At 40.1% G+C, this 112,020-nt stretch overlaps 4 protein-coding genes across 8 annotated transcripts in view; 3 read left to right on the top strand and 1 right to left on the bottom strand.

The window, feature by feature from the left end:
• Nucleotides 1-2,864, top strand: part of cahz (carbonic anhydrase) — a 6,929-nt gene extending 4,065 nt beyond the window's left edge. The window contains exon 7 of the mRNA XM_085141130.1: nucleotides 1,479-2,864. Within this exon, the coding sequence (XP_084997256.1) occupies nucleotides 1,479-1,598 (120 nt within the window). The 3' untranslated portion in view covers nucleotides 1,599-2,864. The remainder of the gene's footprint in view (nucleotides 1-1,478) is intronic.
• Nucleotides 2,865-15,018: 12,154 nt separating this feature from the next.
• On the top strand, nucleotides 15,019-21,822 carry LOC146498437 (uncharacterized). Of its 2 annotated transcripts, XM_085142175.1 has the most exons (7): nucleotides 15,019-15,131; nucleotides 15,813-16,094; nucleotides 18,690-19,469; nucleotides 19,590-20,564; nucleotides 20,643-20,732; nucleotides 21,100-21,162; nucleotides 21,687-21,822. In XM_085142175.1, exons 2-7 carry the CDS (start codon nucleotides 15,824-15,826, stop codon nucleotides 21,713-21,715), a joined length of 2,208 nt encoding a protein of 735 aa, XP_084998301.1. In that variant the 5' UTR covers nucleotides 15,019-15,131; nucleotides 15,813-15,823; the 3' UTR covers nucleotides 21,716-21,822. The 2 variants fall into 2 exon arrangements, with proteins under 2 accessions (XP_084998301.1, XP_084998300.1); XM_085142174.1 differs by having other exon boundaries at nucleotides 18,690-20,564.
• Nucleotides 21,823-26,470: 4,648 nt separating this feature from the next.
• gad3 (glutamate decarboxylase 3) lies at nucleotides 26,471-56,949 on the bottom strand. 2 transcript variants are annotated; one of them, XM_085141419.1, is made up of 16 exons: nucleotides 56,716-56,948; nucleotides 55,198-55,302; nucleotides 48,211-48,317; nucleotides 43,509-43,644; nucleotides 42,279-42,369; nucleotides 38,951-39,063; nucleotides 38,139-38,254; nucleotides 35,992-36,071; nucleotides 35,604-35,658; nucleotides 35,411-35,527; nucleotides 34,263-34,327; nucleotides 32,332-32,410; nucleotides 30,977-31,126; nucleotides 30,547-30,654; nucleotides 28,010-28,099; nucleotides 26,471-27,693 (listed from the first exon to the last, which is right to left on the bottom strand). In XM_085141419.1, the coding sequence occupies exons 1-16, from the start codon at nucleotides 56,735-56,737 to the stop codon at nucleotides 27,520-27,522; spliced, it is 1,608 nt and encodes a 535-aa protein (XP_084997545.1). In that variant the 5' UTR covers nucleotides 56,738-56,948; the 3' UTR covers nucleotides 26,471-27,519. The 2 variants fall into 2 exon arrangements, with proteins under 2 accessions (XP_084997545.1, XP_084997546.1); XM_085141420.1 differs by lacking the exon at nucleotides 55,198-55,302 and having other exon boundaries at nucleotides 56,716-56,949.
• A 12,686-nt stretch (nucleotides 56,950-69,635) lies between these two features.
• On the top strand, nucleotides 69,636-89,443 carry LOC146498435 (cysteine-rich secretory protein LCCL domain-containing 1-like). 3 transcript variants are annotated; one of them, XR_014870910.1, is made up of 16 exons: nucleotides 69,637-70,331; nucleotides 70,639-70,936; nucleotides 79,316-79,434; nucleotides 79,889-80,021; nucleotides 80,364-80,479; nucleotides 81,832-81,932; nucleotides 83,708-83,875; nucleotides 83,959-84,019; nucleotides 84,113-84,179; nucleotides 84,264-84,394; nucleotides 84,495-84,538; nucleotides 84,622-84,694; nucleotides 84,936-85,005; nucleotides 86,342-86,475; nucleotides 86,615-87,432; nucleotides 88,416-89,426. XR_014870910.1 is itself a non-coding variant. In XM_085141659.1 (15 exons), the coding sequence occupies exons 2-15, from the start codon at nucleotides 70,670-70,672 to the stop codon at nucleotides 86,664-86,666; spliced, it is 1,536 nt and encodes a 511-aa protein (XP_084997785.1). In that variant the 5' UTR covers nucleotides 69,636-70,314; nucleotides 70,639-70,669; the 3' UTR covers nucleotides 86,667-89,443. The 3 variants fall into 3 exon arrangements, 2 of the variants coding, with proteins under 2 accessions (XP_084997785.1, XP_084997784.1); XM_085141659.1 differs by having other exon boundaries at nucleotides 69,636-70,314; nucleotides 86,615-89,443; XM_085141658.1 differs by having other exon boundaries at nucleotides 86,615-89,443.
• Nucleotides 89,444-112,020: the final 22,577 nt, after the last annotated feature.

Here is a 112,020-nt window from a genome sequence, read left to right as displayed (position 1 = left end):
TATAACCTCAACCAGCAAGCGCTTGGCGACAGTGTTATAAGGGTTTAGGTAGAAGAGTGTGAGTGTATTAGTCCAAAGAAAATATACACTTTAGTACACGTGCACGAATGTGTACATGCTTTTTAGTCCTTTTGTCAGCTGAGAATGCTGATAGATTTTCACATCACATAGGAAAGTGAAAGGAAAGTATTAAGCTTCGTGAAATCAACACAATTTCATTGTTGATTAAAGAGAACAGGCTGTTTACCTGTTACTCTGTTTTTTACAGTATAATCATACACACGTTTGTATGACTATACATGTCATTTAGTGGTTGTGCATGGTTTGGGGGGCCAGAGTGTTGATCCAGACATTATCAGTGTCAAGAGTGAAGTTACAGAAGCCCTATCAGACTCAGTAGGGTGGGTCTAAACCTTAAGTAACTGGTGTTTCACTTAGATTACACTGACTGCCTGTATCTCCAGGGGGCAGTTTGCACTCATGAATGTAACCCTCATGTGACACAAAACTCACACAGAGGTGGCAATAAGCGTTCTTTATTTATAAGACATGCATATATATAGATATAGTTATTTTCCACAAAGTAGAAATCAGTGCAGTAACACTGAAATGCAGTGCAACATGTATTTAGTGACAGATAAATGGAAACTTTGGCCTGCTAAAGTAAACATCACCAGCTAGCTAAAGGCTAAAATAGCTATCTCACTCCCAGTGAAATAGTTACTTTAACAATTTTACGGCTTTAGGCATTTATCTTTCTTTCTCTCTCCCACACACACACACACACACTGCAGTGAGATTATTCCATGTTGTCTTAGTAATTTAATTGTTTAACATCTTTCATTCCACATTTTAGTCCTGGCACACTGATGTTCAACTAATCCTGTCCTGGGAATCCTGTGAAACAGTGGTGTGAATGTTCTCAGAAAGTCCTTTTAGCTTCAGTTTGGTTAAACCAATGCCTTCATCAAATTGGACCAAAGAGCCATTTGACATGATAAGGGAATGTTAAACTTTTATTGGATGGGTCTCTCCCACATACCAACCACTTGCATGTAACAGTAATTAATGACACTTCAATGGATGTGAGGTGGATGAAACATTATTTCATTAAAAGGTTTATTATTTGCTTATGCATGTATTACTGTTGGGTAGAAGTGCACTGTGAGCGTACATGTAAAATAGGCTGTTTTATATAATACTCAACTGAAAACGTCTTTCTTTCATTTTAAATAAGGCTTAGATGATGGTTACGTTGCAACACTGACTGTGTCATTTTGTAAGTTATCAATATAACCAGCCTATAACCTTTGGTGATACTACAGAGTATACATTCACCTCTCACTTGTAATCTGCTAATCTAATCTGCTTGGTGATGATTGCTAGAAATTGTACTAATGCAACTCCATAATTCTGCAGAAGTCCATGGAAACATGATCTTTTATTTCTCTCCCTTTGCCACTTTCCTTCCTCATTAGATGGCCAAGTTTCGCAGCCTCCTCTTCACCGGAGATGGAGAAGCTCCATGCTACATGGTGGACAACTACCGCCCTCCACAGCCTCTCAAGGGCCGCCTGGTCCGTGCATCCTTCAAATAAGCCCTTCTTCCTTGTCAGATCCTCTTACTCTTTTCTTCTTCTTTTGGTGAACGTTCCTGTTCCCTGTGTGCAGGCTTTACTTGCTTTATTTTTGCTCTGTTGAAATCACATGGAAAATTGTAACAGCCAATAACAATGATGTAGGACTTCTAGTTAGATTAGATTAAATAGATTTTGTTTGCAGTATCTGCATTTTTAAAAAAACAACAACAAACTCTTTCCAAAGTGAATTATTATTTATAAGTAAGTATCAGTAAACAATAATATCTAATATCTAAACAATAATATATAGACACTGTAGACTAGGTTTGCTTTTAATTTGTCATATAAAGCACAAATGATCTTTTCATGAACAGTTTCCTGTTTATGAAACAAAAAGTCTGCTTAATGTTCTTCTTAACGTCTTCTAAATCGTTCCTCGTGTTTAAACGTTGCCTTTATCAACATTTTGAAGCTTTCTATGAATTGATTGTGTTGTGAATTGTGCTGCAGACAGCTGCTCAGATTGTCAAAGGCTTACCGATGGCTAATTCTGCTACTGGTCAGTAAACTGGTCAGCAAAAACAGGAAGTGACTGAACTTGGATATGACGTTCTTCTGTAGTCGTACTCATCATTTTACACACTATACAGCAGTTGGAGCCACCACCTGTCAGGTAGTGCTTTTACGTGAGTAGATTTGACTTTTGACCCCCCCATTATGGTACATTATGGTACGATAACAGAAGTAAGTCTGTTGTTAAGGACTGTCTAATCTAGCTTTAACCAATAGTACAACCAAAGGACACGTGCATTCCTGTGGATATGGCTTATCTTCTCAGTGGCACTACAATAACTTTTATTCATGTCATTTAATTTTCTTTTCTTCCTTTTTTTTTGGTTTGTTTGTGTACCGGTCACCACAGTGCCTTAACCGCTGTCTTGAAGGCTATTTTTCCATTCTTTCTTTCTTTGGTTTGTTTGTTTGTTTACTGGTCACCACAGTGCCTTAACTGCTGTCTTTAAGACAAATTGGAAAGAAAGTGGCATCATTTTATGGCTATAAGCACTTTTCCTTTTTACTCTTTTTTTTCAGTGCCTTTAGCTTATTCTCCATTTAACTAAGCTTAAATAAATAGCAGGTATTTATGAGAGACCAGAGCAATGTTACTTTTGTTTTTCATATCAATTGTTTTAGGGTTTAACTGCTTATAGTCACATTACACGTGTAAATGCCTGTGAGACTATATCACTTAATAAATGGAAAAGTGCAACAATTTCAAAAAAATATGTATTATTGTCTTATTTCACAGCAATATTTGTTCTTAACTGAATTTACTACAGTTCATTTTATATATGCTTGGTTTCCAGAGGAAAACTTATCTTAAAATCTCTTGTTAAAGAATAAAAGTGATCTTCTCACATGCATCATTTAGCAGGTTCAGTTTTTACTTCTTTAGTAAATTATCATAGATAATTAGATTAAGATAGATAGAGCTGGGTGTCATCTGCATAGCAGTGTAAATGTATGCTATGTCTTCTAATGATGCTGCATAAGGGAAGCATGTATAATGTAAACAGAATTGGTCCTAGCACTGAACCCTGTGGAACTCCATAATTAACCTCAGTGTGTTTACATGCACAAACTGGAGTCTATTAGATAGATATGATACAAACCACTGCAGCACAGTACCTGTAATACCTACAGCATGTTGAAATTGCAATATTGTGGTAAACAGTATCGAACGCTGCACTGAGGTCTAGCAGGACAAGCACAGAGATGAGTCCACTGTCAGAGGCCATAAGAAGATCATTTGTAACCTTCACTAAAGCTGTTTCTGTGCTATGATGAACTCTGAAACCTGACTGAAACTCTTCAAATAAACCATTCCTCTGCAGATGATCTGTTAGCTGTTTGACAACTACTCTTTCAAGGATGTTTGATATGAAAGGAAGGTTGGAGATTGGCCTATAATTAGCTAAGACTGCTGGGTCTAGAGATGGCTTTTTGAGTAAAGGTTTAACTGCAGCCACCTTGAAGGCCTGTGGTACATAGCTGATTATTAGAGATAGGTTGATCATATTTAAGATCGAAGCATTAATTAATGGCAGGACTTCTTTGAGCAGTTTTGTGGGAATGGGGTCTAAAAGACACGTTGATGGTTTGGAGGAAGTAATTATTGAAGTTAACTCAGAAAGATCAATTGGAGAAAAAGAGTCTAACTTAACATCAATGGTACTAAGAGTAGCTGTAGATAATATTACATCTGTGGGATGATTATTGGTAATTTTTTTCTCTAATGATTAAAATTTTATTTGTGAAGAAGTTCATGAAGTCATTACTAGTTAACGCTAAAGGAATTAGAGACCTTAATTTTCACTGGAGCTACAGTATCCAGAGTCGTACGTAGTGAGGAGGTAAAATTATTAACAAGATAATCGACCTCTGTTGGAGTAGCGTTCAGATAGCTGCTCTGCTCTGTGTTGGTACAGGTCATTGAAGATGATAACAGTGGCTGGATTATATTCTTAAACTTAGTTACAGCGCTTTCAGAAAGACGTCTACTTTGATAAAGTCCACTCTCCACTGCTGTGTAATCAATTATTGTAAATGTAAATGTTATCAGGAAATGATCAGACAGGAGAGGGTTTTCAGGAAACACTGTTAAATGTTCAGTTTCTATGCCATATGTTAAAACAAGATCTAGAGTGTGATTAAAGTGGTGGGTGGGTTCTTTTACATTTTGAGAGAAGCCAATTGAGTCTAATAACAGATTAAATGCCATGTTGAGGCTGTCATTTTTAGCATCTACATGGATGTTAAAATCACCCACAATAATTATTTTATCTGAGCTCAGAACTAAATCAGATATAAAGTCTGAGAAATCAGACAGAAACTCTGTGTAAGGCCCAGGTGGACGATAGATGATAACAAGTAAGACTGGTTTCTGAGTTTTACAGCTGGGGTGGACAAGGCTAAGCATCAGGCTTTCAAATGAATTAAAAGTCTGTCTGGGTCTTTGGTTGATTAATAGGCTGGTGTGAAAAATTGCTGCCACACCTCCCCCTCGGCCTGTGCTTCGAGGTTTCTGGTAGTTAGAATGACTCGGGGGTGTTGATTCATTTAAACTAACATAATCATCCTGCTGCAACCAGGTTTCTGTAAGGCAGAGTAAATCGATTTGTTGATCAATTATTAAGTCATGTACTAACAGAGACTTGGAGGAGAGAGACCTAATGTTTAATAATCCACATTTCACTGTTTTACTCTTTGGTTCAGATGTGGAGACTGCATTGTTCTTTCTTTGTAATTGTTTATGTTTACGTTGTTTGTTGCTGGGTTTTAGCTTGCTTTTTTGTCTATTTGGGAGCTGACACAGTCTCTATGGAGATGGGTTTTGGGGGGGGTAGCAGGAGGAGAGAAGCTGCAGAGAGGCGTGTAAGACTCAACTCTGCTTCCTGGTCCCAACTCTGTTTCTTCCCCCAAGCTGACTTGACTCACTTGACTTGAGATACCCCCAATACAGGAAAGTTTGGAATAGGCTCTCGGTTTAAAAAGTCCAAGTTTATCCTGTCTTATCACCCACAAGGCTATGCAGAGCTTAGATGCAGCCAGAGAGGAGACTCGCTCAGTGTTAACTGCTTTTTTGAAGTTCTCCAAATGTCCATCCTGCTCCCTCTAAAGGCACTGTTGCCTGGCTGTCCTTGCAGGTCAAGTACAATCCTTCCGCCACATTAAAATTTAATGGCCTGGAAAATAGCCCCAAGGATCTGTTTATTTTCAAGATTAGAGTAAGCTGTAAGGACCCCTGGAGTGATATTATAACAATAGACAGGCTTTTAACTTTATTGTTTCACAAAGCATGAAAACAGAATGTCTACAATTTAGGCGTTTTGAATGCAGGGTATTTTATTAAAGCAAATTAGCAGGAACAAAGCAAAATCTAAATCAAATAATAATAATCACATAATAATCACTGTAATCGTTCTTATAATAATAATGGATTGTATTTATATAGCACTTTTTGAGACCCTTGAAGTGCTTTACAATTCCACTATTCATTCACACACTGGTGGAGGCAGCTACAGTTGTAGCCACAGCTGCCCTGGGGCAGACTGACAGAAGCGAGGCTGCCATATCGCGCCATCGGCCCCTCTGGCCAACACCAGTAGGCGGTAGGTGAAGTGTCTTGCCCAAGGACACAACGATCGAGACTGTCCGGGCCGGGGCTCAAACCGGCAACCTTCCCATTACAAGACAAACTGCCAACACTTGAGCCACGATCGCCACTTATCCAATTAATCTCCTCGTAGTTAATGCTGATTTCTAATACTAATCTTGAGAAGAGTGAGAGTGAGGAAAGCAGGTACACCGATGCAGAAACACATGGCAGAAACGTACATTGTGCTGTAGTGGTATATAAACACATGGGGAGTGAGAAATGGGGAGTACTTCTGTCCCTGTTTGTCCTGCACCATCCTTGTATATTTCACTGCCACCCATGACTTCCTCATGCAGTAGCAGTTCCATCTAGATCCACAGCATCACAGTGAGGCTCCTTCTTACCTCCTCTATACTTGTCCATCAACACTCTCAAATCAAACATCACATCTGTAGAGCTCTTTCTCAGCATGAAGCCATACACTGCTCACTAATCTTTAGCTGTCCGTTAACTCCGTGTGTGTTTCAGTACTTGTTTTATTCACCTGTGTGAACACTTGTGCATACACCTGTTCGTGTGATGCACTTGTATTCATAAAGTTTTTCCATGTAAGTGTCTAATAGTGGGTGTGGTGAGCCACAGCCCTGCCCCCCAGGACATGAAGCAGGCATGGAGGAGATCCAGGCTCCAGACATCCAGAGGCCCCCTAGAGCACAAGAACCCAGGAGGAACACCGGAGGAGCAGTTGCACCACCCACCTACAAAAGAGCTGATTGTCTTATCTCGCCTATAACGTGTGTTTGTCTGTGATAGGTTTGTAGCTTAAACCTATTCGCTGGAACGTTGAAGACAATATAATTACACAGCAAAGCAAGACCCAAAGTAGGCAAAGTTCTTCATGTTACTCATGCATGAGGGAGACCTGCCTGGAGCCAAGTGTCGTTCCACCACTTGACCTCCATCAGACTCTCAGCCAGGTTCCCCATAGCACTCCTTTTATTGTGGTTACATGAATATGCATAGGGTCATTAACATATAACATCTTACATAGGTAAACATGTGAACAAAGGATTGTGTGTGTGTGTGTGTGTGTGTGTGTATGTGTGTGTGTGTGTGTGTGTGTGTGTGTGTGTGTGTGTGTGTGTGTGTGTGTGTGTGTGGGGTCAGAGTATGACCCCATAAATGACTTCCCTAAACCTACTGGTCTGGAAAGTCCAGCAGTTCATCTAAACAAAAGGCACTCAGACTAAAACAGATATTGCTACGTTAATCCTACCATAAAACAATAAAACAATGTACGACCTCTTCCCATGCTCCCAGGATGTAGGTGTGGATTCCAGAACACTCTGGAATCCACACCAAGCCTTTGCAGACTATTAAGGATCACACATCCTATCACTACACAATCGATTATACACCTCTAAGCATATATGGTTAAATATTTCTAAGCATAAATGACAATCAACAATACAAAACCTAACAGTCTGGTCTTTCTGTGCTCTCTTTTTTCTCTTTTTCCCTTCACCTACCAATCACTTGTGGCAGATCCCATTATCTCCTTCTGGTTCTGCCAGAAGTTTCTTTTTGTTAAAGGGAAGGTTTTCCTTCTCACTATTGCAAAGTGCTTGCTTGCTTGTGTGCTTACTAGAGTTTTCTCCAATACTGTACTTACAATACACAGTGCCTTGATGACTGTGGTTCTGAAGTTACATAAATAAACCTGAATTGAACTGAATTGACAGCAAGACATAGAAGAGGTGTGTGTATAGTGGTAATCAGCTCTGAGCCCCTTCTTTCTTCCAGTGGTGATGGAGACCCTGACAGATTAACTCAGACAGGAGAGACAAGAGGGATGAAAGTCAGTAGAAGCAAGACACAATGCAGACAGGTGCAGCAGTGATGCAAGGAGCTGAGGTAGTGAGGCTGGACTGCTGTAAATATTCTCTATTTGAAAATAAATAAAAATTTATTTAACATTTTTTCTGTTTGCTTGTTTTTGTTTTAATGAGATTCTGTTTATGATACTTGTGTAAAGAAATCCTTGTTAAAGATGTTGAAGACCCTGGTTAAGTGTAATAACAGGCTGTGTGGTTTTTCGGCCAACTTGGAGAACATCTGACATAATGCCCCTGAGCTCAGTTTTGATTTGCAAAAATTTCAAGCATTTTTTCCACATAGCATTGTGTGACATGAAAAGTCATTTTGGAATCAGGCTGTAACATAAAAAAATGTGGAAAAACTGAAACACCGTAAATATTTTTTTGTTTTCTTCTTAAAGAATAAAATTGTCTTATTTTTTAGGCCACATTACGCAAATCAACCACTCCAGAAATACTTTAGATTAGAGCAGATCTGTTGTCTTTTCAAAACAAATTTTGATTATTTAACTTTATTATTAAACAGCCATTTTGGTCCAGAGAGCCAATTAGTGATCACTTTTATCGATTCACGTTTTGCCATTAAATATTAAGAAACATACAATTTAAGGGTATGTTGGCTCACCAGGAAACGAGTTTATTTTCGGGTAACATTTAAAACAGGGGGCATTAAAAAGCTCGTGGTTAATAATAACACTTTCATACTTTATAAATGTTGGATTAACTATTTCTAAATTATTATGTCAAGTACAAACCAGTTATTTCGGAGCTAGTAATGGTCAGCAGTATGATTTAAAAAGTCTAAATAAATAATTACCAAAGTATTTAGAATCACATTTGTATGCCTATTGATTAAGATTAAGTATTAATTAACTGTGTGCGTTAATAGACACTTTAGAAATTCAGTATTTTTTATGACCTAATCTGAAGGGAAGACTTTTTTCATCTTTCACATATTTATTGCAAGATCTTATGTCTCCTACTTTCAGTCTGCTAATCCATAGTGTCACGGCTGGGGCGGCAGTCGTGTGGAGGGTGAGAAAGGAGGATCCAATGGCAGACAATGGTGGAGGTGCAAGTGGGTTTTATTTACAGTGCAAATAACAGAAGTGAGGGCAGGACAGAACATAAACCTAAACTGGGTGAAACTAACAAACAAACCTGGAACATAAGGTCAGCGGGAGAAACTCGGAGATAGCAGATGAGGACGGCAGAACAGAGAGACGTAGAGAAACCTAGGGAATGAACACAGACGACGCGACGAGAAGCACAGGCAGACACCAACTATAAATACACACACCAGGTAATCAGGAAATGGCACACAGGAGGGCAACACAGCTGGGAGGAATCAGGGCTGACGGGACAGGGGAAATGTAAACTGAACATACTCACATCAGACAGAGACCTTCACAATAAAACAGGAAACTCAGACACGAGGAACCAAACAAGACACAGAACTAAACAGACAGCTTTCCAAACAGGCAGGGTGACACGATAGACAGACAGAGACACAGACGCAGACTCAAAGGCAGACCGAATATAACACATAGAACTCAAACAATAATAATCATCATCATAATAAACTAGAAAATGATAATAAACTAAAAGCGCTGGGTCACCGACCCAGGACCATGACACATAGTGTCATCATGTCTTGGTTTTCTGTCCACATGCTGCATGTGTATTATCCTGTTTAGGGTTGGCTGGGTGGGTGAGGCTCCATTTTTATCTTGTGGCTCCAGGCTCCAGTACAGAATGAGCAACATTTCTCAAAACATAGTTATCAGACTCAAAGCCTAACATGCAGTGACGGTCCTAGCCTGTTTGGCGCCCCGGGGTAACACTCCCTCTGCCCCCCCCCCCCCAACACACACACACACACACACACACATAAAACATATTAAGGATTGTACATTAACATAAAACTGTTGTCAAAATTCACCAGAGAAGCACACTCACACACACACACACGAAGAGAGAGAGAGAGTATGCATTGTATGCAAATGGCTACCAAACAGCCATCATAATTTGTCATACTATGAGAACAGGACAAATCAACAATTGACAATGACTCATGGTCATGCAACACAGAGCACCTGTACAAAAAAGGCCAAAGCCGACTGTACTTCCTCAGGAGGCTGAGGTCTTTCAACATCTGCAGGAAGCTCCTGAGGATGTTTTACCAGTCGGTGGTTGCTGGAGTACTTTTCTATGCTGTGGTGTGCTGGGGGAGCAGCACAGCAAAGAAGGACTCATCCAGGCTGGAGAAACTGATCAGGAAGGCTGGTTCTGTGGTCGGCATGAAGCTGGACACTCTGGTGACAGTGGCAGAGAAAAGGACACTAAAGAAACTGCTGGACATTATGGACAATGCTGGACATCCTCTGCACACGGCCATAAACAACCAGAGGAGTCTGTTCAGTGACAGGTTGCTTCTCCCAAAGACAAGAACCAACAGACTTAAAAACTCCTTTGTCCCACACGCCATCAAACTGTTTAACTCCTCACTGGAGGGGAGAGGGAGGGGAGACAGGAGGACAAAGGAGGGGGGAACAACTAAGCTGTAGTGCCTCTCCACTTCACTGTGCAATTACCTTTTGTGCAATACTTTTTGTTAATAATCAGCGGTGCAATAGACTCCATACTTGAAATGTGCAATTCACTTGTATTTTTATTTTTATTTTATTCCTATTTATTCTATTTATCCCCTTTGTATATTTTATCTATATATGTCTTTGTATATATATATGTGTATATATATATATATATATAATATTCTTAACTCTCTAACTTCTGTCGGTGCTGTGCTTTTTTGGAAACCAAATTTCCCAGAGGAACCTACCCGAGGGATTAATAAAGTTTTATCTAATCTAATCTAATCTAATCATTAATATTAAAATCTGTAACATAATGTATTGTTTGGAGTTTAGTCTGTTACTGTTGCTATTTTTACCATTTCTTCTTGGAGCAACTGTAACGCACATAATTTCCTTAGGGATTAATAAAGTATTCTGATTCTGATTGTTTCAGGATGACCTGCTATTATCCAATCACACATCTGCTTACCTGCATCTTTTGCTCGTTACTCCTCCTCTTCTTTTCTATTTTTTCTAAACTGAGCACCTGATGGCTTTGAACTTTTCGTGTCCATCTTCCATTAGTTTAGGCTACGTTCACACTGCAGGCGATTCAGTATGTGGTCCTGAATCCGATACATATCTGATGTTTCAGAAAGCGACTGCTGTTTAAACGGTCAGGTCGCATTAAATCCGTCTTTTACGTCACTGACACAAGACAGACGCCAATTATCAGCGCCGGAGAAGACATGGCGAACGCTTCCTGTCCATCCGGTGAAACTGCTGGGAAGACAACGTTGGAGAAACGTGAACATTTTATTTGTACTGTATAATCTGCAGATTCTGACAGAAATCTGCAACTATCCTTTGAAGCAGCGCTCCTCTAAAACAGCAATAAGGATCATTATTAGGTTATTTACATTATTATGTAAATAACAAAATAACTTAAAGCAAAAATTGGGAAACGTGAAGTCTGAAGTCTTTATATTAAGGTCATCAGTCAAACAATACTGTTGCTCTGGGTCTAAACAGAGCGCGTTGTGTGTGACGTCTTCCTTTGCGGGCCGCTTTGAGCGTTCACACTAGAGCATGTTTGCTGTCGCATTTTATTTGTAGTGTGAACGAGCAGAAAAAAAAATCGGATTTGATCAAAAAATCTGAATTGAGCATCAAGACCTGGAGAGTGAACGTAGCTGAAGAGACTGATTTGATTGAGCCGACTGGAATGTGCTGCTGGAAACAGGGGAGAACAGTACGGACACTGACAGACAGGTTGAGCTGTCAGATTGTTTTACTGAGTACATGAACTTCTGTAGAACTTCAGTCATACCTACAAAGACTGTTTGCTGTTTGCACAACCAGAAATTGTGACCCTAAACACGACTGAGACCACAGAGTGTTCTTGTTATGGGTTTCTTTTTCTTTTATTGCGCTTGCACAATGTTTTCGGTTTGGCACCAATGTTCCTTTGGACTGTTCAGTTTTCCACCTGACTCCACTCTCCTGTCACCAGCTCCTGGCATCACTGAAAAGGGAATAAGCTGCAGCTGCCCATCAGCCTCCCTGGTACTGCCCCTCGACCCTGCTGCACCACACCTCTCCCTGCAGTGGGCCATTTGGAGACCCAAAAGTACAACGTGCAATACTAAATCTTTTTTTTTTTTTCACAAAATACAAATGTAATGGTTTTTACAAACAAGTCGTTAATACTATACTTACTGGCCACTTTATTAGGACCCCCTTTTCCCTTCAAGTGCCTTAATTCTTTGCATTTTAGTTTTAACAAGAAAACATTCCTCAGAGAATTTCACCATATTGACATTATTATTACATAATTGCTGGAGACTTGTCACCTCCACATCCATGATGCAAATATCTAATTCCACCACATTCAAAGGGTGCTCTATTGGATCAAGACTTAGAAGAACTTATTTTCATGTTTTAAGAATCAGTAGGCGATTATTTAAGATTCTAGATTTGGCAATGCCTTTTCCTGCTAGAAACATCCACACCAACAAGGTGTTTTCACACAGAGAACTGCTGCTCACTGGATAGCTTCTCTTTTTTGGACCATTCTCAGTAACCCTAAAGGAGACTGTGGTAAAATCAGCACAACCATGCCCTGATCAGTCATTTAAATGTTCTTTCTTACAAGGATACACATGCAGGTGATATGAAACTGCAATAATTTTAGAAGCTGCATTCCAAAATTAATGTAAAAACTAGACTTAAAGGGGGGGGGGGAAAGAAAAAAAGAAACAAAAAAATAATAAAATAATAAAATAAACTAGACTTACATCTAACACTAAGTCTTTTACAGCTTTGTTTCCTTAATGCCATAGCTTTAACGATCTATGGCAGGGGTGTCAAACTCAAATACACAGTGGGCCAAAATTCAAAACTGGAACAAAGTCGCGGGCTAACGTTAATATTTATTGAAAAAAAAACCTTCCTCCAGATATAAGAATGAATCTTTTCTTATGGACTCAAATACATTTTGCTGAAAAACTGAATATGGAACAAGCAAAGCTTAATACTAAACAATATATATATTAGCTGTATAATAGCAGTAGGCCAGCTCTAATAGTAATTTGGTATGGCTTCGCGGGCCAAATGTAATTAGGCTGCGGGCCAAATTTGGCCAGAGTTTGACACCTATGATCTATGGTAACTGTGTCCCCATTAAAAATGAAAAAGTGTAGACATGTCATTTGCACATAACATTTTAAAAGACAGTAAGATAGAACTGTAACTTCATAAATACAGTTTTTTAAAATGAATCTGACCTTCTCTGTACATCACATCTGAAGTGTTCTTTCTTGTCATGAAACCATGACATGACATGACATGTTGCACTTCTCAACACACTCTTTACACGTCAGTACGTATATAACTCTACCTGTCATAATTGTAAACGGTCTGTATTTGTAAAGTGCTTTTCTAGTCCCTAAGGACCCCAAAACCCACTTTACACATCCAGTCATCCACCCATCACACATTGGTGATGGCAGCTACATTGTAGCCACAGCCACCCTGGGGGGCACTGACAGAGGCGAGGCTGCCGGACACTGGCGCCACCAATAGGCAACGGGTTGTGTCCTTGCCAAGGACACAACGACCAAGGCTGTCCAAGCCGGGGCTCGAACCGGCAACCTTCCGATTACAAGGCGAACTCCCAACTCTTGACAACTCCCAACGCCCCATAACATTGACATGTAAATCCTTTCCAGCTCTTTTTAGCCAGTTGCCTAGATTTCATGTCTAATTGCAATGCAGGCTACAGCGTTGGCTGGATTTGGTGCAGGAAATCCTTTCTTAGTGTCCTTTGATATAAAATACCTGGATGTTAGGCAAGAATAAGTCACTCCATAATATGGCCCGCGCCCCGGAAAGTACAGGGTACTTAAGATGTAAGATGGAAAGTATTGTTTGATTTTCTGGAAATTTACCATGAAATAACCCAGTACATAAAACTACTGATGCAATTATTTTATTGTTTGGTGTACAAAAGCGACTGCCTGTAATTACAGGTACTTGTGGTCTCACAGTGTAATTATTTTATTGCTTCCTTCAAAAACCTCACTTGTTACACAAAATTACGTGGAATTTACAGGCTACTTTTGCCTTAGTCGTGGGTCCAACAGTGTAGTTGTTTCATTGTTTCACAGGTCTTGCAGGTGACTCCATAATACGCCTCGCATCCCAGAAAGTACGTTGTACTTGTTGAGCCTTAGTGGTGGGTCTTACAGTGTGATTGTTTCACTGTCTCCTGCAAAAACCCGACTCGCTGCCTGCAAAATGTGCGTAAGAACTTGTGCCTTATTTGCAGGTCATGTTATAAAGTGTTACTGGAATCTGTATTAATGCATGATGTATCCTCCTCTATGCAGCTCTGCAGCTTTTTGTGAAAACAGTCTTTGAGGGCATTTGTAGTTCCATCTGTTATTATGAAAGACATTGATATCAGGTGTCAGGAGGCAAGTTAGGCTGATCCATAATCTGCTCATCTGCTTATCTGCTGGGTGTTTTATCAACATACTACTCTAGGCAGATTTATAAAGTGAGAACAGTGGCACCCTGCAAGAAATTCTTATGAACTCAGGCTGTATAAGATCTCTAAATTAGATATCATAGATATTTAGTATTAAACAAATCTTTTCTGCCCTGTTCCACGTGCTTGGGGTCTTGGCTTATGCACCTTCTCAAAGGTCACATTGACAGTACAAGCTTTTTCCTTCTCCTTGTGTTTAAAGTACCAATATTGACACTGATAAAACAGCAAAAGAAACCTCACAAGATAGCTTGATTGTTCTGTAAATGTCTGCTGAGATCAGATATGGACCTTTTCAGAGTTTATCCTCTGTGGACAGCATTAGAGGATATTTTCTGGGGCAGTGGTAATCCTGTGTTAAGGACAAAGAAGGGTTAACATCTAAAATTACATAATCCAACACATATGGGATCCTTAACATGGCAGAAGAGTGTTTAAATAGATTTCCTGTCATGTCAATATTTATTTAGAATTTCTTTATCATTTTAAGGGGTAGAATATCACTTTGGTGGCTACTTTTGGACTGTGTGCAACCGATGTCCCAGTATCAGACTTTGGGCTTTTGCCACCAAGTTAGTGTATGATGAAATGGTTTATATGAGCACAGGTTTTCTGATACTTCAGTGCAAAAAAGTATGCAGATGTCATTGTAGAAGACTGAAATCTATATATCTGCCAGAACAGCCTCATTAGCTTCATCATTTGTCTGACGTTTGGCTCCATCTAGTGTTTAGATGTCAGTCCAACAAGACATCTTAGTGTTAACTCCAAATCAGCACACAGTAGACACATGTGTCTAATCAGGAGCTACTTAAGATCAGGTGTTGATCCCCACGTCTATTTCATTTGTGTTTGCTCTGTCAGTTAACCATTCAGGTCCTTGACAAGGTAAATTGATATATATGTGTATATATATGTATATTTTTAAAAAATGTATCAAAGCTGGATTTTTGAATGGTTCTAGTATCACAGTGACTGATGAGCTTTTTCCATCTGCTGGTTTCAAGGTTCAGTCTTTTGGTTTTGTGTTTCTGACTCATTTATTCTCTTGGTTAGGCTTGGATAGAAAATGCTGTTTATCTTTGCAAATGTGTTCCATTTTCGTAGATCATCCCATTGTGGGTCCTAAATCTTACACTATAGCTTGTCTATGAACACTACTGTCAAGCCAACTTGTGTATTTCTTGAACTGTTAACCTTCTGAACACTTAAACCTGATGCTGCTCCTTGCAGAAATGTTAAATTGACAATGGTGCACAAGTTTTACAAACACACAGCTTCAAACTAAATGAAGATTTGGTGCCATAGTAAGGCTTTGGGCCATATCAAATCTGCTATAGATCCCACTGGGTTGAGAGATGATGGTGCAGGTTTCTCTCTTTCCAAACCAGCTCATTTACTCTCTCCTTGCATGTGGTCATGTTTCTGTATGTTGCTGAATGAAGAATAATGACCTTCATTCCCAGTGTGTAATGTCTCTAAGATTTGTCCTACAGGTAGTAAATGTCTTTTTTTTTTAACTGTTCCTATTAATCCAACAGACTCATAACTGACACCCCTTCCATGTAGGTTGACTGAACATGGCAGCGGTGGTTAACACGCCTCCTCTGGCTCCTGAAGGGCCAAGTGGAGCGAACCCACACGTTCGAGTTAACGCTGACGTTGCAAACTCTGCACAGCAGGATCCAGGACTACACAGCACCAGCCAAGATCCTGGACCATCTCATCCTCAACACCCTGTCTTTCCTAGACCTCTCTTTTATGTTCATGCTCCACCTCTACCCCCGTTCCTCCAATACCAGTGGCCCATGCCCTTGCCTTATAATCCCTTTCCAGGCTTCCTAGGCATGGGTAAGTTGAGAATTTTCATTAGTTTATAAATATTTTACATTGGTGCTGTGCCTATGGGCAGAAATTGTGGTCATAAATAATTAGTACTTGGAAATCAAATGCGTATTTGTGAACTGGGGTTTGTAACCTTGTAAGCCAAAATTTTTGCATTTTATGTTTGCGTATCTGTAGATGAAAATTTGTGTGGGGTCTGGTTGCACATGCAAAGCAAAAGAACTACGTGTAAAACTCTACGCTCAAGTCCCTTCACTTGTGTGCTAGTTTAACGTTACAAGAATAAATCTTGTTCTTCATTTTGAACATGGAGGATGTCTTTATAAATATCCCACAGGGGTCATACAAGCCTTTCGGTAGCTGTTGAAAGGGTAAAGTTTTGTTATATCAGTGGCTAGAAATACCATTTTTACTTTAGGATTAGAATTTGTTTATCGCTAATTCATAACGAAGAAAGCTTTGTAACTATCCCCACTAGTGAAGACTGTCATTTCCACAACACTGAAAATGCTGGGTTGGCATGTAAAAGGTAGTGATGTGTGGATCGATATTGAAACATCGATTCCTCCAATACCAGTAATTTATGTTCTAGAATCGATTCTCATATTAAAATATCGAGATTTTAGTACTTTGGGATAAATTTGCAGTTTTTCATTAACAGGAACAAAGTGGAAAGAAACTATCATTCAGATCGTCTAAAGTGGAAGGAACTACTTCCTCTTCCGTCTTTCATAGTCATATGCGTAATACGGCTGTATAAATGTCTCAGCCCCTGGCCTTAGTGGCAAAGTATAGTAAATTATTCTTTTTACTGAATCGAGTTTGAATGAGTCACTCACCAAAATGAATCGGGTTTTTTGAGTCAGTTGACCAGAGAGTGCAAAAAATTTACATTTTCACTCAAACTTAATGTTTCTTTTTTTCATGTAAATCCTACTGCTAAGATGAGTGATTGAAAAAGAAAAACAACTATTTTTATAGAGCAAAAAAAATTTAAGATTTCTAAAGGGAACATTTATTTTATTTTATTAGTATTTTCCTCAAATGTGTCAAATATATATTTTCTCATCTAAATGTCCACTGAGCTGTGAGCCAGGGGGCGGTAATGCGCCTTAACATTGGTTGCCAACCAAGAAGGTGTGTGTGTGTGTGAGTGAGAGAAAGGTATAGCTATATATACACATACATACACCCTCAAGTACGCGAGTATGGACTCACGTACTTGAGAACGGGCCTACGATTCAGCACAGGAAGGGAGGGGGTGAGTAGCTCAAATGTGCTGTTAGCATGTTAGCAGAGCAATGCTACTGTGAACTGAGGAGCTATATTGTTGATGTGAGCTTCTACTCAGGGTTTTTTCTTTCAGTTCAGAGCAGAAATGTTTCTGTTAAACTGGTGTTTTTTTTCTCCCCCCCCCCCCCCCCCCCCAAATTTCAATTATAAGCTAGATATATTTCTACTAATGAAATTAGTTTGCTAACAGCAACAGGGATGAGTCAGTTGGGCTTGTGAATCATGATTCACGAGTCGGTAAACTGATCCTCGAGTATTGAACGATTGGGTCATGATTCGCACATCACTATCTGGCATGCGCACTCACAACGATGGCTGAGCGTAAACGGAGTCATATGTGGACGTATTTTACCTCAGCCAAGACAGTAAATCATATCACAGAATATGATTATGTTGAGGAGGAGCGGGACAGGTGCTACTAGTCCTTTAGTGCTGCAGGCAGGCAACATGCTCAAATAGCGCACAAGTTCAGGTTTTTTATTTCCATATGATAATTCTGCATTATTAAGCAATAAGAACAAGTAGTCTGTCCTGTAATCATTATGAAGCTATATTATTACAATTTCATAATACAATTACATGTTGAATCATGAAATACCATGAAACATTAAGTTTTGTACAGTGTATCGGATCAGTATCGTCGATACCACCCTGAATTGTACTTGGGATCAGAAAGGAAATCAGTGGTATCGCACATTAGTAGTAAAAGGGCATTTATTCTTCCAGGACCTGAAGCTCAGTAAAGCACCTCTCCAACAGCCAAACCATCTGTTCTCTGATTGGATCGTTAAATTTGGTCAATGTCATGTCCATCACAATCAGCTGAAAGGAAGAAAAATCTGGTCAAGTTTTGTATGTAAGTTGAGTAACAAACAGCCAGGGAATCTGAGCGCAGAGTTTTACACGTATTTTTCTTTTTGCTTTGTGTGCAACTAGACCTTAATGAAAAAATTTGTAACTTATGTAAATATTTTTACACAAATATTCTCATCTACAGATGCACAAACATAAAACTTTCAGATATTTTGGTTTACAAGGTTACAAAACTCCGTTCACAAATGTGCATTTGATTTACAAGTACAAATTATTTATGACCACACTTTGAGCCCATACTGTACCCCTTGTGCGCTCTCTACATGTATGCATGCAAGATTCAGTCTTTCTAACATGTGTGAAATGGCTCTGCAGCTCCCATCATCACATACAGAGCAGTAACATGTTTATCTTGTAATTAAACTGTAAGCTGGCACTGTCTGTATATTATTCCAAAATGATCGCCTTCACTCATCTTTTTCTTTTCTCTTTAAGGATATGGTATGGTCATGCCCCCACTTCCCCCTCCCCCTTACCTGGAGTCTCCAGCTTACATTGTACCACACCCTCAGGTACAACCAGTCGACTATAGACGCCTGCTTCATCCCCAAGTCCACAGTCATGCTCCTTGTGGATCGTTTCAAAATTTAAACCAGACTCGCAGAATTCGCCTGCCTCATACTTCCTCTGTTAGAGAAACGGTGAATTCTGAGGTCCAGACAGAACCCATACACAGAGGTGGCTATGATGAGGGATGCCCAACTCTCAGCTCAGACTCTGGACGTGCAACTGCTTCCAATTCTCCTTCATCCTTAAGCTCTGGTTCCCAAAAACAGGGCTTAGCTGAGGTTGAGACCTATATTATGGCCAGTACTGAGGCAAAAGAACAGGTGAAAGGGGCTGGCACAAACAGAGTCATACATGACTGTCACATGGTGCATCCTACAGGGATGACTGTTCAGTCATCTAGAAGGGCAACTCAAGAAATGCAGGGATGTAAGGATGGTGCTGTTCAGGAGTCCTCTCTTATCCCTCCTTGCAGAAATGCACATTGCAACATGTGGTCAGTGAGTTCTCAGGAGAGCATGGGGCCAGTTTGTAGCTCTTCTCAAAAAGAGGATGAAGTCAAAGAGAGGCGCATCTCTGTTCCCGACATTCTAAGCTGGGGAGGTGATGCATCACAGAAAACGATGACGATGGCAGCTGAGGCACTGCTTCAAAATAATCATGAGAGTCCATGTTATGAAAATGAAAAGGCTTTTTATCAAAGTCCAAGTAAGCCAAAGAATTATGCAGTGGTGGTTAGGAGTGCTGATAATGTAGATACCGAAGTTATTTCAAGTTCTAAGGACGGTGAAATGATCTTTAAGATCCTCAAACTTCCTTCTCTTTTAGAACCCTTTTCACTGTCAAGAGATGCAGATTCTGGTCTACTTGTTAGACCTTCCCTATCCAATGGAGATGAAATTCTGCAGGCACTAAATGCATGTGAGCGGCATGAAGAGCCTACAGAGACCACTCCAAAGCACACATTTTTAAGTAGATGTCAGATGAATAGAAAAATTAATGAGTCAGTTTGGTCTGTGGAGTCTCTAGCGCCTTTCATTCCTACCAAGGAGTGGCTACAGCAGAATAGTGTATTTGAACCTGAAGTCATTGTGGAGATGGAGAGGGCTGACAATGGTAAATGGTCAACCAAAAAAGATGACCTGATTGGTTCATTTGCTAAAGAAAGAAGGCAATCTTCAAGATTTTCTTCTCCGGACTCTGTTCTGGTGTCAGAAAGTGTTCTTACTTTTAGTACTCCAGCTAAGAAGCAAAGTCCTCCAACGAACCCAGACATGGTGTGTGAACCTGAAGTCTCTGAAACAAAAGGAGCTGAAGAAAGCCAAAGCACGGTTCCTTCAGAAAAGCATCCTTTAACTTCACTTACTACCCTGCAGGGTATGATTTTAACTGCCGCCACTGATGAAGAGATGAATGACCATGGGTCTTCAAATCCTGAGGCTAACCAAAGCCCAAACCAGGGAACTCTTATATTTGAGCAAGAGGAGAAAAGCTCAGTTGAGCGAAAGGAAACTTGCCTCATTAACTCCGCAGCAGAGGACAAAGTCTCATCCACTTCCCAAACGACTCTCCAAAATGACACACAAATGGAGGTGGCGACTGGCGCACAAAAAGTAGATGGTCAAATGAGAAATGTGGAACTGGGCGTGCCAACAACTGACCAGAAGATGGCTCAAGTGACACCATCAAAGGGAAATTTAGTAGACTGTGCAATCCAGTGTACTGAACTACAGGGTCTGAAGTGTTTATGTGAGGAGTTAAAGGGAGGCGTGGGATCAAACAGAAAACCTCATAAATATCCAGGTGGTCTGATTTATTTAGTTTTAATTGTTTTTTCCTTTCATGTGGGTATAGTGCTCTAATTGTAATTTATCTCCTTAGACTTGAAAAAGGCAAATGATGGAAAAGCTGAAGTATTCTGCAATCAGAAAAATTCAAAGAGGACTGGTCAGTGGCGAAACAGAGGTCCAGGTAATGAGATGCAAGCGTTACATTAAAATAATCATGGGTCATCTGAAGGCCTGCCCAAAAAAGTAGCTTCATGCCCATGGTGAGCAAGTTTGCTGCACACGTGCAAGGCAAACTTTATTCTCAGATGGCCTTAGCTTCAAGTCTTTGATTTATATATTTGACAGTCTGACCAAAGAAATCTTGGCGTGCCAGATGAGACTCCTTAATTTGGGAATGCACTGTTGTATACTGTACCTAGAACGACGCACTGTACTTTAATAACCTGATGAAAAATTGCAGCAGAATGCATCTGGGCTAATGAAAGAGTGGCCATGTAGGACCGGTCATTCGTATTAACTTAGAGACAACACTACTTCTTTGTTGACAGAAAAGCATAACGGCCAGCAGGAAGACTGCAGTGGATACGGAAGCAGACCTGGGAAGTTGAAAGGTGAGTCACTAAATGATCCTGGCTTGTCTTTGGATGGAAAATTGTGCTCACATGATTTTAAAGTTGAGTACCAATTGGTCATTTTGGTTTGTGTAGCTGATCGTGTAACATTATCAATAATTATGCAGTAACTTCACAGCTCAAACTGAGGTAAATATTGTGTATAAAATAACGTTTCACTACAGTTCTGTCACAACATCATTAACTTGATATCCTTAATGGTGGGCTGATGGTAAGCTAACAAAGGTTGGACCTGGTTAGTAGACTAGTCGATGGTTTGATCCTCTGGTCTGCATGTCCAAGTATCCTTGGCGTGGTTGTGAATGTTGGAAAGTATTTAGGCAAAGATAAAAGTACTGTATGAAATTGTGAAGGTTAAGTGTTTAGAAAAAGAAAGGGGTGCCTGAATGAAAACAAAGCATCTTTGCATAAGAAACAGCCTGAGTGCAAAGTCAAAGTGTTTGGTGTCAGTTTACCACAATTTCACATCTTACTGAAGTTTGCATTGGTTATTCCTCCTTCAGGTGGGAGTGGAAGGTACCCACGGTACTGACAGTGACCACACTTCAACACAAGTCAACACTTGGTTTTTGTTTTTTAATTTAAATTGAATATTAAAAAGTTTCTTACTTTTCAATAAAAGCATTGTATTAAACATGATTTAAGTGTTTTGTTTTTTGTTTTACGCCATCTTGCTTGTCAGACATCACTTTGGATGCACAGGTTTCTGACTGGTATAGCAAACTTAACCAGTTTTCAGGTAAATGACAATAGTTACTTAACAACATTCACCCCAAGTCAGTGATAATTTCACAGCGGTCAAATTGGCTGAAAACTTTTTTTTTTTTCTCCAGAATTGGAATTCACACTTAATGCAATCATTAAATGTTAGGGTTAATTGGAAATTACTTTTAACACCAATTTATTAATTGGCACTTTAAACTTAACAAACCTAGTTACCCTCATTTGATTTCACCAATTTTCCCAATTCTCAGTGGGGCCAAGCAAGGATGTCCTCCTCCTCTTTGCTTTGTTCATGGAGCCACTAGCAACAGTAAGATCAAAAGTATTTAAAAAGTCACTACAGAAAACAAAACTACTGAGACCTTTGTATAAAGATCTCCTTTATACAAAGATAAGGGCATGAACCCTGATCCAGCTGTTCATAGACATTTTACGTAGAAACAAGGTAACAGGAGTGTAGCAGACTTTTAAGTAGATTTTTTTTTTTTTTTTGATATTCTTTAAAGACACCTTGCACTCCTCTGGTTCTTGGTCACCCCTGGTTATTGTTATTATTTGTTATTATTAATACCTGGCCCATCAGGTATTAAAGCCATAAAGCCTTTGAATGAAAACAAACGCTGTTGTGACAGTGATGTACAGTCTTGTTGGTATATGTATGATTTCTATACATTTTACATCAGAAAAACTTTGTAAGCTTCAGATAATTATTTATTAAAAGCAAGACATTTTAAATGAGAATAAGAAAAAGTATTTCTTTGTGCCCCCCTCTCCCTGTTAATACCCTACCTGGCCCCCCTGGCAAAACTTTGCTAGATCCGCCCCTGCACAGTTACCAGCTGTCAGCTACTTAAAAAAGGATCCTGGTGTTATTTGTCAGAAACAGTTCATAACTTCAACTCATTTATGTCACCTAAAAGGTAAACCTGTTTCTCCATCACCTGTTCAGCTCTGATGATTCCGTAAGGACATCTCCTTGTTTCATCTTCATGTTTCCCTCTCACCACATATCCAAACCGACATCATGACCAGCAGCTTTACAGCTGTGGCTCCAGCAAACATCAGCTAATACTGTTGTTCAGCCGCTGGTTTCCTCTTTCTGGCGTAAAGTGAGCAATAAACAAACAAGAGAGAAGGACTCGTGACAGAAAAGCCGATCAGCTGATCATTGATCAGTTTCATGATTGAAATAGCAGCAAGAAGAGGCAGTCGCTCCATATATCGGTTGTTAAGCTTAATGTGGGAATGCTTTACAGACATTCAGAGATGAACTTACACACTTGCTTTACTTCTCTCTGGGAAAACTTCCTCGGAGATGAAATGCCGGATACACAGTGGGGCCATTGTAAGTTCATGGGAGACGTTAAGCAGGTAGTGGGGCTCCTTCTGCTTATCAGGGATGTAAATCTCTAGGTGACAGCGAAGCAGAAAATAAGTCATAGTTCTCTGTCTCTGAAGAGAAGGTTTCCAGGATGAGCTGAGCTGAAGGTATAGACTCACGTGATGTGTTGTGGAATTTTCTTTGTTTGAAAGTGTCTGTGTGTGTATAGCAGATGTGAGGGAGGCGGCCATCGTCAGAGATCACCCTGGAGTTTGGCTACAGTGTTTCTCTCCACGTTGCAATGCGTTTATTAAATTCACTTCAAATATTGCTCAGGAAGTGTGTGTGCCGGTTATTTTAAAACATCCATGATAAGCAGCACACGGAGAGGTTGGAGGTAGTGCTGGGGAGGCTGCATAAAGGTAAAGCAGGCCAAGTGTGCCTTCTTCCAGCAGGAGGTGTGTTACCTAGGACATGTATTTCATGCATCAGTAGTCATGCTATTTAAACCGGTGAAGTATTGATCTGGGGGACCCCAGCACCCCTGCACAGGAAGTGTGGATCAGCTCTCTGTCTAACTAATCTGAATCTTTGATCATGTGGGTCTTACCAATAGCCAATACAGGGCTTAGATGGAGCTGATGGGTGAAGGGATTAACCCAGTACTAACTGCCTCAAAGCCCCCAGGTGTCCACCCTGCCTTCCCTGGTAAATATTAGGGGTGCAACGATACACAAAATTCACGGTTCGGTTCAATACTTTGGTGTCACGGTTCGATATTTTTTCGATGCAAAAAAATGTTCATGCCTTTTTAATTTGTCATTTATTAAAATTATAAATATATATTTTAACTCAAAAGTACAGTTTTTAAATTTAATGTTGCTGAAACAACAAAATAATAATAAATAAATCTATCTGATGGAGAAATCACTCATCTTTGGAAAAGAGAGTTTATTACAGAGAAATGTCTCTTTCAAAATAAAAGCTCTACTATACGCTTCTTCTGGGCTATATTCTCAGCAGCATATTAAACATATCAGGTCCCCATAAGGAGAATCATGTGCTAACGGCTGTCTAAATGACTCGGCTAAAGTTTGTAGCATGCCTGCTTGTTGTTTTTGTCTGCTTCCACTTGTCTTTGCACTAGGATGATGTCGGAGTAAATGTGCAGTCATATTCGTTGTGTTCCCACTAGTGCTGTCAGCGTTAATCTGAAACGACGTTAACGCCACAACACGGCAAATCTCCGTTAACGAGCTACCGCGGATCAGCCCGTGCCTGGGGCTGGACGGCCAACACGTTAACGAGCTAACTGCGCTAACGCACTAGTTCCCACCAATGTAATTGAGCATTGCGTGGCACATCCAACATGCTGTTTTACTTTTGTCCATGACGCGCTTACCTTCAGGGTCATACGTCACATGAAAACCAAAAGACCAAACGGCAGATCTGAATGAGGGTCGGGGAGGTTCAGTTTGCCATGTTGCAACGAGAGCTTAGCTTCTGTCTGGCTAGCTTGCGCTATGCTCAGTGAATCTGCGTTCGACTACTCCGCCTAGGCTGCACTGTCGAGCGCAGATCCACCGAGCGCTCAACACAGACAGCATCGTCAGAAGGAAAGTTGATAAAATAAATTAAAAATTTTGTATTGTTCGATACATATGCGTACCGAACCGAAAGCACTGTACCGAACGGTTCAATATCGATACGAGTATCGTTGCACCCCTAATATATATATATATATATATATATAAAAACAACAACACAGGAACTTTCATTAGACTTGCAGGCCTGGTCCTACCAGCCACACTCGTTAACAGCAGGTCCCCAACTAGTAGGTCAGTGCTCTTGAACTATAACTGGGCTTAGCTTAGTGGCTTGCAAAACTAAGCCTTAAGGGTCTGTTACTTTTAAAGGCTGGGGTAATGTGTGAGAGCTATTTGTACTAATGTAGATTAATACTCAGATTTCTACCTTTCCTTTTTCACAAAGGGCAGAAAAAGGGAATGTCCACAATTGAGACTTTTTAATTGCATGTTTTATTAAATGAATTTAGCAGGAGCAAAGGAAAGCAGAATCAAATAATGATAAAAAGAGAATCAAATCACTTATGTTTATTCAATTAACCTACTCTGAGCTAATGCTCGCTTTGTTCTGATCTTTGTGAGGTGAAAGGTTGGAGAGAGAACCCCAAGCCTGAGGATGTGCTTATCTGTTCCATGCTTAGTGGAAATCCTCTTGATTTTATAATCTAACAAAACAAAAGCATAGAAAAAGCGGAGCAATACAAAACCAATTTAAAAGTTGGGGCAGTGGTACATCCCTCTGTGAATTTCTGAGATCCAATCTTCTGTACTGCTCATCTCACAGAAGACAAAGGGAAGAACAACTTATCTCTTCTGCACAACACTTTTATACCCAGTCATCCTTTCTCCTCCCTTTCTTGCTGTATGTTACATCTTATGAGGTGACATCTGGTCTCACCCACGGTGACATCCAATCAACGTTAACATTTAATCACCCAACGTCCAGCCACACCTTATCATCCTTTCACTAACGTTAACACATACTTGATTTAACAGTTAAAGTTTGAAATCTTTAACTTCAAAATCAATTTATTACATTTTCTTCTTTTCTGTGTTATTCTTAACATAGAAAGCTGCACTGCATATGAACACTCAGTCACATATGAATACGCTTACATTAATTATGCAATCTTGATTTATCGTTAGCTCATTCTCACATGAACATTCATTTAAACATAACTGCTTTTAATTCACATATATAGGAAAACATTTTCTCTTCAAACGCTGTTTGTCAATCACAAAATAATGCAATTTCTTTTGATAAGCCGTTCATAGCCAGACGTTCTTTTGCTGCTCAGTGCTTCTCACTCACTCCTCCCATCCTTCTTGTCCACACACACAGTTACAACACTTAATACCCTTTCTCTTTTTCAGAATTATGTATAATGATGGGTTGGCAACACAGACAGAGACTAATCTGTCTGTTGAAACCGAATCACATCTATGCATACAAAATCCACAAATTAGAAACGTTTTCATTACTCAACTCATTTCTCATTAATGGTAAATGGACTGGTTGTTATATAACGCTTTTCTAATCGAAGCGCTTCATACAACACAAGCACTTCCTCTAAGCTCTTAAGTGCTCTATCTAACATTCATACGCATTCACAGCCCGTTCTCACTCCCGAGGCGTAACATGCCGACGTTTTGTCACGTCCCGCGGCGTTCCTGAGGAACGCGAAAGGAGACCTTCGGCGTTCTTATGGTACGCGGCGGGTTATGGCCGAAATCCAGTGCAATGACGCTCCCGCGGTAATAGACGTTCCAGCCCTGTATTCCAGCCCTAAACCTAACCTTATCCCTAGCCCTAACCATAACCTTTTTCCTGAGCTTAACCATGACTTTAATGATGTTAAATAGCGTGTTTCTAAGCGATTTGAAGAAAAAGAGCGAACATGTGTAGATTGAGTCCATACGGTTCTCATATTTCCTCATTTTTCCGAGGTCGTCATTTAGGAACGTGGTGGGTAGCCGAAAACGTAATATGTTGACGATTTGTCACCTAGCGTAAAATGTGATGCTTTGGGAGTGAGAACGTGTTGGCATTCACACTCCGATGGATGCATCAGAAAACAACAAGTATCTTGCCCAATGATATTTGGCATGCAAACTGGAACCTGGGATCAAACCACCGACCTTCTGGTTAGTGGCTGACCTGCTCTGCCACCTGAGTTACAGCCATATATCAGACTTATATTTTAATTCATGTCTTTGATTAAGAAGAAAGATGATTTATTTAAGATAACAAAACCACATGTAGATAGACTATTCTTATGCACTCTGTATAATTTTGAATATAAATGTCAAGTCCTGAATGTTGTCTTTTTACGCTGTCTCAGATGTAATGAGAGGTAAGCCAGGGGACTTCCTCTCTCGACAGAACACATCTTCCACAATTATTTCTTACACATCATAACAATACATAAAAAATGTTGAGAACAATGAAGATCATTTGATCATTTGGTTATTTCAGATGGTTTCTGAAAGTTAAAGGGCTTGTTGATTAGACAAAAAAATCCATAGCAGAAAATGACAATAACAGTCAATACTTATTAAATCTGTGGAAAGTTGGAATATAAATCAAGAAAGTTTCCTTAAGCTTCTACACTATCGTCAGGCTTTACTTCAATGCATATTATGTAGGCTAATGGAAAACTAAAATTACTTTATGCTTGTATAAATATCAAAAACCTGTTAAACATCTTAAAGGTCAGCACCCAGCTGGCAAATCTCATCCAGCAGAAAGTCGATGTCCTCTTGTTGAGTGGCAGGATTGGAAAACACACACCTGAAGAAATTGACTTTGGTTCCCAACGGCTGATAGCCAATCAGAACAGAGCCCTTTTCCATCATCCTGCCTTTGATCCGAGGAGCAACCTGCAGAGGAATATATTAAAGATCATCATTGGTAGTATGAACACATGAAGAAACAGACAGAAGAGGTCCCAGATGCAGACTAAAAAGACACAGGAAGTAACATGACACAAATATCTAACACAAAGACGACAATACAACCGCCTAATGCTAACAGTCACTAACAATAATAGCCTTACTTTTAAAAGGTACCAAAGCTAACTAAGAAACCTAAGGATAAAAATAAGAAAATAATCAAAGAAATAAACCAAGAAATATCTACTACAACAATAACACAAAGCTTAACCAGAACTTAACCACTGTAATGATGTGCACTGACCTGATGGAGTCGTCTATCTCTGTCAGGTCCAGGTGGCAAGCTTCTCAGACTGGGAGGGATGTACCAGAAACACACATTACTGTGCTCTGGCTGTTTGAAGGAGGAAAAGGGACAGACCATGTTTGTTCATTTCAATAGACGAGAAACCAAAGAGCTAAATAAAGTAAAGAGAAAAAGAGAAGAAAAAAACAAACAAATAATATCTAACTAGTTAGATACTAGTTAAACTAGTTAAAGGTAAAAGATAAATGGTAAATGGACTTGTTCTTATATAGCGCTTTTCTACTCTGTCTGAGCACTCAAAGCGCTTTATACAACTAATTCATTCACCCAATCACACCCATTCACAAAAGCACTTTTTTCTGACCTAAGTGCTAAGTAGTCTACCATTCATACACATTCACACTCCGATGGATGCATCGGAGAGCAACGCGGGGTTAGTATCTAAAAGAAACAAACCAAAACATGTATGTCCTACAACAGTTCCTGGTTACATGTAGGTTAGACCTGGTTCAGGTTCAGATGGGTTGTCACTTTGCTTATTACACATTTGATCTAACAATCTGTGCTGCTGCGTGCTAGGTGTGCTTAATGTTTATGTTTTGTTGTTATCACCGTTCAGCTAACGAGCCAACAGTTTGTCACTTCTGAAATATTTCTTGCACAATTTTCTTTAAATTCTTTTTAATTTTAGTTTGATAAATTTCTTTATTTACGGTACAAATTTAAAGCACACTGCACTAGTTTTCATAAGGTGATTAGCAAAAGCAATATTAAAGAGGTGTTTCTGGTTGGTCAATTATCCATCCCCCATCCGGTGGTAATGTTTGCAGTTACATGTTTGCGGCACACTGAGCAACATTTTGTTGACAGGTTTAAATGTCTGTATTTTGTTATAATTGCTAGAATCCCAATGCACACTCACACTTGTTGATATGAGTCTTTTTTGTTTGTTTTTTATTTTTAACACATCTTGAACATTAAGCAATACAGTGGTCCCCCGTTTATCGCGGGAGTTACGTTCTAAAAAATAACCCGTGATAGGTGAAATCAACTTTATTTTATGTTTTTTTTGTTTTGTTTTTTTACAATTATTATAGATGTTTTAAGGCTGTAAAAGTCCTCACTACAAACAGAGTGACACTGCTAGCGATCGAAGATTTATGTAAATTTGACAAGCTGAACGCATTCTGTATTGTACAGGATACACGGCACGAGATTGATTGACAATCTATAGCCAATCAGGAAGCAGAACATGATGCACTGCAAAAACAAACAAACAAACAAACAAACAAACAAACAAAAGCTAGAAAAAGTTGCATTTCCTGCAAAAATGCAGTGTGAATGCCGTGTAGTGGAATCTGAAAACAGCAGAAGAAGGAGAACTATCTGCTAAAAACACTATGTAGAAGCTGAACTCTGCTGAAAACTCCTTTATTTGAAAGACTACACTGAAGAGTGTCAAGAAAGCAGGGAAGATGTGCAGCCAGAGCCACAGGTAGGATTTTAATCTGCACTATCTGGTCTTAAGGCGGCTGCTCATCTCACTGAGCCAAATTGGTTCTCAGGTGACTGAAAAGAGATGAAACTGAAAATTGTCCTGAAAAGAGGTGAAGATGCTGAAAATTCTGTGGAAAAGGGCAGAAGAGGCTGAGATTTGTGCTGATAACAGATGAAGAAACTGAAAATTCTGCTGAAAAGAGGTGGGAAATTTTTAACTTTCTGATGAAAATAGATGAAGAAACTGAAAATTCTGCTGAAAACAGGCCAACAAGCTAAAAATTCTGCTGAAAAGACATGAATCAGCAGTTCAAAAAAGTGGCATAAAAACCTTAATATCTCAAAAAGTATGAAAGTTATCAGCACCAAAAGATATAACACTCTTCAGCAGAAAGAGCAGAACAGTTTAAAGTTTGAATGGTGAAAATCAGCTGAGAACTGAGGGAGTAGTTAACCAGCAAAGGTCGGAGCAACTAGAATAATAACTAGAAAAAGTTGCATTTCCTGCGAAAATGCAGTGTGAATGCCTTGTACTGGAATATGCTGAAAACAACAGAAAAAACAGAATTATCTGCTGAAATGAGATTTAGAAGCTGAAGTACTTGCTGAAGATGGCTGTGTGTGAAAGGGTACACTGTGCAGTGTCAATAAAGCAGAGTACATGCAAGTACGGAAGATGTGCAGCAAATGTCACATGTTAGATTCGAACCTGTGCCACCAGATCTCACAGCGGCTGCTCTTCCCATTGAGCCAAACCAGTTCTGGTCTCAAACAAACATATGATGAAAGAAAAAATGTTCACTGTGCAGAAGAAGCTAAATGGTGCTGAAAAGACCTTAAAATGCTGAACGTTCAGCAAAAACAAAGATAAGGAACCTGAAAATTGTGCTGAAAAGAGGTGAAAATTCTGAAAATTGTACTGAAAAGAAGTGAATCAGCAGAATTTGTGCTGAAAAGAGGTATAGAAGCTGCGACTGTGACTTGGCATATCAAAGAATCAATATTTCTGGAAAAATATCTGTAAAGAGCACACTCACTTTGTTTTTGAAGACTAGTTCAAATTCTGTCCTTTTCTGCAGCTGATCATAGAGATACTCAGCATTCTCCAGACATTTGTTGACTTGAGATCCAAAGCCGTCTGAGCCCTCACATATTAAATAGTGGACATAGTGAGAGAGACGAATAGTTATTGTTAAAATGACATAAAGACATCTTATAACCTGGTTTTGTTTAGGGAGGAAATTGAAACCATTTGCAAAAAACAAATTACTACAAAAAATAATTCATGATATTCCATTATATTTCAATAATTTTACTCTTGTTTACTAAATGTTTGATATGCTAATACTTAAAGGTTAGGCTTAGGTAAAGGTCAGAACGTCATTTATACAGAAAGGTTATGTTACTGACACTATCGCACACACACCCACACCAACATTGCAGTTTTAGTTGTACTTTAAAATATACCTTTGCCTTCCACATCAGCCAGAGTTTGAACACATCAACGTGTCGGCCACACTGGATGCTTTTATCTCCAGTGTCATAGCTCACATCGTATGGTTTGTCCGTCTGAAAAAGGTACTGGGCCCCCAACTTATTACACTCCTGTAAGAGACCCTGAAGATGAAAGAGGCAGAAATCATTCATACAAGCTAAAGCGGAAACTACACAGATGGGCCACTACATCCTGACTGCCTGCCTGCCTACCAGAAGGTCTCAGCTCTGAGCTATGTTTCCTATAAATTGCATTTGCATACAGTTAGACTGCATTCATCACATTTTTTGTTTGAATAGGCAACTGGCATTCGCCTGCACAAGGCCTTTGTCTGGTTTATGGGGCGATCGTGGCTCAAGAGTTGGGAGTTCGCCTTGTACTCGGAAGATTGCCGGTTCGAGCCCCGGCTCGGACAGTCTCGGTCGTTGTGTCCTTGGGCAAGACACTTCACCTACTGCCTACTGGTGGTGGTCAGAGGGCCCGGTGGCACCAGTGTCCGGCAGCCTCGCCTCTGTCAGTGCGCCCCAGGGTGGCTGTGGCTACAATGTAGCTGCCATCACCAGTGTATGGATGACTGGATGTGTAAAGTGCTTTGGGGTACTTAGGGACTAGTAAATACAGGCCATTTACCATTTTTAGCACTAGTGCCAGCTTTGTCTTGGACACTAGTCATTTGTCCAGGCAGCTAGTAACACTAATTATCACTGCTACCTGTTTTTCAGAGGTGTTATTGCTTGCTTGAATTTAATTTCTTTAGATGGCCATGAAATCAAAATATATTGGTACATCTCCTGGCCTTTGCTCGGTGAGTTAGAATCTTGACTACCAATTTGAGGTGTGATATATTGTTGTTACTGTTAAATATTTAAGGTTATTGTATTTGTGTAAATAAAAAAATACAGTTTGTGATAGCTTTTGTTTGCATTTTCTATTTAGAGTTATGGGTATGGGTATGTTTGTAAACACCGTTTAATTAATAAATAAACTGTAATTTGGGGAGCTGACCATTATTAGCTAGCTGGCTAAAATAACATATATGGAGATATAGAATAGAATGGAAACATTTTCAATAAAAAGGGAGAGTGACAGACTGTAGGGTAAAGTTGTTATTAGTTACAATATGCTATTTACTACAGTAGTTAACAAAAAACTAAAAATTGTATAAAACACCACAAACATACCTATTTCTTAATGTTCTAACAACATTTTATAGCAATTAACCAAACCGTCTCGGACAAACTGAAGCCCACACATCTGCTTCATTAAAGTGGTAAACATACAGACTGACAATAGCAGTCTTGACTCCAGATTAAAGCAAATCTCTTACTCTTTTCTTGACCAGTATGGCAGAGCACTGCAGAGGGACACCCATCATCTTGTGTGGATTCCATGTCACTGAACATGCTCTGAAAATGAAGCAAAAAACAAACACAAAAGAAAACTAAAACATGTGGCACATAGTTGTGGTAGATATAAAAAAAACCTCACAAGGGTAGTAATTTTTAGTATTTATACTTCAATGTGTATGGTTCATATTAGTCGTTTTTATTTTTCCTCTCCGTCATGTCTGTTCCCATGTACTATGCAGCAGGTGGAGGTGTGCGTTCGTGATCAGGACTTAGTGGCCCAACCAACCTGAGGTGTAATCCAAGCAGGTTAAACTAACAACTGGTTTTCTGTTCCAGAAAAATGGTTAACTCAACCAGTAAATGAGGTAATGTAAAGCAGTTTCAGTGAATCTACCCAGGTACCAGTAACTCGAGGCTAAGCTGACTGTCATTTCATTCCATCATCCAATCCAGATCTGTTCTGGATCCATTTAGAAAGGCTTGTTTGTCTCATACCCATGGTAAGTGAGCTCCACTGATGATGGCTTTCTTTCTGTATTCGCACATGTGCTCTGCATGGACAAACTCATTGAACTAATTCAATGAGTTGACTGAGTTCTGATCAGGTCTTCTGGAACAGAAAACTCAGAGTTGCCGATCTATGAGTTAATCAACTTAGAGTTGCGAATGTCTCTTGGAATAGGCCTCTACTCAAGGTTGTTGTTACTGTAATTTGATGTTGTTTTTGTTTGTTTGTTGTTGTTTTTTCTTCTGAGATCTTTTCTCCACAGCTGCAACTGCCCAAAAATAATTGACTAGTTCTCTTCAATTACAAACTGTGTGTAAACCATCTTGGTACTTGTGAGACTTAACCAGAGGTGTGCGCATCAGAGCAGATGCCACTGGATAAAACAGAAAAATATATAGGAATTTTTCTTGGCCTGGTCTTTTTATAGCATATAGCTCCCTTGAAAATCAACATATGGACGTTACCTGTGCAAAGATTAATGCTGCTGCGGTGAAGCAATCTGGTATTGAATAGCAAAAATTAGGCTTTCTTGTCAGAGGAAACAGTGGCCAAAAATACTACACAACGGTAGACTGGTGTGTAATAAGCAAACAAAAAAGGCAGAATAATGGGTCTACCTTACAATAGAGAGAGAAAATAAAGATTTTTTGTAAACTGGTATCGAAGTACACTTCCTGCACGGAGATTCTGACGTTTCTATGGATACCACACATGTCTATATTTAAATAACAGATTTGGTGGTACAGCCAATTAAACCAGATGCTCTCCCTTTCACCCCCGGCCCCGGGAGGCATTGGAAAAGATGTGTTTGCTTAAATTTGACCTTCGAATGTTGTGGTAAGATTGCACTGTTGTGTCAGTGGATACATGTGAAAAACATATGAAGAAGATCTTGCAATAGGATGTAAATTGTCACAAGCTTGTTGAATCTGCTAATATTTTTTTCATTTTGAAGTTTGACATTAGATACACAACATTACCTTTACCAGTAAATTTCTTTTCTCAGTTTGTGCAATGCACACACACTGAGTTTACCTTCAATGAAATTTTGGGAGGGCCTCAAAGTGATGAACACAGATGGCTTTCCCATCTGGCAGGACATTTAATAAATGAGGGGTTTCATTGTGTGCTATATAATAAAAAAAATGATGCACTTCAAACGTTCTGTACTAACACGATGCAATATTCAATCATATAGAAACATAAATGCTTCCTGTGGTCAAGCTGGATGGTGGGTATGTTATTTTCTTTTCAGTTCAACTAATCATTATGTTCAGTGTCATTTGAAACCTTGCTTTGCTTTATTGTTGAGCTGGCTCTCAAATTGCTTGTTGGCTCTTAATAGTGCTGTTCCAGTGGAAATATGCTGTATGAACTAACTGGGAATATTTGGATAGTTACCGTTCAATGCCCTCCAATTTCATTCTGTGTCTGTCTGACATCAGCAGGCCTCCACCCCAAGCTGCCTGGAGGGACAGAATCAAAGAACACAGGCACTTTAGATAGACCATCTATGTTTCTACAAATGTGCTTCTACAATTTATTACACACCCCTTAAAACTTGACTATTTAGATTTGGGAGCAGGAAGAGTAAATTACTGGACTGTGGACTACCAAATATTAGGTCCTTGTTAGTAAATGATCAACATATTGATTCAGTCTTCCTTACAAAATTGGTTATGGCAAGATGAATATGAATGTTTTATCAGATAAATGTTGTTGTGAATTGGCGCTATGTAAATAAAATTTAATTAAACTGCCTCAAAAAGTACTTTAAATGTTATAAGTAGCAGTAATTTGAAAACTTGCACAACATCAAATTTGTTTGCATGATGCTAGTGGTGTGCACACAACACTCGGCAATGTGTACTTCCTGATTTTAGTCAAAGGAGCTTGCAAAGAAAAGCGTCTGGACTTCTTTAAGTTGCTTGAAGACGTTTCACCTCTCATCCAAGAAGCTTCTTCAGTTCTAAGGTCAAATGGTGGAGAGTCCCAGATTTAAACCTAGTGGGAGTTTCCCCCCCACAGAGGGACAAAAGGACCCCCTGATGATCCTCTAATTTGACCTTAGAACTGAAGAAGCTTCTCGGATGAGAGGTGAAACATCTTCAAGCAACTTAAAGAAGTCCAGATGCTTTTCTCTCCAAGCTCCTTTGACTACGATGACCTGGATGACTGAGAACCTTCACAGACATATCTTCCTGATTTTAGATTTCAGATACTCTTTTCTCAAACACACAAAACGGCAAATAAAACTGTTGCATGAAAGACCCATCTCAAATGTAATAATATACAATTATGCACACAATGTGTATGTGACAAATAAAAAAATAAATAAATTTGAATTTGATTTGAGAGAGACTGGTTTGAGTGTATATTGTATTACTCCTGAAGTAATACTCCTCTATTTACATAGTCCAACCATGATACTGAAGACAAAAAGCAAGTATGCGCACTGTAATCCATTTGATTTTAGGAAAACATTTTGGTGTAGGTCAAAGGTTACACTGTAAATAATGTCCTCTGTGTGAAAGCAGGGAGAAACTCACATCAACGTGCATCCAGAGTGTGTGTGTGTGGCAGATGTCTGCAATGGCATTAAGGGGATCAAAGGCTCCATACACAGTAGTTCCTGCTGTGGCGTTCACATAGAAAGGAACCAAACCCTAGAGAGAGGCAGGCATTTGTACTGACAAGGATTGTTTTTACTGACGTGTTTTTTAAAAAACCTTTCATTCATACCTTTTCTTTAGCTGTGGCAATGGAAGTCTCAAGTGCTGCAGGAATAATTTTCCCTCTTAAACAAAAAGTGTATACAAGTTCAGTAAATAGAAATGTGCTATTCCCTTTCAATCTATAACACATGAAAATCAAATCTGTTTATGCCAAATATATGCAATATATTGTAATATAGTGTATTATGTAATATAATGTAAGACACATCACTATAAAAATATTTTTATTGTCTTTTGTTTTTTAATATCTATGAAACATAATATCAAATATCTTCTCCTATTGGAACAATTTTAGCAAAACATATAAATGAACACAGACAAACTGGGACAGGTGAGCAAACATGTTTGATTAGGCCAGGTTAATGTCAGGTGTGGTTAGCATGCACCTTACTCACCTTTCATCACATTTCACCACAACCACATTCTCAGTGCCTATGCCCAGCACAGCTGCAGATTTCTTTATTGAATAATGACTCTGAACAGAAGGAGAGACAGCCTTTCATCTGTATTTGTCTCACTACAATATCAAGAAAAAGACTCAACCCTTTGATTCAACTGAAAGAAGTGCTCATAGTGATTCCGTTAAGGCATTTGCAGGTGCTCGTTTATATTTACAAAACAAAAACAGCCAACCATAAACAGCACAGTGCAAAGGTTTTGAGCCAGTGCCACCCTTCATTTCTTTTTCATTGGCCTAGTTATGTATTTTCACTTTGCTTCCAAAGAACCAAACTTTCCTGAAACTCTTATAAGAGCTCATCTTGAGCAGCTCAGCTTTCTGAGAGTCTTTCAAAGTTTTAGTTAGTTCATCACACCACTCGATGCTGGTATATGTACCATTCAAGCCCAAACAGGGCACCTAGTTCAGCAGATGAACCAAGAAGCCACCTTCTTGACAGCCAGTATGCATGTTTAACAGTAACAGTAACAGCATATCTGGAAACACACAATGGGAAGACTATCAGTGATGAGCAGGCTTCCCAATAACCCTGATCTTATTTTTGAAGCAGTTTGGGATCATCTTGACAGAGAACAGAACAAAAGACGGAGAACATTAAAAGTAGACCTTTGAATGGATTTCTGAAGACTACTTAAAGACATCTGAGGAATGCCTTCCTGTTCAGGCTGTGCTGAAGAATAAATGTACTCATACAAAATAGTGATATTCATTTTTATTTTAGAATTGTAGAAACTCTGGTTTTTCTTATATCATTTTACATATATATTAGGGGTGCAACGATACACAAAATTCACGGTTCGGTTCGGTTCGATACTTTGGTGTCACGGTTCGATATTTTTTCGATACAAAAAAAATGTTCATGCCTTTTTAATTTGTCATTTATTAAAATTATAAATATATATTTTAACTCAAAAGTACAGTTTTTAAATTTAATGTTGCTGAAACAACAAAGTACTAAAAAAATAAATCTATCTGATGGAGAAATCACTCATCTTTGGAAAAGAGAGTTTATTACAGAGAAATGGCTCTTTCCAAAATAAAAGCTCTACTATACACTTCTTCTGGGCTATATTCTCAGCAGCATATTAAACATATCAGGTCCCCATAAGGAGAATCATGTGCTAACGGCTGTCTAAATGACTCGGGTAAAGTTTGTAGCATGCGTGCTTGTTGTTTTTGTCTGCTTCCACTTGTCTTTGCACTAGGATGATGTCGGAGTAAATGTGCAGTCATATTCGTTGTGTTCCCACTAGTGCTGTCAGCGTTAATCTCGTTGAAATGACGTTAACGCCACAACACGGCAAATCTCCGTTAACGAGCTACCGCGGATCGCCCCGTGCGTGGGGCTGGACGGCCAACACGTTAACGAGCAAACTGCGCTAACGCGCTAACTGCGCTAACACACTAGTTCCCACCCATGTAATTGAGCATTGCGTGGCACATCCGACACACTGTTTTACTTTAGTCCATGACGCGCTTACCTTCAGGGTCATACGTCACATGAAAACCAAAATAGTTCCAAACGCCAGATCTGAATGAGGGTGGGGGAGGTTCAATTTGCCATGTTGCAACAAGAGCTTAGCTTCTGTCTCGCTAGCTTGCCCTGCGCTCAGTGGATCTGCGTTCGACTACTCCGCCTAGGCTGCACTGTCGAGCGCAGATCCCCTGAGCGGTCAACACAGACAGTCAGAAGGAAAGTTGATAAAATAAATTTAAAAATTTGTATTGTTCGATACATATGCGTATGTATCGAATCCGAACCGAAAGCACTGTATCGAACGGTTCAATATCGATACGAGTATCGTTGCACCCCTAATATATATTTCCCTTTATGTTTGCACATGCTTCACTGAACCTATTTCCAACTTTCCTAGCAAAATACAAAGAAATGGGGGGTGGGTTGAAACTTGGATTGTAATTGGACTGAAGTACTGTAACTTTTTTGGAGGTTCTATTAAACGCAAACACGAACATCAGACATGTTAGACCAGAAACAATGCAAGAAGTCAAAATGATGTCACTTTCATGTGGGCCTGCAGGGCTTACGCCCATAGATTGAAAGAGTGTGCGAGTTATGATTACATGTTCTGACGTGAACATGGCCAGCCGAGGCAGAGCTCCCATCCCTCTGGTCTTCACCTCTGGGTAGAAGTGATACCTGGCCAAGAGGATGCTGTACAGATTGGATATCGTGCCTCCTACAGAAAATGAATGCAAGTAGAAAGTTAGTCCATTGTATACCTTTCTTTAACTACTGATACTCTAAACTGCATATATTGTACCACCATTGTGGCAGTGTAGTTTTGGAGTCACAAAGTCAGCACAGAAAGAAGGCTCAAATACATGGGTGGGTGGTAAAAAAACAAAACAAAAAAACATAAAACCACTGGACTTTGACAGCCTGTCATTTATTTCTTCCTTTTAATCAAAATGTTAATTTAAATTAACATTCTATAGCCTTCAATGTATGTGTATTACTACTGTAATAACAGAAAATCTAATTTCATTTTATTTAGACTTAAATCAAATTTAGGGTTAGTGCTAATTAGCAATCATAATGAATATGTCCTATAATCTCAACCAGATTTTTACCCAAACCATTTCCATCCCTTTATTAGAACAGAAATGTCTCATCATGCAATAACAGTAATCAGTCAAATCAATTTTGTATTGATTTGTAAAGAGTGTAAATCATGGTGTGCATGCATTTTGACAAAATCCATGGCAGTAAAAATTCCCCTTAGTGCATAAAATGACTATAACATATAAAAAAATAGCTTTATTATTCATAGAGGTCAAAGGTTCAGGTTTTTTCTTTAATTAGTCAGTTATCCATATCTAAAGGTGTTTACTTTTAACTTCTTGAAGCAGATTTTTGTCATATCTTTTTTTACCTGGACAGAAGAGTCCGTCACCCTCATCATCAGCCCACCCCACAATGCTTCGCATTTTCTTCAGCAGAGCCTCCTCAATGAGGAGGAAAACAGGCGAAACTTCATATGTGAACCTGGTAAAGAAATGTACATTCTAGGATTACATAGAAATGTAATTCTATTACAAATAAAGCCTGTAAAACAAGCAGCATCTCCCAGCCAGTTTTAACCAGTTAGATAGCTGCACATTCTCATATAAAACTCTGTGAACTCTGCTAACTGGTTTGCAGCCTGTGGTTTTCTGAACATGATAATATTTAATCATTCTATGTCTGCTTTAATAAATAATAATTGAAGAAAGAAGTGTTTTACTGGTGATTCGTCAAGGTGGATACACGAATACAACAGCACCCTGACTGCCATCATAAAGAAATCCTTGGATTGTCAGAGCCTACGCTGGTGCAGTGGGTCCTGGGTTCCTCATGGTGCACAACAATGCCTCATATGCCTTCTGTGGCAAGAGTATGCATTTTCAAAGTGTTCATCCGTGTTTTTGGACTATACATACATTAGTATGTAAGTTTACACCAGGGGTCGGCAACCCTAGGCACGCGTGCCACAGTTGGCACGCGAAGGGTTAACTGATGGCACGACCATAGCTGGACTGGCCATCGCGCATACCGGGCATTTGTTCGATGGCCCGGTGACTTTTTTTGTCTTTGTAACAGTATAAACAATGAAAGGTGGTGGATTGGCCAGATGCTGGTCAGTGTGTAAACATAACTCAGTTGTTTGGTGGTGGCTATGGTGCTTCCTCAGATTCAGTAATATTAGCAAGTGGTTTATCGCCCAATTTGCACCAGAAAGAGGAAACCGGCAGATGTCGCGCTAAACAACAGCAGCACGTTTAAGCTTGATGAGCTGTTGTTAGAATTTATTTAATATTAATTTCTAGTATCAGCTGATGTTTGCTGGAGCCACAGCTGTAAAGCTGCTGGTCATGATGTCGGTTTGGATATGTGGTGAGAGGGAAACATGAAGATGAAACCAGGAGATGTCCTTACTGAACCATCAGAGCTGAACAGGTGATGGAGAAACAGGTTTACCTTTTAGGTGACATGAATGAGTTGAAGGGAAGTTATGAACTGTTTCTGAGAAATAACACCAGGATCCTTTTCTGTGAAGCTGACAGCTGGTAACTGTGCAGGGGCGGGTCTAGCAAAGTTTTGCCAGGGGGCCAGGTAGGTAGGCATTAACAGGAAAAGGGGGCACAAAGAAATACTTTCTTATTCTCATTTAAAATGTCTCGCTTTTATTAAATAATTATCTGAAGCTTACAACCCAAGTTTTTATCTGACGTAAAATGTATAGAAATCATACATATAACATTGAAGCGGCTGGAATCCACAGCTGTGCGTGTTCATGGAGCTTGCATGGCAACTATTCGCTGATAGCTGCCAACATCTACGAACAAATATACTGTAATTCTATAAAGTTTTTCTATATAGTGTGTAACTGTTAATATAGAGCGTTATAAAATGTATTGCTAATGCAATCATATGGCACATTGACTTCTGAGGAAATTCTAAATGGCACTCGTCATCAGAAAGGTTGCCTACCCCTGGTTTACACACACTCATCGGCATCGGTGTAATGGTAATTTCAATTATTTCTTTAAACAGTTCTTTTTTCTGGTTGAAATGATTGTCCATATTTATTTAATGAATTAAAAATTAAAATCACAGAGGAGGGGCCTGAAAGCTGGAGGCTCTGGCTCCTATTGTACAAGTGCTCTATTAGGGTGATATGGTACTATGAGGTCTTTAAGATAAGAAGGGTCTTGATTATTCAAGAGCAGGAGGACCTTGCAGTTGCAGCAAGATTTGAATCCTTACAGCTTAGTGTGTCACCAATAGTGTTCTTGGTGAGTGTGGTTCCAGCTGCCTTCAGATCATTAACAAGCAAAGGTCAAAGGTAACTTTATATTTCCTCCATTTCCACCTTCTCACCAAGCTTTTCACTGATGGTCTTATAACAAATTCCAGCCTTGTGCAGGTTTATAAGTTGTCACTGATGTTCCTTCACAATTTTTTAGAATTGCCCAGGTTGGAATGGAACAAACTGATTTTATAGACAGCTTTCTACATTTAACAAGTTCCAAATCCAAATCCAATTTATTTATATAGCACATTTAAAAACTTTAAAAAGTTTTCCCAAAGCGTTGTACAAGAACAAAGCACTAGATAAACCCACTCACACTAAAACACTCGCACAACACACCTTAGTTCTAGCCGGTCGTTAAGTGATGACGTGATGAATCCTACTTCCGGGCCTAAAGTAGTCTGTGACTACTATATGGCTTTTGTGTTGTTAACATGTTAAATGTTTTGTATTTTCTTCTATTTAATCTCAAAAAGCTCCTAAAACAGTCAGTGATCACTGTTGACCTCCCTCGGCTTTTATTACCGCTAATCATTCATTTAAGCTCAGTTTTTAAAACCTTAGGATGTAACTACAGCCCAGCCCATGCAGCAGTATATGAATCACTAACCTCGTATTGTGGATGGATTATCTCAGTTGTTCTCCTGGCTAAAGTGTGGTCCTTTTACAGCATCCTGCCATGCGATTACATTTGTTCCTGACCACCGAGAACACTCACGTTAACTTTTATAGAGTGGAAAAAAAAGTTAGCTTGTTTATATTATGCTAACATAGCTGTGCCGCTAGCGGTCACGTAGCACGTCATTAGCTACAACTAGCCAAACTTCAGTAACCCTACAAACATCACTGCTGTTTAGTTTTCTGTCTTCATTTATGTTGGAAGTGATAACAGAGCTGTACATTTGAATTTGTTTCCAAACCCCCGCAGTCAGGACATGCTATATTGTATTTAGATAGAAGCTAGCGAGCTAACTTCCTGCTGACTTCTAACTCCGTTAAATGTCATAAATTCCGTTTTCATGGATGCCTGGATGTTAAACTCAATTGTTACACCTGGTAGAGCAGAACACTGATCATTTTATTTATTAAAGACTTTAGACAGTTTTTCAACTCTCAGTAATGCCATAGTGATCGTTTGATATATGGACCTGCAGCGGAGTTTAGGCCCAGACACGGCTAGTGACGTCAGACTTAACGACCGGATAGAAAATTTGTCCATTAGGCAGCCAAGAAGCCTAAAGGATTTTCTGAGATGTATTCTACTGTGCTTCCCAACAAGGGTTTCTCCACCAAGTACTAAGTCATGTTTTGATTGGAGATCAAATACTTATTTCCCTCAATATTTTTTCTCAATGTCATGCAAATCAATGTATAACTTTTGTGTAATGTGACCTTTTTGAGATCTTACATGTTCGTGTTGGCTGTTGAGGTCAACCACTCGCCAGCCACACCAATCACATCCAAACCTGAAGAGAGCTGATTGAAAAAACGTGGATGACCTGAAAAACACAAGTTTATATATGTGTTTTTATGCTTATGAGTGCATGTGTGTGTGTGTTATAAAATAATACATAATACTTTACTACTAAGGTTTGACATTTCTTGTGTGCATTTATACATCTCCAATAAAATAAAGACAACAAAGAATGTGATTAAAGATGTACAGTAACAGAAATGTCCTTCATTATTCCCTGTAACAGGGAAGTATTTTATTACTCCTTCTGTTTACACTGATAAAGTGATGGCAGCTGAGATATTAAAGGTAAGGACAGTGCTGGAAAATATGAAAGGTTTTTTTATAAATGTTTTTTTTTAGCTTGTGGTTAATTTATAATGCTGCTATGCCACAAACTACTCCATAAGACACTGAAAAACAAATTGTTCCTTGCATTTTCCACAAATGACAGAGAACAAGGTCAGAAAGTACAAGTAATATATTTTCCAACGCACTTCCTGCCATCAAATGTTTTAGAAAAGGTTCTTTGCACTAATGGGGTGCAAATGGGGGGGAAGTAAATATTTGCAGCCAAGGTTCATTAGGAAAATGTAGACTGCATAAAGAAGTTAGGTTTTGAGTCACAATGTAGAACCATGACTTGGTTCTACATTGGAATCCAACTGTATAGAAACAAAGCATATATTTGTATGCTATATAATATGGAGAGAAACCAATCTGACAGTGATGTCAATTGGGTGTTTCTTGACTTCTGAGCCATGGGAGACCTCCCAGCTTGTTCAAAACAGGGTGGTTGGTGCCTTGGGGGTGGAAATACTATTTTTTCTCTTTCAGTAAATGTACTGTATATGAGTTCTAATACTGAACTAAAGTTCAGGAGCACTTGGACAAAACTAGGCTTATTCATTGCGGTTTAGTGTGCTAAAAACCAATTATATTTTTCAAAATAAATACATAAACAATTAAGTATTAATAACAAGGACCTGCAAAAGCACTTCAGCAGATTGCATGGCACACTGAGCACATCTGAATCTCAAGTGATCCAGGTAATGTAATTTGCATAGAGACAAATCCTCCATTGTTGAGTGGAACAGATTTTGTTTTTTAAGTTGCAAAAAAAAACACATCTGTAGGTAAGAACTCAGACCTGACACGATAAACATATTTGAGTACTTCCCATACCTGTACTAACACCATATTTGAGGGTGTCTCTACAGTCCACTAGTAACTGCTCCAGAGTTTCTGGTTGTACTGGCAGGTCAAGACTGAAGCCCTCCAGTCCCTCCTTTAGCTGATGAGGATGATGGAAGTCCAGCACCTATATGGTAGATACTATTTTTTACATTTTAAAACCATGCACATTTTAAATCATACACGTACATAAAAACATTTTCAATCATGTCAGTTTCGCTGGGATTTTAATATGGGGAATCATTCCTCTATCATTTTATTAAGAATTACATTTTTTGCCAGTAGGCAGAAGTGAAAAGTGAAAAACAGGATTAACAGCATGTGCTTTACATATATTACAAATAGACAAAGTGATTTGAAATGAATGACTATTATTTTAGTTTTTTAGATATTAAAGTAATTCTATAAACATAGAATAACCTGTAAAACTACTGTATATACACTACTGGCCAAAGGTTTTTAGTACACCCCAATTTTTCGAGTTATTTATTGCAATTCAAGTCGTTCAAGTCCAATGAATAGCTTAAAATGGTACAAAGGTAAGTGATGAACTGCCAGAGGTTTAAAAAAAGGTAAGGTTACCCAATTAATTCAGAATTATACAAAAAAGCCATTTTCAGTGAACACAACATGAGTCAACAATTTAAAGCTGTTCTGCAGTAGTGGAGGTTGATTAAGCCTTGAAAGCTGGTTCACTAATTCCTACAGGTTTGTTGTAGTGTGTAGTGTAGTTGTAGTGTGTTGCTACAAAAATGGTGAGAAAAAGGCAATTAAGTAATGTTGATCCAGTGCTTGTTACTGGGAAAACAGTGTACAGTTCTAGTTGGGAAGATCCCCACAGAAATGCATATAGGTTAATTATGCAGTCTGTGATGCTGTTGACATATTCACCATTTGGATCACAGAGCGTGTCCCAGTCAGGAGTTATGCAGAGCCTTGCTGGCTTCCTGACTCCACCTCCTCACAGACTTGGTGACAACAGGAGTGTGCAAAACAGAAAGCCCATGTTTTACAGTCAAACACACTGCTGGAAAGTTGTCACAGTGGACTCCAGACTGGCATTACACTACTAAGAAGAATATTAGGACACTAATGGTTTACACTAAGGCTGAACAATTTATCGTTTTCTGATCAGAATTGCAATTTCAGACAAAGTGATCACGTGATCGGCAAAGTTGCGTTTTTTGTAGCACTCCTAACTGACCCAGGATCTGTAGTTTTTTGATGTTTTTGTTTTTTTGTTTTTTTAACACACACATGTCATCTCTCTACCATCCTGCCAAGCCCACCAATCAGAAGTGGCATGCTACTGGACAGGTCACGCTAACCAATCAAAACTAGCCGGCTCCTTACGCTTTGAAATCTGAACATGTCATGGTGGCTTCAGCCGAACCAGAAGCGCAGTTAGGAGATTTCTACAGTGGCCCTGAGAGGCCAAACGGACTGCAACTTAAGAAAACACCAGCAATAAGAAAAACGCTGCAAAAGCACACAGAACACAATGGAAATAGGAAAAACAACAATGGAAATAGGAATAGGAAAAAACAGATTTCCAAAAGCACAAGGGAAGTGTTTCTGGGAGACAATAACCCGGCGGACCAGTTGCAGGAACCCAAAACATGGTAGGTGTGCTTTATAATGATTCATATAATACTGATGACAGATTTTTAGGCTAATAGTTAGGCTAACACACTTACCTCTCATCTTTTCTTTCCTCACAAAGCCGATAGATCCTCCACTTCTTTTAAGTGTCTCCCAGCGCAATTGTTAGAATGTTTTGGTCATCAGTATTATATGAATCATGATAAAACACACCTGTCATGTTTTGGCTTCCTGGAACAGGTCCATCAGGTTATAGTCTCCCAGAAACACTTCCCTTGTGATTTTGGAAATCAGTTTTTTCTTATTTCTGTTGTAATTTTTCCCATTTCCACTGTGTTCTGTGTGCTTTTTCAGCGCTTTTCTTATTGCTGGTGTTTTCTGAAGTTGCAGTCCGTTTGGCCTCTCAAAAACCAGCACGTTGGTCATTTGGGAGTATTGCGGGTTTGAGGCTGCAGACGTGCACCAGAAACAGGTACTGTGCAACACCTGTCGCATTAAAGTTGCAACATGTAGCGGAAACATAACCAACTTATACTGACACTTGAAAAATCACCACAGGCATTTGCATGAGGAGTGCATGACAAAAAAGTCTGCTGAAAAGTCTAGTGAAAGTGGCGCTCAGGTTCATTGTAGCAAACAGTCTATAATTACTGCATCTTTTGATAGCTGAACTCTGTTTGATGAGAGCAGCAAAAGATATCAGGCGATAACAAATGGCATATTACATTGCCAGGGACATGGTGTTTGTTAACACAGTCACTAAATACAGATTTAAAAACCTCCTTTCCATGCTGGACAGAAGATATGTGATACCCTCCCGCATCTACTTCTGCCAGGTTGCCATCCCACAGCTATGCAGAGTGTAAAGAAAAAGTGGTAACAGAGCTAGTGATGTTCGATTCGTGAACGAATCGTTCAATACTCGAGAATCACTTTACTGACTCGTGAATCATGATTCACAAGCCCAACTGACTCACTGACTCATCCCTGTTTCTGTTAGCAAACTAATTCGCTTAGTAGAAATATATCTAGCTTATAATTAAAATTGTGGGGGGGAAAAAACAACAGCCAGTTTCTTAACAAAAGCATTTCTGCTCTGAACTGGAAGAAAAAAACCCTGAGTAGAAGCTCACATCAAGAAAATAGCTCCTCGGTTCACAGTAGCATCGCTCTGCTAACATGCTAACAGCACATTTGAGCTACTCACCCCCTCCCTTCCTGTGTTGAATCGTAAGCGTAAGCGAATCACTCACTAACTAACCCCCTCCCTCCTGTGCTGAATCGTAAGCGTAAGCGAATCACTCAGGACTCGCTCACCCCCTCCCTCCTGTGCTGAATCATAGAGCAAACGAATCACTCACTCACTAACCCCCTCCCTCCTGTGCTGAATCATAGAGCGAGCGAACTAATCACTCACTCACTCACCCCCTCCCTCCTGGCTCACAGCTTCTTCTTCTTCTTGGTTGGCAACCAATGTTAAGGCGCATTACCGCCCCCTGGCTCACAGCTCAGTGGACATTTAGATGAGAAAATATATATTTAACACGTTTAAGGAAAATACTAATAAAATAAAAATAAACAAAATAAATGTTTATTAAGCAATTTTGATAGGAAATTGCTTAATTTTAGAAATGTTTTTGCTCTTTTTTGCTCTATAAAATAGTTGTTTTTTTAGAATCATTCATCTTAGCAGTAGGATTTACATGAAAAGAGAAACAAATTAAGTTTGAGTGAAAATGTACATTTTTTGCACTCTCTGGTCAACTGACTCAGTGAATCAAATGACTCAAAAAATCCGATTCACTTTGGTGAGTGACTCATTAAAACTCGATTCAGTAAAAAGAATCAAATTTACCATCACTAAACAGAGCTGAAAAATGTATAGTAAGAATGAACATGCATGTTTCTTGTTAATAAATACATTTGAAAGCACTTCTTACCTTTAGTTTTCATCCTTCCGTCCATCCATCCGTCATATTAATAGCTTTTAATGCTCTGATGGTATGATGTCATCTTCTGTGATGTTTGTAAATCTTACTGTACATTGTGAATTTTGTGCTGAAGCTTAATTTGAAGAATATCGTGAATTGAATTGAAATCCTAATTAGATCATTTCTAAAACTGTTCGGCCCTAGTTTACATATTAGTCTATCAAGGGAAAGATCACTAGTTGTATCCCAGGAGAAGACACAATCCCTTTAGGGTTGCACCAGGAAGAGTATTTGACAAAAGAAACAAAAAAAAGTTTGGCAAATGAACCATAACCAAAAGATATGGTGATTGATTTTAGGAAACAACAAAATGGGCACGCAGTCACTTTAATTAAAGGTCAGAAAATAGAGAAGGACAATCATATAAATATCTTGGGGCCATAATCAATGAAAAACTGAACTTTGATCAAAATTGCAAATCAGTTTGTAAAAAGGGTCACCAGCACCTTTATTGTCTTAGGAAACTTGCTCATTTCCACATTGACCAAAAAATTTTAACTTTGTTTTATCGTTCTTTTATTGAGTCTGTTTTATCCTTTTGTTTGGTGGCATGGTTCAATCAGACCTCTGTCACAGAGAAAAACTCTCTAAATCAGATAGTGAGATGGTCCAGTCGTCTGATAGGTGAGCCACAGTCTTGTTTAGCCTCCCTGTACTCTAAGCAGGTACAGAGGATGGCTTTATCAGTCCTTAAAAATGGTTCCCGTCCTCTAAAGGGTGAATTTCAGCTTCTTCCCTCAGGACGGAGGTTTCTTTTCCGAGATGCAGGACAAAGCGTTATAAAAACAGCTTCGTCCCCGTTGCTGTCACTGAATTAAATAAGAACTGTTTTTGATTCGAAATATTAAAATTACTATAGATGTGCCACAGTGAGGTTTATATCTTTACTAGGTATGTGTGTTTTTAAAGGGATGCCAAATGCTGTCATTTTTTCTGTAAAGCAAATTTACCTTGCCTATGGGTATAAATAAAGTTACCTTGACCTTGTGCCTGATCTGGCAAGCACTTGTGAATAGGGGTACTGCTGTATTCTGAATCATGTACAGAGAAAGCTGCTTTGATCAAAGTACAGCTGTTTAAAGTAATAATAGAAACAGTACCTTAGAGCTCCTCTGATTAGACTTGCAGATAAAACCCAACAAGATGCCGACCAGTTCCTGCAGAAATCCTCTGGTCATCTCCTCACCGCCTGAAGCTGGGAGCAGGTCTGCACACACACACACACACACACACACACACACACACACACACAATCCTTTCATAAATGTCGGGTGCCTAAATACTATTTGTTACTTGTAAGATGAAGCATGCACCAAAGCACCACTATAGGTATGAAAAGTATTGGTTAATGGAATGTGGGTCATTAGAAAAAGAAATTGATTAAATATTCTATAGAAAATAGTCAGACATCAATTAAATTCATTTTAAATCAATTGTATTTATATAACTCCCAAACAACAACAGTCCATCTTTGTGGACAAGTTGTGAGAAGGCCCCAGGAAATTAGGTCTATCCCAGCATAACTAAGCGCTGGCTCAGGGCCGCCTGAAAAGGGAAATCCTAATAATTTAATCCTAATCTTAAAGTAGAGAGGGTGTCTGTCTCACGAATCCAAATTAGGAACTGATTCCACAGAAGTGGGGCTTGAAAGCCGAAGGATCTGCCTCCCATTACACTTTTAAATATCCTAGAAACAACAAGTAAACCAGCGGTCTAAAGAGCAAGTGCTCTATTAGGGCGATATGGTACTGTGAGGCCTTTAAGATAAGAAAGGGTTTGATTATTCAATACCTTGTAAAGTTAATATGGGAATAATATATGCTTCCTCCTTCTAGTCCCTGTCAGTACTCTTGCTGAAGCAGTTTGGTTAAATTGAAGGCTTTTTTCAGGGAGTTACTAGGACATATGATGCTGATAATTCAATTCAATTCAATTCAATTCAATTTTATTTATATAGCGCCAAATCACAACAAAAGTCGCCTCAAGGCGCTTCATAGATACAGAGAAAAACCCAACAATCATATGACCCCCTATGAGCAGCACTTTGGCGACAGTGGGAAGGAAAAACTCCCTTTTAACAGGAAGAAACCTCCGGCAGAACCAGGCTCAGGGAGGGGCGGGGCCATCTGCTGCGACCGGTTGGGGTGAGAGAAGGAAGACAGGATAAAGACATGCTGTGGAAGAGAGACAGAGATTAATAACAGATACGATTCAATACAGAGAGGTCTGTTAATACATAGTGAGTGAGAAAGGTGACTGGAAAGGAAAAACTCAATGCATCATGGGAATCCCCCGGCAGCCTACATCTATTGCAGCATAACTAAGGGAGGATTCAGGGTCACCTGGTCCAGCCCTAACTATATGCTTTAGCAAAAAGGAAAGTTTGAAGCCTAATCTTAAAGTAGAGATAGTGTCTGTCTCCCGAATCCAATTACAATCTTCCAGCTTAGACATAATAAATGCACAACATATCTTTTTAGCATCACTCTGAGACAATATGGCAGCTCTGGAGGCCAGGATCACTGAATTGGAGACCCAGCTTCGTGCCCTTGAAATATCTGTAGCTAGACAGGCCCTGTAGCCGGTGCAGTCGAAGGTAGCGTAGACTGTTACAGCACATGAGTTAATAACTGAACAACAAATCATAAACAAAAAGCTGTAGTTTAAGTATAAATGTCGTTTTCAATAAATTGCATGCTCAGAAAATATTTTGTCTCACTCTTTCTTCTTGTTGCATGTTGAAGCTCTATACTTGTAACCAACCATGCAAAATATGATTTTTATTGGTATTTGGGAGCCATATTCTTGCAGACAGGAGCCGGACTTTATTTTGATGGGCACACCATGTGGCCAATACAAATATAGATGGGATCATACCATTATGTAAAAGAAAGGGGGGCCGACATTTTGAAGACAGCTACACAGAGAGACGGGGGAGTCAGATTTAAATGCAAGCGTGTTGGGAAAAAGTAAAGAAACGAGGAAAAATGTAAAATGAGCAGCATCTGGCTGAATTTCTATGACGTTGGAGACTGCAAACCTAAGTGCAGAATTTATAAAATTAGGAGCTGGCTAAAGTGATACCCATTTTTCAGCCATTTTCCACAGTGGAGGACAAAAGGTTTCAGGTTTCAGACGGAGCCACGGCTCATTGTCTAAATGAGTCTCACAGGCCTGAATGTGTGTTTGAAGCCATTTATAACTGTTAACTTGTTTGATCTGCTGCTCACCACAAATAAGCACCAACAGAAACTTTGGACTTTTGACTGTATTTTCACAAGTTTTACAGCTTTTCCTAATGATAAAAACCTCCCTTATGGGCGTTCATAAAACACCAAGTAACTAAGCCATAAACAATGAAATGGCAGAAATGTTTCACTTTCTATTATAGAAATTTCCTTTTTTATGACTACAGTTAAGAAAAGGGCAGTCTGGGCAATGAGCTACCAGAACCTTTTCTGTAATTTTACAGATTTATTTATTGAAGTTCAAAGTCTTGCTGACAGATTTCTTCTTTGTCACAGCAACTTTTTTTTTTATTATGCAGAAAAACAGTTCAAGTGTAACTTCTTTACACTGACAGAAAGAGGAGTTTCACTGGTTCAGGCCACTAAAGATCAAAGTGGGCAGTATGTGGCCTGTGATGTAAAATTAGTTTGACACCTCTAGTGCAAAACGAGCATTAAACAGAACTGGTCCAACCATTAATCTCAGGCTACGTCCACACGTACCCGGGTATTTTTGAAAACGCAGATTTTTCTATGCGTTTGCACCTTTCGTCCACACGTAAACAGCGTTTTTGGTCACTGAAAACGGAGATTTTTAAAAACTCCGGCCAGGTTGGATATTTTTGAAAACTCCGTTTTTGCATTTATGTGTGGACGAGAAAAACGGAGAAAACGCAGAAAACGCAGCGTCTAAGGTGTGCGCCTTTTTTGACGTCACACTGTGCACCACGTTATTGTTTCGGTGAAATGAATTTCTACAATACTGTTACTGTTAATTGTTCTCTCTGCAGTGTTTAAATGCTTACATATACACACACAGTTACTGTCCCTCCACACATACAACTCGGTTCTGCTTCTATGCCCCAGCTTTGTTTACTATTTCCCACCGAGGCTTCTAGACTTCTGATTGGCCAACATTTCTACACGGTTAGGAATATAGCGCCACCTGCTGCTTTGGCATGTTCCTAGCAGCGTTTTCCTTCATTTCTGCGTTTACGTGTGGACGGGATTATTTTTTAAAACGAAAACGGAAAATCTCAGTTTTCAAAAATACCCGTGTACGTGTGGACGTAGCCTTAGTGTGTGAAGAGGACTCTCCATTTACATTAACAAATTGGAGTCTATTAGATAGATGTGATACAAACCACTGCAGTGCAGTACCTGTAATACCTACAGCATGTTCTAATCGCTCTAATAGGATATTATGGTCGACAGTATCGAACGCTGCGCTGAGGTCTAGCAGGACAAGCACAGAGATGGGTCCACTGCTCTTATGGTCCAGGTAGGAAATGGTGTGCAGAGCCAGCACTGTTGTATAATCTGTGGATCTATCTGGCCTGTAGGCAACCTAAAAAGGGTCAAGTGTAGCAGGCAGTGAATATGTGCTATGAGCTTTGACTGTATGCTTATAACCATGGAGGTGAGTGCTACTGGGCAATCATCATTGAGGGAGCTCACACTGGGTTTCTTCAGAACAGGGATGATAGTGTTATTCTTGAAGCATGAGGGGACTACAGACAACAGCAGGGAGAGGTTAAAGATGTCTGTGAAGACATCTGCCAGTACGTCAGCAGCATGGTATCACGGTGTGGCAATGCAAGCAGTGGTGCAGAACACTGCTGTAAACTCTCTGGGCAGGTAAAATGGCGAAGTGTTCACGATCAGGAGAGAACCCGTATGAAACTGCTTGTACATCCACACACCAGTTTTATGCACACATCAATTCCCCTGCACTTACCCAACTTCTTTGTACAGTCCTAACGGTTTTTGAAAGAACAGAAAGGCCCATTGGAGCAATGGTCAAGTCAGAGACTGTGGGATCCACCCATGTCTCTGTAAAATTAAAGACGTTACAGTCCTTAACAGGACGTAGTTCGTCTAGCTTGGCACTAGCTAGAAGAATGCTGGGAAGTGGGGAACGGTGTTGTCTGTTCCTCAGTTTGACCAGGACTCGAGGTCTTTTCAACCCTTTCCTCTGGCGGTTTTCCCACCGTACAGTCAATTGGTGTGGTTCCTGATTGTGAATATTTGAGGACATCTAAAAGAGTATCTGTCATAGGTGACCAGTGCATTGCATGCTAAAAAAAATAGCGCTACACGAGAAAAATGCAAAACTGAGGAGAACACCGAGTGATGGCAGCCATCCCCACTGGTGCCATCTTACTAACAGACTGCATGTGCATTTGAGAGTTTTACCAGGGAAGAAAGCGTCTGATTTGATGCTTTCTTTAGTATCCAGAGTTGTATGATGTGAAGATGTAATGCTGCTAAAAAAGATAATTGGCCTCTGTCCGAGCAGGGTTCAGGTAGCTGCTCTGCACTGTGTTATATGGAGTATTTTACCTACTTTACACAATTCGCTTTACATAACTGGCCTCACTCACCTATTCATTCAAACACTTTTTTCTATGCTTTTAAGTGCTTTCTATCTAACATTAACACACATTCACATTTTGGTGGATGCAACTTGGGTTAGTGTCACGGCCTTTTATGTTCCAAACACCCAAAAAGTCCAAGAAAAGGCCGTGGGTGGCAACGGGAGGTTTGTTTTAGAACGCACTTCTGACTTCATTGTTTTAAAATCATATGGCGTTTATTTCGTGCAAAATTATAAACAAAAATCAACCAAATAACTTCTTAAAACTTAAAATTAAACGAAAGTTAACTTAATTTGCTTTAACAACTTCAAAAGTGGTCAAAAAATCATTTTCTAACCCTCCCGTCTTCCCATCAAACATTTGGCAAACAAAAAACCATCTTTGCCACACCCCTCCAGGGTGCTCTTAATCCCGTGATTAATGGGAGGGTCCATAAGCCAATAAACCAATCACTTTCCAAAATAAATTGGAATTTCCAATAAAATGAATTACAAATTTACATAACAAAACTAGGTCAACATATTCTTACAACTTTAAAGAAAAAACAAAACTTAATACAAATTGCGTTTTATAAACATTCAACAAAAATGGCCACAACAGTTAGTGTCTTGCCCAAGGATATTTGGCATGATGACTGCACCAGCCAAAGATCAAACCACCAACCTTCCAATGAAAACCAAAGAAATCATCAGACAAAACATTTCAGTAAATACTTAGAAATGTTCACTTTCTATGCCATATGTGAGAATAAGATCCAGAGTATGATTAAAGTAGTAAGTGAGTTCTTTAACATTTTAAGAGAGCCAGTTGAGTAGTAATAGATTAAATGCCATGTTGAGGATGTTATTTTCAGTATCTACATCGATGTACTAAATCACTGAATGCTCTACATCAGTACAATATAAGTTTGAGAAATTAGACAGAAACTCTGTATAAGGACCACACAGAACACACAGAACACATCGAACGTCCATGTGGGGTTTTGAGAGAAATATCACGCTGTCAACTTCACACAGATCCACAAATGTAAGCGTGTTCCTGTCCCAGTGTAAACCTGGGCCTCCTGAAGTAAAGCAGAACTTAATGATTTGTGTGTAAATGATCACTATTTATTATAGTTGTGGTCAAACGTGTTGTCACATATCTGTGTATTTGTGCGTGGATTTGAGCATGCATAAGCGAGTCCTCAAACATTACACACAAATCACAGTACAGATTGATAAATCTTTGTTTATGGTCATATTGTATGAATTCATAACACTTTTGAGGTAAATTTCTCTCCATATGTCTGGGTCTTTATGATTGATTAATAAAGTTGTTGTTATGGTTCTGGGTCAGTGTTGACCCAGCATTTTGAGTTTCTTATATTTTGGTTTATTTTTGCATTATGGATTGTTTTCTGATGTTCTGGTGCTTTGTTTATTATTATTATCATTATATATCTGTTTCTGTTATTCTTGGTGAGGGATCAGTTCTTAGGTTTTGGGTTCTCATGTGTATTGCAGTTTCGGTTCAGTGTCTACTCTGTCTCTCAGTGTCGTGTCTGTATCTTTGTTGAGTGGTTTCTTGTTTCCTGTTTTATTGTGAAAGTCTTTGTCTTATGTTAGTGTGTGCAGCTTAACTCCCCCTGTCTCGTTAGCCCTGATCTCTCCCAGCTGTGTCTCCTTCCTGTTACCCATTCTCTGATTACCACCCTGTGTATATTAGCCCTGTGTTGTCCTCAACCCAGTGTCGCGTCGTACCCTCAGATCCTGCCTGTGTGTTCCAGTTAGTGTTTTCATGTTTGGTTTCTGTTTTGTTGGTGCCAGCAATAAAGCTGAGGTTTTCAGTTATATTTCCGTCTCAGAGTCCTGCACTTGGATCCACATCTCCACCTGCCCGCACACAGAGCCCTGACAGTTGTTTACACTTTTCCTCCTCTGCCTTCGAGGATTCTAACAATTAGTATGACTTGTGTTGATTCATGTCAAATAATATAATCATTCTGCTGTAACCAGGTTTCTGTAATGCAGAATAAATCAATATATCGATGAATTATTAAATCATATTCTACCTTCTTTGTTATTTCTTTAATGTTGAAATAAACGTTTGATGATATTTGGTTTGTTTTTAAGTGGTCAAACAGTCTTTATAGGAATGGGGTTTTGGGAGTATAACAGGAGGAGAGAAGCTGCAGAGAGGCGTGTAAGACTGCAACTCTGCCTTCTGGTCTCAACCCTGGACAATTATTTTGCAGGGGATTTAATAAATTTGGCCACATTTGTGTAATAGGACATTATCTAAACATTTTTTATTAAATGGGCTACACAATACACCACTGTGAGATGTAACAGAAAGAGTAAGTGAGACTGTACAGCAGAGAGAGCCAACACCAAGTGACAGCACCACCCATCATTTATTTATTAAAAGGTTGCTAACTGGAATCTTCACTTGCTCTTCCTGTGATGATAAAGACCAGACCTGTACGAATCTGTGTTCTCACCATTGCTGTAGATGCCACTGAAGTCAGCTGGTGCCAGTTTTCTTTCACTAAATTCTGAGCTCCGCTTTGGCTTGTCCATGCTAGCTGTTTCACCAAAGTCCCTGTCTGAAATCACAATATGGAAGATGATCCCTGAAGGGCTTTCCTTTCTCCATTCCCTCCACAAAGCTTCAACTTTAAACTTTAAAACAAGTAAAGATTGTACATATAACTGACTGAAACTGTGTATATATATATATTAGGGGTGCAACAATACTCGTATCGATTTTGAACCGTTCGATACAGTGCTTTCGGTTCGGTACACATATGTATCGAACAATACAAATTTTTAAATTTATTTTATCAACTTTTCTTCTGACGATGCTGTCTGTGTTGAGCGCTCAGTGGATCTGCGTTCGACTACTCCGCCTAGGCTGCACTGTCGAGCGCAGATCCACTGAGCGCAGCGCAAGCTAGCAAGACAGAAGCTAAGCTCGTTGCAACATGGCAAATTGAACCTCCCCCACCCTCATTCAGATCTGGCCTTTGGAACTATTTTGGTCTTCATGTGACGTATGACCCTGAAGGTAAGCGCGTCATGGACAAAAGTAAAACAGTATGTCGGATGTGCCAGCAATGCTCAATTACATTGGTGGGAACTAGTGCGTTAGCGCAGTTAGCTCGTTAACGTGTTGACGCCGTCCAGCCCCACGCACGGGCCGATCCGCGGCAACTCGTTAATGCAGATTTGCCGCGTGATGGCGTTAATGTCATTTTAACGAGATTAACGCTGACAGCACTAGTGGGAACACAACGAATATGACTGCACATTTACGCCGACATCATCCTAGTGCAAAGACAAGTGGAAGCAGACAAAAACAACAAGCACGCATGCTACAAACTTTACCCGAGTCACTTAGACAGCCGTTAGCACATGATTCTCCTTATGGGGACCTGATATGTTTAATATGCTGCTGAGAATATAGCCCAGAAGAAGCGTATAGTATAGCTTTTATTTTGGAAAGAGACATTTCTCTGTAATAAACTCTCTTTTCCAAAGATGAGGGATTTCTCCATCAGATAGATTTATTTTTTTATTACTTTGTTGTTTCAGCAACATTAAATTTAAAAACTGTACTTTTGAGTTAAAATATATATTTATAATTTTAATAAATGACAAGTTAAAAAGGCATGAACATTTTTTTGTATCGAAAAAATATCAAACCGTGACACCAAAGTATCGAACTGAACCGAACCGTGAATTTTGTGTATCGTTGCACCCCTAATACATTATATATATATATATATATATATATATATATATAGAGAGAGAGAGAGAGAGAGAGAGAGAGAGAGAGACATATGTATATGTATGTATATGACAGCTACACATTTTCACTAAAAATACTTTCTGAACAGAGTGTATATCTCTGCAGCTAACATGACAAACTCTTCAAGTGAAACTGCATATTTCAAAAACAAAAATCTTAAAGTCCAGCATATCTAATAAACATGTATTTGGAAAGCAATTTCTCTTACCTGACAGCTTTAGGAAATTCATATCTGTACAAATCAGAGTCAACTGCTGAAATATGTTTCAAAGTAACTTGGTTGCATCCCACTATAAATTAAAAAGCAGTCAGATGAGACATCCTCAGGAACATATTTCCAGCTTCACTTTTTCTTAGCGAGAATATAAACTGGATAAACAAACAATACGGTTACTTAGTTCTAAGTTCATACAACCTAAGACATACAAACACTGTGCTAGTCAGTGTACTGCATTTAAAGGGCTGCAGGCAAAATAAGGTGTGGCCCACACAATGCTACTATGAGTGTGAGTAAATAGTTTCAAACAAGCACACCTGCGTGTGGTTTTGATTATAAAACATAAAAAGGCTTGGATAAATATTTGCTTGAAACTTGAATGAGCAGATTTTTAGTATTTTGTGATGCACATTTGATTATCATTAGGTGTATGCAATTTCTGATTCACATTTAACCAAGCCACGGGTGTTGCATCAGGAAGAGTATCTGGCATAAAATCTTTGCTATATTAAACATGAATTATCTAGAATGACATGTCCATAGCAGATAGTTCAGGGCATGGGTTAACAATGGCTGCCCTCCAGTGCTGCTGGCCAAAAATGTCCTGGAGGAAACTGTGCTACTGCTCGCCAAAATAAAACAAAGAAGGGAAAGCTGGTTCAGAAGCAGTGAGACGTGGACTTTGGAGGTGAGGCTAGGGATTTTAAAAGTGGAGACTGTGAGAGCTGGTTGATATGAAGGAGAGAAGGAAGGTAGATATAATGTATGTGGATGAAACCAGGTTGAAGAGAAGTAAGGCCAGGAGCACCGGAGGTAGATTCACTGTGCACTCAGGTGATTAATGTGCTGGCTCTTGTCCTTTTCTCTTCACAAAGCACTTTATACAATCTGCCCAAGCACTTTTTAAAAATGTTTTTTCTAAGTAAGTGCTATCTATCCAACATTTACACACGTTCATAGTCCTATAGAGGTGGAATGTGAAGTAAAGAGGAGCCTGCAGATTGTTGTAGAGTCTTTGCCTTACAAAATAAAGACTCTTGAGGCAACTGTGGTAGTGATATGGCAAAATAGAAATAAAATTGAACTGAATTAAACTGAATTGAATTGCAGAATGGTGGTACGAGGGAATGTCTCTAAGCTACTAAGATGGTAGTGTATAGGATGACTGCAAAGTGATGCTGGTAGACGATGTCACATATTAGTCATCTGTTACCATCTATAGTTTTCTCTGGGTCCCTACGCAATCAGAGCAGTAGAGGCATGTTTAGCCGGTGATTTCAGCGCTAGCCTGACAGGTAATGTAAGCAAGGCACTTTCCTCTGCCCTTTCTGATGTTTTCAGTTCCTCCTGACTGGTCAGCAAGCCACTCTCCTCTTCCCTGTTTGGTGATGTCAGCAAGCCTCCTCTCCTCCACCCTGGTTGGTGATGTTAGAAATCCGCTCTCCTCCGCCCTGCTTAGTGATGTCAAGAAGCGCTGCACTCCACTGGCAGGTGATGTCAGCAAGCTGCTGTCCTCTGCTCTCACTGGTGGGATCAGCTAGCCGCTATCCACTGCCCTTTATGGTGTTTTCAGTTCTGACCTTAATGATGATGCCAGCAAGCCGATCTCCTGTGCCCTTAATGGTGATGTAAGCAAGCTGCACACCGCTGCCCTGTCTGATTATGTCAGCAATCTGCAATACTCTCCTCTACACTGGCTGGTGATGTCAGCAACATCACCGGCCAGTGATGGGGGCTACTTTACAAGGGGGCTTGTGCTGCATGCTTAGGCCATCTACACCACACCAGGGCCTTTGCTGCCTCCTGGCTGAGGCCATCCACATTTCACCAGTTTCCTGTGCTGCTGGATGAGGCCATCTTCAGTACACCAGGACCTGGGCTGCTGGCTGAGGTAATCTACACCTCACCGGGGCCGTGCTGCTGGATGAGGCCATGGGAACAACACGTGGCCCTGTGCAACTGCCTGATGCCATCTGACACCACACCAGAGCCTTTACTGCACGCTGGATGAGGCCATCCACATTTAACCAGAGCCTGTGCTGCTTACTCAGGCCATCTGTATACACCAGTTCCTGTGCTGCTGGATGAGGCCGTGTACAACACACCAGGGTCTGTGCTGCTGGTTTAGGCTATCTGCATTACACAGGTACTTGTGCTGCTTGCTGAGGTCATTTACATTACACCAGGGGCTGAGCTGCTGACTGAGTCCAGCTTCACCATACAAGGGCCTGTGCTGCTGGTTGACGCCATCTACATTACACCAGGGCCTGTGATGCTGGCTGATACCATCTTCATGACACCAGGGCCTGTCTCGCTGACAGAGGCCACCTACATTACACCTGGGCCTGTGCTACTGGATGAGGCCATCTATAGCACACCATGGCCTGTGCTGATGGCTGAGCCCATCATCACAACACCAGGACCTGTGCTGCTGGCTTAGGCCCTCTTCACCTCACCAGCATCTGTACTTTTTGCTGAAGCAATCTACAACACAACAGGGCGTGTGGTGCCAGCAAAAAGTAAACTGAGCCTCATCAGGGCCTCTGTTGCTCGTTGAGGACATCTACATCACACATGGGCCTGTGCTGCTGGCTGAGGCATCTACATCACACCAGACCTGTCCTTTCTCTGAGGCCATCTATACCACACAAGGGGCTGTGTTACCTGCTAAGCCCATCTACATTACACCAGTGCCTGTGCTGCTAGCAAAAAGAAAACTGAGCCTTATCAGGGCCTGTGCTTCTGGTTTCGGCCATTTAAAGCACAGTAGCGCCTGTGCTGCTTCCTGAGGCCTTCTACACCACACCAGGGCCTTTGCTGCTTGCTGAGGTCATTTACATTACACCAGGGGCTGAGCTGCTGGCTGATACCGTCTTCACGACACCAGGGCCTGTCTTGCTGACAGAGGCCACCTACATTACACCATGACCTGTGCTGCTGGCTTAGGCCCTCTTCACCTCACCAGCATCTGTACTACTTGCTGAAGCCATCTACAGGTACTTCTGTGCCGCCAGCAAAAGGTAAACTGAGCCTCATCAGGGCCTCTGCTGCTGGCTGAGGCCATCTTCACGACACCGGGGTATGTCCTGCTGACAGAGGCCACCTACATTACACCAGGGACTGTTGCTGGATGAGGCAATCTACATCACACCAGGCCTGTCCTTCTTCTATACCACACAAGGGGCTGTGTTACCTGCGGAGCCCATCTACATTACACCAGTGCCTGTGCTGCTAGTAAAAAGAAAACTGAGCCTTATCAGGGCCTGTGCTTCTGGTTTCGGCCATTTAAAGCACAGTAGCACCTGTGCTGCTGGTTGAGGCCATATACACTATAATTATTGAAGTTAACTCAGAAAGATCGATTGGAGAAAAAGAGTCTAACTTAACATCAATGGTACTAAGAGTAGCTGTAGATAATATTACATCTGTGGGATGATTATTGGTAATTTTTTCTCTAATGATAACAATTTTATTTGTGAAGAAGTTCATGAAGTCATTACTAGTTAACGTTAAAGGGATGGTTGGCTCAACAGAGCTCTGACTGTTTGTCAGCCTGGCTACAGAGCTGAAGAGAAGCCTGGGGTTGTTCTTATTTTCTTCAATCAGTAATGAATAGTAAGATGTTCTGGCTTTGCGGAGGGCTTTCTTATAAAGCAACAAACTATTTCTCCAGGCTAAATGATGATCCTCTAAATTTGTGACACGCCATTTCCTCTCCAGCTTACGAGTTAATTGCTTTAGGCTACGTGTTTGAGAATTATACCACGGAGTCAGGTACTTCTGATTAGAGACCTTAGTTTTCACTGGAGCTACAGTATCCAGAGTCGTACGTAGTGAGGAGGTGAAATTATTATTAACAAGATAATCGACCTCTGTTGGAGTAGCGTTCAGATAGCTGCTCTGCTCTGTGTTGGTACAGGGCAATGACGATGATAACAGTGGGTGGATTATATTCTCAAACTTAGTTACAGCGCTTTCAGAAAGACATCTACTTTGATAAAGTCCACTCTCCACTGCTGCATAATCAATTATTGTAAATGTTATCAGGAAATGATCAGACAGGAGAGGGTTTGGTATGTTCAGTTTCTATGCCATATGTTAAAACAAGATCTAGAGTGTGATTAAAGTGGTGGGTGGGTTCTTTTACATTTTGAGAGAAACCAATTGAGTCTAATAACAGATTAAATGCCATGTTGAGGCTGTCATTTTTAGCATCTACGTAGATGTTAAAATCACCCACAATAATTATTTTATCTGAGCTCAGAACTAAATCAGATAAAAAGTCTGAGAAATCAGACAGAAACTCTGTGTAAGGCCCAGGTGGACGATAGATGATAACAAGTAAGACTGGTTTCTGAGTTTCACAGCTGGGGTGGACAATGTTAAGCATCAGGCTTTGAAATGAATTAAAAGTCTGTCTGGGTCTTTGGTTGATTAATAGGCTGGTGTGAAAAATTGCTGCCACACCTCCCCCTCGGCCTGTGCTTTGAGATTTCTGGTAGTTAGAATGACTCGGGGGTGTTGATTCATTTAAACTAACATAATCATCCTGCTGCAACCATGTTTCTGTAAGGCAGAGTAAATCGATTTGTTGATCAATTATTAAGTCATGTACTAACAGAGACTTGGAGGAGAGAGACCTAATGTTTAATAATCCACATTTCACTGTTTTACTCTTTGGTTCAGATGTGGATACTGTATTGTTCTTTCTTTGTGATTTTTTATGTTTAAGTGTCAGGGTTCCTGGGTCGTTGACCCAGTGATTTCAGTTTGTTCATGTTCAGTTTAGTTTGCCACATTAATGTTCTCACTTCCTGTTTTTCCCGTGTCATTAGTCAGATTATTCAAAGGAGCTTGCAAAGAAAAGCGTCTGGACTTCTTTAAGTTGCTTGAAGACGTTTCACCTCTCATCCAAGAAGCTTCTTCAATTCTAAGGTCAAATGGTGGAGAGTCCCAGATTTAAACCTAGTGGGAGTTTCCCCCCACAGAGGGACAAAAGGACCCCCTGATGATCCCCTAATCGCCTGAGCCAAGGTGTGAAACTGGGTGTGGGTCCCAATCAGCCAGAGTTTCGGGTGAGCGCTTTGTGAAACCTGGCCCCACCTTGTCATGCGAATTCCTGAGGTCAGATGGCCCAGGATGTGAGTGGGCGTTAAGGCGTCTGGGGAGGGAACTCAAAAATGGATTATAGATGGCAGACAGTCGGTGTCGTAAACCACCGCCTCTGTTCAAAGATGGTCACTCACAGTGGACATAGATGCTTCTTTCACTCCTCTTTCAAACCATCTGTCCTCTCTGTCCAAATTGTGAACATTGGCATCCTCGAAAGAGTGACCTTTGACCTTTAGATGCAGATGGACAGCTGAGTCTTGTCCTGTGGAGGTGGCTCTTCTGTGTTGTGCCATGCGCTTGTGAAGTGGCTGTTTGGTCTCTCCAATGTAGAGGTCTGGGCATTCCTCGCTGCACTGTACAGCAGACACAACATTGTTAAGTCTGTTTTGGAGTTTTGTCTTTCGGGTGAAAGACAGATTCTTTGCAAGCTCCTTTGACTACGATAACCTGGATGACTGAGAACCTTCACAGACAATCAGAAGAATGGTCGCTCACAGTGGACATTAAATCTGGTGATGCTAATCAGAAGGCTAGACCGTCCAATTTCCCCAGCCGTTTACTTCCGGCCTACCTGACCTTCTGAGGACCCGGCCCACGTAGACCACAAAGGCTGGGTCTTCAGGAGGATGCAGCCCATAAATTTGGACACGACATTTGGCTGGGCCACGCTATGAATTCTGGGATATAGTAGGCCACGAAGGACACACCCGACCCATCCTTCAAATTCAGGGAAAAAGGAGGACGCATTTGTCGGCTGCATTCGGAGGAGACAGCCTTCGGCACGTTGCTGTGACGTAATCGGTCTACAAATGCGGCCTCAGGAGGATGCAGCCCGTGAATTTGGACACGACATATAAATGGGTCTCTCCGTTCTCCCATCATCCTTTGCTTACACATGTTGCGTCTGATTGGTTAGAGCTGAGTGCATCCCAAACTAACAGGAGTGGTGAATAAAACTATAAATGTGTTTTGCATGTGAAATAAAAATAATAAACCTAACAAAGGATTATGTGCGTTAAATCTGCGCACTTTCAGATCGTGAATCACTTTGGAAAACACTGTGTGATGGCCACAACATGAAGCGATTTTATTGTTGAATTATCAGTGATACTTTCATGTGAGAAATGTTAACGATGTCATTAAAAGAAAGCTTTAAAATAGGGAGAAAAACACGTCGGGGGAGAGGGAACCCGGTTCTCCAGTTAGATTGTACTTCACAGCGTCATGTTTCGCGTTGACAGGGTTATTATTGGAGTAAATGGATGGCTGGAGCCTCTGCTCGAAGCGTCTCCTATCGCCGCGAGCGGGTTCATATTGGAATGAATTGACAACCCACAGCGTCTCACCTTTACCGTCAGCATGGGAAGTTAAGGGACGTGACAAATCGTCAGTATTTTACGCGTCTGGAGTGAGAACAGGTTGGATTTAGATACATGAAAGTAATTTTGTGCTGTCGCTTGCATTTATGTATTAAGCCTAATTATTGCCTGAGACTGTTCTTGTTAAATGATGAAAAACTCAAAGGCACGTTTCAGCAGTGGATCTGTGTGAAATCAGCAACTTGCAAAAATAAATCAGAATGTGGGCCATTGATTCTAAAAACAGAAGTTACAACAAAGTTCAACACTTACTAAAAGTGCAATTAAATCATCTCAGCAGCTTTACTCATGAAATTATTGCAGTTAGCTGAATTCATATATTGCATCTTTATATAGATAGATAGATATTATACATATATATATTTATTTATGTGAGCAGTGCAGAAACCTGCACTGATCTGACCTAATTTCTTCCTCATCCTGATTCCTGACCTGGGAAGGGAGAGAAATATAGTTTTTGTTTTGTTTTTGTTTCTCTTCTTGTTTTATTGAATTCCTTCAAGGAGAACACAGAGTGTGAAGAAGTGGGCAGCAAGGACTTGAAATAGGGAGGCTGGGGATAGAGAGGAATCAGCAGGCACCTAGTTTTGAGAGACAGTGGTTGTTGATCTCTGTGTTGTAGAATCATTACCCTGTTTTATGTTGCGTTATACTTCTTTTTTTCCCCCCATATATTTTTACTGAAATTTTCTGTTGTACAATACAAACAAATATTTGAACACCCTCACATTCACACACCCATCCCTACATCAAACCTGCCTACATCACATTCAAATGTTGAAATTGGCATAGTTTTCACAGTAATACAAAAATACAAGGAATTAGGATAAACAAGATTCTCCCCTCCTTCCCTTCTTCTTTTCCTTCTTTTTCATAAATGTCCTTCACCTCCACTCCCTAAAATATCCATATATGGCTTCCACATAGTCCCATTGTTTGCCCTTGGCAATATATGTTAGTCTTTCCAGGCCTAGAGAGACTGCAATTTCCTACTTCCAGAGTCCCATGGAGGGAGCATCCATACTCTTCCAACATAGTGGAATGGCTCTTCTGGCTTGAAGTAATCCATAGTCCATAATTTTTTTTTTCCGATTGCTTAAATTCCCTTCAGTATATTCCAAGTACACAGAGTTTTCCTTTTAAAGGGATTTTTACCTTAAACACTTCAGACAGACATTTTGATAATGTCTTTCCAAAATTCCTGGATTTTAGGACATTCCAGACAATGAACAAGAGTTTATTTTTCAACTAAACATTTATCTCCAAAAGTTGATTCTGTTCATCTGGACGTAGCGTTTTCTGGGAGAAACGTTTCGTCATCATCCAGGTGACTTCTTCAGTCTCAGCTGACTGCAGGTTTCAATCTTATAAACAGTACATTTGCATAGTGACTGAAACCAGCCCACTGAAGTAACAATGGGCTGTGAGGTCAGTTCCTTCATCATAATTGTGCAAATTCTCATGACCACTGATCAACAACCACTGATCAATGCCCATGAGTACCATTCACAGAGAGTTGGGGAATGGCTGCAATCACAGCATGTAAGATGGTGACAGATGTACCCTTAGGCCCCCTCCTCAATTCAGAGATGGTCTTTCCCTCTTCACGTAAATGGCCTCCTTGACTCCGCCCTCAAACCAGCGTTCCTCCCTGTCCAGGATGTTGCATCCTCATCATTGAAAGAGTGTCCACTGGCCTGTAGGTGTAAAGAAAACGCTACGTCCAGATGAACAGAATCAACTTTTGGAGATTTATTTTCCTGGATGATTGAGAATGCATCAAGACAAACTAAACATTTAGTACAGATGTCTGGAAAATCATCGGACATATGATGAAGCTTGACAGGTGTTATATAGGTTCTCATGAGCCATTTATATTGCAGTAGTTTAAAGCGTGTGTTGTTTGTTTTTGTGATTTTAAGCAAGCCTGGTTCCAGTCGTTTTCATCTATGTCCTCTTGGATCTCCCTTCTCCAAGCATCTTGCATTATACTTCTGATTAAGAAGTTGTGAAATTAGATTTGTATTACACTATACTGCTGCTTTATTATTGCAAATGAATTACACTGTTTTATGTTTTATGATACCTTATATTGCTGATTTATAAAGAAATACTGTTTGCATAGAATCATGGCCTTGCTTTTCTGATTATAAAGACAAAAGAACATACTACGGGAGATTCTCCCTCATTTCTGTCAGGGTCCCTGTGCCTACCCGGTCGGCTCAGTATGGCTACATATGTTTTTATTTTGTCTTTTTTTGTTCCTGCTCTCTCCCTTCCCCTCTTTCCCTCCTCCCTCTGCCTGGGCGGAGCTCACCTGTGGGCTCCTGCTCTTGTTCCACGCACCTGGTCGCAATCACACACCTGTGGCTCATCACGAGTGTTCCAGCTCCTTTATAAGATGGCAGCTCTGTGTTTCTCGTCGCTGGACCGTTGCCGACCCTCATTCCCTGGACCAACCCCTGTGTTACCTGAGTGATTGGAGTGTGAAGAGGAGCGTGAGGAGTGGACGGAGTGTGTGTGTGTGACGTTCGGCATCTTTCCCATTCGTGTGTGGACCCCCGGAGCCCGGCTTTCCCCTCACTTTTGTAAATAATCACCTGGTGTATCGTAATAAAGACTCTTGCGCTTTCAAGACCTAGAGCCTGCGCGTGAGTCCGTTCAGTCCCGTTGTGACAATTTCACACAGGAGGAGAAAAAACAGGAAGCCAAGGTCGTAACTTAGGCTCACTGGGAGAGAGAAAGAATGTGAATGTTTGTAAAGAGTTTGTGTCCCGTCCGGACGTTTGTAATGCTCAAAGTGTTGTATGGAATAAAGAAAATTGTATTGATTAAAGTGATAGGTTTTTAACAGATCCAACAAGTAAAGTATGGATATTATGCACAAACACACATGCAGCTATTACCCATTTCTTCTTTTTATACTTAAGACAACTTTTTCTTGAATGAAGACACTAATCTGTCACATGTAACATGTAGCCAATTTTATTTATTGTTCCACCGAATCTCCTTAACCTGTGTTCAGGTTAGGGAGATGATGGAGGAAATGGTGGGGGTGGGGGTTGTAAAGAAAGGGGTAAAGAAGAAGAAAAAATAGGTAAAAGGGGGATGAAAGGAGGAAAGAGATAGAGGAGAGAAAACCCTAACAATCTCCTCTTGGATAGGAGAAACTCCCTTTAAAGGAGGAAACCTATGGCAGAACCAGGCTAAAGAGGGAGCAGTCAACTGCTGGGACTGGTTGGGGGGTGAGGCTGAAAAAGAGAGAAAGAGAAGGAGAGAGGGGAGCGAGATGGGAGAGGTGTTAGGAGTTAAAGAGAGGGAGATGGGGGAGAGGAGGGGGAACACAAAGTAAGTTCAAGTGAGGGAAAAGTAGTGTCCCTCCTCCGGAAACATCAACATGATGTTGAGTCCGATTAGTTGAAAAGCCGAAGCAGCCAGTTCCACTTCTTCTTCTTCTTCTTCTTACTTGGCAGAATCTCTGGCAGGCTCTTAACCTCAGTTTGGAGGTCAGCCACCTTCACAGTGAGCATTTTCTGTTTGTCTCGTAGACTTTGCAAAGATTCCTGCACAGACAGGCGAGTCCTCTTTTTCTTCTTTTTCTTGTTGTCTGGTGTCTTTTTCTTTCACAGGCTCCTGCAGAGACATTGCAGCGGATGGCAGCAAGTCCTCTTTTTCCATCTTCTCCTGTTCTCCAGTGACTTCTTCTTTCAGAGGCTCAGATGTTTGCAATTCATTTGCATCAGTGGAATTTTGTTCTTTTGGCTCCTGTGTGACTTTAAGGTAGGACACTTTGGCCTCTTTCAGCTCTTGGTTAAGAGACTCAACCTTCAAATCATGGACGGCCTTGTTGGAGCAGAGCTGGGATTTCAGGTCACTGATTTCCAGGTTGAGTGTCTCCTGCTCCTGCATATGTTTAATAAACTTGATTTATTGATCAAACTTCCTCCCTCCACATACTCATACCTGTGTCAAACTGTCCAGTTACATGTTTATAAATAATATATTGGCCAAATTTCCATATGTTATTGACCTGGGGGTAGAACTGATTATAAACAGGTAAGAAGTTCTTAAACCATCATGCATTTAAGGTTATCCTGTTTGTTTTTTATTTAAGAAGACAAGTTGTTCCACTGTGCCAACATTGAGGGCCGTGTCTGTTTCTCTTCTTGTAGGTCATGTCTCCTGGCTCAGAGAAAATCCTCTTGCATGAAACTGAAGAGGCTGGAGTGCATAGAAACTGCACTGCAAGTTGGTAGAGGTGCAGGTATATGGTCTTTAAAAGCCATTAGTTGTCCTGGAGTGGAGTGGATCCTCTGTCCAGGGAATTAAAGGATGTATCATGTATCTCTGTACTTCCACTGTGACTGTCCTCACTCACATGGCTATCCAGCAGATCCCACTGACCATCACCAAAAAGAATAAACAAATTAAATGGCTGCACATTTTGTAGAATAGCTTTTTTGTTCTAACAAAGGGATGGTTTGCTTTTAGTGTGGCTTTACTGGAAGTAAGATTTACTGGAAGTTTGACATAGTGTCTTTTATCCTGTCTTCCTTCTCTCACCCCAACCAATCACAGCAGATGGCCCCGCCCCTCCCTGAGCCTGGTTCTGCTGGAGGTTTCTTCCTGTTAAAAGGGAGTTTTTCCTTCCCACTGTCGCCAAAGTGCTGCTCATAGGGGGTCATATGATTGTTGGGTTTTTCTCTGTATCTATGAAGCGCCTTGAGGCGACTTTTGTTGTGATTTGGCGCTATATAAATAAAATTGAATTGAATTGAATTAAATCTCAGTAACAGGATGTGCAGTTCTTAGCTCACATGTAGTTGAGCTTGCATCCATTAAGATTGAACCACAGCAGCAAAACTACAAAAATAAATAAATCAAAATTTCAGTGTGTTAATTCATTATGTATACTATTTATATACAAAAAGTAAAACTTGTTGTCAATAGTAAGGTGTACAAAGTAACAATTTATCTATGATAGTTTTTTCTACTATCAGATAATGACCCAACTGGATGCAGAAAGGCTTAGCAGTAAGGAAACAAAGCATGTAGTGCTGCAAAGGATTTCCATCAAAGTATTAAGAATCCTAATATTTACAGTCATATCAGTTTGTTCAATTACTTTTGAGCAGCTCAAAATGTGGGGCTGTGTTTAAAAATGGCTCAACTACTGAAACAGTCAATGCAATACTTTTGCCAAATCCCTCAAAGTAAAGTTGAAAATCTGCACTTCAATCACATGTTGATTATTTGATTTAAAACCCACAACAGTAACTGGTGTTGAGGCAAAACTACAAAAAATGTATCATCCAAAATCTTGTAAATTCAGGTTGCATCAATGTTCTCTCGTTCTCTGAACAGGGTCAAAGAGAGCTGCTTGGAGAGTTACTTCACAAGAACCACATAAGGAGTTTGTTTAAACTGCCATTGCCTAATGGCAAGAAACGTGAAGTTCTCAATAAGTCACCACATACTGTAACAGAGGCTTTTCAAGATTCAAGATTCAAAGCGTTTATTGTCATGTGTACAAAGAAAAGCATTTCTCTGTACAAGGTCATTCTTTTTCTGCTGTCCACACACAGATGCTGGTTAATATGTACAAATAGATAAATACAAATAACATGAATAAATAAATGGAGACAAAAAAATATATAAGTATTAAATAGATTTATGTGCACAAGAGCTTAATGTGCGTGTTTGATATGTGAGATGACCTGATGTGGAAAAATTATTATCACTGTTAAAATAGGTCTTAAACGCTCCGCTGTATCCAGCAGGGGGCAGCAGATACAAGCAGAGGATAACAAAATGCCTGAAAGCTCAGCGAAACTTAAACTGTACACTTGTTGATATAAACCTTTGTAGTGATGTCATGTTGATTTTTGGCTGGATTTAACTGAAGTCAAAGCCCTGTTTACACGATATATAGTGTTTGTATAATAGGAAGTGAATCATTTTATAGGTGGTAACAACTTCAGATGTAGACTTATGAGAATGAGGCCAATAAACAGAGAAGTCATTAGATCCTATTTACCTTGGCCTGGCATGTGGGCAATTTTAAACAAACCAACTACAGTCCTCATGTTGCATCGACATGTGTTGCAGTAGATCATGTAGCACGTAATATAAAAAAGAGATACATCAAAAATAGATCCTAGGTCTTTTCAAGCTTAAAACCTAAATAATTAGCATCATTTTACGCGTCTATCAACTCCACTTCAGCCTCGTCAGACATACCAACGAAGGAGGCGTGGCCTTTGTTGCCTCATTATTGCCACATTTTAAAAAATTATAATAATTTATCAAATGATGAACATCGGGAACAGAGAATGTCTGCTTAAAGGAAGCGCGCACACACACACAACTGTTCAGTGTGTGTGTTCAGGCAGATGAATCAGGGCTTTGTGGTCGTGTCGCAGGGGAATAGAGGCCACCCTGCTGGCTGCTACTGCCGATGCCGTTCTTAAACATCGCAGCGAAGCCTCAAACACCGCTCAATTCAAAGTTTATGCAAACGGTGCACATAATCCGCATCTATTTTTCTTTGCTGGACACAGATACAAAGTATCTTTTTATATAGGAAGCCATGACTGAAAATCCTTAAATGCATCACAGCATATTTTTACCACATGATAATTATTGTTTTTCATCGATACAGTTTCAAAATGTGCATAACATGTGAGTGGGCCGTTCTGCTAACGTCCTTCGTGTCACCTTCACGTCGCTGCTGATACGATCAGGTGCCTCCTCACACCCCTGCCGGCGTGTGGATGTGTAAGTGAGGGTCTGCGTGAGTGTGAGCGAGTGCGTGCGCAGAGGCGTGGTCCGTTGCGTTGCACGTTGCTAAGAGCAAATTTGGCATATAAGCGCAAAATGCGCAGCAGTCCCGTGCAGCCCGCTGCTAACGGTATTCAACAGGTACCTGAACGCACTTGTGAGCTCTCTGTCCTGAGTGGATGTTGCAGAGTTGTAGACCGGACTGCTTGCGCTCAATCCGTGTGATGGATGGATTTAAAGGCTCCTTGGATTGGAAAACTGTCATTATCCAGTGAACGGCAGACGGCTTAACTCTAGGAATATTACACCTGGGAGAAAGGTTGGCGCAATTTAGAGGTACACTGGCACTACACTTAGCTATTTAAAAAAAAAAAAACACTTTTTATTTATATTCCCATGGCAGAGAATACCTAGAATACCTTCTCTTCTTATGTTAAATTATATTATCTAAATAAACAGTTAATATTTTTTCTTTTGGGAATATTAGCACATGCAGTAGTACTGTAACGTTTTAGTAATGGGAATCCCATTAATAAGTAAAGGAATGTTCTTAATAGGAGCTGTGATATAAGAGCTAAAACAAACATTTTGATTGAGCGCTCAGTCTGAGGCAGGCTAATAACCTGCACTGTCTGTCCTGCAGTATTCCTCGCAGCATCAGTGTTTCCCCCATCATGAGGAGGTCTATTGTTTTCCCTGGCTCGCTGAGAGTAGCGATCTTCTTCCTCTGCCTGAACACGACCATCCAGGCCCTGGCCCTCACCAACTCCACCCGGCTCGAGTCCATCCTGAACAAGTACACAAACAAAGATGAGGAGTGGTGGAGGGCCAAGCCTAGAGGGAGGAGGGCCATCAGCGAGGGAGACATGCACCTCATCCTGGACCTGCACAACAAACTGCGGGGTCAGGTCTACCCTCCTGCTTCCAACATGGAGTACATGGTGAGCACCGAGGACACAGCTATCTGTAGGCCAAGTGCTGAATATTTAACAGTTCTTTCTACTGCTTAAAAGGATAAATAGTACTAATATTAATTACACTTTGAAGTTAGAACTCTGTCGTGAATATGGGGTCGTGATTAAATTTAGTACTGATAACAAGCATGCTGTCCCTCCTTACAGTAATCGCTAATGAAAGAAGTGGTTACGTTTTGTAAATGTGTCAAAATGCTGTGTGATGTATGACAGGACATTAAGGTAGATTGCAGTTAAACTTTTCATTGTTGCTTTTCTGAAACTAAAACCTCCATAGCTCTATAGCTTACGCTTATAGCTTGATACAAAAATGTTTTTGGTCTATGTAGATTTATTTCTGACCTTCTTGATAAGTGCAGTGGTTCAGTTCAGTTTTATTTAAATCCCAACAACAGTTGCCTCAAGGCTCTTTTTATTGTAAGGTAGACCCTGCAATGATGCATACAGAAAAAACCCTAACAATGAGCCCCTATGAGCAGCACTTTGGCGACAGTGGGAAGGAAAAACTCCCTTTTAACAGGAAGAAACCTCCAGCAGAACCAGGCTCAGGGAGGGGCGGGGCCATCTGCTGTGATTGGTTGAGAGAAGACAGGATGAAGAGCCTCTGTGGAAGAGAGGCAGAGATTAATAACACCTAATGATTAAATGCAGAGGGCTCTATCTAAGGCTTCGTTGACCTTTCAGATAACTTCCTACTTGTCTGAAAGGTCAGCTTTCAGCTAGTTTTAGTCACTTAACTGTACAACATAACATAATGATGGCAAAGCGTGTAATAGACGCTCCAGTCCACCATGTAGATTTCTCCAAAACATGAAATGAATGCAGAAGTTGCAGTAACAGCAGAGGGAGATGTTTTATTTCAAGCCAACATGAAAATAATCATCATTTACATTTATATGTATTTATATGTATATATGTTAGCCACCCAGCTTTATAGTAAGGACTCATACATTTGTTACTCAGTTTGTTACTTTGTGGCTTTAAATATTTTATCTCTCCCTGCTGGTAATGCAATTTCTGCATGCATGTATGTTTCACGTTTTGAAGAAGCAAAGTGTGAAATGGACACAGTGGATCGGCATGTCTATTATACGTTTAAGTGTTTTTGGTCTTCGTAGTCTATAAGTTGTCTTTGTCTCTCCCATAAGTCTCTGACAAATGATTTCGATTGCTGTGTGATTACTTTTACTAACATCCACTTCTAGAATCCTGTGCATCAGTTCTGTTGAGTGATATTCTTGTACAGATCTGCAGGTATGTGTGATGCACCTGTACAGTTAGTCTGTGGATGGACATCACTAAGCAAGCTTGTATCACCATATAAATGATGCATCTTTATAGAATAGATTAGGAGCAAGGTCTCTTTCCAGCTATTCTTTCTGTGTTTTTCATAAAAAGGCACTTTCTTGACTCTGCCAGCTAAAGACATCAGATTAGGGAATGAAAGAGAGAAAACGAGCTCTGCAGGCCAAAGCCACCGTCTGGCTCGCTCCACCTCCTGTCTCCTGTTTGCCCGCCCTTGCTGACCCTGGCCCAGGTCCAGCTCTCACCCCCGCAGTGTTTTCCTGCCCTCTACCTCAACTATCCTGCCCTCCCTCCCTCCTCTCCCTACTGAGCCTCTCCTTGCTCTATCCCTCCATTTCTCCTCTTGCTGAGTCTTTTTCTCAGTCCTACTCACTTGATCAGGCTTTTCTTTAGCATCCTCCACTTTGTCTCACAAACTCATCTCCTCCTCTTTCTTTCATCGCACCTCACGCAATCCCAAGCCAGTACTAGTTTTTATTTGAGCCTTCGCATATCTCACAGTGCACGGTGGTGCCAGTGTACACTATAAGTATTTACTCATCCGTCTTCACACGCTTTCGAAGGGTTAAGGTTAGCGTTTAATATCATGTCCCCTTTGCAGCTGTAAATGCTTCAACTCTTCTTGGAAGGCTTCATCTCAAAGGTTTTCTATCAGCTTGAGGTCAAAATTCTTCCACACCAAACCCACTCATCCATGTCTTTATGGACCTTGTTTTGTGCACTGGTGTGCAGTCATGTTGGAACATTACAGGGTCGTCCCCAAGCTGTTCCCATGATGTCTTGGTACGCTGAAGCATTAAGAGTTTCTTTAAGGAGGTGAGCCCACCTTCTGAAAAACAACCCCACGCCATAATCCCTGTCCACCAAACTCTCCACTTGACTCGCTTAGCCAAGTATTGTCTCCTGTCCTTGGTCATGTAAGGCTTGGACGCTGCTGCTTGGTCATGGTGACCCCTTCCATGAAGCTCTCCGTGCACTGTTGGTGAGTTAATCTGAAGGCCACATTAAGTTTGGAGGTCTGTGGCGATTGACTGCAGAACGTTGGCGACCGCTGCGCACTGTGCCTCAACATCCACTGGACCTGCTCTGTGTCTTTTAGTTGGCCTACCACTCAGAGAGTGATTGAAATATCTGAATTCAGTGAATGTGGTGAGTGAAAGGAAACTTTTGGCGATACAGTGAATGTTTTATGTTTCTTTAGCAGTGGATATTGTTACTTGTGGTGATGTCGTTGTAAGAAAGAGGACTGATGAAAGCCAAGTATTTAGTTTTTCAACTGCAGGATTTTGGTGCTTTTTTGAAACTTCCTGAACGTCCCCCCAATCAAAGAGACTTTATGTAGAGTAGGTTGTATAACAAGCATTTACACATACTGCTACACATACCTTTAAATAGAAAAGGATCAGTAATATTCTCTGCAGCAGTATTCTTTCTCCCAAATGTACTGCTGTAAGAATGCAGATCTTGCACTCTGTTGCAGAGGTGGTGCTGGCCAATGTCTGGAAATGGGGCTGTAGCTGAGAAGCTTAATGCTCTTAGGAATGCAAAAGAAGACGGTGACCTTTCTCCAAAGGCCAGCAGTCTATCTTCTCCTCTGCTGGATAATCAAGGGGGGAAAATAACAAACGGAGAGAATAATGAAGCGACACAGACCGTTACTCTCTGCGGCAGAAAACAGAAAAGGTTGTGATTTGTGCGTTGTTGACGTCTAAGATCAATGCAGGACAGAAGTGCCTGATATTCAGTGTTATGTGTTTGTTAACCATTAAATAAAAGTATTTATTTTTTAGGTTTAAATGATCTAAGAGAATCATTTCATTTTTGTAAATTAGTACCTTATTTCCATCTGTGCACTGTGGCTGTGAGAAGATAACAATGTGGCACTGGCAGCCAAATATGTGCAGACTGCATTCTGCTGTTAGATTAATGGTACAGATGAAAAAAGTCGTGGAACCCACCTCACTGAAACAATGCTCTATTTTTCTAAACTCATTGCAGTATAAAGCTTGTCTATCATACATGTATGGAACAAAGAAGTTTCATCTACAAAAATACAAGGAACTCAACAATAATGGTAACAAGAGAAAAGCTCCTTAATGGGGACAGAAGGATAGTTCAAATAGTGCAAAGAGTATGAAGGGAAACACCAAAGCATGTACAAGTTTGAGATCAAGATACAACAGTATCTGAGCACACCATATGTTGCTCTCTCTTAAATCACGGTCAAATTAAACTAAAGCATGCACCTGAAAGTGCCAAAAATGAAGCCGCTCAAGTGTGTCCATCAACCCTGAGAGAACTTTGTGCATTTAGTTGTAGAAGACTGGGCAAAACTACCAGTTAACAATTCTAGACACCTTTTTAAACTGAAAACTGTAGCCTATCTTTAAGGTAAGGTACTGATTAGGGATGCAACGATACCAATTTTTTCAAACCGATACCGATACTTGGATCTGAGTACTTGCCGATACAGAGTACAAAAAACGATACTTCTACCACACACACACACACACACACAAACACACAAATACAATGAATTGGAAGACAGGTTTTATTATATTCTCTGCTGATAAAAAATAAAATCTTAATAAAAATGACCACAAAAAAATTTTAAGTGAAAAATAAGCACTTCTGTTAAATTATTGCAGAGTCTCCACATTGTAATTTAACAAAATATCACTGAACTATTGGCACTGTCTCGAGCTTTCAGAATAATAAATAAACACTTCTGTTTGGAATCAAATAAATACAAATTAGGTTTGAGAATAAAATAAACCTTTCAATTATTGCAGAGTGTCCATATTGTAAACAAACAAACAAAATAATTATTGTTAAATAAATAATAAAATATAAAAAATTATAAAATAAATAATAAAAAATAATAATAATTGGCCCCCTAGTGGCCAATCTAAAAAACTACAACAGAAATGACAAGCCACCCTCTGATTAATGAAATAAGTTAGTATCGGTTCATGGTATCGGTTAACTTTTACGAGTATGAGTACACACACATTTTACAGTATCGGCCCCGATACCCGATACCAGTATCGGTATCGGTACCAGTATCGGTATCGGTATCGGTGCCGGTATCAGTATCGGTGCATCCCTAGTACTGATCATTTTGGCCTGGTGCCGGTGAAACGGTGAAACGGTGCCGGTGCTTAAACGGTGCTCAAACCGGTGCTTAAAGAATGGAGAACACAAAATTGGTCCAAAAACCTCTCATGTTCAGCTGTTTCTTTGTAAAAAGATAACTATGTTAGCCTTTTCTGCAGCTATGGGGCATATATGGTATCACTCTTGGCTGGAAGCAGCTTAAACAATGGAAAAAACACAAACTTTGTCCAAAAACCTCTGATCTAGTCTGATAAAAGAATTCTTCAGGTAAATTCTGTTTTATTTATACAGCACCAAATCACAACAACAGTCTCCTCAGGGCGCTTTATAAGTTAAAGACCTACAGTAATGTACAATGTATAATGTACAGTCATATGACCCCTTATGAGCAAGTGGGAAAGAAAAACTCCTTTTTAACAGGAAGAAACCTCCAGGCTCAGGGAGGGGCGGGGCCATCTGCTGCCACTCAACTCAGTGACACTCCCCTTTGTATTATAAGCATATTGCACTGATGATGCCTCAAATTTGACGTTTTGGTTTATTTGAAGCCAGAAGTCAGCATATTTAGACACGAGGCTTGAGTTCTATGTTATCACCTATTTTCACTCGCTATAACTGAAGCACCAGAAAAGCATGTCCCAGTGCTCCAAGAAGTACAAACAGCTCTTGATTCAGTTTCTGGAAAACTTCAAGGATAACAGTTGATAACAAGGTGATTCCCAGAGAGCTATTAGCAAAAAACTTGCCAGATATCAGCATGGTGTGTCCTTTGAAGAAGCTGTACAAGTGGAGGATAAAAGAATGTCATGGTTTGAGCTGGACTTCTGTGCTCATAATTCCATTAATTTTAGCAACAACACCAAAGTACTGTCAGATTTTGATCTACCATGTAATACCATCTGGAAATAATTTGATTAGCAACAGTTTAAAATACACAGTGTCCCTCTGTGTGTTCTATCAGTCATGGATTGGCCTCACAAAAATCCAGACATCAGCGTTAATGAAGCATTGTGGGATCATTTTGACAGAACAAAAGGTAGATAACCTTCAAAGAAGAGCTTTATAATCTCCTTCAAGCCCAGTAAACTATTCCAAAAACTATTTGAAGGAATAACAAGAAGAGCATTGAAGCTGTGTTAAAGAATAAAAGGGCAAATTGATTTTTCAAGTTTGTACAATTCTGAAAAGCCAGTCAAATGAAGATTCTTGCCTTATATATTGTATTTCTATTTGTTTTGCACATTTCAATAAATCACTGGGTTCATCCCTGGGGCCTACTCAGGACATGGAGAGATTATATTTGTCAGCTGGCTTGTAAATGATTAGGTTTCCCACCCCTCCACCCCCATTATATCTGCAGCCCGTTCTCACTCCTGAGGCGTAACATGCCGACGTTTTGTCACGTCCCGCGGCGTTCCTGAGGAACGCAAAAGGAGACCTTCGGCGTTCTTATGGTACGCGGCGGGTTATGGCTGAAATCCAGTGCAATGACGCTCCCGCGGTAATAGACGTACCAGCCCTGTATTCCAGCCCTAAACCTAACCTTATCCCTAGCCCTAACCATAACCTTTTTCCTGACCTTAACCAGGACTTTAATGATGTTAAATAGCGTGTTTCTAAGCGATTTGAAGAAAAAGAGCGAACATGTGTAGATTGAGTCCATACGGTTCTCATATTTCCTCATTTTTCCGAGGTCGTCATTTAGGAACGTGGTGGGTAGCCGAAAACGTAATATGTTGACGATTTGTCACCTAGCGTAAAATGTTACGCTTTGGGAGTGAGAACGTGTTGGTTTCCCACCCCTCCACCCCCATTATATCTGCAGGAGGTGGCCAGGTTAGGGAAGTGTGGGCTTCTCTGCTGGTTGGCTGGGTGGATAGATGGTGCTGCATCTATCTCTCATTTTCTAGTTAAAAAAGCGACTTTTGTGCAGTTTTGCATATCATGTCTTATCACACATTATTGCAACATGCTCTCAACATGGAGTTTTAATATTGTATGAATACTTAATCTGCACTGAAAATACACGAGAACTCTAACATTTACAACATCATGTTAAGAAAACTTTGAAAACGACACCACGTCGGTAATACTAAAGAATTCTCTATATTGTTTATCTATCAGCCAAAGCTGGACTGTGGCCAGAAATCTCCAGTCCAAATATCACTTTTCCACTCAGGCATGAACAACAACTTGCACTACAATGTGCAAGTGTGTGTAAGCCTTAGTCTAAACATATGGAACGTATTATGGTGGTCAAAGCAGTTACAACTCAACACTTAAACATTATCCTATTAGTTTTGACGTGCGATAGCTCTAATGCAACTAAACAGTATGCCGGCAGACTGCACACTGCACCTATTCTTCTCCCTCCCCAACAGAGTCAACAGTAAATTAACTTTGCCGCGACATTAAAATTGCGCAGCCCCCAGTCGGCTCTCTTTAAAATAAGAGGTATGGGAGAAAGTTTCAGGTATTTTCAGCTGATTTTCTTAAGCTTCTCTGGAAAAGATGGCATCAGTCCTTAAAACAGAAAGTCTCTGTGCTCCTGTGTTTGTTAGTTACTTTCTTTGGGGGGGGGGGGGGGGGGGTCTTTGCTTTTTCTAACTCTCAGATTGTTTTATGAGGCAGAACTTACTGGAAACAAGCTGAAACAACTGCACTGAATAGTAGCACAAAGCTGTCAGTTGAAGTGGTGGTCTCTCATGTGTGTGTCTGTGTGTGCTAGAGTGTATAGGCCTCGTTTTGACTATATGGTGTCAAATTTGCAAGAGGCATGCATACAGTCACAGTGCTTTCAAGTAAAGACCAGGTCAATTTTTGAGGTGAAATGAAATAACACATCAAGTTTGTGTGGTTACCTTTAGATCTTTTTTTATGGCAGCCTCAAATCTCAAAAAATGGGCCCTTTTGGAAAGTGTAAATAAATTTAATGCAATGATTTACAAATGTCATAAAGCTGTATTTTATTCACAATTGAGCATAGAAAACATATCAAATGGTTGAACCGGAGAAATAAGTATTTGATCATTTTTAATTTGATGACAGCAACACGTCTCCAAAAAGTTGGGACAGGTCAAGAAAAGGCTGGAAAAATTAAGTGGAACTGCTGGAGAACATTGTGTAACTAATTATGTCATGAAACTACTGTGTGGCAAGCAGTGTGTCCACCCAAATGCAAGACTTGGAAGGCAGGAATGAATGAAAAAAGCAGCTTTACTGCTGTTACGTGCAAGACTACATAGTATTCCTGACTGCAGAGCAGGACCAGGGACACAGATAACTAGGAAACATGAATCAGGGAAACATACAGCCAGAATGCAAGAGGAGAATCAGGACAATAAAGGTCGAGAGGAAACGGGTGGGAAACACAGCAGAAACAAATCAGGACTAACAAGAGAGGGGAAGGCAGACAAGACAAGAGACTATCAAAATAAAACAGGAGATACAATTAACTCTGAGACAGAATTAAACTTGACAAACACTAAAGACAGACACAGAGACAAGACCGGAGGAAGAGAAGGGAACACAAAAGGGAACTTAGAAACATGTCATCAACAAAACAAGGGGCGAAAGGCATGAAACAACAAAAGGTCATAAATACAGGGACTTTAAAATCAAACCACTAATAGGAGACTATAAACCCTGAACATAATTTCCTTCTCAAATCCCCCCAAAATGTAAATCCATGTAAATTAGGCTGGAGGAAATGGAAAACCTCTGTGGTCAGATGAAACAAATACTACGTTATTTCTTTCAAATCATAATAGCAATAAAATATTAGCTGCCCTAACTTTATCCAAGAACCTGTGTGTGTGTGTGTGTGTGTGTGTGTGTGTGTGTGTGTGTGTGTGTGTGTGTGTGTGTGTGTGTGTGTGTGTGTTTCTTGAAATCTTTGTGGTGAAAAATGCGTGTGCTCCTCAGGTTTGGGATTACGAGTTGGAGAGGAGTGCAGAGCACTGGGCTCACAGCTGCAGATGGGAACATGGACCAAGTCACATGCTGACACAAATAGGCCAAAACCTCGGAGCACACTGGGGCAGGTGCGTGCAGGGAAGTGTCACATGTTTGACAGCTCTGAACAGACGTATCTTTGTCTCCAATACTGTGTATTTAAAGTTGTACACTTTTAAACGTCTCAGCAGTTTAACAGCTAACATCTTAACCCTCCAGGGCTAAAACGTGGTAAAGTAGATCAGTTCTGTCTTGACATCTGTAAACAATTTCCTACTCAGTTTATTCAGTCATTTATTTTGTGTCAAATGAATAAAAATTGAAATCTGTTTGTAAACCTCTGTGAATTTTATTTAAGACAGGAGGATGTTCATTAATGACTTGGGATGACCAGCTTTAAGCCAATCAGGCGGTTTCAGTCAGACCCCCAACGTCAAACCAAGAAATCTTTCATCTCGAGTTCAGAACGGACTTCAGGAGTGGATGATGTGATGATAGCTACATCCATCTATTATACTTTTAACACTTTTTCTATCACATCAGGGACCGACCGCCAACCTACCATGTCCAGGCCTGGTATGATGAGGTGAGGTATTATAGCTATCCCTACGCCCAGGAGTGCAACCCACACTGTCCATTCAGGTGTTCGGGACCTGTTTGTACTCATTATACTCAGGTAATTGTCTTAAAAGTCACTAGTGATCATATGTTTCTTTCATTTAACAAAATCATATTTACTGGTGTAAAAATATCTGGGATATCAAAAGTTCTTCTATTTAATTGTAATTACAATTTGAGGAATGAGCTAAATTTAATCAAGAAAATTTGTGCAACTAGGTTGTTTATTTGCTTTAAAATGAATATTTAATGATAACTACTCACAAAACTGAGTAAAATATGACATTATATAACTGTGAATGCGTACTACAACCCATAATTACCCCTGCCTTTTTGAAATTCTGTTACATGATACAACTCGTCTGTTTGTGTGTGTGTGTGTGTTTTGTTTTTTGTTTAGTTGGTGTGGGCGACCAGTAATCGCATTGGCTGTGCCATCAACGTGTGTTACAACATGAATGTGTGGGGAATGATCTGGGCCAAAGCGGTCTATCTGGTCTGCAACTACTCCCCGCCGTAAGTTTTCACCCATGAACACATTAGAAAATGTTTCCATGCTGCTTCAGTGAAAGAAGAGAGGAGTCAGAGGTAAACATCATCATTTTAATGAGTGAGTAGCTCACGACCAGAGATGGGCAGTAACTACTGTAATCCGATTACTTTTTTCTAGTAACGAGTAAAGTAAGGGGTTACTGTTGCAAAAACGGTAATTAGATTACCGTTACTTTCCCGTAGGAACGCTGCGTTACTGCGTTACTAAAACTGTGATTTTTTTGCGAGAATGTCTCATGACAGTGACGTAAGCGAGTGAGACGTTCGTGACAACAGCTGTGTGCAGATCAACAATGGATCATATATCGAGTGCAGAGAGAGTATGAGCGTGCAGCGTTTAAAGCGTGGAAGTACTGACCTTACTTTGAGTTTGATTCCATAAAAAGTGACAAAAACATTAGTGTCCGTTGTGCGTGGGAAGAAAACTTCTTTTTACAGCGAAAAACCCCTAAACTTCCAAACAAGCACCGAGTAGCTACGACGTAATGGGAAACCCACAGAGAAACACGCGGATTCTTCCACTGACCGCTGCACACCTGCACCAGGGTAACCCTCCGCCTACCCCACTCCTGCTTTACAGGTGAAAATAGAGCAACAGGACCGCTAGTCTTTGACTTTATTTATTTTCTGCTGTGTTTTACTTGCATCTATTTGAAAGACTGAGTGTAAACACAAAAAGATATTTTATTTTATGAGCTGGAATGTGCAGAAAATAGGTTTAAATGTTAAACTAATTTCTTCCAGTCAGTGAATGTTGCATTTAATTTAATTTTTGCTTGATGCATAAAGTTAAAAGATTAAAACTAATAAAACAAGTTTTAAAAAGAGACTTTTCCATTTGATTACATTTTGTATGATGATTATGTAGAAAAAGTAGAATTGGGCTGAAAGATCTATCACTTTATCACCTATTCAGGTTGTAAATCGTGTTTTTAAAAGGTAACTAAGTAACTAAGTAATTAATTACTTTTGAAAATAAGTAATCAGTAAAGTAACGGGATTACTTTTTGGGGGAAGTAATCAGTAATTAGTTACTGATTACTTTTTTCAAGTAACTTGACCAACACTGCTCACGACACAGGTCTGTCATCAGCAATCACAAAAATGATTAAGCAATAACAGAAATTTACAAAGGCCAAAAGGCCTGCAGTTACTTTATTTAATTTTTGTTCCTACTGCTTACATATTTTAATTTCTTTACATGGAAGAAAAGAAATATAAAACTAAAGGTTCTGCACTTCCTGGCAGGTTACAACTGTGATAAAAAAAAATCAGTATTATCATTTCTTTCGTTTGTTTTCTTGTTTTTTTTCCAGAGGCAACTGGTGGGGTCATGCTCCATACAAATACGGGACTCCCTGCTCTGCCTGTCCAGCGAGCTATGGTGGGGGGTGCAGGGACAACCTCTGCTATAAACGTGGGTTATTGCCTATTTAACTCATGTGTTATTCACATGTTTATTATTATCTTTATTGTATTTTAGTCATTTATATCACTGTGGAGGTTTCCCATGATTTTGACCATTTATACTGAGCCAATGTGCTGTTTGCATAGTTAAATCAAGAAGAACTAGATAGATAGATTAGAGATTAGATAAAACTTTATTAATCCCTCGGGTGGGTTCCTCCGGGAAATTCGGTTTCCAATAGCACAGCATCGACAGAAGTTACAGAATGTGAGCAGAAATATACCATATATACACATATATATAAATACAGAGAATACAAAAGGGATAAATAGAATAAATGGGAATAAGAATACAAGGGAATTGCACATTTCAGGTATTGTGAGTCTATTGCACCGTTGGATATGAACAAAAAGTATTGCACAGTGAAGAGGCACTACAGCTTAGTTGTTCCCCCCTCCTTTGTCCCCCTGTTTCCCCTCCCCTTCCCCTCCAGAGAGGAGTTAAACAGTCTGATGGTGTGTGGGACAAAGTTTTTAAGTCTGTTGGTTCTTGTCTTTGGGAGAAGCAACCTGTCACTGAACAGACTCTTCTGGTTGTTTATGGCCGTGTGCAGAGGATGCCCAGCATTGTTCATAAAGTCCAGCAGTTTCTTTAGTGTCCTTTTCTCTGCCACTGTCACCAGAGTGTCCAGCTTCATGCCGACCACAGAGCCAGCCTTCCTGATCAGTTTTTCCAGCCTGGATGATCCTTCTTTGCTGTGCTGCTCCCCCAGCACACCACAGCATAGAAAAGTACTCCAGCAACCACCAGCTGGTAAAACATCCTCAGGAGCTTCCTGCAGATGTTGAAAGACCTCAGCCTCCTGAGGAAGTACAGTCTGCTTTGGGCTTTTTTGTACAGGTGCTGCGTGTTGCATGAGCAGTCCAGTTTGTTGTCCACCCACAGCCCGAGGTACTTGTATGTGTTGTCCACCTCCACCTCCTCTCCCTCTATCTGAACTGGCAGTGGACCTGGTCTGGACCTCCCGAAGTCCACTACCAGTTCCTTAGTCTTTGAGGTGTTGAGTTGCAGGTGATTTCTGTGACTCCATGTGACGAAGTTCCTCACCAGACTCCTGTACTCCTCTTCCTGGTCATCCCAGATACACCCCATGATGGCTGTGTCGTCTGCAAACTTCTGAATGTGGCATAATTCAGAGTTGTAGCAGAAGTCAGAGGTGTACAGGGTGAAGAGAAGAGGGGACAGCACAGCTCCCTGTGGTGCTCCTGTGCTGCTGACCACAGTGTCAGACGTGATGTCCTTCAGCCTGACGTACTGTGGTCTGTCAGTGAGGTAGTCGGAGATCCAAGCCACCAGGCAGGAGTCCACCTGCATCCTGTTTAGCTTCTCCTGGAGCAGACAGGGCCGGATGGTGTTAAAGGCACTGGAAAAGTCAAGAAACAGGATCCTGAGCATTTTCCTGTCCTGGGCATGTTGTACCTGTGGTCGGAGGAGGTTGAGGAAGAGCCGCTCTAGAGTCTTCATAAGATGTGACGTCAGTGCCACCGGTCGGAAGTCATTCAGCTCATCGGGCCGGTTCCTTTTGGGGACCGGTACGATGCAAGATGTCTTCCATTGGGCGGGCACTCTCCACAGTCGCAGACTGGGATTGAAGACTCGTTGTAGCGGCTCCTCAAGTTCAGCAGCACACGCCTTTAGCATCCTAGCATCCTACTACTAAAAAATGTATGAAAAATGTATTCAGCTCCTAAAAATTGAAGAACCACAACGGACTGTGTTTTCAGACGGAGGTGTTGACAGGCGTCCGGCTCCTGAGATTGAGGAGACCAATTACATTGAACCCGAACCAGAACCAGTAAGAGACGGAGAACCCCGACCCAGGGCTCAGGCTCCAAGCTCCTCGCCCAGTGACAACCTGGAAAGAGACATGGTTGTCAGCACAGAGCAGATGTGTAAGGATGAACTCCTGTTACTATAGCTCCCTGAGTAACAGATATGAATGCAACATTAATACTGACGAGTTTGTGTACTTAAGGCCAACAGGTGGACTGTGAGACCAAGCTGAGGGACCAGTGCAAGGGAACAACCTGTAACAGGTAGATGATGTGTATAGATTAACTTATTATGATTAGTAGAAACAGACTTGGCTTCAGTACCACTATGATCTTCACTGTGGTTTCTGTCCACAGATATGAGTGCCCACCCGGTTGCCTTGAAAGGCCTGGAAAAGTCGTTGGGACTGGATACTATGATATGGTGAAAACTCACAAGTAACAGCACTCGTGTGTTCTTTCATTTATTATTCTTTTGTATAAACCAATGTTTGCTTGATTGATGCAGCAATCCAGTGTGTGTGGAGCTGCGCTACACTTTGGTGTTATTGACAATGATGGAGGATGGATCGATGTGACCAGACTGGGCAGAAAACAACATTTCACCAAGTCATACAAGAATGGTATTCAATCCATTGGGTATGACTCGGTCTCTGTATTTATGTCTATTTATTAAGCTTTATACTTTGGCTGTTTAATTGTGATGGATGGTTTACTGCCATTTTTGTCAACTTTACAGGAAAAACAGAAGTGCAAATTCTTTTAAAGTTGAGTCTGTGCCTGGTAAGAAGTTCATTTCTCATAGCCACAGAAATACTGTAGCATATTGTTTTTGCTGTGCTTTGTCAACTGTTTTTTTTCTCCAGTCAAGGCAGTAAGATGTGATACCACAGTGGCGCTTTTCTGTCCTTTCAAGAAACCTGTACGACACTGTCCCAGGTAACGTGTGTTGATTACAGCTATGACCTTTATGACCACCAAAGGTAAAAGTAGAGTCACTGCTGTCACCTGTATACATACATTTTTGTGCATCTTTGAATTTGTCTTAACAACTGGTGTGTACTTTATCATTTATAGTTTCCTTCCTCTTTTCTTTTCTTTTCTTTATCAAAAACTGGTTTAAATTTGAGCTGATTAGTCAAGTTTTGTCTGACCTTACCTTAGCTCTGGCTTTTCCCAGGTTGTATTGTCCTAGGAACTGTTTGCGTGAGACCCAAGCACGAGTTATTGGGACAAAATACTACTCAGACGTAAGTTTTTGCATTATTGTCCTCACTTTGGGTAACAATTAGGGATGGGTATCGTTTAGGTTTTATCCGATACCGGTGCCAAACCGGTACTTTTGAAACGGTGCCGGTGCTTAAACGGTGCTCAAACCGGTGCTTAAAGAATGAAGAACACAAAATTGGTCCAAAAACCTCTCATGTTCAGCTGTTTTTTTTGTAAAAAGATAACAATGTTAGCCTTTTCTGCAGCTATGGGGCATATATGGTATCACTCTTGGCTGGAAGCAGTGCTTAAACAATGGAAAAAACACAAACTTTGTCCAAAAACCTCTCATGTTTAACTGTTTTCCACTTTTTCTTTGGTCATTTTAGCCTTTTTGTCCAGGGTGAAGGGAGTATCTGCCATCAAACAAGAAGACAGCCGCACGTAGCTATGATGATTTATGGTGGTTTGCTAGTTCACCTTACATGCATTAATGTAATAACGTGGTTAGCCTACTCAACGTAAATTACACACGAACAACATTGAGCTACTCACGCAGAGAAGAACGGCTGCTGCTGCATCATCATCCTCATCATTTCTGCTACACTGGCAGGGCTAGGGGCCAGGACTCTCCTCTTCGGGTTTTTGGGGGATGTTGCAAACTCCGGGTCGATAACAGGCACCACACCCGCAGTAGATGCGCTCGGTGTGAGGTCTCGCAGCAAGCTATCAAATACGGCGCATTTCTCGGCTTTTAAAAAAACACTATACGTCTCCAGGTGTTTCATCAGATTTGAGGTGTTACCTCCTTTGACAGTATCACAGTATCAGCTTAAAGCACTTGTTGCAGCTGCTGAGTTTGCATCTTTTGCTGTGAAGTACAGCCAGACTTTGACCGCTTCGCCTTGGGCATTTTTAATCTGTAGCTCTGCTCTAAAAGAACGTACGTACCTGGACCCGCCTACTATCCTCGGAAACCTAAAATGATTGGCTAGAATCTAAAGTGTATCACAGCTCAGGAAAAAAAGCACCGAAATAAAGCACCGAAATGTGCGCTGCTTTTCGGTCTGGTTACTACCGTTTATGTCAGAACCGGTGCCATCATGGCACCGGATACCGGTACCCATCCCTAGTAACAATAGTAATTTGTTACTTAACGTCTAAGATAAACCAGAAGACTTCACACTCAGATATCAAATGCATTGCATCTGTAAGACCTGAAGTTAATGCAGCCTTAAGTACTGTTGTAATTCAAACCTCTGCTCAGTTTTTAACAACACAAGCAGCTGCATTTGATAATGTGAACACACAGAGTGCCACAGTATAATGCTGATAGGTTAGAGGTGCTTTTCTGACTCATTGTCTTGGCCCATCCAGAAGTCGAGTATCTGCAGAGCGGCCATTCATGCTGGAGTGATCAAGAACGAGTCAGGAGGTTACCTTGATGTGATGCCAGTGGACAAGAAGAGGCATTATAGCGGCAGCTATCAGAATGGCATCACCTCAGAAAGGTAACATCTCATTCCAGTTAATGCAATTGGCCTGAATAATGCAGCGTGTGCGTATTTGATTGGCATCTAGAGAGATGTTTTGTTCTAAAGGTCCATGCTTTTCATGTAACATGTGTCCTTTTTGCTTTTCCTCTTCCAGCCTACCAAACCCCACAGGAGCAAAAGCCTTCAGAGTGTTTGCAGTCATCTGAAAACCTCTCGAAAGACAAAGTACCCTCAAATCCAGCTTCATCCACTTCAAATCCAGCAAACCTACTCATTATCAATTTACAACCTATAATTATGTACATTCCTACAGTGAGCACATCGGTGTTACTGACACTGTCACTAAAAGTGTAACTCAAGGCTTTGCTTCTATCTTTGGCCATGACTGAATCACTGTCCAGTAATAATGTAGCAATAATCTGTCTCATATCTTTCCCTGAACATCTTGAGCTGACCATAGACATGATGCCACAACAAGCTGTTTTTAGCTTTCAAAGCTGTGTTTAAAGCATCAGATTTATTACCTTTCCAGCCGCTTCGTGACATTTTAAAAAGACTAAAATCAGCTGTGTTTGCTGACTAATTTAAAAAGCGCATGCATCACATCTATGTAGAAAAAAAGAAGGTAAAACACTGTTTCAATTTAGTCAGTCCTAGGTGTGTCTATGGAGGAACAAATTGGCCATATTAACATAATATAAGATAATGAAGTATAAAATGACAAAAAAAATCCAAAACATATATATGTTATTACACATACTGGCTACAAATGTTAAATACAGAGTCCTTCAAATATGCAAAGTTGGTTCCTCATGGCATAAATGTATCAATTTATCACAATGCTGAAATCTTATTGTCAGTTTAACATGCACAGAAAGGAATTTTAAATGATACAATTTTGAATTAACATCAGAGAATCGTAAAGTTTACATAAAGACACAATACTTTGAGCGGCATTCATCACCAGTGTTGGTCAAGTTACTTGAAAAAAGTAATCAGTTACTAATTACTGATTACTTCCCCAAAAAAGTAATCCCGTTACTTTACTGATTACTTATTTTCAAAAGTAATTAATTACTTAGTTACTTTTTAAAAACACGATTTACAACCTGAATAGGTGATAAAGTGATAGATCTTTCAGCCCAATTCTACTTTTTCTACATAATCATCATACAAAATGTAATCAAATGGAAAAGTCTCTTTTTAAAACTTGTTTTATTAGTTTTAATCTTTTAACTTTATGCATCATGTAAAAATTTAATTATCTGCAACATTCTCTGACCGGAAGAAATTAGTTTAACATTTAAACCTATTTTCTGCACATTCCAGCACATAAAATAAAATATTTTGTGTGTTTACACTCAGTCTTTCAAATAGATGCAAGTAAAACACAGCAGAAAATAAATAAAATCAAAGACTAGCGGTCCTGTTGCTCTATTTTCACCTGTAAAGCAGGAGTGGGGTAGGCGGAGGTTTACCCTGGTGCAGGTGTGCAGCGGTCAGTGGAAGAATCCGCGAGTTTCTCTGTGAGTTTCCCATTACGTCGTAGCTACTCGGTGCTTGTTTGGAAGTTTAGGGTTTTTTTCGCTGTAAAAAGAAGTTTTCTTCCCACGCACAACGGACACTAATGTTTTTGTCATTTTTTATGGAATCAAACTCAAAGTAAGGTCAGTACTTCCACGCTTTAAACGCTGCACGTTCATACTCTCTCTGCACTCGATATATGATCCATTGTTGATCTGCACACAGCTGTTGTCACAAACGTCGCACTCGCTTACGTCACTGTCATGAGACACTCTCGCAAAAAATCACGGTTTTAGTAACGCAGTAACGCAGCGTTCCTACGGGAAAGTAACGGTAATCTAATTACCGTTTTTGCAATAGTAATCCCTTACTTTACTCGTTACTTGTTACTTTACTCGTTACTTGCCCATCTCTGTTCATCACTGGTGCAGAAATTATTATTCGTTTCGGTTTTCTGATACGTCTGGTTGGGGTCTCCAAATATTCTGTCTGGTTATAGTGTTAATATACACACTTAACATGGATATTACATATTTTTGTATATAATGTTGTAAATAATACTGAAAGCACGCTTGCTATTCTCCTCTTTTTAATGTACAATTTAACAGCCATGCAAGTCTATGCACAGTAATTGCCACAACAGCTTCTGTATGCAGAACGTGCATCTGCCCCTCAAGCTTTTATTGTCGTTTTTGAGTGAATATGTTGATATGACTGTAAATATTGTATGTGTGCATGTGTAACAGATATTTTTATATTTTATTCTGCATTCCTAGCTCTTGGTTTTGTTTTTTACATTTTTATAAGTGGACCTGGCTGGCCAGGAATGCGCATGGCATAATCTTAATTCCCAAAAATTCTTAAAAAGTATTAAAAATGTACAAAAGTATATATTGTGTCATTCTCTGACTTTATTAAAGACTTTTGTGCTTAAAAAACATTCAGCTTGAATGACTCAGCAACCTTGTAGTGTGTAAATCCTGCTAACCCCAAGTTAAATCTGCTCCTGGGTTTACATTGTATTACATTACACATGTTTTCAGTTCTTGCGCACAGATGGTTGTGAACATGTGGCTGAGTGGCCACATTATTTTAATATCAGTCCCTTCAGCTTCCAGATAGCCTGAGGAATGCAGGCATTAACATTTCAACATCATCTCAAATTCAGCTGCTGAGAAAACTTGAGAGAAGTTTCTTTCTCGCAAATTGTGGGTGTTTCCGGGTACTGAAGGGAGCACGGAGGAAGAGAAAAGTGCTTGTTTCAGTTCCAGCCAGTAGATCTTATCCACCAGTTGGCTTATGCATGTTTTAAACATAAGAAAAGCACTTACTGAAACACAGAATTAACAACAACCTGTCAATCTGACAGGTTTTGGTGAAAGAGGGTGTGTGCAAAAGAGAATAAACACATAAAATATTATTTTTGTTAATACTTTAAATTGTTTGTTTTTTTAAAAGTTCATTTTGGATTCATTTGAAGAATCAAAAATATCCCATTTCCATTTCCAAATGCCACAGAGGAAGTCTGGCATTTAGCTCGTGTTAAAGGTTTTATCTTTCGCTCGCGGTTCTTTATCACTTCTGGTTTTTAGAGCGTTTGATCTCAGCTCTGTGATGTCAGTGTACTCAGGCCCCCTCGCTGTGCTAGCAGCCACATGCACAAAGACCAACTTTGTGTTTTGTTGATCTCGATCGGTTCACTTCCCAGAGTGCATTTCCGCTCCTTCCTCTGGACTGGCGCTGGGTTTTAAGGCTCCGGCTAAAAAGTCCCCGTCAGCAACCTCTTAAAACTCCTAAAAAGCCGCACACACTGCACTCATATAGACAAAGATGCACAATTATATGAGGAAAACATGCAAAACACTGCTTTACAACAAAGGTTTTAAATCATGCACACAGTCTGGGTACAGCAGAATCTCCTAACATAACAGCTCCGCAGAACTGCTGCGAGCTGCGCCTGGAAGTAGACGTGACCTCTTTCAGAATATATAATTACATGAAGCAGCTATGAAGCAAGATTATAACCTGCTTACTGGGTTTGGTCCAGGTATCCTGGAGAGAAAAGCCAAGCATCACAGCGCTGTTAAAATTCACAGGACTCTGTTGCAGAGGTGGTCGCTGGTGAAGGACCTCAGTGAACTGCTCGAGTCGGTTACTCAGCTTGTCAGTCAAAAACAGGCCATTCAGTCAGTCATCCAGTGTGCCGGTCAAATAGATGCTTATTTGGGTCAGACAAATAGCCACTGTTTAGCCAAACAGTCTATTAAGCAGTAGAGAGGCTTTTTAGACAACCAGACTGTCAATTAAGCAAAGGTTGGACATCTGGTTCTTTAAAGCCAAGAGCATCATATTTGAAATATTTTCGAGATTTCAGACTCAGCGATGTGATACCCCCACAAAAAAAGAAAGAAATTGAACAAAAAAAAATTACCCCCAAAAAAATAAATGATATGATTTTTTTTACCTATTTGTTTTATTCAATAAATGGTTCAAAAAACACTCAATTTTCCCCAAAAAAAGGGTAATTTTCTGGCTATTACATCATGGTTCAGCCTTTAAAGGCTACTATAGTGTTTAGAAATGTTTAGGGAGCATTCAGTATGAAGTGGCAAATATTTCAGCCACACACATTAACTTCACTGCATTTGTACATGTCTAACATAATATGTAGAGTACCAATATATAAAGAGGGATCATTTTGCTTTCTCGGTGTAATTAGAACCAATCGGTGTTTGAGTTACTGCCAAAAACAAACAAAGACTGTCTGACTGCTTCTGCCTGCATGCTGAGGACACTTTTTTTTTTGTGCATGTCTGTACTTGTGCAAAATATGCTTTAAAACACTCATTGATCCTGTTGCTGTATTAAAGTGCACATATTTAAAAAGGCCAGAGGGAAGTTTGCTGAACCGCTAAGTGACAGATAAAACTTCAGCTCCTTGATGCATAATTTGATTGGTAAACATTCAACCGCAGCAAATATGACTATGCTCCACTCATAATGTATGCATATGAGATTACACTTACAGTGGGGCAAAAAAGTATTTAGTCAGCCACCGATTGTGCAAGTTCCCCCACTTAAAATGATGACAGAGGTCAGTAATTTGCACCAGAGGTACACTTCAACTGTGAGAGACAGAATGTGAAAAAAAAATCCATGAATTCACATGGTAGGATTTGTAAAGAATTTATTCGTAAATCAGGGTGGAAAATAAGTATTTGGTCAATAACAAAAATACAACTCAATACTTTGTAACATAACCTTTGTTGGCAATAACAGAGGTCAAACGTTTACTATAGGTCTTTACCAGGTTTGCACACACAGTAGCTGGTATTTTGGCCCATTCCTCCATGCAGATCTTCTCAAGAGCAGTGATGTTTTGGGGCTGTCGCCGAGCAACACGGACTTTCAACTCCCGCCACAGATTTTCTATGGGGTTGAGGTCTGGAGACTGGCTAGGCCACTCCAGGACTTTCAAATGCTTCTTACGGAGCCACTCCTTTGTTGCCCGGGCGGTGTGTTTTGGATCATTGTCATGTTGGAAGACCCAGCCTCGTTTCATCTTCAAAGTTCTCACTGATGGAAGGAGGTTTTGGCTCAAAATCTCACGATACTTGGCCCCATTCATTCTGTCCTTAACACGGATCAGTCGTCCTGTCCCCTTGGCAGAAAAACAGCCCCATAGCATGATGTTTCCACTAGGGGTGGGTTTTTATAATCGATTTATCGATTAAAATCGATTCTGGCTTGGATTACATAAAATCGATTCATTAAAATCCTGAATCGATGTTTTAATATAAATTTATTTTGCCCGAAATGCCAGAATCTCAGGTGAAATCTCACAAAACTTCAACAATCACCAAACAGCTAAAACAGTAAATGAGAGCAGGAACACGGATTCTGCACAAAGACTTAAACACACAGTGCAGCCCGCGGATCAGAATCAGATGTCGAATTTCTCACAGTCGGGGCTGAAAGCCGACAGCCCGCTGATTCTGTCGGCGGGTCCGCGCTTTGTGTTCACGCCCTTTATGCGCTGATTGTAAAGCTGTTAGTTTGATGTCTCTCCAAACAATATTGACCGAACCAGCAGCAAAAGATCCAAACTACACTTCACATAAACATCGTCATGTATTCACTCTTACTTTTACTGGTTTGCTTCTACCATGATGCACAGCTCTCTCTCTCTCTCTCTCCCCCCCTCTCTCTCTGTATGGTTTTCTGCATTATTCGCTTGCTTGTTACGCACAAGTCTACCTTTGTTTACAGCGCTATCGGCCGACTTTTTTTTTCTTTCCGTTTTATATACTTCCGAAAAGAAAACCTAATTTCTGCCGTTCAATACTGAACAAATTTAAACTTTTTAAAATTATGCAAAATGCTTAGCCGTGTCTCTAATAAAACCGCTGTAACTTCAGAGGTAATGTTCATATGATTAATGGTTTTCTTTCGTTTTTGATGTACTGCAGAATATTTTTATAAAATCCCAGGCCAGGAAAATCGCCTTCATGTTTTTCTGTGTTTTATCTTCAGCTACTTTGACACAAAGGCATCTGCTGTGACGCTCACACCTTTGATAAAGTCTTGCGTGTGTCAGCTTCCTTTTTATAGATACAAAATATGTAAATGTACTAATCTGAATTATAATATTTCTGACTGTCAAAATTTCCCAGATTCAAATCGAAGTGAATCGAATCGAATTAAATCGAATCGTGGATCGAATCGATTCTGGACCTTGTGAATCGGAATTGAATCGATTCTAGAAATCAGTGACGATACCCAGCCCTAGTTTCCACCCCCATGCTTCACAGTAGGTATGGTGTTCTTGGGATGCAACTCAGTATTCTTCTTCCTCCAAACACGACGAGTTGAGTTTATACCAAAAAGTTCTACTTTGGTTTCATCTGACCACATGACATTCTCCCAATCCTCTGCTGTATCATCCATGTGCTCTCTGGCAAACTTCAGACGGGCCTGGACATGCACTGGCTTCAGCAGCGGAACACGTCTGGCACTGCGGGATTTGATTCCCTGCCGTTGTAGTGTGTTACTGATGGTGACCTTTGTTACTTTGGTCCCAGCTCTCTGCAGGTCATTCACCAGGTCCCCCCGTGTGGTTCTGGGATCTTTGCTCACCGTTCTCATGATCATTTTGACCCCACGGGATGAGATCTTGCGTGGAGCCCCAGATCGAGGGAGATTATCAGTGGTCTTGTATGTCTCCCATTTTCTGATGATTGCTCCCACAGTTGATTTTTTCACACCAAGCTGCTTGCCTATTGTAGATTCACTCTTCCCAGTCTGGTGCAGGTCTACAATTCTTTTCCTGGTGTCCTTCGAAAGCTCTTTGGTCTTGGCCATGGCGGAGTTTGGAGTCTGACTGGTTGAGGCTGTGGACAGGTGTCTTTTATACAGATGATGAGGTCAAACAGGTGCCATTCATACAGGTAACGAGTGGGGGACAGAAAAGCTTCTTACAGAAGACGTTACAGGTCTGTGAGAGCCAGGGATTTTCCTTGTTTGAGGTGACCAAATACTTATTTTCCACCCTGATTTACGAATAAATTCTTTACAAATCCTACCATGTGAATTCATGGATTTTTTTTTCACATTCTGTCTCTCACAGTTGAAGTGTACCTCTGGTGCAAATTACTGACCTCTGTCATCATTTTAAGTGGGGGAACTTGCACAATTGGTGGCTGACTAAATACTTTTTTGCCCCACTGTATGTGGCACTAAATCACATGTCCTCTGTCAGTTTGTGTTGAAGCCACAACTTAATAAAACCACCACCACGTGCAGGGGGGGGGGCTTGAGGGGCTTGAGCACCCGCCCCTTTCCTGATGGGTGCCCAAAGAGCCCTTCTGTTGAAGCAACTTTTAATTTATTTATTTTTTTTAATTTTTTTTTTTTTAAATGTGTGTGGGCGTGCGGAGTCCTGTCTGTGCCCCTCAACAATAATATTTAACTATTAATCACAGTTTTGCTAAATAAAAGGATCTGGCTTGCATCAGTCACATGATCACATTTAACCAATGATCGCCCTTGACGGCAGAACGCGCTGGTTACGAGCCGGGAACGAGCTCACAAAGAGCACGCGCATTTTTTTGCGGTCCGGAGCTGTAGGAGAAACACAAGTTAACTCAGAGACACAGACTGATGCGACAAAACCAGTAAGTAGGTGTACAGCGTACACTGTAGTGTATAGCACACAGCAGTATGAGCTTATTACGTACACGTTGGTCAGCTGTCTTGTTGCAACTGACGAACTGAAACAAACGAGCGTGCTGTGTGTGCAACAGCGTGACAAACATTACCTGTCCTTTTATTAACTGCACATGTAGTGCTGGTCATAGCTGCTAGCTCACTGGGTAAGGCTGTCATGGGTCTGTAGCTCTGTCACCGTTTTAGGGAACATATTTAGTTTTAAAGTATTTAGAACATATTTAGTTTTAAAGTAAGTTTCCGGGCTTTTCCTGCCTTTCTGGAGGGATTATATTTCACTAAAAAACGATCTAATATGCATGTCCACATAATTATGCATTATTATAATTATAATATATTAAAACACACACGCTGTATTTTAAAGAACATACAATAAGAAGCAAATTTTATTAGATTTATATTTTTAATAAGACAAAATTTGGATTTTACAGCAGTAAAATTATTGTATCTCTACAGTTTAAAAATGTAATAAGCTTTGCCCTGCACAGAGTGGATAGTGAATCATCATAAATACATTATTTCATATTTATTACTTCCCCCTCCTCATTGCTTTATTATTGTAGCTTTAGTAATAAATAATAATGTAAGGATTCTGGATCAGCACCATGATGCCCATAGTATATACAGTATTCTGAAGAAGGTCTAAAATGTCACTGCGTGTTCGTGCATGTGTGTGTTTTATGTATATGGATTTTTTTAAATTATTACTCATGATATAACATTGTCCAGACATGGCTGGTAAGGACATGAGGAGGAAACAGTAGGAGCTGTGTGAGGCTACTAAAGGCAATGCTATAACATTTTTCTGTCATCATTTTATTATAGATTAAGTGCGAGAGTTGTTAGGTGTGGATAATTAAATTATAGTTTATTGCAATAGCAAGTTGTGCCTTGTTCTCAGATAGACAGCAAGTGGAGAGTGATATATGAAATGATGGGATGGAAGGAAGAAGAGAAGCAAAGAGTGATTCACAGGCAGAGCCTAAATTATTTCTCACAGTTTTTGTTGCCTTATGGTTCCAAGCGCTGTCACCAATCTTTGCATTTTGTTATTATCTCATGACACTTGTTTAATCAGCTACCATCTCTTCTATGGACTTTTTAATGTCTACAGTCTCAGATCAACACAGCCCTGCCCTCCAGCACTATCAGCAGCAGGAGCAGCAGCAACCCCTCAACAGCAACATTGTACCCATCAGGTAAAACATCGGCTATGTTTGCTTTGCCTTGTTGCCCATATTAGATTCTTGATGAATGTGTGTTGTTGTTATTCAGCCTGGTTCAATGTGCCCCTTTTTAACTTTGAGCACCCGCCCCTTTAAACCTCTCTGCACGGCCCTGCACCAGTGTGACACTTGTTTTCAGTGGTTTCCAGTGTGAGTCTATCAAAATTGTTGGAGTGGATTTTCAGTTTTGCTGTTGGGGCAGTTCTCAATCTACGTGTAGGTAATGCACACATTGAAAACAAGTTATGTTTGATTTGAGATGTTTTCAGCCCTGTTGCCACAGGCGTATAAAATCAAGCACCTAACCATACAGCCAGTTGTGGCAGCTGGCTGCTCATCCCTGATCTGCTGGAGTTTTCCTTCCCACTGTTACAAAGTGCTGGTCACACACTGAAAAAAAGAGAATGGCCATCTCTTGGGTTTATGTAAGCATCTTGCGTGTATTCAACACAAATGCCTTATGCTTTAAAGCTAAGTGTAACTATATAGTGTAGAAACTACTTGATATGCAGAGAGGGTAGATTAAATTGTTCATATCACGTTTGAGTGAAGTAAGTCAATAATATAGCAATGTTCAATCTTGCAACACTGCACGTGATTTCATCTCGCGCGCTTTGGATCGTGGTTTGAGGAAGGCATCCATCTCGTGTTACTTTTTTTTTTTAATAAGGAACGTAAGATAAAACAACCTATGAGAACACAAATAAACCGACATAAACAAGTAATCGAAAATAAACAAACGGGTGTACCGTCTAGTCCAGGGATGGGCAATCTCAGTCCATGAGGGCCGGTGTCCCTGCAGGTTTTAGATGTGTCCTCGAACCAACACAGCTGATTTAAATGGCTAAATTAGCTCCTCAACATGTCCTGAAGTTCTTCAGAGGCCTGGTAACGAACTAATCATGTGATTCAGGTGTGTTGACCCAAGGTGAGATCTAAAACCTGCAGGACACCGGCCCTCGTGGACTGAGATTGCCCACCCTTGATTTAGTCATATATACATATATACACACATATATACACATATATCTACATACATATACACATGCATATACATATACATACATATATATACACACATATACATACCTACATGCATACATATACGCCTATACATACTTACATACATACAGACATACACATATATACACAGAGCAGTTCAAAAATATGAGCAGTTCAACATACAGAATTACAGAGATTCAAACAAAATCGGGTCTCCTTGACGAAATATAATGTTTCCATTTATCCCACATCTCAATAAATGTGTCAAATTGAAATCTGTTAAAGAAGGTAATTCTTTCCATTTTAAACATCCCATAAACAATCTCATGCCAGTCATTTAGTGATGGAAGTTTCACACTTAGCCATTTCTTAGTAATAGTCTTTTGGGCAGCCAGACTCAGAATACCATATAACAGCTTGGACATTTTATCTACATTCACTGAACATAAATATCCAGACAAAAGTTCATCCCAATTAAAGGGGAGTTGCATACTAAAAATGGTCTGTAACTCCGAGTGAATCGATACCCAAAAAGTGTTGATCAGTGGGCAAGACCAAAACAAGTCAGGTGTAATAAAAAACCTACAGAGACTCTTCCAACCAAAACATCTCCATATATTAGAACTAGAAATTTTTCACTGAAAGGCACACTGCTGATACCAGATACCATTTGAAATTGCTATATTTGTTTCCCTTTCCCATTTCTGTTTATTGTAGATAGTGTTCAACTTCTTAACCTCTCGTAAACCCTTGTACAGTCTAGAAATCACCTTGAGGCCAGGATCTGCTTGGCAAGCCTCGACAAATATATTCAAAACGGGAAGAGAGAAAAGATGTGTTCTCTTAGGTATAAAGTTATGTAGATAATGCCTGATTTGAAGAAACCTGAAAAAATCAGTATTGTTTAACTGGTATTGATCTTTACTGATTGGAAGTCCCTAAGAGTTCCCTTATCATAAAACATACAATATGCCATTAAGCCTTGCCCTGCCCATTTTTTATATCTTGCTTCTAACTTATTGGGTAAAAAATCAAGGTCATAAGCGCACCATCTTAAGATCCTGGCCTCTTCATTCCAATCATTCTTATTAAGAAACTGTAACCAGAGTTTTAAAGGCAAGTTAATCCATTGGTTTCCTTGATTGATTTGTTTTTTAATAAGTGTCACGCCCCCTAAACTTGCCTGAATCGGAAAATCTCTTGAGACAACTGTTTCTATTTCTTTCCATCTTGCTTGGTAGTCTACATTGCACCAACACGCTTGGATCCTCAGTTGAGCTGAAATATAGTAATCTTTCAAACATGGGAACCCCAACCCCCCTTTATCTTTAGCCAACTGGATAGTTTGGTACTTAATCCGTGGTCTTTTCCCTGCCATATCCAACCTGGAAATTATTTTATCCCATTCCTGAAATTGTTTATCAGTTGTTTCAACTGGGAGTGTTAGGAACAGATAAAGCATCCTGGGCAAAATATTCATTTTGACTGTACCAATACGTGACTCAAAATTTAAAATTGGTATTAAGTTCCATCTTTTAATATCCTCATTTATTTTATAACACAAAGGTTTAAAATTTACATGATATATTTTAGAGAGATCTTTAGTGATATTTACTCCAAGATACTTAATTTGCTCCAACTCTCAATTCAAGTTAACTTTAGACTTAATTTCCTGATTTGGCTAATAATTAAAAGTTAAAATCTGAGTCTTCAATATATTTAGTTTATAACCTGATAGTGAGCTAAAGGTCTCCAGAAGTGATAACAGCTTGGGGAAAGTAATATTTGGATTTGTCAAGTAAATCAAAATATCATCAGCAAACAAGGAAATCTCATGTTCTCGACCCATGATCTTGACTCCAGTAATATTAATGTTTTGTATAACACTTTGACTCAGGGCCTCTATGAAATTATGTTTTATTACATTACAGTGATTTAATGTTCATTTACATTTGAAATGTGAAATCAGTCTATTTACGTAACTTTAATGATGTTCTAGAAGAACAAAACTGTAAAATGCAGTAAAATACTTTTATATTAGGATTTTCCTACAGTGCAGCCATACCCGCGACCTTGTGGTTGTTAGCTCACATTCATTGGCCGATGCTTAGCGTCATGTTATTATGTGTCCCAACATCCAATGGCATGTCACATTGTTTTCATGGCCACACCCTCACCCCAGGTGCAGAGGCCTATTTCTGTTCAGGAATGTTGGGAATACTTTGAGATTTATATTAATTGCAATTCCTACCTCTACATTTATTTTTTAAAATATATAATTAGCACAGCGTGGCCGTGCAATGTTTTATATGTTTTTTTTTAGTTTTTATTCCTATTAATTATATTTTCACTTGTTACCTCTGAATTATTGAATCAGACCTAGATGACATGAAATTTTCAGCACAATTATAATTCAAATACTCCTTTAATTATTGATATTCTCATTCATTTTCAATCATTTTATATATTTTTCCATAGTATTACATTTGAATTTAACAGATCATTCTCTCACATAACAGACAAATATTTGTGAAATTACGATACATTTCTGAATGTATTTTTACAATCTAAATATGCATATGTACAAAAATATATATTTAAAAAACAAGTAAATTGTGTTTTACTATATTTACAGTGATGTTATGTTATTTTACCTTTGACATGTAAAATCACAGTCTACTTATGTAAATTTAATGATATTCTAGAAAGGCAGTACAAAACTGTAAAATATACAGTAAGATACTTTGACATTACTATTTTGTGTGCTTGTTCAGCTCTTATTATTGCTAGAAGAGGAAACTGCTCCTTCTTTGTATGATAAGAGGGAACAGAACAAGTCTTGTAGTGAACAACAGTCATCAAAAGGTCATCATGCAGTATTCTATCATATGCAGACTAAGTACAATTTTCTATTGACATTTGCAGTGGTTTCTCTCTGGGTACTCTGGTTTCCTCCTACAGTAAGAACTCATGCAATTAGAGTTAGGTTAATTGGTGATTCTAAATACCCGTGAATGTGAGTGCAAATGGTTGTTTGTCTCTATGTGATAGACTGGTAAACTGTCCAGGGTGTACCCTGCCTCTTAACCTATCACTTTGGGGATATGCCCCAGCCCCTCTGCAACCCGGATAAAGACAGGATGGTAGTTGTTGTAAATCCATTCACTTTTTATGTTAACCACACTCTACACTTTGTTGAACATTATGTAATATGAAGACAACATGTAGTATTAAAGTGACCAAGTAGTATTGGGGTAAAAGTTATTGAATAGTGTTGGAATATATAATATTCCAAGAGCTCAACTTACTTCATCTAAACATGTTTCAATCATGTTTCATCAACAAAAAATGCACATGTTTATTTAATATGAATAATTTGTGGTTTGTTTTTTTTTTTTAATTATTATTTATTGTGTGCAGCGAATGACAGTGACATGTATTTATAAAACACACACATATGCTTATTAACCTGTATGTGGGGTGGCTGTAGCTCCACAGATAGAGCAGCTCACCTACTAATCGGTAGGTTGGTTCGATCCCCGTCTGTTCCAGTCTGCATGCCAAATATCTTTGGGCAACATACCCAAAGATACCCAAATATACCACTTACACAGAAAGAGAAAAAAGTGCTTTTGTAAATGCATAAAGCACTTCGAGTCCTCAGTTAGAGTAGAAGAGGGCTTTTATATAAGAACCAGTCCATTTGCCTCCAGCATATCTCCATAAAACATGGTGACTTTGCAGCATTTAAATGGACCCAGGTGCACTGGTAAGAAATGTAGGTTCTTGACTAGGATATGCTGAGCTTAGCACAATCTAACCTGGCCCCCATTGAGAAGGGCCCCACAGACATGGAGGACATATTCTGCCACACTTCTCAGCTACTGCATACGTCAAATGCTTCAGTCAATCTGCATCAGACTCAAAGCCTTCACAGTGTTCATTCTCCCCTCGTGCTAAACTTAGTTACCCCTTGTAATCATAACTGCCATCTCATGAATCTTTAAATAATGATAGACAGAGGCCTGGAACGTTTAATCCACAAAACTGAACTGTAAAGAAAAGTACGAGTCTTTTCATGGCAAATGAATAAATAGTCCCAGCTTGTATTTGTGTAAGTCTAACAACATACTCCTGTGTTGCCTGTTTTAGCAATAAAACCTTTTTGATTGTGTGTGTTGGTCAAAAAAATACAGAAACATCAAATAGACATAGCAATTATGAGGCTTTGTGAGATATGTTTGAAATTTGGACACATCTGGTCATGCCTGAAAAACACTGAAGTGCATGGGTAAAATGTGTGTGTGTGTTTGTGTGTGTCCACCTCTACGTACAAATGTGTAACTGTGCGCGTGTAAAAGTGAGGCACTTTCTAAATATGACTCGTGCAATCACTCGCATGCTTTATAGCCCGTCGCTGCTGGCGGTTGACTCCTGGGTGGACACACACCAAGCATGTGGGCTAACAATCACTGCGTGACAGGATGAGAGGTGTGTGTGTGTGTGTGTGTGCACGCTGCCGTGTGAGTGTGCGGTTGGACTTCCTCCTCTCAGCCCTCCACCACTCATAGATTTAGACGTTGTTATTATTTTAACATAGTTAGCAGCTGTGTTTTGGTGGCGAAACATGGTAATCATCTCACGGCCGCAGGGCTGAGGTGTATTTATAACGGTGGGGAGTTTCAGTCTTCTTTCTCATGACACAACACAGACCTGGAAGCTTCTCAAAGTCATACTCGGTTAGCTTTTATGTCAATCTATTTAGCCTGAAAGAATCATTGGGGGCAAATCATTAAACTACATTAATATGTCAGTTATGCTTCAATTTCAGTGTAAACGTACAGGAAGAGTTGGTCCCGGGGTGGAAGTCATTGCAGTTTCACGCCCCCGGCCCTCGTGAAATGGAAACACCTGAGTCTCACTGACGCATCCAGCATTTAAGCAGAGGGATGGCAGCCATTCATCACTGGATCGTTGCGTGACTCGCATCAGCGTATCTCAGCTCGAGCGGGTGTTTTCCCCTGTCCTCCCCACCTTGGATTCCCTGGAGCCCGGACCCCTGTCACATTTATATATAACACAATTCCCTTCACTGTGTGTCCACCTGGTGAATGTGAAATAAACCCCACTGGTCTCCTCAAACCAAAGAGTCCTGCATGTGAGTCCTCAGTGAATGTGAGACACTAAACTCAGCGTTCTTTTAATAGTTATTCTCACTTGGGTTTGTTTTTTTTTAATTTTGCCATCATCATAAAATAAATTGTATTTCTGTTATGTTTTGGTGACTTTTCTTTTTACTGGTTAACTCCAAAGGACAACCTCAAGAGTGAAGTGACCACTCAAGGTAAGCTTCAGAAGTCAGTAAATCCCCTTAGACTCCCATGTTAAAATCTCCATCAGTTTCGGTCTCTATAGATAGTATCCTCTAGGTAACAAGTCATAACTCATCCACCTGTACCCATCCATCCACCTTGTGGACTGCCAAGTATCCTGATACAGGCAGCTGGAGCTGACTGGTGTCATTGTCATTTTCATCATTTTAACTGCGTGTCTGGCTAATATTGTGGTTTGTTGCATGGTACAAATCAACCCAGATATTAAACTTAAGTTGTGGTAGCCTACCAACTAGCCCAATATACTGCTAATTAGCTATGCATCACAGTTTATGGATGCAGGTTGCTAGTCAAGCTTGCTAGCATAGCTGATGACTTTGCACTCCATGCTTTCATCCAAACAAGGTACCTTCCTGTTCCATAAACAAACGTGGCTGCAGGAAGAACACTAACACCGAAGCCTCAAAATGCAGGCTCTTGAAACCAGTGGGTGACATCAAGATGGCTAGGTTCATTGTTTACGCTGTTGGTTCCCAGAGATCGGTTACTGTAATCAGATTACTTTTTTCAAGTAACAAGTAAAGTAAGGGATTACTATTGCAAAAAAGGTAATTAGATTACCTTTACTTTCCCGTAAGCACACTGCGTTACTGCGTTACTAAAATCGTGATTTTTTTGCGAGAATGTCTCATGACAATGACGTAAGCGAGTGCGACGTTCATGACAACAGCTGTGTGCAGATCAACAATGGAGTGCGGGAGAGAGTATGAGCGTGCAGCGTTTAAAGCGTGGAAGTACTGACCTTACTTTGAGTTTGATTCCATAAAAAGTGACAAAAACATTAGCATCCGCTGCTCACTGCATGGGAAGAAAACTTCTTTTTACAGCAAAAAAACCCCCCCTAAACCTCTGAGCAAGCACCAAATACGCTGCCGCTGATATGTAAAATTCACAGAAAAACTGCCGTATCCTTTCACTGACCGCTGCGGCACACCTGCACCAGGGTAACCCTCCGCCTACCCCACTCCTGCTTTACAGGTGAAAATAGAGCAACAGGACCGCTAGTCTTTGACTTTATTTATTTTCTGCTGTGTTTCACCTGCATCTATTTGAAAGACTGAGTGTAAACACAAAAAACCATTTTATTTTATGTGCTGGAATGTGCAGAAAATAGGTTTAAATGTTAAACTAATTTCTTCCAGTCAGAGAATGTTGCAGATTTAATGTTTGCTTGATGCATAAAGTTAAAAGACTAAAACTAATAAAACAAGTTTTAAAATTAGACTTTTTTATTTGATTACATTTTATATGATGGATTATGCAGGAAAAGTAGTATTTAGGGGATAAATCATGTTTTTAAAAAGTAACTAAGTAACTAATTACTTTTGAAAATAAGTAATCAGTAAAATAACGGGATTACTTTTTTCAGGAAGTAATCAGTAATTAGTTACTGATTACTTTTTTCAAGTAACTTGACCAACACTGTTGGTTCCTGACTTTGGTAGCATCCTCCTCTCAGGTCATCTACTTTACAGAATTAGAAAATGAATTTTCCCCAGAACCAAAAGAAATTTTACCAATGGACAGCTTCTCAGGGTCCCCAAAGGGTACAGTGAGCAGTTGTGTTTTTACAAGCTCTTCGTGTTTCCTGTTTCTTCATTGTTTGTTACATCTCTCAGTTTTGGGGTTAGTGTCACGTTAACTACTTTTTTAGTCACTCTTTCCATTTTTTGTTGGACCCTCTATGCTTCTTCTACCCAAGTGCTTTTCTGTTCAACATTCACACTGTATCTCATAAGCACACTGCACAGCAGCTTGGGGTTAGTCTCTTACCCAAGGATACTTTGGCATGTGGACTGGAGCAGCCAGGGATCGAACCACCAACCCTCCAGTTTGTTAATGACCTGTTCTACCTCCTCAGCTACAATGTGGCAAAGCCTTCCCCACAAAGCCTTTAGCATTTTCAGTTTATTTGGGATACATCTTGTGTACATCAAAGAGGCACTCTTGGGGTACCAAATTATATTTTAAATCCTGATTTACAGATTATATGAATTTTCTTTTTGTTTGTTTTTATGTTCTATATTTTCTATTTGAGTTGCTGACATATCTATTTATTTTTAGCTAAATCAGTGGCCAAAAACACCATGAGTGGTTTCGAATGCGCAGCCTACAGGTTGCACCAGCTGGAAAGAGGGTTGGTGCCAATGCTCTGCCCACTCTGGAGGAAAGGGAGTGGGCGATGACAAGTGGCAGAAATATGGGCGAGAGCGATATATCACTCAGTCAGACTGTTTCTAAACTCCCTCAAGCAAACATGTCGTCTGGACTATGTACAGTAAGGAGTTACACTTCAAATAAATTAATTGCTCTGAAATCTTGCCTCATGTTTGGCAAGAGTCTCCTTGTCCTGCTTTTACTGATTGAAACTACAACGGCTCTTGGCCTCCTGTGCTAAAGTCCCTCCAAAAATTCAGTGAATTTCTGAGCAGATTCCAGACCCACATTTTGTTGCTAGTCTGTCAGTTTTAGTTATCACCCACTCATTTAATCATTCGCCTTTTTTTTCGTTTTCCTCCCACCGGTTTCCTCTGCAGTGTTTCTAGCTTAAGGAGTGGTTCACCTCGTCTGTTTTCGTGTAAAATGCTGACACGAAGAAGAAAACTGACTTGATTTCGGTCCTTGGAAGTTTTACAACTTTTTTTTTCATCTGCAGGTGGGAAGCATTTTAAGGATGATGAATTCTGGCTCCGCACCTCCCACCAGCCAAACACACTCGCACACACATACTGATCCCAAAGTCAAATTATGGGCTTGGCAACCCTCCCTCGCCTGCTGTTTTGTTGGTAACCCACATGCAGAATTTCAGCGCCAGCAGAGTGTTGCAGAGGGTCACTGTTTCCCACAGTCCCCCAGGAGTCACTGACTTTCTCCTGATCCTTTGCTGTTGGTCCCCATGCAAAAACAAAATTTTCCACTTATACCAAAAATAGTTGTCAGACTGCTGCCCATGCTTGCCTGGAGCCCCCCTGTTGGTTACGGTAGGCTGAGTACACACAGTGAATCCTAATAGTTAAGATATTCATTTTTGGTTTTTTCCATAACGAAGGAGAACTCGGTGTTTAAGTTAAAGTGTGAAGAAGGACCGAGTGGGTTATTCTTGGGTGTTCTGGAGATTGCTGCATGTTGAGCAAGTGGTCATGTCTCTAAAAGGAGAAGAGTGATGCGGACAAGGGAGGCATTATATGATCTTCAATGCTACTATACAGTATAGCAGTTCCAAAAAGATTTTTGGTTCAGAAACTTTAGTTGAGTTTATTTAATAGTATAATTCAAAGTTAGGCATCACCATGATGTTGTTTCTTTAACAGTTTACAGTCTAAGTCCTGGTAACCCTATCCTAACCTTACATGTTAGAGGAAGATAAACTTTTTTGGAAAAAATGTCAATGGTCTTTTACGTTTGTCAGTTGGAATTATTATTTTCTTTGTTCCTCAAGTATGAAGAGATTAGAGAAGGGTTTGTGGAGAATGGTCCAAACAATAGAAAATCTGTATGCACCATTGGCAGTTCCCTTGTTGAAAATGCTCTATTCATGCCAGAGATCAGAGAAGAAACAGCAGACAACCACATCGGGTGCTTAAACCTGGTAAAAACAAGAAAATGAGGCAACAATCAGCACAGGCTCAAACTGGACAATAAGAGATTGGAAGAGTGTTGACTGGTCTGATGAGTCTCAGTTTCTGCTCTGACATTTGCATGATAGAGTGCACACTTGAACATGACAATGAGTTCACTGTACTCTGCCTCCACAGGATGTGGTGCAATAGGAGATTTACATCATGGATGTGCAACCAACAACTCTGCAGCAACTGAGTGATGCTGTCATGTCAATATAGACCTGAATCTCTGATTAATGTTTCCAATGTCTTATTGAATCTATGCTGCAAAGAATTAAGACAGTTCTGACATTACAAGATGTACCTAATAAAATAACTGGTGAGTGTATTTAGCATTTAACACAATCTCAGCAACACTTTTGTTTAATATAGAAGGAATTACTTTTCATTGGGTGTCTGTGTATATAATTAGAAGCATTGTTCATATATTCAATATCTCTGGATTTCGTCAAATACTCTGACTAAATGAAAACTTTGACAAACACGAGTTCTGTTGCTCTTGATGTTGCATTTTGTGGTCTGACAGCACAGTGCAGCCAATTGAAATTTATACCTTGTGTGATGTCACAAGAGGCCATCCAAACCCTGCAGTATGTTTGTGCAGCTACCTGGTTTTGGAGTGGGGGAGTCAGTAAACAGGTAAAATGCTACAAATAGAATCTATAGCCACTTAAGAATATAGTCTTGAGGGAGGACAGCCTGCTCCCAGGTCTGCGTCAGCACTGACCTTTTTACTGTTTGCTGAAGGGATTTGATTTCACCTCTACTTCTCTAGGTTTTACCTTTTTTTTCAACATTCACACATGAGCCATCTGAGGATAAAATGGCAGTTTTGTCCAGGAAGCAGAATCTGTGGTGGTTCAGGCAAAGCAACATCACACACAAATGATACGAAGGAAAAAATGGGTTTTTGTAGATACAAAATTTGCATCTCACCTCATTAAACAAGCATGACTTATCTTAAATAACTCTATATCATTTTCTACAGCTCTGTTCAGATTCAGGTGCTCTTTGCGCCATCCTCCTGTGAACCAAAGCATATGTGCAGCTAGTCCACCACTGGCTGCTTGCAAATTATAAATATCCTTCCCTGTGACTTGGACACTGAGTTGCCATCTCTTCGCACTTCACTGTCAGCGCTGCAGGTTCAAGGCCTCATGAACCTGCAGCACCCTCTGCTGGCATTATATGGTGTGACCTTAGTACTTATCATTTGATGACTTTGAAGAGACTAACAATGGCACCAACTCAATTACATTTTATTGATATAGCAACGAATAACAATAACGTTGCCTCAAGGCAACTGTTGTTGTAAAGGCTTTATAGTCTAAGGTAAAAACCGTATAATAATAAAAACAAAATCCCAACAATCGGATGAACCCCTATGAGAAAGTGCTTTGGCAACAGTGGGAAGGTATTGCATTAGGTCCATTAATTATGGGCCTATTGCACCATAACTTATGGAGGATTCACGCCCTAACTATATGCTTTATCAAAAAGGAAAGTTTTAAGCCTAATCTTAATAACAGAGATAGTGTCTGCTCCTGAAACCAAACTGGAGGCTGAAGGCTCTGCCTCCCATTCTACTTTTAAATACCCAAGAAACCACAAGTAAACCAGCGATCTGAGAGCGATGTGCTTATTGTAATGGTAAGGTGGTCTTTGAGATAAGATGGGGACTGATTATTCAAGATCTTGTATGTGATAAGAAGGATTTTAAATGCAATACCAGTAAGAGTAAGCTTGTGGTTAGAAACTATATTTCTAAGATTATTAGGGCCAAGTACAATAACCTCAGTTTTATATGAATTAAGAAGCAGGTCTTTTTATCTTGAAGGCATTTCTGTAGTTTACGTGTGTTTGTTATCTGGCCTCATGGATAGAGAAAGCTGGGTATCATCTGCATAGCAGTCAAAAAATACATGCTATCCCTAAGTGATACTGCCGGGGGAAGCATGACTTTGGACGATGAGGTCAATTTCCTTCATATTATCATTAATATGAAAATTGTCATGACCAGTGACAAATAGCCATGAGTACCATTGCTGTTCACAGCATTATAAGATGAAAAGATGTACTCTCAGGCCCCCTCTTCGACTCTGAGATGGTGTTCCCCTTTCACCTTTTTGAATCCACAGGAGTGGATTTCAAAACATAATTGTATTTAATTTTGTTCCTTATTGATGTTACTGTGTTGATTTACATTTTTATTACTTTATTTTGACATATATTATGCTCACTGGCAATCCAACTACAACATTTAGTGGGTTAACAGACTATGTGCACGTTAGCATATGCTACTTCCGGTGCGGAAACTCCTGTGGGGAGCTTTGTTTCCGGTGTCCTATTCACGCCTGGTTTACGGTCCAAAACAAGTTAAGCAAATGAATGAATCAAGCGGCGATTTACATTTCTATAGATGTCTCGGGCATTTACCCAATATATCTGTAAATGATGTTCATCGACTTGTCGATATTTTTCCCCCACGCCTCAGAGCAAAAGAGAAAAGTGATTCAAATGTTATATTTCTTAGCTGTCCCTCGTTTATCGCGGGTGTTATGTTCTAAAAATAACCAGCGATAGGAGAAATCAAGTTGCCAATTTTATTTTTTGACGTTGCAAAACGTTTCGTGGACATCGTGGACATACAGCACTGCACTTCAGAGTCACACTGCTAGCGATCGATGCAGTGATTCTGTACAGGAGAGACGGCACGGAGGAGATCGTCTGCAGCGATCAGGACGCAGGACACAATGTGATGTAAAAAAAATATAAGCATGCAAACTTGCACTAAAAAATCTGCGAAACAGCGAGGTGAAAGGTGAACCGCGTTATAGTGAGGGACCGCTGTAATTTTGAAGGTAAGTCACAACATACCCTTAGTAAATACTAATGTATAGAAACCCTTACAAGCAATCATTCATTTTTTGTGTGGCTTTTTTCACGGTTTGTTGACATGCTGTGTAGGTGTGTACTTGACTAGCTGATATCAACATAACGGGAAACACCTGGTTTGACTGTTGTTCACCTGTAGTTTGAATGCTGAACATTTGCCTGTTTAAATCATAAGACCAGTCGCTATACAGAGATACTTCTGAATGTGGACGATGTGTCTTCTGCTGCAGTTCTGCTTGTGTTGAGTGATGTAAACAACTGATCGATCTAAACTCTTTAAACGTCAAAGTTGATCATTAGATTTTTTATGACACAACAGTGGTGAGTGTTCCCACCTTCTGCTCTTTGTAACTTAACGCCATCTTTCCGTTTTCGAGTTTTGGACATGATTTTGGAGGATATCTTCGCAGTAGCGATTGACCGCAAAGTAAAGTTACCGGAAATGTACAACCCCACATCCAGTCTCAAACCAGGAAGTTAGCATTTTCTCGTGCACAGGTGCTGTGTCCCAATTCAGGGTCTGCACGCTTGAAGTACGCATTTTAAGTGCGATTACGTCACCGCCACGCGACGACGGCTGTCCCAATTCGAAGTGTACTTCAAACGCATACTCCAAATGCGCCGTTGATTTCCCCAAATATCAAGCGTGGTCCGGTGCACGCTTCGTGGTCCCATATATCCCACAATTCATAGCGCTGCGGTGTGGATAATTTTGCCGCAAAATACGGCAGAAAGGAGCGGCCTAAGAGTGAACTGTCAAAAGTAAGTGCTGAATATGACGTCACTTATTTATGTGCAAATGTTTAATAATGAAGAACATTAAAACATTGCTGTTGGCCACACACACACACACACACACACACACATATATATATATATATATATATATATATATATATATGTGTGTGTGTCATAATAATCTGACAATACTATAGTATTGGCCATATTATATTTACATTACCACAGTGAGATGATTTTAGTCTCATGAACAACAAGAGCTAATTGTTATTTACTAACTACTCTTGTAATGACTGTTCAGTACAGAAATGAAGCCCAACAATCATGTTTTACGGTCCTGTGGTCTCAACCTCAGATACTCAACTAATCAAAGTGATGTCATGGCAAATGAATGACCAACAAAACATTTTTTTCTCCTTCATTTATGTCACACAATCTCGTGTTTCTCGCGGTTAGTATCATGGTTGCTAGGCAACCTGAACAGCGCAACGAAGGCTAGACTGTCCCACTTCACAAGCCTCTCACTTCCTCACTTCTTGTACTTATAGTACGCACCGTACGTAGTACGCGTAGTGCGCGTACTTCAAGCGTGCATACCCTGAATTGGGACACACAGCATGGGGGGGTCTTGTCACTACCCGATCCGTACCGGAAACCCGATCGATACCCCGGTTAGCGACAGGTCTATTATAATTCCCATGAGTGGACCTCGCGCAGGCACTGGGTACGGCAGCTTGGGGGTCCTTAGATCTTGTTGGCACACGCGCGTGGCGCGAGCGGCTTCCAGAGTGAATCCCCGCTGAACGGAAGTGCTTGTGTTTCTGTGTCTGCAGGTGAGCACACGTAATGTAAGCAGAGTGAAGCTGTTATGAACATAAACACGGCGTGAATGTTGGCGTTTGCAGTTTAAATCTCGTACATGAACTTGTGCGAAACTGTTTCACCTCTCAAATTGTCAATAAGGAGGTCAGAGTAATCCCCAGCAGCCTGCTACATTATAAGTTGTGTAAACATACATAGGGGTGCACAATATTGTCAGTGTGAACAATCCTGAGTATCTGGTTATTTTGTCAGCACAAGTTCTGAAATAACATAAGGAGCTGGTTACAGTGGTCCTGTATCATTCAGTGCACACAGGCCTGCAGAGTTGCAATGCTTGTGTTTGTGTGTTTGCAGAACAAAAGACAAGTAACGGAAAACTATTAGAACAACATGCTTTCTTGACATGATGTTCTTCTGCTTCCCCGGCTGCTGTGTCTGTGGCGATGTTGTTCACTTTGTGTTGTTGTAGCCTCCTCATGATACTCAGTTTATGCTCCAATAGATTATGAGAGAGAAACATAAAATCCTGATCTGTGGCACTTACTGGTTAACCCTACACATCGACTTCTGAATTCATTATTGACGGGAATTTTACAGCCTAAGAGATCTAGCTCACGGCCCACTGTTAGTCAGCGGTGCTAGTTTTGTACTTTGTGCAAATGTGTTGTTGTCAGCCAAGACTGAAGACGTCGCTTGGATAAGTTACAAAATATTTCTTGCACTGAAAATGTCACATACAGATGAACAGAATCAACTTTCTGAGATGATTTATCTAATTAATCTATTATGGATTCATTAGAAATGTTACAAAAAGGCATTTGTGTAGTGAATGTCCAGATTAATAATGCTATGTAGTGGATGAGGTCCAGGATTGGAAATGTAATATTAAAAAAATGAACAAATAGCACAAAAATGATGCCATCCTCCTGAAGAGCAAAGAGCAAAACTTGAACTACCAAAATAATACAGAAAACAGGAGCAGTAAAGCTACTTGTTCATACTGTCTTGCATTTCAGGGTGTAAATGGCATTTTTCCATGTGTCTCGGGTTTATGTTAGAATAACTTAACAATAGGGCTGGGCCATATCTTACCGTGCACAGTAATACCGGTATAATTTTGGGCAACGATAGAAAAATGAAATATCGCGATAGAATATGGGTAAAACGCGCATGCACAGTGCCGTTGTTTTCAACGCACACATCAGAAAAAGCATGGCGGCGAAAGCAAATCGATGAATGAAACAGATGAACCAGAATTGGTTTGTAAAAATGCTGCAACTTCAGTGGTGGAACTGGTTTAGCTTTCATCCGTCAGATACACAACAAAGCACTATTTTTGGTAGAGCATGCTAGCGGGCCGTCGTTATTACCGTGTTCTTTGGAAAATACGGCGCACTTAAAATCAATCCTTTGATTTTTCTGAAAGTCGACAGAGCCCCTTATAATCCCGTGTGCCTTATGTATGAACTCTGGTTGTGTTTACTGACCTCGAAACGATTTTATGTGGCGCTCGAAAATCTTTCAAATGTTTTAATACGACTTTGCTAAGCTACGAAGCTGCACCGCTTGATGGATTGTCGGAGCATTACGGCTATTGTAGGCGGAGCCTCGCGGAGTGATACGTGCTGTGCTTCAACATAATATTACCGTATTGTGTGTGTATAAGCTCTTTTTAAGTTTTGTGGATATTATACATGGTTATGCTGAGGATATGTCGGCCAGTTTCCACTGGAAATGCCTTTTGGTTAAACTGTCAGCGAGGAATTTGCACTGTTACATTTTTATGTAGCTTTAATGCAAAAAACAGCTGCTTGTTTAAGAGAAAATACATTGATGGGTTTTTTTTTTGCACTAATAAAGTTGTGGAGTTGTAAAGTATTTTGTCTAGTGTCAATTATATCGTTATCGCAAATTTTCAAATGTATATCGTGATAAATATTTTTAGTCATATCGCCCTGCTCTACTTAACAATGTGTTAAACTTTAGATGAATACAGACATGTATAATTTCAGACCATAGTATATTTTACTATAGTTTTAAACCTCAAAAGCCAAAATGGCATTCTCAAGTAAGATATGTAGTTTAGCTTCCTTTTAAACACCTAACAGACGTGCT

The sequence above is a fragment of the Neolamprologus multifasciatus genome, chromosome 18 (genome assembly GCF_963576455.1).
Source record: "Neolamprologus multifasciatus chromosome 18, fNeoMul1.2, whole genome shotgun sequence".
Lineage (NCBI taxonomy): Eukaryota > Metazoa > Chordata > Actinopteri > Cichliformes > Cichlidae > Neolamprologus > Neolamprologus multifasciatus.
The sequence above is the reverse complement of the archived record's forward strand: the minus strand, read 5'-3'. Positions and strand labels throughout refer to the sequence as shown.

Coding starts and splice junctions, on each gene's coding strand:
- LOC146498437 (XM_085142174.1), top strand. CDS start 15,824: ATGGCAGCGGTGGTTAACACGCCTCCTCTGGCTCCTGAAGGGCCAAGT. Junction 20,565..20,642: donor AAAACCTCATAAATATCCAG/GTGGTCTGATTT, acceptor TTATCTCCTTAG/ACTTGAAAAAGGCAAATGAT. Junction 20,733..21,099: donor GTGGCGAAACAGAGGTCCAG/GTAATGAGATGC, acceptor CTTTGTTGACAG/AAAAGCATAACGGCCAGCAG.
- gad3 (XM_085141419.1), bottom strand. CDS start 56,737: ATGAATTTCCTAAAGCTGTCAG. Junction 43,645..48,210: donor CTAATCAGAGGAGCTCTAAG/GTACTGTTTCTA, acceptor TCTACCATATAG/GTGCTGGACTTCCATCATCC. Junction 31,127..32,331: donor CCATACTGGTCAAGAAAAGA/GTAAGAGATTTG, acceptor TTTCATCTTCAG/GGTCTCTTACAGGAGTGTAA.
- LOC146498435 (XM_085141659.1), top strand. CDS start 70,670: ATGAGGAGGTCTATTGTTTTCCCTGGCTCGCTGAGAGTAGCGATCTTC. Junction 70,937..79,315: donor CTTCCAACATGGAGTACATG/GTGAGCACCGAG, acceptor TGTGCTCCTCAG/GTTTGGGATTACGAGTTGGA. Junction 81,933..83,707: donor GGACAACCTCTGCTATAAAC/GTGGGTTATTGC, acceptor CTGTGTTTTCAG/ACGGAGGTGTTGACAGGCGT.